Raw genomic sequence first — 144179 nt, 5'->3', positions numbered from 1 at the left:
GTCAACTTGTTTTCTTTGCGGTGGCCATGGCAGAAATGAGTGGAGAGCGGTTCGCTGCATGGAGGCAGACTGATAGTATTAAAGTGGTGCTGCCACCATTTGGTGAAAGGAGGAATTACAGCTTCAAGTTTTATGATTTATTTATTCTGTTTGACAGTGCAGGCGGGCCATAAATAATACATTATAAGACCGAAGCTGCGGGCCGTATGAAATCTGACCGCGGGCCGTGATTGGCCCTCGGGCCGGACTTTGGACATGCCTGCCCTAATCAGTTTGTGACCAGCAAGTTCGCCTCTGAATGGCTTAAAAACAGTTTTTCCAGTGATCTACTCAAACTGCGGCGTTAAATCCGATTAACAGCCCCTGGCATGACTTTAAACAGTCCCTTCACGCTTGAAAACCCTCCAATGTGAAGAATTAAAAATAATTCTGAAAAGAAAAGTGGGCAAATATGCAAACGACTCATTCAAGTAATCAGTTGTGGGGTCAACGGTGACAAGAGTTATTACGTTTAGGGGCAATTCCTTTTTCACCGGGTTTTAATAATTTCTTTATGTGTATTGTTTTGCATTAGTAAAACCTTAGGTGGAAACAAATGTGAAAAGCACATTATACAATCGGAACAAACATGGATTTAATTATCCAGGACTTACTACAGATTCTTTAAAACACACTTTATGATTTAACCATGAAATCATAAAGTGGAGACTTTCTTTCAAACCTCTTACACAATCCATGCTGCATGTAAATGATCGGACCGCTCGTTATCTACTTCAGGACGGGAAGTTTTACTATAATAACTTTCAAGCTTAAACTTTCGAATGTTTCTCTAAAACGCCTGTGGTGTGTTACATACATGTTTTCGTTTATGACCAACATCATGAGGTTAATCGACTTCGGCCTCGAAGTAGAAAGTTACTATTTAAAGGTCTACTCCGCCCGTTCAGAGATCCTCCGGCGTACGCACGAAAATATTACGAGCGCATCCCACATTTCCATCACACGCAAGAAGTTTCTAATAGACCAATGACAATGCGAAATAGCGAGGGGTAGAACTAACTGACATAAGATTCAGCCAATTAAACGTTGTTTTGCCCAGAGGTTTCAACCAATCACAAAGGAGATGCCAAAAATAGCACCTCCTCTTGTTCAGCACCCAAAGTCGAAGGATAGCTCTGGCCTTTCAATGGAAGAAAGTGCTAGATTTGTCAGTGTTGTATAACATTATAACCAACTCTCAAGTTCCATATTTTGCTTTGGGGCGATCGCGGTTTGTCTTCACCTGTTGTGAGAGACAAGAGCTGGCGTCCAACATGCGTAAAAATCAACGCTGTCCAAGCAGGGAACCGCCGAGAAACGAATTACCGCCGCTCAACTGAGGCCAATCTCGATTTATCTTTTTTTTTCTACAATAAGGAAACATTAACTCAGCTAGCTGGCTAACATCACTTCTGCGACTAGCTTGGTTAACGACATATCTTCAACTTGTAGCGAAGCCAGATAGCCGGGATTGGAACTTCACTCGCACAGCGCAGGAGAAAAGGTAAGTAGCATGTCATTAGCTCGAGTTTGACAACCCAAAGAGGAGCTAACGTTAGCATGCTAGCTAACGTTAGCTCACATTAACACACCAGCAAAGTAGGCCTGTGAGCAAAGGGAGCAGCGTGAAGTGAAGTGGAGTAGATGGGAGTTCAGCGGATTGATATTTAGCACAGAAACGCCAAATTCCTCCAGCTATTTGTCCATTGCTAAATAAACCGTGTTGTGCATAGATGTTAGCGTACATGTACACTACTTCCTAAATAAATCCTTGACAAATAACTTCACTTCCGAGTGACTTAGCTACCGTTAGTAAACCTGACAAGAATATTGAACCAATCACAAGTGAAACAAAGTGTTTGGTCTGGTCAGATGAACTAATCTGGCTGTAACAAGCTAATGACAAGTTTGCGGACTCAGTCATTTGAGTGTCTCATTATGGCCATGTGACGTTTGCTTTGCAGCCTGATGTTATTTATTGCCGTACATCATTTTGTAAACTGCTTATAACAATACTCCCATGTAACTTAGCAGTATTAATGTATCTGTTCCGCAGAGATGGTAACGAAGAGTATATGCTATACATTTATCTAGTATAGTTAATGCATATATATAGTATAATGCACCTCCTAATGGGTATCTGTGAAATTTTCGAAGGTTGTATGTCAAAATAAACATTGAAACAACAGAGAAACAAAACGCAATCAAGATTTGTAATTTTAATTCTGCAATAATTTTTTTTATCATCATCATCATGAAGTATTTGCATAAGACATTTAAGCAACAAGGAAATTTAAATTTATACAACATCAAATTACATTGAAACTTGTATAACCAAAATCCCATCTAAATTGTAATTTTCCAAAAATCTTTTGGATATTGGCCTAAAACATTTCAAGGAAATTTTTTTTAAATGTGCAGAACAAATGTAACTTACCGTAGTTAACTGGTAATAGTTGTTTTATTTTTCCAAAGGTCATATTGGTTAGTGTACAATATGAATTTCAGTCATTTTAAAAATAGCCATTAACAAAATTCTACCTCCAAATAAAATCATTTTACCTTGCATTTTTAATCATACATTAGGAAAAGTTGTAAATTTCATTATTGATGGAATTGAGACCTTTCTCTAGCTAACTAAGCATGTTGTCACTGGTGCCTTTTTGATACAGGAGTCTAAAAAACAGACTATTTTGTTAATTTTAAAAACTATTTTATGTTCAGGCAAATTCAAACTGAAATAATAAAGCACATCCATTTCATAACAGGAACTTAAAAAAAGATAATGAATGGTATACTGTATACATTTACATCATGTTAGAAGTTAAAACCTCAACCCACTGTAGCAAATAGGGATCAGGTTTTAGTGGATAGTGCAGCAAGGAGTAACAATATACCTAATGGTATATAATCAGCAAAACATTCAAAACCTAAAGAACCAAAGTGACTCCTTAGTCAACAGTGCCTCTACAGTCTGGGTTCAATCTCTATGGTAACCATCTTGTGTGTCCTGTACACTTGAATTGACAAAAATGCTTCACTAGCATACAGTGAAGCTCTGCAGAGCTCTGCTAATGAGCTAATATTTGAGCCAGGTGTCTGAAGCAGAGAAAGATCTACAAGTTGCAGGACAATGAGGACAATGAAGACACTCACCACAACATCAAGTTATAGGTTTGGCAAAAGATTTTCTGTTTTATCGTCTGGACCTAGTTATGTTAGCTTTAAGTACAGCTAGCTGGATAAAGGCATACTACTATGGAGATGGTCAAAACCAAAAAATGTGTCAGCCTCTTTCTTGCAGATGGAAATGCTGCTTGTGCAATTGCCGTTGTGATAATACATATTCTTAACAATAGAAAGCAGTGCAGTCAATTTTTGTAGGTCACTTGTAAGATGTGCTAAGCTAACGCCTTTGCTGCCTAAACACATGCCTCATTTTGTGCGTTCTTGCTCAGTTCCTTTTCCATAACAACTCCTACATCCCCAATACGTGTGGTATGTTGAAGTCTGAAAAGGAAAATAACAAAACTTTATGAAATCAAAAATAACCTTAGTTTTCCTTTTAGCAAGAGAGTCACACAGTGCTGTATACAAGTACAGTATATGTTCCAATAAAAAAATTATAAAAAATAAAAACCACGGTTCAAAATCAAAACATTGATGTAATAAAAAGATAAAGCAAATAAAAATGTAAATAAAATGTAGAATAATATTGCAATTCATTATAAGTGAAAATAAAACATAGGAAATAAACTAGCTTTAGACTGGCATTAAAAAGATAGAACTTTAAATTGTTATAGTCAAAAGGTTAACTGTTTAAAGTAAACTATTGCCAATTGGCAGTTTATATGTACATTTTCTGTGTCATTTTCTTAAAAGCACAATTGATTTTATTCGTAAATCAGTGTACATTGCTTTTAGAGTGGTGGATATCCATTTTCTTTGAGCGTAGCCATTAACTACATCATATCCTCAAACAACTTGAACTTTGTTCATGTTTTTTCTTTCTCTGTTTTCCAAGAATCTTTCAAAAGTTGTTATCGGTTGAGTACAGTTCATCTCTTGAAGGTTAGATAAAAATTTACAACCCCTGCTATTCACACATTTTTCTGTGGAACGCAACTTCAGAGTTGTAGCGGAAAATTTGCCTGTTCGCTAATTAAATTATTTTATTTATTTATTTTGTTTAGCATTTCCAAAGTATTCAAAAGAGAATGCAGCTTGGGAAGGTGATATACTTGTATCACAAATGCCCAAATGTAGTCATAGTAATTTAGTTGTGCTTGTAGCAAGGCTTGTTGTCAATAAGCGCTTTATATTTCTACCTTGTAGAGCATTTCTCCGCTCAAATGATTTGTGGGGTCCAACTGGGCTTTGTCACTGTTCCTCTATAATTCACCTTACATATGTAACCTCCAGGTCATACGATTCACTGGCATAACATGATCATCCTATGCAGATGATACTCAGATTTATTTTTTTGTTCTCAGTGAACCAACTATTCAAATGATGGCGCTCTTGAACTTAAGTGTTGGAGGACTAGGCTATGAGAGCGACCCAAAAGAGTTGTGAGGAATTTGTTGAGATATATTTTAGACTTAATTTAAATATCTACAAATCATTTTTAAGTTTATAAACAAAACTTAACCTCTTACCAACGTCTGCTAATTCACTGACAAGTAAAATCTTTGCTAAAAAGACATTTATTTGATATAACGCCAAGTTTGCAGGTGACCGTGTTACCGCCTTTTGTTTCGCTTAACTGATCTTGGATCTGTGAGCCATTTCATATCACCAGCCTATATTGCAGCAGTGTATCATCAGGGCGAAGGTTTATGGTGTATGTCATCATCAATTTTGTATTATGAGGTGCTGAAATGCAGCCACCCTGCTCACCTTCTCCAGTATATCAAATTGCGATAAGGTGCACAGGTGAGCAGAGCATGACATCAGTCTGTGCTCTGGTTGGCAGATGCAAGAGGAGTTCAATAGCTGATAATCTTATCTGAGTCAGCTGTCTATGGGAAACACTGAGAAGAGTTTCCTTTAATTAATAACAAGAACATTGATAGTTTTTATTCTCTGGATAGAAACTTTCCACTACTTCTCTTTTGCCACTGAATGATAGAGGAGTAGCAATGCAATAATCTCACAATACGATATTCTGATCACAATACGATATGTAACACAATATTTGGCAAACGATACGATTCGATATGATTCGATGCACTTTTGCGATTTTCTGAAAGATTTTAGAAGGACAGAGTAATTTTAGTGACATTTTGTGTTCCATAGACTTGGATTTAATTAACTGAAAACTGATTAAAAGCACCAACTACAGGGTGTGCTGTGGTGGCGCAGGGGTTAAGCACAACCCACATATAGAGGCCTTAGTCCTCGACGCGGCTGTCGCAGGTTCGATTCCTGGCCTGGCGACCTTTGCTGCATGTCTTCCCCCGTCTCTCATTACACTCTTTCCTGTCAAATAAAGGTCACTAGAGCCAATAAAATCTTTAAAAAAATAAAATAAAACAAATATTAAAAAAAAAAAAAAAAAGCACCAACTACACAATACCTGACTCTGATTGGACAGAGTCTTAACAGTCTACAGCTGGACAAAATGAATCAAAGATGCAGTGAGAAAATTAGTTTCTGTCATTTAATTCATGTGGATTTGACATAAAACTCAAAGTTTCAACAATGATCCAGGGGCTCAGTGGGGAGATTATCAGCCTGTGTAGACCCTCAATATGCAAATGATTGCACTTATGTTTTTCTTTTGGACATACTGTTGTTGCGTTTTGGAGTAAAAAGTCTTTTGGACTATAGGGAAAAGGCTTTTCTATACCTTGGCTCCCGGAGTTATCTCTGGCTGTAAGCTGTTTACTACTAGCTGCTGGGGGAGTGGCTCTGCCTCACCCCGTAGTGATCGACTCCTTGCAGCTGCGCAGCACCGCCATTCCCCTGCTTGGATCTCTGAGTAGCTGCCTCTCAAACTGCCAGGATCTCATCGTACTCTCAGTCTCTGACACCGTTTGTCAGTTGCTAATAAGAATGATCGATCCGCCATCGTCATCATGGAAATCCTCACAATGTAGTTTATAATGTGCACTTTAAGCACAAGTTGAAAGTGAGACTGCTACGCCGTCACAAACCAGACATGTTAAAAAGACGGTACAAGTCTACTTCTATGGTTTAACGTACGGATACTCGCGGATGGAAAATCGATACCTTTCGAAGGTGAAAAAAATGTATAAATATTGTTGAATCGATATAATTATATAGCCCTAGTGTATCATTGTTTATTATTGTGTTATGTTTTAATCATCTAAAGCTAGACCTGTCACAATAATCAATAAATCAATTAATCAGATGATAAATTAAAACAAATTGAATAATTTCCTTTGGTATGATTTATTGTTTGTCTCTTTTTATTCTCTCTTTCTACCAAAAACTGGATGATAAAAGTTTTTCAGTTTGGTGCTTTGGTCTCAACTAGCCCTTTTTTGAAGGACAATTTTGCTTACAAAGACTTCAAAATTAATTTTATTTGTTGTGTTGTTTATTTATTTTGGATATTTAAAAAGTCTTCCAGTTCCAGTGTTAAATGTTCATTAAAATTTAAAATTTACTGATCTTTTAGAATATGTTTATGCATTATTATTTCACCATTACCATCATAATTCTTAAAAATGGTCTCAAAACATTATAATTTATCTCAATAACGTCTGGAAAATTTATCTTCCAGCAAAATTGTCGTGACAGGCCAATGTAAAGCACTTTGTACTGCTTTGTTGCTGAAATGTTCTCGCCTCCTGTGGGAGTATTGGCTACAATCTGATCAAATTTTTGGTAAACCCAAATCTCTACCTAACTCCTAAATTTATTTTTAAAAAGTAGACTATTCTTTACACTCAGAAATTAAATTTCTAACTAAGTAGTGAAAATCCAGAATTCATCGTCTTAAAAATGAAAATATTACTTTAAAAACATAGTTAAGTAATTATCTATTGCAGACATGTTTGATTTTTGTGGAAGAATGGTGACTTGACATTTGTCCAATAGACTGAGTGTAAATGAATCATTAAGCGTTTCACTTTTGAATTGAATTTAAGCACCTAAAAATATTAAGTTGGTAATACTCTGATTTGTTGAGATGTAAGATCCTCTGTTGGTCTTTAAGGTCCACGTTGAATGAATGGTGGATAAAAAAAAACCTACAGATTTGACAAACCCTTCTGTTTTAGTTCAGGCTTGTTGTATCTTTTTAAAATGCTTGAAAATATTATTTACTTTGAGAATTATTCAGTTCCTTTTTTTTTGTCCAACGGACTCAGTTGGCTGATATTTGAAGTGTAATTGTGCTCTACATAAAGCGTTTGCTTCAAGTTACGTAATCTGGAATACGTAGCTTAAAAAGTTAAAGTGCCACTTATTTTATTTTTCTTGCAGTGAGTAAAATGCATAAACTGAAGTTCTGTTAGGGTTCTCGCTATCTGTAAACATTTAAATACATGTATATCAGCTTGTTTGGACTCGTGCAACTAAACTGACATCCCTTTAAAATGTCACTTAAATGTCAAATGGTCCAAACTGACATCCTGTCTCAATAATTACATTATCTACGTAATGTCATTTCGTTGGAGCACTGTTGCAGGATTTCAGTGCTTCATTAGATACCAGGTTGACAACAGTTTTGTCCCTGTCACAGTTTTAACTGGTTTCTGTGAAAGGTATGCAATGCCAAGCGGGGGTATTTTTAAGTTTCAGAAAATTATTTTAGGTTTAATTCAATGGTATATGTGATTTATAAATGTCAGTTATATTCCTTGTTTTGAGTTCAACGTACTAATGTCTGTTTGTTGGAATTGATTAGCTCACATTGTACAATGCCGTGTCATTTTTTTCTAAAGTGTATTTTAAGTTTTTTATTGCCAAGTACTGTTTCTTTGCTGCCATTGACACCCATAATCAAATCTTAGAATCCTTCTCGGATTTTCAACAGAGGACTGATTTTACATTCAGATAAAATTAGTTATTTGTTCAAAATGGAGATTTCTGTGTTAGATCATTAAGACTTACTGGAAATCTAGATTGAGGTCAAATGTGCCTCATTTCAGTTTTGACAAATCTTTACACTGTGCTTCTGGTAGAGATGCACTGATGCGTCACTAGGCTTTTAGATCTTTGTCAAGATTGTAGCTGATTTCTCTTGAAGAACAATGACACAAGAAGATGTCAGAAAAGCATTCAAAGGGTGTGTCAAATTCCAGGCCTGCATCCGTAACTCTGCGTTGGCCAGGGAAGTTGCGTCCTTCGTCTACTATGAAGATCGGAAATGAACAGCTGTATAATTGGATGATCTAGTCCCCAGATTGATTTTTGCCCTTACCTCTACGTATTTCCTGTTATCTCTTGAAATCTATGGAAAAGATGGACGCCTTTGGATTTGACCAGCCTTTATTCGCGGCTTTCAACGGATGCAGTCCCTGAATTTTGACACGCCCAAAGTAATTGGTTTTGCCCTCCTACCATAAGCGGTCATGGATTTGTCATTAAAGGAGCATAAGTTGCTTCGTACCATCTTATGTGAGAGCAGCTCATCACGACTGAGAGGTAAAGGAATTAATGAATCAACAAAATAAAGAATCAGTTAGTCTGTCTACGCTAAGAGAGAAAACCGGGATTATCCTTGTTCCTAAGAATCTGTTTTAGATTTAATTGTGGTTTCTTTTAGAAAAAGAAACTATTATTCCACATCAGGTAGTAATCTGAATTTTATTTTATTACCTTCTTTCTTGTAAATGTGTCTTTCAAGATGCATACTAAGCATTGGGAGTATTTTTTTTTGTCTTCATGATGCAATCTTGGGGTTTGTAACATCTTTTGCGGGTATCGTCTTGTCTTGGGAAGCAGCTGGATTCCTGTGAGGTTTAAGATTATATTAAAGATAATTTTGCTAGAACTACATCCACTTGCACTGACCTCTGGGAGATGCAGGTATGATTTTGATTTTGAAAAAGTGAGCTCCAAATGTTGTAACATGCAAAATTGAGGAATTAGTCCGGCAAGATCCTTAGTTTCTACTGTCAAACATAAGTGAAAAGAAAAATAGACCGCATTTAAATTTTTAGAGTACATTTTGTTATAAGATAATTATGAAACCAATATAAAACAAAGAACCAATCACACAACCTTGTGCCAATTCAGGATCTCCTGCTTCAAAGTTCAGTAATTCAACTCTGTATGTCAGAACCATTCAGAACATCACAAAGAGATGTTCTGTTCTCTTGGCTGCTTCGGACACGCTGGTGAAACGTGACTCTGAGTTTCCTCTCACTATCCCACCAGCTTCCCAGGGGTTGTTAGTTTAATGCTGCATTCATATGGTTCCTTTTCACTTGGTAAACATGTAGAAATGCCGCATGATCACGTCAAAATTACCTGGCATTTTTTCGTTGGATATTTTAGTCATAATATTGAATTTAAGACCTTAAACCTAAAGTGTCTCGGAGAGGGAGAGATTAAAACAAATAATTTTATTGTTTTGCCAAAAGAAAATGGTGTAACTTTTGAATTATGATCCAGAGTATATCAACAATTAGGGGAAATTTGGTTTGAAACATAGCGACCCTGATCTCAATGAAACGTTTTCCCACCTTGGTCCTGCATGTATCAGATACATCACGCTTCCAAAAACGTTCTATATTTTATAAATATTTCAAAGTTTAATATTGTAATTCAATCAGTATTAATACAGCTGATACAAAGTAATCTTAACATTTAACTTTTTTTTTTTTTTTAATTCAGCATATTATAAAATATTTTTGCCCTTCATGGAAAGATGGTCGGCCATCTTGATACAGACAAAACTCAGGTTTGTAAGAAAAATGGCCGCTTATCAACTAATTGTTAATTGACTGATGAGATCACTCATTAATCAATAACTTACGTCCGAAGTAAAAATGGCAGAAAAATATTTGCAATATCGGTTATTGGCCATAACAGAAATATTAATATTGGAAATTGATATTGGCTCAAATTTTCATATTGTTGCATCCCTAATAAACCAGAGATGGATAATTATCCCCAAAACTCTGCTTTGTGCATATTTCACAATATCCAAAAATAAATAAGCAAAACAACAGAAACAACAAATAAAATTAATTATGGAGTTTCTGTAAACAAGTTTGCCCTTCAAAAAAAGACCAAAGCACCAGACTGAAGACTTTTGTCATCCAGTTTTTGGTGAAAAGAGAAAAGCAATAAAAAAATTAAAATTGAGCATGTCTTAATTTATTATACGATTAATTGATTTATTGCTTACTGTTATCCTTTTAAAATCTGTCTTTGAATTGCCCTACAAATCTGTTTGATGTGCTTTTTTTGTCACCGGGTTATTGTATAAAAATGTACCCAAAACCTACAATGTTGAAAACTTTTAAGAAGTAAATTGCAGTAATTCTTTTTCAAAAATTTGGTATTAGTTTGTTTTAAATGTTAGTGTATTGGCTCTGCTCTCTCAGTGTGTAGAGGATTGTCGTTCAGCCTTTTCTTCCAGGTTTTCTTTAGCTAGTTTACAGCGACGGCTCATATTTTCTGAGCAGCGTTTGGATCCTCTGCAGCATTATGTAATCTGTGACGTTCCGCTTCTCTCTTGAAATGCTTTTTTTGGCTGACGGGAGTTTTGCTCGTTGGTGTTGGTTTCGGCCTGCGGTTGCAACACTGGTGACAGCAGTGACTGAGCCTTCCTCGTTCTCCTCTGGCTTTTTCCGGGGTTTCTCTCTTTGTACATGTCTGTTCGCGTGGTTTCCCCTCGCTCTAAAGGTATTGTGAACAGCCAGTAAAACCTCACAGTATCTGTGTGTCTTTAGAAGCCAGACTGACATCTTTCTGGTTCTGTCTGCTGCGACTGCTTTAACGGACGGATGATGCAACGACCCGTTCCTCTAGCTAACCAGCAGCTGACTGTGTGCGCCTCTTTTTAGGAGTGTGAGAGAAAGACTTTTGGGAGAAAGAAGGGTAGGGAGGGGGTGTTGCTGAATGAAGCTCAGGCTGGATGTTTGCACTGTAGGGTGGGCGGTTGCTAGGCAGTAGCAGTGTGTTTGTTTTATTTTTAGAGCGAATCACAGCTGGTCAATGTTACAGAATTGTCTTTCTCTCATATGTTGCACGTGAGTGCAGCTCCACATTTACTAAACGACACTAAAAACGTGGGGCAACATCAAACGGCGAGCCTGAGAATGCATATTTTTTTCTATAACCGTGCGACAGGAAGGTGGCAGAAGTATGAATGGCCCGTCCTTGCTGTCTCACGCTGGACGTGAAATGTAAGCCGACCTGCCGTATTTATAGAGCATCTTTTTCTCGCACACAGACCGTGACGGTGCACACATGCGCAGACACACACAAAAACACACACGGCGTCCTGAGAAAGCAGCCGGAGTCGCTCCCTGCATGTAACGACCTTTTTTGGGCACACTCTTGTCATGGCGCAGTCATGCTCATGTGTAAAGTGAAGCTCTGTGAAGAATCAATCCTCTCATCAGGGCGGTTTGATTATTGTTGTCGTTATTATAATTATTATTACTTTTTTATAGACTCCCCTGATCTTAGTATTGCTAGGCAAGCGACCTCTAAGAATTTTTACTTCTTCTGCGTAGAACTCAAAATATTTTTACCAATTGGTAACAAGAGATACCAAAAACCTTGATTGCTTATTTGATTATTTTTCAAGCCTAACCTTTTATTAGCTTTCTTACTGGATAGCAAAGTGTATTGGACCATTCTTCAGTTTGCCACAAATCCACTTTGATTGTGATTTTGGGCCATATCAATAATCTGATTGTTCTTAAAGGGCCGGTTTGCCAGAATATATTGACAAAACCAATTAAACTATCAATAAATAGCTGTTCCTACATGATTTTGATTGTTTTAGTGTTTGTTGGAATCAAAATGATAGATTTTGTGGTACCAATTTACAAATGTTTGTTAGGAATTTTTACGATATTTGCTCTAATGTATGATATTGAGTGTAACGTTTTATTACTTGCCGTATAAATTACATTCTATGACTTGGCGTCAAGTAAGATGAGACAGCAGTTACTTAAACTCAATTTTTTGACCAATTTTGAGAAAATTTCCATATAAAAATGTGGAGATTTGTTGATTTTGTGTGAATTTTGCAGATTTGAGAAAAACTGGAAGGACTTATTGATGTAATTTGGAGTCCAGAGGGCCACATAGAAAGCTACAGCGGGCCAGATTTTTTCCCCAGGCCTTGAGTTTGACACAGCTGCTGTAAATCATTACACAAACCCCAAATAGAGGGATTCAGACGGTTGTTTTGTTCAGGCAGACTTTTATTAAAATTTAGTTTTAGAAATCTAGTCTCAGGCTGGTTTCAGAGAAAGGAGTTTTTCTGTGCTCCCCTTTGTCTGTTTCAAACTTTCTCAGCAGCATTTTTAATTTATCTGTAGAGACGGAGGCGATTTCCAAATTCAAAAGGGGCCTCTTTGCAGGTTCTTGCCTGGTGTGATTGTAGTTCTGGGCCTCTGGTGCTCTAGGTCGGCTCCAGTGCTGCCAGGATCACTGCTTCTGTCCGCAGTTCATCTGGAAAGTATTCACAGCACTTCACCATTTTCACATTTTAATCCAAATTGTATAAATTAACTTCTTTCCTAAAAATTCTGCACATTAATGTATGACAATGTGGAAATGTATTAAAATAGAAAACCAAGAAATCATCTTTGTTTGAAAGTTTGTTTACAACAGATTTGTGAAAGTAGTAATAACTTTCTTGTAGAAACCTTTAAAAAATCATCACAAACTTTCTTAATTAAGCACATAATGTTCATGTACACTGCTGTCCTTAATTCTTTAAATACCCTGAAGTTGCCTCAAGTAATAACTGAGAAGGCATTTGGAAAGTCTCTTTCTTTTTTCTTTTTTTTTACCATCGAGATGATTATATAAAATCACATACCTGGACAATAAAACACACAGTGGAAACATTTCCAGTCATGAATCTGCTTTACCAGAGCCCAGAAATCCACATTGTAGAAGCAGAGAGCGATCATTTTGACATAGAACAGGACACAAGGTGTCCAGAAAAAATCTGGGATGTTCTTCGGAAAGCCAGGAAAGCCACTCCTAAAGAGTGATTTAAGGACGCAAAAAAAATTATATAAATCACTAAACAGCCATGATTTAAAGGATAAAAGTTTGTGGATTGTAAATAATTTGACAGTTCAGTGCAGAAAGATTTTATTCTATGATGTTCAGATGGGGAAGTAGCAGCATTTAGGATAAGAGCAATGCATGAAATTCACTGAAGCCCATATCTACTTGATATTTGACTCAAAAATCTACTTGATTTTTGTGTAGGGCTGAAACGATTCATCACATTAGTTGTGATGAATCAATAATTGAAATAAGTGTCAACTTGTTTCATAATTGAGTAACGGGAGTACACAGACTCAGAAAAAGGCCATTTGCTGAAAGTACAGCAATTAAGCCAAAGCTGTACAAAAGATATACATATTTTTGATTTAAGATAAAAAAAATAAAATAAAATAAATAAAAACCTTTGTCTGTAATTTACCCAAAACTGTAGTGGCACTTTCAGCTTCACTAGGTGCAAATTATGTAAATAAATAAAAAAAAATCTCCTATTGCTAGCCAATTATCCCAAAAAAATAATCAATGCACTTAACACTGTATTGATGTTAAGTCAAGCAGAAAAGGCTGAGCTTTCCACTCGTTGATGTTGAAAGCATTTTTGTAGCTGCAGATTCATCCTTTGCTGCAATTAATCAAGCGTACATGACAGGAATGCTTTATTATTATTGTATTTCTGGCAATAAAATGTTTACTTTCTTATTTTTTTCAAGAAAGGACTTGAATTATTTGTTTGCATAATCTTTTTCAAACATTGTATAAAGAGTTTGTAAAAGAAAAATCTGCAGAATGTGCTAATTTTTATATCAGTTAATCATCAGAATAATCTATTGCTAAAATAATCGCTTTGTACATGTATGCTTATGGCATACATGTGAAACTGACTCGGATTTTAAATCATTTCTTTGCAGGTGATCGTATAAAAGTTTTCCTCACAGTTTTTCTCCTTTGTTTGTTCTCCAGTTGTAGGCAGCGATGGGTGCTTTCCTGGACAAGCCGAAGACGGAGAAGCACAGCGCCCACGGTGACGGAAACGGGCTACGCTACGGTCTGAGCTCCATGCAGGGCTGGCGGGTGGAAATGGAGGATGCCCACACGGCGGTGGTGGGCCTTCCCCATGGACTCACCGACTGGTCTTTCTTCGCCGTTTACGATGGCCACGCCGGCTCGCGGGTCGCCAACTACTGCTCCGGGCACCTGCTGGAGCACATCCTGTCAGGAGGCACCGAGTTCGGATCGGGGCCCGGCTCCGTGGAGGGCGTAAAGGACGGGATCCGCTCGGGCTTTCTGAACATTGACGAATACATGCGCAACTTCTCCGACCTGCGGCAGGGCCTGGACCGCAGCGGGTCGACAGCCGTGTGCGTGCTGCTCAGCCCCACTCACCTCTACTTCATTAACTGCGGCGACTCGCGGTCCGTGCTGTGTCGAGACGGAAAGGTGGGCTTCTCCACTCAGGACCACAAGCCCTGCAACCCTCGCGAAAAGGAGCGCATCCAGAATGCTGGCGGCTCGGTCATGATCCAGAGGGTAAACGGCTCCCTGGCAGTGTCACGAGCTCTTGGGGACTACGACTACAAATGTGTGGATGGTAAGGGCCCCACGGAGCAGCTGGTGAGCCCGGAGCCGGAGGTTTGCGTGTTGGAGAGGGCGTCCGAAGGAGACGAGTTTGTGGTTCTGGCGTGCGACGGAATCTGGGACGTCATGTCCAACGAAGAGCTGTGTGATTTTGTACGATCACGACTATTGGTTTGTGAAGATCTGGAAAAGATATGTAACTCGGTGGTGGACACCTGTCTTCATAAGGTAAGCCGTTTTTAACAATTACTATCTGCTTCTATTGAATACAGTGCTTTGCTTTCTCTTTAACATAAGTCTGTTACAATTAACAATTAATTAATCGCATTATTATGAGCTTGATCATTTATATTCTGATCATTAATATTTTTTGAAGGGCAATTTGTGTTACAGAGACCCCGTAATCCACTTTATGTATAGTTTTGGTTGTTTTTTTATTCCTTTTCATTTACTGTTTTTGGTTGCAGAATTTTAATTTGAATATATAAGCCTAAAGAGCAGCGCAAAAAATATCACAATGGGACAGCGGGGGGGGGGGGGGGTTCCCCATCAGACCACTAACCAAAACCAAACAAAAACAAAAAAACCTGGTAAAAGCGCACCGGGTCAGTGCGACCCCATCAGTCCGCGCACAAAGTAAAAGACCCACCATCTTTCCATAACATAAAGAGCTACATTTTTTATATGTTCAGTTAGAACATATAACAATTTTAGTTTTAAATTTAAATTTTCTGTCAGGTGCATTAAATACTGACTAAAAAAAGCAGAAAATTTGGGTTCTCTCACACTAATAAACTGACATACAGTATATTCACACAGAAACAGTATGTGGTTGGTCTTGAAGAAATGTTAAAACGTTGCGTCATTAACAGCCCTCAAAATCAACCTTGCTTATATTGGCATAGTGTCTGTTTCCATCGTGCTACAATGCTCTGCCATGAAGCTCGGCTAAATAAGCACCAATAAGGTGAAACTTCAGAATATTGGTGAGTGTTTGTATGTCAAAAACCTCATAAAGTGCATTTTGGATAACATACCAGACTCTGTTTGAACTGTTTCTCTTTCTTATTCTGGTATGGCCCCGCCATCTTTATTCCAGTAGTAATTGGCTTTGTCTAAGGATGACCAGTGGTGCCTTCTGTTGTATGGTGGCCAAACTACAACTCTGAATGAAGGTCTAAGCGGAAATTATTTAATTGATTGGAACTAATTTTAATAGACAATTAATCATAAGTTTAATTGTTTGCATCCCTAGTATGGAGTGTTCTGTACAAAATTAAAGTTTATTGGTTTTTGAGAGGACAAACTTGCATTTTTATGACATTATTCAGCTATTACTTGAAAACGGTCTGTAACAACATTATCGTTTATCGCAATAATTTACTGGACAATTTATTTTCCAGCAAATTTGATCATTACTCACCTAGTTGAACATCTTGTCTCATCACATCCACACACACAAGAATGTATTTTGAGATTTTATGTGAACATTTTCCATTCAAAGAGCAACTTTTCTTATTTTCCTTCCACTTCACCACAAATTAGTTTGCATCAAATCCCAACAAAAAAACATGACATTTTGTCTCTGTAATTTGTGAAAAAGTGTGAAAAGTAGGGCTGTTGTAAACGAATATTTTAGTATTCAAGTAATCTTGAATACTAAATTCAAGATTACTTTTGTAAGAATCGTAAGAATTACGATTAATCGTAATTCTTACGATTAATCAAGTAATCGGATAAAAAAAAAGATAAAATAAAACATTGGTAAATCTAACATAACAGCAGAGTTAATATTAGATATCAACATCAGTCCAATTTTTTCAGTTGAGCATCAGCTAACAATAACATTTCGTGCCAGTTATTTTAAGGATGCTTATTGGTCCCTGAAAAACGACGAAGACCCAGACATCATCATCATCGATCAATAAAATCCTCCCAGGCTGAACTTGAAAACTGGATGTTATGCTGCCAACACTTAGCTTTCGTCAACAACTCAGGCGAATGTGAGAGCTCCGCACAATGCAAGTAATAACTCGGCCGGAACACGGTGCGCTAAATAATTACGTAAATATAAATTAACAAAGCTTCGAGGCAGATAAATTTTCCTCGAGAAATTTTAACAATCGAGGTACTCCGATCACTTGAGGAATCGTTTCAGCCCTAGTGAAAAGTATGAATTCTCTTACAAGTTACAGTGTCTTGGGATAAAAGTTTATGTAGAAAAAAAATTGCATAGGTTTCCATCAGACCTTACCTCCTTATTTAATAATCCTAAAAACGGTAATCTTCTGGAAGTAGTTTATTAACTGAGCCATCTGGGAGGAGGTTTATCACCTGTATTAGTGCTTAAAATATATACACCAACTGGCTCCTGCTCTTCCTAGTTCCTGTCCACATCTTGGACATTTCACTGTCCACGTGTCTTTAGCTTTGAGTCCTGGGCTCTCCAAGAACCAGCAAGTGTACAGCAGACGAGTTATTTTTACCTTACTGGATGGGTTATCTCAAGTATCAGCCACACAGGCATAAATCTGCTCTGCTGCCGCTACCTTTTGTGAAGTATGTGAAACTGGACACCTTCAAAAATCTACTGTGACCACACTGAGTCCTTCGGTGTGGCGAGAAGTCGACTCCTTTGTGTTTTTTTTGCTGCTTTGGGCTCCATCTTCTGTCGCTGTTTGACTTGAAAAAGGCAATTATGATGATGTCTAGTTTGTGTATTTATTATGTTGAAGACTTTGAAACTTTGAAAGACATTCCAGAAGCTTTTTATTATAAAACTATAGGTAAAAAATAAATAACTGGTTCACATTTCTACAGTGCATCAACATTTACTTTACATTTACTAAGAGCAACATTTAAAACCACAGGACTTTTCTAGTTTCCTCTTGTTTTTTTACCCCTCCAGGGGGTCTTTTTGTGTGCTCTAGTGTCCCTTTTTACGAAAGTAGGCTGACAGGAATGGGGAAGGAGAGGAGGGAAGACATGCGGTAAATGTCGCCGGGTCCAGGAATCGAACCCACGACGGCCGCGTCGAGGACTCAAGGCCTCCAAATATGGGTCGCGCTAACCACTACGCCACCACGGCACGCCCGTTTCCTCTTTTTTTAATTGGGTTTTCACAGAAAAACAAAATGAAACTTCTTAGAAAAAAAAGTAACTTAACCATAAATAATTTAAGTGTTGAAATAAATATGAGATATAATTAAATGTAATAATCAAATCTAGAAGTTGGCTAGATTGCTGATGTTTTTGGTTTTTTTCTTCGATTATCAGCTGGTGTGAAACTAATAATTCCCTATTTTTGTTTTTGGTCTGTAAACTAGTCTACAAACATGTGGGTAATTCTGCAACACCTTTGTCGTCTGTTTTATTCAAAACTACAACCTTTATTACAAATATTTAGTTTAAACAAATAATTTTTATCTGTTAAGAGGCTAAGAAAATTTGACAGACTTCGGCATTGACCAGTGAAAACCTGAACGGTTCCTCTCTTGTTGCTCCTGTCTTTACGGAGTAATTCATTAAGTTGATGGAAAAGATGTGAAACCATTTTCATCAAATACAAAAAAGAAATCTAAATTGCTTTGTTCAATAATAAAACAAATTCTGTTACTCAAAAATACTTAATTTATTCCAATGGGAAATTAAATGTTATAACTTATATGATCCAAGTATCTTCAATGAATCGTGGATGGTGGAAGGATCTCTGGTAGCAGTCAGTGTCGCAACAAATCTGAAAAGGCTTCTGACTGAAGACAGTTGCTGTATGACGGTCTCATAACTGTCATGACATGCTGACAGCTCAACATCCAGACAGCAGAGGCGATATTCCACACCAACCCCATCAGTCGTTTGCAATCACTGCTAATCCACTTCATTTGCTTTTGCCACTCCTCTTTAAACTGTCTGTACCGAATCCATAGGAGATTTTATGCAACTGTAGTCATTTATGAAGCTAGTTGCAGTAAAGCGTAGCATTTCCATGTAATTTCAGTTGTAGCTCTCAAAACGTGCCACAGCCTGGCACGGATTAAATGTCGGCTTTAGGGAGTGGTTGCCGCTGCATGCCACTGTTAAGAAGGAAGCTATGTCGGATTTGTGAGGCAAGACAAAACAAGAGTAACGTTGCAAAACAGCATTTAGAAGAGCATCTCGTTTTTGTTGTTTTTATAACCTGTGAAGAACCAAAATCGTAATTAGGAAAAACTGGATTAACTTGTGTCCTAGACAGAACGTTTTGTCTCCTGATGTTGATTGCCTCACATTCACAGGTTCTGAGTTGCTTTATTTTCCACACAAGCAGAGAAAACTCCTAGTCGGGTTCAGTGAACCAAAGCCTTGTTATTAAAATGTTCTGTTTGCATTTGCATAGTACAAACCTTACCCCATGAAGCTGAGTTGTCTTCTCTCTGTCTGTGTTTCTGCAGGGAAGCAGAGACAACATGAGCGTGGTGTTGGTGTGTTTGCCCGGAGCGCCTAAGATCTCAGAGGAGGCCATGAAAAAAGAAGAAGAATTGGATAAATATCTAGAAACGCGTGTTGAGGGTCAGCATTTCAAACACACGCATCCACAGAGACGCACGTTATTTTAAACTGTACATGTTTTAAACCACTCTGCTAATTATTGCTGACGCTACATTCAGTCTTCTACTTAAATAAAATATAGCAACAAAGTGTCAATTCATATAATTGAATACATTTTAACAACTTTAAGTAAAAAGTATTGATTTACCGTATTTTCCGCACTATAAGGCGCACCTAAAAACCTTCAATTTTCTCAAAAGCCGACAGTGCGCCTTATAATCCGGTGCGCCTTATATATGGACCAATATTGAGCCACAACAGGTCTCGCAACTACGGTAAGCAGCCGCCGACTTCATTTTCCCCCGTGGAAGAAGAAACGGGAAAGCAGACACAGACTTTATTTTCCCCGTAGAGGAAGAAACGGAGGAAAGCAGACGCCAACTTCATTTCCCTGTAGAAGAAGAAACGTGAAAGCAGACGCCAACTTCATTTCCCTGTAGAAGAAGAAACGGGAAAGCAGACGCCAACTTCATTTTCCCCGTAGAAGAAGAAACGGGAAAGCAGCCGCCGATGCAGCCAGCGGTGCACGCTGGGTTTTGTGTAAAGACCCCAAAATGGCTCCTATTAAGAGACATGCTTACAACGCAGAGTTTAAGCTCAAGGCGATCAGTCACACAGTAGAATATGGGAATGGGCTCTTTGCACCTGCCGCGCTGACGTCACAACCGCATGTGCAAATGCGGCTCTCTTTTTTCGCTTTGAGTTACCATGACAGCTAGAAAAGACAAAGTCTTATTTCAGACGCAAATAAAACAATACTATGCACATTGCTGTCTTCCTAATATAATGGGCTTTTAAGTTTTCATGGATTTCCAAACGATCCTGAATTAAGAAGACGGTGGCTTGTAAATATTCGTCGCTACCAGTTAAAGCTAACGCAGCACAGCAAAGTTTACAGCCTTCACGTCACTCCGGATCAACTTCTTCAGCCTAAAGAAGAAGGTAAAGGAGCTTCCTGTGTTATTTCCATGGAATCACTTCCGTATTCAGCCTGAAAGAGTTTATGGGAACGAGAGAGCAGACCAGAGCCAGACAGCCGAGCTACTGATCCGCCTGAACACACTGCTGTAAACATCGTCCTGCTTCACAAGAAGCATGCAAAACTAATAAAGCGAAATAACACGGAGACCTTAAGGAACACGACCATATTTTTCTAAAAGCAACAACTGAACTAGAACTCTGACACCAGAGCTAATGTTAAGCTATGGGCTCGTTGTGCTTCAGAAGTAAAAAACCTGAACCGTAAAATCCCCGTTACTTGGTCTCTGACACTAACGACAATAAACCACGTAATATACTTGAACATAAGGTAAAAACATTGTCCGTTAATGAATGATGAAAAATGTTTAGATACTTAGATAGCACATTTTTACAAGAAAAATGTCCGGCATAAGCTAAAGCTAATGTTAGCCACAAAGTTTAAAGAAAGTAAAACTCACCTTCGTATCTGTGTATAACGAGGCGAACATGTTAAAACCTTTCTCCAGCTTATTGTTGGGGCTTCGGATCGATGTTCATCATTAAGCTGAGGTGCAAAGAGCCCATAGAGCAGCAGCGAGAGAATTTAACATGAACAAATCAATGGTGCGGAAGTGGAGGAAGCAACAGCTGTTCATTTTGGGAATGAACGAGTTTTCAGAACGCTGGTTTGTAATCTATTAATAAAGTTTGACTGACCTATATGACTATTTTGTCGACATTCCCTTTATCGCAGTTCCATCTAATGAATGCATAACGTAACCCCAGCCTCTACTGTAGCGTCTATTCTATGCGCCTTATAATGCGGTGCGCCTTATATATGAAAAAAGTTTTAAAATAGGCCATTCATTGAAGGCGCGCCTTATAATGCGGTGCGCCTTATAGTGCGGAAAATACGGTAATTACCTTCGTTCGTCACACACAGAAACACATCTCCCAGCTATGTAACGCCATACATTTGCTGCGACAGGAATTTTCCAGTTTGTCCGTTAATCAACTACAGCACAGTCGCCCGCAGTGTTCAGCCTATATGCTCACCTCTTCCCTGCCGTTCGCTCTGAACCAGCAGTTCCAGGAGGAGAAAGGCTGCCGTACTCCAAGCATCGCGTCAGTCAATTTAAGGATGCTTATTCATTCCCTGAAAAACAACAAAAACCCAGACATTATCATCAATCGATAAAATCCTCTCAGACCAAACTTGAAAATTGGACGTTATGCTGCTGGTACTTAGCAACAACACATAGGCATAGCGTTGCCCAACACAAATAATGACCCAGCCGGAACACGGTGCGCTAAATAATAAAACATAATTTAACGAAGATCCGAGGCAGATGAATTTTCCTTGAGGAATTTTAATAATTGAGGTAATCAATTATTACCTCAGTAATTCCTCAAATCAAGGAATCGTTGCAGCCCTACTGATAACGAATAAGAACATTCTGCTTATAAATTTTGAGCTGATAGTATTTAAACAGAAATAAGTAAAATTGTATAAAATCAGCCTAGTATACCAAACTTCACAGGCAGCAAGTATTTTTCTAAACATCAATTTAGCACCGTCACACTTTTTTCAGCGTACAACCAATGACCGCAACATCTGGCCTTATTTGTCTATTCTGCTTCTTTTGCTTGCAGAGCTGCTGGGAAACTGTGGGGAGGAGGGAGTCCCTGACCTGGTGTCTGTCCTAAGGAATATCGCCTCAGAAAACATCCCTAACCTTCCGCCTGGTGGAGGCCTGGCCAGCAAGTAAATATAACCGAGCTGCATGTTATGAACGCTCACAGCAGATCAGGAATAGACGCAACCTTGACTATCCACGTTTTAGGTTTGATTACTTAGAAACTTGTCCTCAAACTGATGAATAAACAATGAATTTTCTAGACTTTTCAAAACACCAGCTATTAAATATCGATGTATTTCTGCTAATGAATCCAGTTAATAGTACATGCTATAGAATAGACCTGTCACAATAAACAATAAACCAATTAATCACATGATAAATCAGAAAAAACTCAATAGTTTTCATTTGCTTGATTTATCGTTTTCTCTTTTCTTTCTCTTTTTTACCAAAAACTAGATGATAAAAGTCGTCAGTCTGGTGATTTGGTCTCAACTAGCCCGTCTTTGAAAGAAATTTTGTATAGGAAGACTTCATAATTAATTTTATTTGTTGTTTTATATTGTTTTCTTTATTTATTTTGGATATTTAAAATGTCTTCCAGTTCAATCTTTAAATATTTATTTGAATTTAAAGGCAACTGATCCTTGAGAATGTGTTCTTGCATTATTGTACCATTATTACTATATTATTACTTGAAAATGGTCTCAAAACAATATCATCAATTATTGCAATAACTTCTGGGTTAATTTATCGTCTGGCAAAATTTATTGTGACAAGCCTACTATAGAATTAATGCTAATATTTTGTTCGATATTAGCAAGATAAGCAACAAGCAAATGCAGAAGTGCCAAAGAATCTATTAAATTAATTTGTGTTTAATCAAAATTGGTGAGTTTCATCATTTGAAATGATTAAATCCTGATTGATAAATCTGTGAATATGAGTTCTAACAGAAGAAAACTCATTTTAGAAGTTAAAGATGTTGAGTGGAAATGTATTTTTATGTGTATGCTGGATTTTTTTGTGATGGCACAGCACAAAGTAGCGTAGAACTTTGAAGAGGAAGAAAAATATGCATAATTTTCCACTTTTTTTGGGAGAAGTGTGATGTGTATCTATATTCTTCCCACCTGAACCAACACTTTGCCTTCCGCTTCAAAATTAAGCACTACCTTGTGCTGGTTTATCACAAAACATCCTAGTAACATGCATTGAAATCTGAGGTTTCAACATGACAAAATTGTTTAAAAAATTCAAAAGATGTTTAAAACTGGAGGTTTTGCATCAGCAACTTTGTCCTTTCTTGATGATTTAGGTAAAAAGTGAAGCAATAAACAGATAAACAAGGTGGTTGTCATTCTGAGCAGAACACGGGCCAAAACCCGACGCTGCTCCGCATTTTCAACTGAGAGTTTTACTTCCATTAACCTCTCAATCAATACACATTAGTGAAGAATGAACAGAGACTGCATTATGTTGGGTGACGTTCTTCCCCAGGGGCCAATGTGTGTGTGCTTTTTTTCTGTTTGCAGACGCAGTGTTATCGAGGCGGTGTACAACAAACTGAACCCTCACAGAGAAGAGGAAGGGGTGAGTTTAATGTTTTCTAAATTACCTCCCAGCTCCACACCCTCCAAACACACACACTCCAAACACACACACACAAAACAGGACATCCATCTGTGTGTTTGTGATGCAATCTGAATGAGATTTGAGCGAAGATGGATGAAATTAAATCCTCTGTCTCGCTTTTACGTTCGATATTGAAACAAAACGCGCACAAAATACTTTGTAAACTTTCTGAATTTTTCATTTACGATCAACATGAAAGTCGTGACACTCTGCGCTGATGGTCGGTTGTTGGGAACACTTCGAATGTTTTTGCCGTTTGATTCACCATCGTCAGTCTTGTCGGACCAGTACGACATATTTAGAGTTTCTTAGCTCTCAGCTAAGTCCACAAAGCACCAAAAAATTCAAAGCAATCTCTTAATATAAACTGAAACTGCTTCTGCTGGGGTGTAACGGTGCAGATATTTGTGCTAAAAGTATTCTGCCTGCTCGGTAAGCATCTGTACCTAGGAAATGTGGAGTTGTTTTATTGTTTAATTCATACAGAATGTTTGTATGCGGAACTACAGTAAGTGCACATTGCACAACAAAACAAAACGGAGAGTCCTCTCTGAGCTAAACAGCTAACGTTTAGCTAAGGTTTAACTCAGCTATCTGAGAATATTAAGGATTTTCATGGAGCTACAGTGGAGAAAGAAAGTGAACTGAAACACAACCTTGTCAGCATATACTTCTTGAACCAGCTAAAGTCCAAATTCAGCTTCATGTAGATTTCAGCCTGTCCAAAACGCTGCACAGCGTACGACTCGAGACGAAGCAACTCACTGGTGCCGTTTCTAGACCCTCTGACCAGAAGGGATTTCTCAACAGCTTTGTTTTTACAGCCCATTTAAGTACATCTAGTAAACTGAACTGTTTAAATATCAAAAGAGCTCTAAAGTGGTTTAGACTTGTTTTATTCTCAAATGTCTGCACAGTTGTATTAAAAAGAAATCTTAAACACTGTTGACCATTTGCAAATGGTTTTATTGTTATATAGTCAAAACAAATCTCCTGTCAGTTTTGTAATGACCACTTTTTGTTTCTCTTAACTGATGCAAAGCAAAAAAAAAAAAAAAACAACAAAAAACCATGACTTTAAAACAAAAGTATGTATCGAACATGGATTCTTGTGTACTGGTACACCATGAGTCATACCCAACTTCGCTGAAAACAAGTTGTATATTTAAGAAAATGAATTGCTAATAACCTTACTTCATTCAATTAGAGTTTTAGTTGTGTTTTTATTGACATAAAGCATGTGGTGACAGTAGGAAGCCTCTATTCTAACAGGAAGAAATCTGCAGCATAAACCTCTATCTGCAGTTTTTCACTGGGTGCTTGAAAGAGGGGAATGAGACAGAAAAAAACATGCAGGACTAGTATTTGTGGTCCAGTAATGCCTGTGTCAAAAAAAAAGGAACCAACTAAACACAGGAGTGCTTTTTATGAGAACGTTGAATTAAAAGCAGAGGTAGGAAGCAGACATAGGTAAACATGGAAGCCAACAGTACTTCCCGTGGTGGTAAACAAAGAAAGTAATCAGTTAATTGGAGCAATATCTCTGTTATTGACTTCATCCAGGAAATGGACACGGATAAACACTGAACCATTAGACCAGGTGTGTTTTCTATTGAAAGGAAAAAACTGATGAAAATGACAGAAAATATTTCCAAGATACATTCTGTCTCCTAAAAGAGTCTGTGTGTGACAAGTTGAGATTGAAATTATCTTCTGGCGTTTTGATTATAGTATTTTTTCATATTCTAATGGTTATATTGAGACAAACAAAAATGAAAAGAACGTCTCGTTTTTAATTTGTAAAATTAGATGTCGTTTGGGTCGTAACAACATACAACACGCAAAATCTAGATTTATTGTGTAATGCATTTAACTAAATTAGTGAAACAAAACAGTTAATTTATGTTGATAGTCCACTTCACACATCACATTTATTTCTGTAGCCAAAGAAAACACAAAATTCCTTTTCCCAGAAACTAAAATATAGTTGTTTTTTTGGGGGTTGAGGGTTTATGCAGAAATGCTATGTTGTAGCATCGAGTGGAAAACTATAAACTGTAAAATACTTCTTCCATTGGCAGATTGTTTCACCTATAATATAGGGAAATTGTCTTGTTAAATTTATCTGCCAATAGAATAAGCACTTTTTAACCAATATTAAGGAATTATTTACTTAAAACAAGCCTTAATATCTTGGTGAAAAGATACTTGTAAGTTTTTGACTTATTTCAAGTGTGTTTTGTGTTTTTACAATGTAATTGGTAAAAGTGTATCAAAGAAAAATATACATAAACATCCACTTGCTCACTGCAAAAACAGAAAATTTTTGGTCTTGTTTCCAGTGCAAAAGTCTTAGTATACTTTAAATGAGGTAAATTTACTTAAACTTTTTAACAATATATAGAGGTTTGTTTTAAGTAAATAATTCCTTAATATTGATTCAAACGTACTAGCTCCATTGGCAGATTATTTCACTTATAACATGACATTTTTCCCTGGTTATAAGTTAATTCATCTGCCAGTTCAACAAGTACTTTTTATTATTTGCTTTAAAAAAAAACTCTATTTCTAGGTAAAAACTTACTTCTAAGTTAGTAGATATTTGCACTAGAAACTAGACCAAAAATACATGGTAATATTTTCTGTTTTTGCAGTGCATGCAAATATTTCCAATAACTTTTCTGAGTCATCCAGTTCATGTTATATATAATTAAACATAAACAACAATGGCTTTAGCACGAAAAGTAGAAGAAACTTATTTTCAGTTTTTGAATTGAATTAGTAAAACAAATGAATTTTTGATATTTAGATGCACGTGTACAATCATTACATCGATGACTTCATTTTGATGAAAAGTGTGTGAGGAAAAAAATCTTTTTTTTTCCCTCTGGGCTGCCCCCTCTCCCAGCTAAAGCACGACACCGGGTCCGAACAAAGTCAGCTGTTGTGTGCCTGCTTGTTGGATGAAATGAATGCTCTTATGTGTTTGAACATGGAGGCTGTCTGCAGTGTCTGACGCTGGCGTGTCACCTCAGGGGGGAGGAGAGGAGGAGGAGGATGAGGAGGAGAGTGAGGAGGGAGGTGGCAGCACAGCAGCTCATCTGATGGAGGCTCTGCGGCAGTTCCGTCTCCACCACCGGGGGCAGTATCGCACAGTGCTGGAGGAGTCTCTGGCCTCCTACCATCTGCGAGGGGAGGGCACTGTCGAGGGAGCCGGGGAGATCAGGAGGACCGCTGACGACGGCGATGAAGAGGAGCAGACCGACTCCCCGCGCTCGCCCCCGCCCTCGCCCGCTCCCGTGGATGCGGAGGCCGGCCAAGATGCCCCAAAGCCTGATATCTCCTCTGACTGAGCGCGCAGCCAATCATCCACCCTCCTCCAGGGATGACCTCACTCCTCTTTCCCCAGCCACAGACCTTGACTAGGCAGATTGGCCATTATTTTTGTTAATTTTCTCATTAATTAAACAATTTTATGATCATATTAAAATAAAAGTAGCCTTTCTGTGTATTCAAATTCTGTTTCCAACTCTCCACCGTTTAAAGAAGAGTCTATTTCCTTTTTTTTGTAGAAACCAGTCAACCATCATATGTTGGTTATTGCAGAAATCAAAGTGAAATTTCCCAGTGCTTACTTTGGACTTGCATTCTTCCTCTGCACTCCTTCTCTTTCCCTCTCTCCATGATTCACTCAGAACACATAGTTTCTCTTTGCACAGCAGAAAATGAAACTATTATATGAATAAGGGAGTAAATGTAGCTCAGAGCGTCCGAACAAAAGCTTTAGGTGGAAAATCTTGAAAACCAATTTGTTTGCAGATGCGTTTAATCTGTTCGTAGATCTTATCTGCCCTCATCAACCTTTGACCTTCTCTTAATCCAAACTACATGGGGGGTGATTGCAGATACCTGGTTAGAAGAAAAAAAATGAACAAAACAATTTATTTGCAAGTTACAACACATATAATGCCTTCCACATTTATTAGCACCCCTTGGTAAAGATGTGTTTAAAAGATTTAAAGTTTTTAGAAGGAAGTTTTTAATAAAGCCCTTAGTTTTCTACTACATTTCATTAGATCAGTGTTTCCCAACCCTGGTCCTCAAGACACATTGCCCTTCATGTATCAGATTCCCCACTTTACTGAACAATCAGCATGAGTTAATTTTCTACAATGGAGTTTTAGAGCCACATTTAGAAAATATTCACTAAAGATTGCAAGAAGAAAATCGTATTTTCTTCTCGTAAAGTCAAAATATGAGAATAAAGTCGTAGTATTACAAGAATGAAGTAATATTATTACCAGAATGAAGTCGCAATAGTCCAATGCGAATAAGCAGTGTTACAACCGCTGTGTCACAGTTCTCTTAACATAACAACTTTATTCTTCTAATACTACAACTTTAGTCTCGTATGAGTTTTTTCTCATAATATCACTTTTTTTTTTACCCCTCCAGTGGGGTCTTTTTTTTTGTGGGCTCTAGAGTCCCTTTTTACAAAGTAGGCTGACAGGAAAGGGGGAAGGAGAGGAGGGAAGACATGCAGTAAACGTCGCCGGGTCCGGGAGTCGAACCCACGACAGCCGTGTCGAGGACTTGAGGCCTCCAAATGTGGGTCACACTATCCCCTACGCCACCACGGCACGCCCATAATATCACTTTACGCTTATAATTTTATTATGTTTTTTTATTTTCTTAGCATGACTCTACTGCTCTGTTGTACTTATCCTATTTCAAGGCCTGAGGTTAATTCTCACCCCACTAGCAAACCTCTCATGTTAGCATTTGGTGGTTGTCATGGCAACTCCAAGATGCCATTCTTGAGATTATATACTGTTTTAAATTTTAATTTCCCTTATCATCCATCCCTCGGTGCGTGGCCTAGCAGGCAGCAATTAAAAGAAAATACAATGTGTCACGTCACATTTATTCCCTAGTGCAACAAAAAGCTTTTGGGAAGTTCCTAGAAACTGTTCAACTTAAAGAAGGATAAAATAGAAGAATGCTTCAATTTTTAGAGATTTTACCAATGACTGTTAATGAAAAAAATAATAGCATGAATAGAGATTTCTCAGTGTGAGATTTAGCTGCTGTGATGAAGTCTTGAGGGTTTTTAAACATTTTTACCAAGGCGGGTTAATAAATCTGGCTGCTAACATGAGACATGCTTTTGTGCAAATCTTTGCCAGGAAATGTATATAATCGCTGCTGATGTTGACATGTAAAAAATAAAATTCATGTGAAAGATAGCTTTAGGTCGGTGCAAGACAATTAGAAGCATGCAGTAACTCCCAACTCTTTACATGAAGCATGTTTCTCTCTAGGCCTTTCACTTCTGTAACTCTTCAGCACTGGACGCTTCATCTTAAATGTTTACTCTTCTTTAAATGCAGCTAGTCGGGGAGTATTGTTTGTCCGGTAATGCTCGCACTGCAATTATCCGCTCAAAAGCACTTAGCAATTTTTATGGCAAGATTTATGCTAAAACTGTCTGTATGTGTTTATGAATCAGTTGTTTGTATGTGGGACCTAATGAGTCCTGCAAGAATGACAAAATTATCAAATAAAAAGATTCAAAATGCACTGCTCTAGATTATTTACATTTTAAAGGCTGTTTGTATCAGTGTGTTAGATATGTGGTCCTGTGACAGATCAGGCATCTTGTGCAGAATCTTGATTAATTCAGTAATTTGATGAAAATAACTCAGGGTTTGATGCAGGGCCTTTCCCTCACTCTTTTACTGGTGTTTTTCAGATCCTTTATCTAGTTGAATGTGACTTAAATACGTATTTTGTGTGGCTGTGCGTATCTAGTATATATGGGCTAAAAGTGCTGCTTTTATTCAAAATGGTAGAGCAAAAAATATTCCTAACGCTTCAAAATTGAAAAAAACTCTCAGACTATTATATTGTTCTCTATTGAGATAATTTCTGCTATTTTTTTTAGGTCCGATTAACTAATTTTGATTCACTGTTGCTTTTTTTTTTTTTCTCTCCAAGGTTCACAAATGTGTGATGCATTGGGGGTTGTAGTTCTTAATTCAAAACCCACACTGTTGGGTTGCATGTAAAGACAGAAAATGGTGGCAGTTCTGAGTTTTTAAGCAAAAATATAGAAAAAATACTAACTGATAGTATTAATGTGATCAACTCTCATAAAACCAGATTTATAAAAAGGGTACATTCAGTTTGTTTTCCCAAAGCTACTTTAATGTTTAGTACTGGCCAAAAAAAAAGACAAGAACAAAAACCTAGGACATTTTTAGCAATATTTGGTATCAAATATCGTTACTATTAAATCTATTACTATTAGTAATAGATTTACTATTAGAATCTCAAAACATTGTCCTGAGCCGTATGCAACGAAATTTCGTTCTGTATACACCCTGTGCATGCAAAATGACAATAAAGTCAGTCTAAGTCTGATGCTGATGACGTCAAGTCAAAATTTTATTTACATAGCACATTCAAAACAACCTCAGCTGACCAAAGTGCTTCACAACATCACAGGCTGATAAATGATGCAACAAAAAATAAGATTAAGTTTGGTAAAAAATATCAAGACAATTGTAAAATTGACAGAAAAAACCAAAAACTAATATGAATAAAATAAGGACATACTTAAGTTCAGTTGTAGCGATTTGCCGAAAAGAAAAAAAAAAAGTCGAATAAGTGAGGTATCAATATCCCCCTTTTTTTTTTTTACTTGCACAACCGAGATTTGTGGATTCTGTGCATAAAAAATGGAAATTTTTGGAACTCACAAATTCCTAAATTTTGTTTGGAATTTCTCAAATCAAGTTTTTTCCAGAAAATTCTTGACTTTTGACATTGTAGCAAATTTGACTTTTTAAACTTAGAAATTTCCACACATGAAAAATCTTTTTAAAAAATATTAGAAAAATATCACATTTTCTGAGTTGTTTTTTTTTCTAGCAAATTTTCGACTTCAAACTCAGAAATTTTCACGTTCTTTTCTAGACATTTGCTGACTTTTTTGTTGCTAATTTTTGACTTCTCAAACAGAAATTTCCTTTAAAAAATTCAAGAAATAAAAAAAAAAAAATTGCAGGTTTTTTCTTGTGTGTATTTTTTAATTTTGGCGGAAATGTACACTTTTTTTTCTCTCTTTTTTCTACAATGACCCTAAAACGTCGCCGTAGTTTTCCCTGGTATGTCATTAAAAAATACTTTAAACTTAATGGTAGCTTGCTCTCCATTCCTAGCATCTAGATCGTAAAACTCTCTCCAGTTTCCCCCAGTCCCTCCCCGTTTCTTTTCCCAGTCTGACAGTTCTGATTCTCCGTAAGGTGAGTCAACTGAGGTACTGGATGTGTTGGGGATCATCTCCAAATGTGAAGTAGAAAAAATAAACAATAGGTTGTTGAGTTTAGTAGAATGAGTCCTAGCTGCAGTAACAAACCTAACATTTGTCTTTCTTCCTGTCTTTTCTGTTTTTGGTCCGAACCCAGAGTGCCGTCGACCTGGACGACCCGTATTAGCCGCGTCAGCACCTTTCCCGTCTCCTCCCAGAGATCCGAGCATCCACCAGGAGGAGGCTCGTCTCTCCATTGCGCCGTGTCTTTCTCCACTAAAAAGACGACATACAGTGTGTGCTGGAATGTGTGTGTATGTATTGGTCGTGCATTTGTGTGTGTGGGTGTGTGTGTGTGTTTTTCGCAGAAGCGGGACAAAAAAAAAAAAAACTACAATTGAACACACGCATAACTGCTTGAAACCCCCCTTGGAGGAAAAACTGAATCAATCTTCAACAAAAAAAAAAGAAAAAAAAATTGTATAGATTTTACGAACTGAAGTGTTTTGACGGTAGAAACTGATTTTTACCGTTGGAATTTTTTTGTTTTGTTTTCTTGAATGTTGAACACCTGACGTCACAATGATATGAGGACCTATCGTGCGCATGTTTTTTTGTTTTTTTCTGTGAGCGTGTGTTTGACAGAGAGAGAGAGTGTGTGTGTGTATGTGTGTGTGCATGTGGGAGTGTTTAACTGAGAGGGCCAAGAGGACAGACATGACGGATAAAGACATTATGTAATTCTTCACATTTTTTTGTGCTCTAACACCCTTTTGCTTCTTCCCTCTATTAAAAAAACACACTCTCTCTCTTTCTCACACACACACACACACACACACTCCCTTCGCCCGCATCACTTCCACCTGTGCAGGTATAAATGACGTGCCACAGGCGCAGGGCACTGCATGAGGACTTTGGTTGTACGTGGACAGCTACGCGGTTTTCTAATCATCGTCCTCAGCGGACAGCCATTGGTCGAGGCTGACTGAACCTGGAAGCTCTCTGGACTCTGATTGGCTGTGTGAGAATTTTTTTGGATTTTATTTTTGCTGATCGAATTAGGACAAGATGACGATAATCATGGTGGGGAAGGAGCGGGGAGTGAAAGAGCGGTTGTTGTAACACTGGTTGGACTTCCTCGACATCGTCTGAGACGCAGCAGACTATCCTGACGGAGGAGGAAAAGGCTTTCTTTCTTTTCTTTTTCTTTTTTTTTTTTTTTTAAATGTTGCCCATGAGGTTACTAGTTGCTCGCTGTGTAGAGTGAGTGAACTCCCAGTTTTAACCCTGTTCCTGGTTCTCAGACTGCATTGGTAATATTTGTATTGCTGTTGTTTGATTGCACTCACATTTGATTACAGAAAAGCGTCTATATATGAAATAAAATACCTGCCAAGGACACAGCGGCGGTGGTTGTGTATTTGAATACAAGAAGGAACATTTCCTTTGGGAAGCTCAATCAGTTCAAAAATTATAGAAAAGTTGCATCAGTAAATCAAATTTAAAGTTTTAACGTCATTGCACACAGTGATTCATATCAAGACTTTATTTTTGTTTTCTACAGCTAATGAAAACCCAAATTTCAGTTTCTCAAAAGAATTTAAAAATGATGTAGCAGCATTTTAAAGCTACGTAACGTTTATGAAAAAAAAATATTTTTTTTTACATATTTGTTGAAACTGTCAATATATGTCCTGTCAATATATGAAACAAAATCTGTGAGCAAAAAAAAGGACACCTTCTTCCAGTGCTCCTAGTTCTAACTAGAAACAACCAATCAGAGGCGCTGATTCATGACAGGCTGTCTCTCCAGTAAACGGGTATGATTGACAGCGCTAAGACCCTCCTCCTGGCTCTGATTGGTTGATTTTGATCTGGAGCGACACATTTCTTCAAACTGCAGTATTAGCTCAGGGAGGCAGTGGAGGAGATCAATCTTTTCACAGGTTATCTGTCTCATAATATTCTGTCACTACTTGGTAACAGTTTTAATGAATATATAAAAACCCATATTTTAATAAAAGTTACAAGTTAACAAAATAATACAGCAACATTTTCACCTGCGCATCATGTGGAAGACTAACCAGTTATTTGTCAAACTTGGAAAACTTGTTAAAAGGACAAAGTGTGAAAAAAGCAGCACCAACTTGTGGCATGACCTTTCACAGGCTGCTCATTTTGGAAAACTGATTAAGATGCAGATTAATTAGAAAATAAAACGTAAAAGATTCATTGCCAGTTATGACAAAAGTTGTTTAACGATCTGAAGCAGTTGAGCACGACAGAGAGGCAAAAACAGAACAAAATGTGATCTGTAATTCGTTTTTATGAACTGCAGGTGTCATTTTTAATCCTGTTGTGTCTGTTTAAATGTTATAAAACAAAAAGAGCTGAAAGCTGAAGCAATGTTCAGGATTCAGGTTAAAAAAAAAAAAAAAGGGGGGGGGAATGCTGTAAAAATGAAACATCCCAGTTCCCGAACAGAAGACTTAAAAATCCTGAATGTTAACCATTTCAACATTTTAAGACATTTCTTGTACTTTCTCATGTGTTATTCTGAATTCAGCATTTTGTTTCTGATTGTCAAAGAAAAATAATTTAATGTTTCTGCCATAAAAGCAACTAGTTAACTGAGGTCGCTTTGTGCTAAAGAGGTTTGCTAGCAATGATCAGAAAACTTGAGCTCTGCGGCTCTGCTCACATAAACACATATTATGTTTAATCTGTCACTCTCTTATAATTTGATCCTAATCCCTAATCATAATCACATCGTATCTTAAAGGTGTTCTCAATCTGGTGTGGGGATTATTTGTGGGGGTTGTGGGGTGTTGGAGTGAGAATGAGCAATCCAAATATATCATGACGGGCAAATTTAATTTGATGATAGCAGGCGGGGGGACAAATCGCGCCCGCTGAGCCGCCTTTAAGCTGTGGCTTGTAACAAAACAAAACAGAGGCACTGACCTGGTAAAAGTGTGTTTAGGTTTTGTTCATCTTTAATCTCTTTCACTTTAATTTGTTTTCCTACAGGAGAAAACAAAACAAGTTGTGTTTAAGAGGTACAGGTCTACTCTCCCTTATCAGACATGCCAGCTTGGATGGTGATCTAATTTCCCCTCAACAGCTGATGAGATGCTGGGATTATAATATATTTTCTACCTCTAAAGTGTACCTTTTTTATCAAATAAATGTTCAACTAGTGCTTACAAAACAGTACAGGAAGATTTAGCATGATTTGTGCAGGAGAAGTAAACAGAAATAATTGAGTCAGTGAGTCTGACCTGTATAAACAAGATAGAAATGCAGCATTTTTGGTTGCATTTGTACCAATTATGACTCTTTGCAACTATATTTTTTAAATAAAAATCTCACCTCCATCTTGATTTTAATTAACATAGAGGCAATTTATTAAATAATACTTACATTCTGATCAATTAACAAAAATTTAAATGAGCAAATATTAATTATAAAGTACTTATTTACGCAAAATCTATAAGAATAGATGTTGAATTGAGAAATTTCAATGTTTGGTGACAAAAGAAACACATTAAAATCAGTCATTTATTCTGTAATGGGAATCCCAACTATTTCAGATTCAGGATTCGGTTCTCATCCTCTCTGTTACATAATCTCATTAAAAGATCTAAAGATGTTGGAAAAAAATCTTTACACATGGGAACTGGAGGAAAACTAATGAAAACTCTTTATCCTGTCCCAGGAGGCATTAAATAATAAACTTTTAAAACCATAAAGAGTAGTTCTATTGCTTTTCTAACTTCTTAAGCAGTTGGCTGCGCTGTCATGCTAATGCTAACTTTTATTATGTTATGCTAATTTTATTTTGTATTGCCAAAATTGGTACTAAACAAAAATCTGTAAGTCAGAGCTAAATAATCCCACTTTAGTTGAGAAATGTTTAATTTCCTACTTTTCTGACTTTTTTAAAGCTGTGCTGCAAAGTGACCACAAAGATTCATTTAGCTGTGATATTTTTGTAATTCCCATACAAACCAATATTCAAAATATGGATCATTATAGTAATAATAAAATTTGAAGCAATGATTCATGAAAAATTTAAAAAGATACTTTTCTATCTTCCGGTTACTGGTTAGCTGTGCTCCAGTCCTAGAACTAGCTTATATCTCAGAATCTGTTTTAACAATGTTACATTTTATTTCATGACTTTTCTTTCATTTTTTCTGGTGCGATAACTTGTACTGCAGATTTTGCGTAATTATTTTAGCACGTCTTGCATTAATGCTTCCGACAGAAGACAAAGAAGAACTGCAAATTTAGAAAACTGACATTCAGCTCTCCACTGGAGTGAGCGAATAAACTGCACATGTGTACAAAGAAAATGCAGACCATTTTTTTTCTTTATATTTTTCCTGCTGTTTTTTATTCGGAAAGAATTTCGCCACGTTCTTTCACCTGCACCATTTATAAAATTTCATCCGCCTCAGACTGTGACTTTACCTACAACCTGATTTATATTCTCCTCTTTTGGCGTTTATATACGTATTCACATTCTTACTTTTCTATTGTACTTGCAGCCTTCTTCCCACTAAAGATAAACAGCCCAATTGGTTTTTCATTTCAATATCTCCTGACCCGGCTGACCCCGACAAGCTGAACAACTTGCGCCAGCCGAGTAACTCGAATTCCTTTATTAGGAGGCAAAAAGATGCAGATGATGTTTTTCTGTCTCCTTGTTCTTCCCATTTATCTCCTTTTCCTTCGCTTGTCCATTCCCGCCCACTCGAGTCTTTTCACTGTAAAATCTTTTGCACTGACGACTTTAACTTTGCGTGAGAGGAGCTGGGAATGCATGACTCTGCTCAGGTGTCTGTCGTGTTTTGTGAATTTCAGAACGTAACTTACCAAATGAGATGCTAACGTCCAGCACTTTGTGAAAACTAATTCTGTGGCGACGCTCTGCTGGTGTTTGTGTGTCCAAGCATATGATTTTTGAGTGGAGTAATTTAGCAGATGAGCAACCGGCCATTGTTAGAGGGATAATCTGGCTCTTGCTGCTCAGATAGGTTAACATCCAGCAGATTAGAGCAGATTACCCCCAACCACACCAGACACGGCAGGAGTCTGCCCCCTCCCCCACGTCGCTCTCTGTCCCTTCACCAAATCACTCTCACCACTGGTTCATTTTGTTTATTTAGACACTTTTGCTTCTATTCTGCTTCTAAGATCAATTTTTATTTTATTTTAGCGTTAGAAAAACGAAATCTCTTGTGAAATTGCCAGTTCGTCCTTACTACAGTTGACAAAGATTAACAAAGTTTTGAAAGTTCGCAGCTTCCAAGTTATTTTTTGAAGAGTATTTGTCAGTATTTGTCACTTTAGCGCATCCTTGTTTCGTATTTGGCATTTTGCAACATCTTGATTATACAGGTAACTGTATGAGACACAAATGCTGTTCTTGAAAAATATTCCCATTTCTAACATGATTTGTTAGGGAGTCAGTCACATGAAGAAATGTGATTTGTATCTGGATTTTCTAAATATTTTGTATTTATTGATGCTTTCATTGAATAAACAATGGAGAAATTAGTAAAACCTGACACCAGGGACAGTTTTAAGTCGTTTTAGACATTATTGTTTGGAATTTATTGTGACAACAATAAATCAGAAGTCCTACAAAATTTATCACAATAAATGATAAACGATACGATAATTGGTTTCATACAGGTTAACACGTTTACCTTTGAGACAATTTCAGCTCTGACGGTAATTTATCCAGGGGAAGAAAAACTGAAAACAAATCTAATCTTTTTTCTCTCTTCCTCCTCCTTCATGGCTTCATTTCCTCCAACATGGCCACCAGCAAGATGTTCCTGTTCCACCTCAGAGAAACCTGACAGCCAGCTGTTTCCTCGAGCTCCAGCTGTTTATTCCTCTGTTTATTTCACCCGGCTGATTAATTAAAAACCCCGTTTTGAGTGGAGAGGTGTCACTAGCAAAACACAGGATAATTATGTTATTGGAGCCTTTACATCAGTCCCAGCTGCTCCATATTCTTAAATCAGTCGCACATCTGAGTGATTATTAGTCAAATTATGGGATTATTGTGTTTGGTGCTGCCCATCTGGTTACATATTTGTGAACATCTGTGTCACAGACCTGGCGAGGTGTTTGTGACCTCTCAGGTTGTAAACGAGGACCCTGGCGGTAAAACGGCGGGATTAGCTTGGGATGGGGTATTGAGTTACAGACCAATCAGGCGGAGGGATTAGTCACTCAGGTACAGTTACTTGAGTACCTGTCATCCTCGGCTCTCTTTGACAAAGGTCAGGAAGCGGTCAGACGTTGACCACACACGAGACTCACCGCGGCGTCCCTCGGCCTTCCTCGGGCTCTGAGCATCAGCTCGGTCCGTTCGTCCATCTTTAATTTCAACCTCCAAAAATGCTCACCCTGCCTCTCCTTTACTTGGGTGCCATTGTCCGCCAGATTCTCCTGCAGCCGTGCAAGAACCCAGAAGCACAACAAAGACTCAGGAAGTGATTAGGAGCTTAACGAGGAGGAGGCTTTCAGGAGGGAGTTAGTGTGTGGGACGGTGGTGGATGGTCTTTTCCAAGAGACTGGTAAAGGGGTTAAAGTTTCAGGGCTTAAGAGGTTAGTGTTAAGTTGTGCAGGTCAGCGGGGAGGTTAATTAGGAGCTGGGCTTTTGTTTACAAGGGATAAAGAAATTCACTTTGTCTCTCCTCCGGCCGTCCTGGAAGTGTCATCCACCCGTTTCCCCTCCTCCACCCCGGCGCTAAATAAAGAAGTGTCTGAATTAACAATAACCATTAAAACATCCCCATAGTTGCCACAACATGCACACCTTGAGTATGTATGGCATGTCCTTTCTGCTTTCATTGCATGAATGTCCTTTCAGCCTGGAGGATCTCTGGGCAGTGTGGGTTTTCCCGATTTTGAGGCTGCTGCAATAGTCAGAGATGCTTTTCTTCTTCTCTGAGTGAGGCAGACAGAGCCATAAGGCCTTTTCTTTTCTATTTCTGGTGGATAAGAAATAGAAAAGAAAAATCACTTAATTACAATAAAAACTGTCAAATGCAACCAAAATGGGTAAGAACCAACTGTGATTGATTGTGTTGATTTCCAGACTGGATAAATGCAGATGGTTTTCGTCACAAATGATGACTTGCTGTAGCAACCTCTGGAGGGAAAAGCCAAAAGAGAAGAAAAAGAAAAAGATCTAATAATAATTTACCTCTCTTAGTCTGCGATTGGTTACCATGGAGACCAAGTCATCACATCCAGCCAAACTCATACACCTGAGTTCAGTCTTACCTTTAGTCATGTTTTTGAATTGACGGAGGAAGCTGGAGTACCCGATGAGAACCTCACCGACACATTGGGAGAATCTGCAAACTCCACACAGAAACGAATGAATTCGAACCAGAGCAGCGTTTGTTTGGTCAGGGTGTATCGTCTTGTTGTTGTAAATGTCACTTGTTCTAATTAATCCAGGGTGAAGAGGAAAAAAAATAAATTAAAAAACGGCACACGCCAACTCAATCCACTAAAGAGGCGCATCTGTCTGGGGAGAAAATTGGCATTAACCCTTTAAAGTGGGGTGACCCCCTTTTTTCACAGTGGATGTGAGTGTTTGTGTGGCAGCACTGGGTCAGATTGATTTTTAAAAACAATGTTTCGTTCACACAACAATCAGCGAGTTTACATTTACCTCATGTGACTTTTGAAATGGACTTTTAGTACATTATGAAATACAACAAGCTTCCTCTGAACATGTGAGCATCATGGAGGATGGCAGCATACGGTGCAGCGCAGGCGAATGCTGATGTGGACTGGAGATGCCACATTATATTATAATGTCACCAGGCTGCGTGTCCCTGATTCTAATCCCCAAATTGATGGATTTTAGAGAATATGAAAGTGATTATAAAGTGATTAGAGTGATGGCTGAACACTTAGAGAAACATACGCTTTCAGGTATGGATGAGATTTCTGGTCACACCAGTGGCAGCCGCCATATTAATGATGCAAGCCGCTTACTGGAAGGCCTAGAAAGGCGATGAAATTTGGCCGATAGCAGCGATTTTAATTCACCTCATTGGAGGCTTTTGTGTAATAACTGTTTTTTTTTTGCTCCTCTTGGTAATCATTAGTTTATTAAATCTCTAAGATGTTGGTCTTTTTTTAAATTTTGATATAGACATTTGAAAAGTTGACTTGTCTAGAAAATTCTGGTTTTTCACCAATCCGTCATCTAAAATCCTCTCGAAAGTTTTCACAACATCTGGAGTTTCTTCACAATAAATTGTATTCAAAACTGAATTTCTACATAAACGCCATCAAGTGTTAAAAATCTGCACTAGAGCCACGATGTCAAACTCAGTTTCATTTTGGGCCATATCAAAAATCTGAATGTTCTTAAAGAGTCGGTTGTGCCAGAATGTTTTGATAAAACCCATTTAACTGCTAAAATATTAATAAACAGGATTTTATGACTGTTTTTGTGGCTTTTGTAATCAAAATCACATATTTTGTGGTGCTAATTTAGAAATAATGGCAAGGAATTTTTATATTGGCACTTATATATGATGTTAAATGTGACTTTTTATAACTTGCCGTATCAATCACAGACTATGGCTCAACATCAAGTAAGGCTGAGGCAGCAGTTAGACCCAACGAGGAAAATTTGCAGTGAAATCAGAAAAAAATGTGGGGATATGTTAATTTTGTGTGAATTTTGAGGATTTGTGAAAAACTAGAGTCTTGTTTATGTAATTTGGAGTCTAGAGGGCCACTCAAAAAGCTACAGCGGGCCAGATTTGGCCCCCAGACCTTGAGTTTGACACATGTGCACTAGAGTGACAAATTTCACAAGCTATGGTCACAAACATCATTGTTAAAAAAAAAACTGGGTGGCCACAGAGTGCTGCATTCAAATTAATTAAAAGTTGAGTGGAAGGAAAAAAGATGCACAAATCAAGTATTAAAGCAGTTTAATACCTTAGACTGCTACTGACTGTCTCCTTCCTTGGTGTCCTTTTTATTGGCTTTATCTAATGCATTAATTTTCCAAGAAACTGGATTATTATTCTCATTTGCTGCACGCCATGTGCATAAAAACAAAGAAATAAACTAAAAAAAATGTGTTTAAGTTGGTTTCATTTCTCACCTGTGGTGTCGGTTTATTTGTGTGTGTTTTTGTTGTGCAGAAAAATAATCTTTTTCTGCACAATATTTTTCTGTTTGATTTTTTTTATTTATTGAATTTTCGTTAAAAAAAAAGATGAGCGTTTCACCTTAAAGAGGCGTCGTGTGCCCCGCCTTTGCATGAGAAGCGGGATAAATCCTCTGCGTTTGACTGACGGCGCCGTTATGACGATCCCCCATCACCTCCGGGCGTCCAATCAGAAATCAGATCCAGGGTCCGTCCCTGACTCCCAGGTGAGCTAAATAGTCACACTTTAGCAGATTTCTGTCAGTCTGTTCCAGGAAACCTCTTGGGTTTATCGTTTGTTTATTTTATTTATTTATTTATTTTTTTTAGCGTCACACTAAAATGGTTTTCAGGTCTCCGCTTGATTTTCTATCAGCCTCCCGGCTCCTCCTGCCCCACTTTGCCGACGGGCCGCCTCACCTGCCCCGCTCCCGGTCCCCAGAAGACCCCCCGGCGGCCGCCCCTCCTCTGTCCCTCCCGGGACTCTGCTTCTCCGCCACGCAGATCGCCAGCGTGTGCGAGACCCTGGAGGAGACCGGGGACATCGAGCGGCTGGCCCGCTTCCTCTGGTCGCTGCCGGTCACCGCCGACGGCCGCGACTCCATCTCCGAGCACGAGTCCGTGCGGCGGGCGCGCGCCGTGGTCGCCTTCCACACGGGGAGCTTCCGCGAGCTGTACCGCATCCTGGAGACGCACCGCTTTACGCGCACCTCGCACGGGAAGCTGCAGGCAATGTGGCTGGAGGCTCACTACTGCGAGGCGGAGAAGCTGCGGGGCCGACCGCTGGGGCCCGTCGACAAGTACCGCGTCAGGAAGAAGTTCCCGTTACCGAGGACCATCTGGGACGGAGAGCAGAAGACGCACTGCTTCAAGGAGCGCACCCGCGGGCTGCTGAGAGAGTGGTACCTGCAGGACCCGTACCCGAACCCGGGGAAGAAACGGGAGCTGGCTCACGCCACCGGACTGACACCGACCCAGGTTGGGAACTGGTTTAAAAACAGGAGACAGAGGGATCGCGCGGCGGCGGCTAAAAACAGGTTGGTGACTTTATTTCTATTTCTTCAAATAAACAATCCTATTACTATGAGTCACGCAGATAAATGCAAACCATTTATAAATCACTGCAACTCCGAAGTCAATCGTTTTTCAGCCAAACTGGCCAAGGTGGTGCGTAAAGACGCCATTCGTGCGTAAAAACGCACATCCGTTCGATTTGTTTTAGCTGGATGAGAGTTACCGAGTTTATGAAGCAAAAGCTGCACTCATTACTGCAAAGTTTATTTTCTGTTACTATATCTCAGTTATAATATGCATAAATATTTAAACTCTGTGAGTTTTATCCAGTTACATTTTATTTCCTCATTAATCACTCTTTAATGTGTTTGGTTTTTTTTACTCGTCAGGTTGCAGCATCACCGCGTCTGCACAGATGGTTCCCGTCCACGGAGCGGAGGAGACTGCAGTCCAGATGGCAGCGCGGAGCGGGCAGACGGAGAAACTTTCCTCTCAGTGACGGACAGTGACTCAGACTTGGATGTCTGAAACTTTTGGTCAATATATATATATTTTTACAGGGATCTTTAGTGGACTGTGAGTGTGTGTCCAGGGGTAAGAGAGAGAAGGAGCTACAGGGCCTTGTAAAGGTATCCATGCCCCTTAAACTTTTCACATTTGGCCATGTTCAAAACATAAACTAATATGTATTTTATTGAGATTTTACCTCTGCAGTGTTGATTTTTTTTGCGGTCTCTCACAGATTTTCTCTATGTTTACCTGCCTCTATCTTCTCATCAACTCTGACCAGCATCCATAGATGGAGCGCACCCCACAGCATGATGCTACCTCTTATCTCCACACAAGGGGATAACATTTTCAAGATTATTTATGTTAGCTTTAAGCCGAACATTTTTTGTTCAAGTAAATTTTTTTTTTTTTTTTTAGATTTGTAAGAAAATCGCAAGCCATTTAAAAATGTTTCTTGCTATACAAACACACTCAGAGTAAAACACATTAAAGGCTAGTGGTTGCATTTTGGAGGAGTCTGGATACTTTTAGAAGACACTGCAATACGATCACTTTATGCCAGCCTAACCAGTAGAAGCACAGGTTGCATTAACATTTTTATGCTTCCTCTGTTTTCTGGCTGATAGTTCTTTCCAGAAAGATCTTATGACCTTTGACCACTTTCTGTTCCAACCACATCCAGTGATAATGGGTTCATCTGACAATCCAAATTAGAGCAGCACTGAGCAGAAACCCCCTCACCCCCCCGCCTGCTGGTCTCCGTCTGCAGCAGCTGGAACTTTTTGGACTGAAACCTGCTGGGGAGCCAGAACCTCATTTGGTGTCGTTTTCCTGAATGAAACTAGTTTTTAGAGACAACCTGGACCGACTGCTGTTCAATCAACTACAATAACTAAACCCTACCTCCCTGTCTGCCTGTTTGCATTTTTAGCCTTTAGCTCAGCTCTATTTCAGGTTCTCTGTGCAGTTTGTGTGAAGCCATGCCACGGCCTACTCCATGTTCAATTTGATGCTGACAAAATGTTTGTAGTATTTTATATTAAATTTATTTAATTTTAAAAGGTCATTTGAATCCCTTTGTTATGTATGTGAACAAATGTCTAATGTTCTTTTTCTTTTAATGAAAACTGTTTATTTGTTGAAAAGCAAAGATCATTTTTAAACGAGCATATTTTAAAATTTTTCAAGGTTCAACTTTTTTATTCAAAGTAAAAAAAAAAAACAGAAATACTCAGAAAATGAACCTGAAATATATTTAAAACAAGATTAAACAATCAAAATGAATGGCTCATTTATTTCTTGTAATTGTTTTTATTTATTTTTAATTTTTTTTGGATTAATACACAAATATTTGTTTATTCAAAACAGAAAATGCAGATTTAGTATTTAATGATACACAACAGCATGCTAATTTGTAGTATTTTTTATAAAATCATTGAGTAAGAACAAAAGAAACTCATGCAGTTGTGGGTTTTCTAAATTTTAAATGTGTGATTTTATTGAATAATTGTTTAGTTTTAACTACATATTTTCTGGAAAAGACAAAAACAGCATAATACAGATAATCAATTTATAATGCTGGAATATTTAAAAGTTATATGATGTTTACCCTAAAAAAGGAAAAATGTACCATAATTTTATTTTTGTTGTCTGTTTTGTGATTAGTTAAATTACCAGCAAATAATTTAAAAAATGTTCCTATTCTGCTATTTTGAGCATATAGAAAAAAGCAAAAAAGGACTTTATTCATTATTATTATTATTATTATTATTATTATTATTATTATTATTATTATTATTATTAAGTATATTTATATTTTTGTGCCATGTAAAAAGATAGAGTTAAGTTGTTACTGTTTGGTTTTGGGGTTTTTTATTTCCAATCTGCTTTAAAAATCCAAAATCTTGTAAGACTACACTGCAGCGCCACCCAGTGGTAGGGGAAAATACTGAGCTTCTTTGTTACACAAAAGATACTTTACACTGTTCCAACGTTGGAGTTATAATTTTTACTATTTAAATTTGAGTTTTCTCTGATTTGTACATTTTTAGTACAACGCTTTGATTAACAGCACTTAGTAATAATGATATTAACAACAACAACAATAATAATTGCTGTTATTATTAATATTTATAATCACTTTCTATCTTTTATTTTATTGTTTTTCTCACCAAAAGGTGAGATTTAAAAAGAAGACATGTTTAAGTGATGCAGTGCTGAATACACGTCTGGGTTTCGTCTTAATGTCCGAGGAGCAGTTGAACTCGGCAATTGATGACGTCACAGAAAGGTTGCGTCATCATGTCTGCAATACAACCTTTTAGCCAGCAGGTGGCGCAGGTGACCGGGCATTATAGTGAAGATTGATGTTTCGAGGGAATAAATTGTGATTTTTATCAGACCCGTAGTTTCAAATTATGTACTGATTTGATAACGAACTAAAATAAACAAATTACTGGCACGTTTAGAAACCTGATAAGAACATAAACATGAATATGTTCCAGATGCCATTTTATGTACTTCAGGAGACATGCGTAAGATGGCAGTTTTTTCAGATTAGCTTAGTTTATTTTGGTTTTAATTCATTGTTAAGGTATCAAAATAATATAATTATGCATTTCTGACAAATCTTAAACGTGGCTTATCACGTTCAAACCTTGCATACCAAAAATAATACATTAACAATGTCTTAATGTACATTTAATTGGTTTAAGTTTAAGAAATATGGACATTTTATTAAATATATTTGTATACAGGCTGTTATATTTTATTGAACAAAGGCATATGCATGATCACGCACAACACGTCGTATTTTTCCTTCAATAATAACCATTAGAGTATAACAGGTATAACTGGTGTGAATTAATGGTTTAGGTCAGCCAGTCCCATGTAGTTAATGCAGTAACAGTTAAACGGGAAATAAGTATCTAAGTGGTTTTAAGAGTTGACAACTTAAAATTCAAAGTTAATAATTTCAAGTGTTATCATCTTTAACAGAAACATGTTTATTCATTATACAGAACATGTAATGCACTAATATGTGATCATCTGTTTTCACATAGGCAGTTAGCTTGGATTAATTTTTCACGTACAAATGAAATAAATTAAAAACTAGATTATTACGTGATGCTCTGTATCTGCTATTAAGAAATATTTTATAATTTGGCACATTTAAGTTAAAAAACAACAAAAGAGTAAATATTTAAGGAACAAATCCTACTTCATTAGATAGATAGATAGATAGATAGATAGATAGATAGATAGATAGATAGATAGATCTGTTTGTGCTCTGACGTGTTTCTTCTGTGTGTGTGTGCGCGCTCGCTCGCGTGCGTGTGTGTGTGTGTGTGTGTGTGTGTGTGTGTGTGTGACCATGCATAAGGACAGACTGATTGACTGGCCCTCTCGTCTGTCTGGTAACGGCACGCGCCCTCACACAAACGCACGCGCGGGTGCACACACGCGCTCGACGCCTGCGGGTGAATTCCGCTCCCTCGCTGCGCCTCTTCCAAATGATCACGCACACGCCCGCGCACGCACACTCGCACGCACACACAAGGGGTTAGCAAGAGTCCGGCAGCGCGTGTGACGCGTTTTGCGCATTTCCTGCATTTCCGGTATGGCAAGCCAGTGTAACAATTATTCAAGCTGAATCCTAACTAGCATGAGCGTTAATGATAGGCTGATCTAGCTGCAGCATAGCAGAGAGCAAGAGGGAGTAGAGGGGGATGAGCAGTGCCACAAGGATTGGTGATTGACACTGCTAAGACCCCGCCTCCTTTCTCTGATTGGTTGTTTCTAGTTAGCATTGGGAGAACTGAGAGAAGACAGAAGAGCCACATTTTTCCACAGATGACCTGTCTCATACCATTCTGTGACAACATAGTGATAATTTTAACAAATATGTTTAAAAAACTTCTTCTTTTTAAAGTTACGTACAGCGGCTTTAACTTGGACTATATTGTGTCAACACATTATATGGTAAGTCAGCTTGCCATACCCGCTCACTGACGGCTTGGGAGAGAGAGGGGACGGGAAGCGAGGGTCGCGCGCAGGGACTGAAGGGAGGAAAAAAACGGATCGGGAGCGGAGCTCCGTGATGTGTCTGGGAGCTCCCGAACCCGAAAACCCGCCGCATAGAGCGGATTAAAACGCACTCTTTTTGACAGACTCAGCGCAAACACCCGCTGCGGTGGGAGATTGAAGCCTGGAGATTACCCCAGAGGAGGACCGAGCGAGCGAGCGAGCGAGCCGCGGCGGGGCTGGAAGCGGAGCAGCAATCCCGGATGGCTAGGCGCGGCTGCCCCCGCTCTCTCCCACCGTGACCCGGCGGAGACACTCACAGGACTGCCGCGGAGCTCCGTGTGAGGACAGTTACACCGCGTTTCCTCCGTTTCCAGCCGTTAAGCCCCGGCCTGTTTCCGCGGAAACGGGAATTTTGGGATCGAACATAAACAAACAACCGCTCGGGGTGGGAGAGTGTTCATCAGGCAGCCTCGGAGGGTAGTGAGTGTGCGGTAATAACTGCGTGTTTTCAGCCCGCTGGTGCTCCTTTATTGCGGGTATCGCGATGTTCTGACATGGCTGTGTCAGAGTGAAGGAACCAGCGGCATTATGGGATGTAGCAGGACTGTGCAGTGACCCCGCTCATTGGAAGGAAACATTCTGTGTGCGGGAGCGGGAACAGCCAGACCCAAACACACACGCACACACACGCCCACTCACAATCACACACACACACGCACAGACTGCCATCTATTCTGTTAACACACACCTCATCAGCCCGCAGCCATGCCCGTCTTTAATGGCCTGCTGAAGGTTCGGGTGGTTGAAGCAGTGGACCTGAAGCCCACCCCGTGGGCATTGCGTCACGCCGTGGGGAAGAGCGGCTCCTTCCTGTTGGACCCCTACCTGGCCTTGAACCTGGACCAGACCCGCCTGGGCCAGACCGCCACAAGAACCAAGACCAACAACCCGGCCTGGCACCAGGAGTTCTGCACCGAGGTCCGAGAGGGACGCTGTCTGGAGCTGTCGGTGTTCCACGATGCTCCCATCGGGTATGACGACTTCGTGGCCAACTGCACCATCAAGCTGGAGGACCTGCTGCAGAACGGAACCAGGCACTACGAAGACTGGGTATGTGCAGATGCATAACTTTAGTGCGTGTGTGTGTGGCATGAATGCTACAGGTTTGCATGACTACACACTAACCCAAAAGGAACATCATGGTTTGCAACAAAACAAAAATACAACAGTGTCTACTTTATTTGCATAGTGGTTTGATGCATTGTGTTAAGTAGTGGAAAGTATCCCCAGGTACACAATGTACATATGTTTTGAAAAAACTGCCACACCAATCTGCTGCAATGGCTTCCCTTTCCTTCCATCCAATTTTAATAAACCTCATAGCTGTTAGTAGACTATGTAAAACTGAGCAAGGGGATAATATTTCACAAATGACAAAGAATTGGTGAATAATATACAGCAATCTAGCTCTGAATTATGGCTGCAACTAACCATTATTATAGTCATCGATTATTCTTTTGATTTTTTGGACGATTAATCAATTAATCCGATAATAAATTGGTGCATTCTGCAGATTTTTCACTTAGTCACTTGTTGTACAGCATTGGGAATTTATTACAAATAAGCAAATAAATAATTTAATTGTTTTTTAAAAATGAGAATAATAAGTAACAGCAATCCTTTAGGTACACTTGATCATTTGTAGCAAGAGACAAATTTGAAGCTAAAAAAATACTTTTTACAGAAACATTTGAAAAGCTCAGCCCTTTCTGCTTGACATAGCACCAATAGAGTGTAGGGTTGGTCTGTTGATCATCTTTATGGATTAACCAATTAATAAATGATACTTAGATACTTAGTTGGAGATTTTTTTCTACAGAATTTGATGCAAGTAAAGCTAAAACTATTCCACTTGAGGAGTATTGGGTAGAGCAACATAACAGGCAAAGAAGTTTGTTTTTTTACTTAAATGCAAAATGTTTAGATTTTTTTTGTATAGTTTTCATGTAAGTACTCTTCTGAGTTTGTTATTCTTTCAGGAGATTGCCTGTATTAAGTCTGTATACTCTCGTTAGCAATTAATTGATTAATAAGCGAGTCAACGATAATTGAAATAATTGAAATAATCAAGTAATCACGATTAATTGTTTTCAGTTCTTGTTCTGTGAAAGGCTCAGAGGTTTGTTAGAGTATAGTAGTAAACAAACAACATCATAAACACTAAGGATCAGAGCAGACTGGCCGGAGTTATGGAGAAGCTAAAAGTAAGTTTAGGTTCAATCAGTCAGTCAATAAAAAACAACATTTGTTAAACAATTCGTTAAACATCTCACAGTGAACAGTTCAGTCCATCATCTGAAAATAGAGACAGTACCCACTTTAAATGAGACAGCATTAATCAGAGAAGCATCCAAAAGGCCTCAAGGTATCTCTGGAGGAGCTGCAGAAAACTGCTCAAAAACAATGTATGTACTCAGGAGGGTGAATTCATATCCATCCCACACTTTTAAGATTGTAATTAGTACAAGATTTTCCCAAACCATGAGGCATTTTCCTTCCTACTTTATAGCTGTGCACTGCTTTGTGTTGGTGACGTCCAAACTAAATGTCTAATAATTAAAGTTTATTGCTGTAATGTGACAATTTGTGAGAAAGGCCCACATTCTCTGTCGTCACCTCTCAGACGTCTTTCTCTCGTTTTATCTTCTTATCAGTCTAAAAATCGATACCGAGCTCGCTCAAAAAGCACTGGCGCCATGGGCCCAGATGTTGCGCTTGTTCTTACACTTTTACAACCACAAGTGCAACATACAACCACCAGCTTTCTAATCTGCACCTGTGGAAATTTTGTAGTGCAGAATGGAGCCAGAGTGTGCGGCTTTAACAAGGCAAAAACCTTTAGTAATTGTAGGTAAATAAAAACATATTTGCAGTTCTCATCAGAAAAGTGCATTTGTTTATTATTGCGTGTGATAGTAATTGGGGGTATAATAATGATAATTTCTAATATTGATTTTCTCTAATCCTTATCAGGTCAGAATTATACATACAGGCTCACATATAAAATTCACCAAATTCATGCAGGTTCCACCTCAGCCACATGCTGCTTAGCCATAAAATGCTTCCATCTTATCTTCTCATCAGAAAAGAGAAGAGAAGATGAGATGCACTTTTTGAATTGATTGGTTTCCTGTTGCAGACCTTGGTTAAAAGCAATACAAAAACACACCTTCAACATGGTGCTGCTTCCGCCAGTTTATAGCAAAGTTTAGCCTTGATGGATTGCAGACTACTCTTGAAGACAATTTGGGCCAGAAACTTTGATACAGAAAGGTTTCCCCCAGAAAACTTGCTAAGTCTGGTGGCTGGGCGCTTGGCAGTCATTCATCCAGCAGCCTGTCGTGTTTTTGAGTTAAAAAATGTTTAAAGTTGACAGGAAATGTGAAAACTTCACTCAATAATTATGTGTTATTGAAAGTTTGGAAATGAACACCAACTATAAAGTCTTAAAAATGCAAATATTTTAAAAAGACTTAAATAAATAAGCAATGCTAAGCCTGGTGGTAGCACAAGTAAAGCCTGGTGGCCCGCCAGGCTTATAATACAGTGGAGGGAAACCCTGGTTCAGTTCCAGCAATGCAATGATTCCAAACAAACATCAGATAAAGCAGGCTACTATTAAGCTTCCGTATTGACCTTGATACTTAATTTCATGTTCTCCTACTTAATCTTTTTATTGTGGCTTTAAGTTTAATGCATTTCCTGCATTTAAAAATGGAGAGCAGAAGTAGTTACTGGCTGTAGATCTGTCACCTATATATAGCTGGTCTGGATCTCTTTGTCTTCCCCTCTGCTGCAGAGTATTTTATGATGTGAAAAACCGTCAGGAAACTTTCAGTAAAACTGCCACAAGGCCTAAAATAAAGACTAATAAACCGTACCCAGTAGAAGTTCTGCTGGAAATGAGATAATCTGTGAAGGATACGTCTCTGTATCCTTAACTATCTACTGATAAAATGTGGTGAGAGCGTGTTATTACAAAAGTTACTGTGTCAAGCAAGCAACTTTTCAAAATACAAAAAAAAACGAAAAACAAACCAACAAGTCATTGTCATGAATCTATATGTGGCTAAGAGTTTTTTTAAATGTATTTTTACCCATGCTTTTAAGCTCCAAACTCAGATTTCGATAGTAATTATTTGCAAGATTCTGCTGAAAACCACTAGCCAGTGTAATCAGTTTTCTTCTCTTGAATCTTCCTGCTCGTTTTGCTTTCTGAACTTACAACATCTCTCATCTGTACCTGCCTATACTGTACGTACAGGTCTGCTGCTGCCTGTCATTATGCAAGAGGCATGTCACACTCTGGATAAGTTGTTAGCCCATGCCAAGCCCCACAGATACAGGACTAACAATCGCACACACACTCACTCATAAGAGCAGTTTTGAGATGCCATTTAACCCAACAACTGTATTTTTGGACTGTGAAGCCAGAGTACTCAGAGGGAACCCATGTATGCACAGGGAGAACATGCAAAGTCAAATTGAAGTCAAATTAAAGTCTTTAGTAAGCCTTTTTTATGATGCAATACTATAAAATCCTTATTATAATTTCTGTTTAAGGCTTTTAGAGGCAGCATGTCCACCTGAATGAGGCCTTTTGTTTGGGGAAAAAAACAAAAGGGAAACCATTTACTATGTCAGCATACGTCAGTGTATATATAAATAGGCGCACACACTCGCACGCATCTCAACTCTCAGCCATCTAAAGTTAGGTCAGAGCATATGGATCACTCTGTTGATTGAGCACATCCTATTGATCTGCCAGCCGGCGCTTCAATACATCTGCATCAGAGCGACACAGTCGCTCTGATGCAACTTCCCCTCCTCCCTGCATTACTCCATTACTCACCACTCGTGCCTGCCATTTCTCCCTCATCTTTTCTCCTCCCTCCCCAACAGGAAAAGTTCCTTCTCATCTTACACTTATCCCTTCTCCTCTTCTAACTATTATCTTCCTCCTTCCTGCCACTCGTGTGTGCCTGAGAATCCTCTTTTATCTACTTCCTCCTGATGCTCTTACCTTCTTTTGCTCTTCACTCTCCAAGTGGGGATGGGAAGGACTCAAGGAGGCAGATGATGGAGAGGTTAGTAGCTTGTCTGAGTCAGATCAGTCAAGCTTTTCTTTTCAAATGTTCAAATATTTGTGCTAATAATAGAGAAGCTTTTTCTGTACCTAAATCATTGCAAAGATGAATAACTGTAGGATTACATCAGCTCAATCCTGTAACCCGCTAGAGTTAACGTACCGTGCTTTCAAGTTATTTACACATAATTTTAAAATAACAACCGTTTCAAATTACTTTTATTTAAAACAAAAAGCAGCAATTATTTATAATGCTGCTAAAGTGTTAAAACCTATAATGTTTATAATAATCTTACCCATAATATGTCATGCTGCCAGGTATTTTTATAAGAAAAAAATAACTTATGATATCTTTTTTGTTATTCTTCACTTACTGTCTCCTTAATATTGAATATTAACTTCCTAGGTCAGGTGTACCCAGACTGACTGATACATTCGTTGGGTGGGAACATCTTAGCTAATATCGCCTTGTGTTGGTTCATCAGTATTTATGTATGTGGTCATAACACTGGAGTACAGTCAGCACATAATGTCACAGCAGAGCAAATGGTTGTTTGGAGTCTGGTTGAGTGTATCATGCTTTCACATTCACTCTGAAAAATCAAAAGTACTTGCCCTGCGGTTGACCCTTTATATCCAGAAAATCGTTGCACCTCAAAAGCTGGAATGAGGTGCTGTTTTAAGTGGGTTTTTCCACAGGTTGGCAGATTGACAAACAATGTAGTTGGTAACGGTCAATTTTAAAATTTTGCTATTTTAAGCAACTACATGATGATGACATCTTATTGGTGGAAAAAAGGGATGTTGTTTTTGATCTGCAGTTATGTGGAAAAAGGTTCCTTGATGTTAGAGGGCAGTGAGCAGATTGGTTCAAGATAATATCAAGGCAACAGTCCTTCAAACAACCACTTGTTACAGTTTGTTCAGAATACCACCTTTGAAGATCCAACATGCAAACTCTTGAAGGAATTTGACTTCAACAGCAGAAGACCACAATAGGTACTGCTTGTATTACCTGAAAACAGTAAACTCACACAGGTTTATCAACATATTAGAAAAATGTTGCCTGGTTTGATGAATCTTGATTTTAACTATGGTATTCAGATGGTAGGGTTAGGGCCAGATCTTAGCACAGGTACATCCATCCTACGTTGTGGTAGTGTAATGGTGTAGGACACATTTTCTTGGTACATTTTGGGCTCCGTAGTACATAATCATCGTTTAAACACCACACAGTAACTGTAGTCCAGCCATCTTTTGATGTATCCTCACAGCAGATTAATACAACATGTCGTAAACTCAAATAAACTCAAACAATCACAGTGAATTCAAAGTACTAAAGCAATAGGTGGTTCACTATCGAGGTGGACCTAAAAAAAGTGGCCACTGGGTGTGCCAACAGCCTGCTTTTGTAAAATCTCACTCAAGAGACAGACTTCACTAATAAACAAGGAAGGAAGGAGGACACTGTGTAATGTTTGGTTGCAAAGAAGGACCCAAGTACAGAAAGTTTATGGAGGAAGGAGATTTTAAGGATGGAAAAATAAAAGGAAGCTTACAAAGAACACCAGGAACAATGGAGAATAAAGAAGGTAAAACATGAAAAGCTGGGGTGCAATGGAAGGAGCCAGTGGGGGACAATGAAAACCAGGAATCTTAAATACAATCAGGGAAAGGTGGACATGACAAAAGAGCCAGAAGAGTTAATCTAAGGTAAGTAGAGTAGAATGGCAGACCGAAGAAGAGAAGCAAAGAGAATGAAATAGAAACTTGAACCAAATCTGAACAGTAACAGAAATGTAAAGAAAACGCACAACCAGTGAGAATAACTGAACTAACAAACGGGATAAACTAAAATAGCAACATATCAGAACATAAACAATAAGGAAATGATCAAACAGAAGCATGAATGAAACTAAAGTCCAAAAACCCACCCGCCATAACACACTGTCTTTAGGGTAAACAACGAAATGTGACTGAAAAGAGAAAGATGGAAAGACGTATACCTAAGGCCCTATATTGCTGTCTAAATGTGATCAAAAGGCGGCTAGGATTGATCAAATTGGCTAATTGAGCCTGACATTAAACATGTTTTTTCAATCTACATTTGGATGGAACCTTGCAGCTTGATACAGATTATTTTTAACATGTTTTTTGGGCTTTATGAAGACAAGGTCTGGCCAGTCCATTACATGGTTTGTTTCCTGCTCATCAGATGACTACTGAAGCCCGAGCTCCTCAGATTTGTTGTTTTTTCTCACTTTCACCCCTGTCTTGTCATCTCTTCAGTCTCTTCTTGTTCTCTTTTTGTCTCCGGCCACTTCTCCATCTCCCATGGACCTACTTTGAGTCGCTGGTGAAATATTAACCAGGCTTTGATGCTTATTAATTGTCCCACTCAGTAATTGAGATGCTCAGTGGAGCCCGTACCCATGGCGACAGCAACAGTCCGTCCCCATGGAAACAGTATCTCACCCACCGACACACCGGAGAGAGGGAATGGTTGGGGGAGAGTTGGTGGGAAATGCAGGACAGATGACAAAAAGTAGAACTGGTTATGGGTATTTAAGGCACCATAATAAAATTTAGAAACAAACAAAAATTTTTTTTTTTTAATAGTAATTTCTGTGTCATTATATCAAATACACACAATTTCACCATGAAGTGATTTGTTTTTACAATAATATATATTTGATAATGTATGTAGAAATTATTATTTTATTGATAAAGCGAAAAAAATAAATTGCTCTTGGGGCCCCCTGGTGGCCGCGGTAGGTACCGCACACTTCGCCGGTATCATGAGCTGCTGTGCAGAGCGCATCCACACGTCCAAAGCTCCGGTCAGAAGTTAAGTAAGCAAAACAATGTCTCAAAAAATGACTTATCCTTCAGGGAGGGACAAAAGAGGAAGAATAGAAAAAAGCCAAGATAACGTTTGTTTTAATGCGTCTTGGTAATGTAATGTAAAAGATTTGTAAAGCTGCTAATAGAAAATTAGCTTGAACGGTCCAGTTCAACAGCCAAACATTTATGCTAGGGTCTTTGTGTTCTAACTTCTAAGTTATGTGAAACTTCTGTTAAAATCATTTGAATGCACAGAATCAGTCCAGTACTGGTCCACATTCGCAGGGGAGAAAGATTCACCTGGTGTAAATTAAATTTGTGTTTTGGAATAACGCTTAAGAAAAATTTATTTAATCAAAAAATGTCATGAATATGTGTGTAGGGCTGCACCGATTGCAGTTTTCTGGCCAATCCCTTGTTACCGAACTTTAAAAAGCCTGACCTGCCCATTTTGATTTTGGGTGATATGAATTTATTTTGTCTGAAATGTTGCTAAATGTAGCAAGAAAGTCACTGAGTTGGCAACAGTGGGATGAATATTGTTAAATGTTCAGACCTGACCTGGTGGGCTGGTCTGTCAATCACACCTCTCACTGTAGAGCAGAAGAGGAGAGAGACTGATTTTTAAACCTTTGCTGACAAAGGTAAGATTAGGGAATAAGATGGGCTTCATTTGTAAGTATTAGCAGATCATGATCCTCCAAAATTAAGGAAATCAGCGCAGAGAAATCAACTGGTCGATAAATCAGTTGGCCAATAAATGTATCCTATAATATACATGTATGTAAACATAATGTAAACAGCACTGCCATAGATGCAATAAGTTTATGGCAAGTGTGTGAATGATCTAATGATCGGACTGCTGATTGCAGCCAGTCCACATTGTTAGCAGAACTAGAGGGCCCAAAACCACATTTCGCCTAGGGCCGCATGGAGGCTTGGGCCGGCCCTGAACTGGAGCTTCACTTACAGTGCTGATTTCTGACATGAATGATATGGGCAAATGCCCAGGGCATTATCTTTTTAGATAAGCAGAACAAAGAGTTTGTTCTGCTTATCTGCTTAATATTGGTTAAATTTATTTCAGCTCTAAGTATTTTATATCTAGATGTTTTCATGGGAATGTGAATCTTTCAGATCAATTTGATTAGTAATTTTGATCATATCTCACATTTTATTGTGTCATGTAGCGCGGGGCGCTGGTCTTGGTCTTGACTCGATCTCGACTTCCCTCGGTCTTGGTCTTGACTTGGTCTCGGACCCTAAAAGTCTTGGTCTTGTCTCGGTCTCGATACACTCTGGTCTTGGTCTTGTCTTGGTCTTGGGTTAGGTGGTCTTGACTACAACACTGCCTGCCAGTACAATAATCTGTGAAAAAATCAAGTTCCTCTGCCTCTTACCTGAAGTCCTACTGTCATTTGTAGAAATACACTACTCTTTGTCAGAAACAACTAATCAGAGCCAGAAGGAGGGTCTTAAAGATGTCAATTATGCTTATGTATAAGCTGCTCACACCTTCCTCCACACAGTACATACGAGCTCAAGATAGATGGCTTGCTCCAGCTGTGCTAATAACAGAAAAACAACCTAACCTTGCTGTAAACGTACAGGAAAACAGTTTATCCACAGTCACTGGTGGTCATACTAACTAGCACGGCAGGCTACTTAGCATCAGAGTTAGAAAGTGCTGTAGCGTAGCAGAGAAGTAGTGGCAGTGACTATGTGACAAGATATTTCTTCTGGCTCTGATTGGTTGATTCTGACCGGGACAGTTGTAACAAATATATAAAAATCTTATTTTTACAAAAGTTATCTACTGCAGCTTTAGTTTAGTTTCTCCATTCCTTGTGGCTTAAGGGAAATTTCACTGCAGTTACCCACATAAAGATGCAGTATGGTTCTTGCAGATAACCATCTAAAGTCAACTTAACTATTCTGTCCACCATGTTGCGTAATTTGAAGCAAAGATAGATTTAGACATGTTTCACTGGGTTATTTAAATCATAGTAACCTGAGAGGTACTCAATGGATATTTTAAAAACTTTTTTTCTGAAGTAAACCTCAGTAAAGCATGTAAAGTCTGGTCACATTACAGAGCTGAGGCTGTGTGAAAACATATTTTTAAAACAACCCATGTTGAAATCTGCAACTAGAACATTTCAATTTGGAGAAAATAAAACATTTTAGTAGACAAGGTAAAAGAAATTACAGAGCATGTTGTTAAATTTGTGACTATATATATAAGCAGCTCCTCACTCTAATTGAGAATATTGATGGTGTTCCTGCTTTTTCACAGTGCCATGGATAAACTATCACTGCTTTTACAGTTCACTTTCACACTATACACAACACCCAGATGTGCTGCCATAACATTAATGAAGCACCTCGATCTAACCACAGATGTTCATGCTCAAAATAAACAGATCATTTTTATGAACTCTCTTATAAACATTTAAGCCCATTTATTTTACCTTTGTAGTTTGGTTGGAAAAGGAGGTTTATATTTTATATTCTTTCAACTGTATTATCAGCAGTTATTGATAGCAATACACCAATCAGTCGGTGAAATCAGACTGATTGGTAGTTGATAGGTGAAATACTGAATAAATACCGTCCCTAATTCATTAAATGCATCACAACTAAGAACTACAACGGTTTGGGCTTTAAACCAATGACACTTCTTTTGAGTTCAATGAAATTAAGAAATAACCTTGGAACATACTGTAGTGTTTTCACTCATAAATTACAAAATTATTTTTTAATTTATTAATAAATTTTCTGTTGGATTAAAAAATACCTCTATCCAAGAACCTGCAGCAGTTTGTTAGCCTTCAGAATAAATAATGAGAGCCAACTTTTAAGTCCTCAAAGAATGGGTATCCATATCAACAAGAAAAAGTCTTGTTGGTGCAACTTTACACATTGAGACTGTAGATGTTTTTCTATTTAAGTCATAAGTTGTATGTAGTGTTAAAAGAAGTAGGAAGAGGTCTCAGAGGAAGAGCAAGATGAGAGTTTTAGAGGAGATGAAAGGAAGATGGATTAAACTGGGGCTGGTTGATGAAGTAAAGGAAGCTGGAGATGAGGTGTAGAATGAAGCTGTGTACATGTAAATATGCCCTGCTGAAGGCTGAGAGCTCTGAGGCTTTAAAAAACTTGTGGGCTTTTGAGACAGGATGATCAGGCTCTGGAACGCCACCTTGCAGAGCCAGATTCGATGTCAGCCATCGATAGTTTGACACTTTTCACTGGCACATGACACATGCTCAGCACAAATCAGAAGATCCACAATCCATCACCATTATACTGGCCCTAGCCAGGTTATTTTCCATGTTTATGAATTAAAAACTAATAAACAAGGAGTTTTTTCCCCTGTATTGCTAATACAGACAACACCTTCATACCAAACATATTTCTCTGACAGAATTTGTTATAAATCCTGAACTTATTTAGGTGTTTTAGACAAACAGTAAATTTGATTTTATTGTTTTTCTTTCTTTAATATAGTAGTTTTAAGTAGCTGGTGACCAGACCAGATGATCTTCAGATTTGCAGTTTTTGACCCAGCAAATGCACCATACTACTGAGCAAGACTAGGTTGTGCTTTGTTACCACTCTTCTGTGTAGTTTCTCTTAGTAAGTGGAAAAGACCCAAACTTGCATACAGAGTCGATTTTCAATCGAGTTAGCTTTTCTTAACATTAGCCATGTTGTGTAACTGCAATAAATGTCTATGCTTTAAGATGAACTGTGGAGTTGACTTGCTGCAGATTTTGAGTTTTTGTACGATGTTTTCATCATACAAGATGATCAAACCGTCATGGTAGACACATACTGCATTAGTGCAGACAGAATTATGCGTACTATCTGATTAGATAATTTCCTCCAATCACGCAGCCCCAGTCAAGGCTCCCTTATGCAACTTGGATCTTTCTGAAGGCTGTTTCCATCCGATGGCAGTGACTGACTGATCCTCAGAGGCTGCTCATCAGACCGTCTGCCAGTCCATCTGGATATCACACGCTCATCTGCACTGTTTGTGATCTTTAAGATGACTAAACAGGCTTTAATGATGTAACTGGAAATGTCCATTCTATTTAATCTGCGGGTTTTTCCAAATGTATTTATGCTTTTCACAATTTGTTACATTACAACACCGGACTCCAATTTTATGGGATTTTATCTGAGAAACCTTAAGTGGTGGCCAATTAATGGTTTTTAAATTTTTTCCAATAAAAATCTGAGAAGTGTGGCGTGCTATCTTTATCCGTGGTTGCAGTTGTTACAATTTGATGCTTATCTACCAGTTTTGCGCATCTGGGCACCGACATTTTGTCCATTCTTACTTTTAAAAACAACTGAAGCTTGGAGATGGCAACATTTTTTTATTCATTTCTGGATTTTGGTTGGGCTATTTTTCTTTGATCTAAACCAGTACTTCCCAAACTTTTCAGTAAATACCAGTAGAAGAGGTTTGTGATCTTTCTACTTGGTTTCTACAATGTCATCAAGACACATTAAGTCATTAAGATTCACAGAGGAAAAGCATAGTAACAGATTGATGCTGCCACCACCAAGTTTCACTGTGAGGATGGTGTGATGAGGGTGATAAGCAGAGTTTGCCCTTCCCACCACCTAAGACAATGTTTTTATGATGAAATTGACTCTTTAGGTTCAAGTTGACTCTTTAGTACATTTGCTGGATTTTATTTAGGGGTATCAGAGTAAAGGGGTCTGATTACAAATGCATGCTGCTTTTCTAAACATTTGTAAAAAAAAAAAAATTAAAATCATGTATACTTGTCCTTCCACTTAACAATTACAGCGCGACCTCCACCTTATTCACAGTTCAGAGCTCATGAATTTACCTGTTTGTGTATTTTTCTATGGAACCTTAATCCTATTTGTTTGGAGAAAATTTGCTGATTTTTATTTTTTTTTGTAGAGCCTATCTAAAATATTGAAAAGGAAATGCAGGCATTGCAATGCAACCAGTACCTTACATGGTACTGATTGCAAAGCAGCCAGTCCAGGAGCACCATTCATTTTGCTTGATGTTGATTGACTGTATCCCCAAGAGTGGGAATAAGGAAAAGTGCATTAGTGCGTACTAGTGCCTTAAAATTGGCACTTAAATGATTTTGAGGGGCTTTTGTGTATTCAAAGATGTTATCCTTCAGGGCTAGGTTGTGGTCCCTAACCCTGACGAATACTGGCTGAGTATTGGCTGTTTCTGTGTCTGTGTGTCACAAAGGATCACTGTAGACTTCATCGAAGTTTGAATTTTGTGAAAGGTGTTGAACTTTACAGAGTTGTTGAAGCCATGTCTTGTGGCGGGTGACAAGCTTTATCCTCTCCGTTCGTCTCCACCCCCCCGACCAGCACAAAGCTCCAGCTCTTCTTACATTATTAGCCGTCTGTGATGTTACATTAAAGATGCATGACTGTCATGCAGTCTCACTCAGCACGAGCCTCCTGTGTGTGCTCGAGTTGCTGGCCAACAGAAAGAGGGACAAACGCACACACATGTTGGTTGTGTAAAAGTGTGGCAGCTTTCTCAAAGCCCAAATTTGTTATCTGACAGATGGATGTGGGAGGCTGTCACAGAGACTAAATGCTCCTGAGAGAGACAGAGAGAGCTGTCTGGTTGGATGGCGATAGTGAGCTCTGTGGACTGAGAGTGGGAGGGGGTTAGCCACATAGTATTGATATAATGCAAGCAGTGAGTGCCCTGTCTGTCTGGTTGAGTGCTTCTTTGTGCTGTGGCATATGGCTCCTGTGTGTTTTTATTATATCAGTCATATGTGAGAGCAGGCTGATTGAATGAACGTAACAGAGTTAGGTTTGTGTGTTAACCTCGCTCTGAAGTCCAGCTTAAATTAACTTCACACAAGTCTGGAAAAATGTGGAGTAGTATGGCATTTTATTTAAGCGGTTTCTAAGGATGGATAAGTGTGGAAAAATATTTGTTTTTCCATCAATCTATCCATCCTTACAGTCTGTTCATTGTAGAAATACCTCCCACGAATGTAGTTTTATCATAGCCATATTTAACCTCCTCTGTATACAAATCTGTGCTGCACTGATTTTGCATCTAGGACACCAAGGAAAGTGACTCAGGTGTGGTGTTAAAATGATTTTTTTTATCATAAGGTATTCTTAGAGACTGAAATGAAAGGAATTTAATAATTAGCAGAGCATATCTAGTATAGGTTTGGTTGGACTGTTGGAATTCAGCTGCTACCCAGGATCAGATCTACAACACTGGACAAGTAAATTCATGACCAATACTTTATTACTGCTAACGAACAAAAGGATTAAAACCCCTGGAAGATGGAGTCTGGAAAAGGATTGGATTTTGACATGTAAATGTGTTGGAGCCATTAAATATTAAGAGGACTCAGTTGGCCACACACACGTCCTTCTCTTGGTGTGTGTTTGTGAAGTCTCCCTGCTCGTATCAGTGTCCTAATTGGTCTAACGAGATTAATGAGGCGAACTAGATTCTTCTGCTCTCCCTCCTCCCATCTTTTTGTTGTCAGGGCGGGGAACATCGTTGTATGTGTTCGTCTGCACATACACAACCTGGTAAATCCAAGTCACGCTACAATCCATTTAACAGGGTGGTGAGGTAAATGCCATCTTCTACCACGGTGCCTGGAATTTTATTGGTGCTGAAACTGTTAATCAGTTACAGAAAATTAATGAATAACTCACTTTTCCTCAGCTTTTTTCTCTAGTTTTTCCAACTAAGAAGATAATAATAATTTTAAAAAATCGCTTGACAAAGTCTGCAGGGTTTCACCAAAATTTATTCTCAAGATACACGGCATTGAACAGTTTGAGATTCTGATGACTCTGTAAAAATACCCAGTTTTTTCATGATATCGATACACATTTCAAATCAGAAAACACGTTATTGTTTTTCTATAGTTGGAAAACAAACACTAGTAAAATGTCATCCCAATATCGTGCGATATTACCAAAGAATTTATTACATACACAGTGACATATTCTCAGCATTTCTTCTGTCCATTTTGATGGCTACTGCTTAGAGATGACAATAAAAAATATCCCCCAATAGGTTCACTCAAGATAAAGGAAACACAAAGCATGTACTCTGTCATTTGCTACATGAAGGTAATTTTTCCTACAGTCAAATAACTTTTAATTCTAGTGGATCACCAGTATTAGTGGGGTTTAGGTATCACAACAGTCTGCAGACAACTGTAAGTTGAAATCTCCTTTGAAAATGCTTAAAACTGGCTGCTGTCTAGTCTCAGTTCTAGTTCTAGTGAGCAGAAAAGAATAAAGTATTTGCCTTTTCTGACATAAAATCACCTCTTGAATTTTTTTAGATCCATTTTATTCTTGATTGCTGCATGCCTTGGTAAATCCTGTAGATTAATCACTCATCACAGGCTTTGTTTCCAACTTCTAAATGTTCCCATGTAACTAAGTCTCAGGTGTCCTAGTTACTGTCACCTGCTTAAGGAATGATAGGGAACACTCTACATGGTTTGTGTTTGCTTTATCCTGAGTAAACTGATTGGGGGACATTTTAGCATGATTTGGTTTATGACAGCTCAAACAGAAACAGATGAGCTGAGCAATCCCAGAAATAAAAGACTAGAAATTTGACCAAGGGTGCAATTCTTCTGCTGAAGGTTTTGTCCCATTTTTGCATCATTTTATTTATCCAACCACACTGAAATGTTTCCTGTGCACTTTTCATGGTTAAATCTCACACTTTTATAAGGACAGATATGAAAGACTAACATGAATTCATAACAATGGAATAAAGAGCCCCTATATAGATACAACTTTTTATAGCTTTTATAACTTTTTCATACCATATGGCAATTTTATAGTGTTTCTTGTTTTTATTGGAACATATTGTACAGCAGGCATTTAACTAAATTTTCTATTTTTAACATTTCATTATAGTTACAAGATTCCAGCTTTTTGGCATTCCTAGTAATTTAATCCCTGAATTAAGCTGTTCTTGGGATGGGTCCTGGTTGCTTGGCAGTCTAAACTGATTGAAGTTCAGGAATTAACTCACATCCAGTCAAAGTACTTTACAGGAAAATTGGTCTGATGGGAAAGTAACTGCAGCCATCTTTGAAATAACAAATAATATTAAAGCTTTAATTCTTTCGAAGAGAAAAAAAGAAGATAAAACTCAGGTTTCCATCAGGAAAACATCGCACTAAACCTCCTGTTATGGAAGAAAACACTCTTCTAGGCACCACATGATTCAAGTGGCCATCGTCAGTGATGATGTGCAGTTTTTGGCTGGCGTGTCACCCCGGGAGCCGAGCACTAAATCAATAATGGTGCTGTCCATTTGCTGCGCTCTGTTCCAAATCAGTCTGAGTCCATCTTTCTGCTGAAATCCCCGCTGAGACTCACTGTTATGCAAGAGGTTACATTTGGGGATTAGCACATCATTTTCAAGGGTAGACATCAAGAATCCAGAGGCATTTATAGGTCACAAATCCCATGCTGTCATGTGTTATACTTACAACAAAAGGATTTTTGAATGCTTGTCCTTACGTCATCTGTATCTTTCAGTATGCTTAGTTTGAAGCTGATTCCTTTACATAAAAAAACAGTCTACACAGACATTTTAAAGAAAAGTGTGTGAGTTATTTCTTTATGTATTTGATTACCTATTATATTTTGTAGATCTGCATTTGATAGTGTATATTTTCTGCATAGATTGCAAGTAATTGCCTATGATGAGAGAGAATAAAGAAGAGTCTTTAAACACTCTTAAAGAAGAGTCCATTTAGTATTTGTTTGTGTTCTTTGTCTCATGTTCACCACTGCCTGATGGAAGTGCGTGTGTATGCCTGTGTGTGTTGCTGCCTGTGTGTGTGTGTGTTGCTGCCGGTGTGTGTGTGTGTGTTTGTGTCAGTCTGACTGTTGCATAAGAGGATCTGCTGCTGTCCCAGAGCTTAACGAAGGATTTAAGCCTCTCTTTCTCACTCTCTTTCCTCCTCTCTCTCCTTCCTGAGTCGTCTGCCGCTTTAGCACTCTGTTGTACTTGCTAATCTCTGTAATTGCATGTACATTGTATGTGGACTGTGTAATTGCACTGTATGTTCCATTTTATATGCAGGGTGTCTATTAAGATTTTATTATTTTGAGTTTCTTGGATCATGTGTAAGTAGAGATTACGCCAGAGATTACAACACAACTGCCTTTTTATGTTTTTAACTGTTGTAAAAATGTAACAAAAAGATCTGTTGTTGAATAATTAACTTTATTCACTGTGTGTTTTATCGTTTTTGGCATATAAACTGTCTGAGGCATCTAAGTATCACAAAAAGTAATTACAAAAGCAAATATACAGTATATTACTATCTCAAATCTCCAATTTCAATTGAAGAAGTACATTAACCAGGATTCAAAATATATTTTATATATTAGCAGAGATGTCAATTTAAGACAGAGTTTTATAATTATTTTTAAACCAAAGAAAAATACATTTATGAAATTTCAGATAGCTTTTTTAATCATCCTCTATTACCAATTAGCAGTATTAATGCAGTCTCTTTATATATTCTCCAGAGAACGTAGCTCCATACCTGAAGGGATATTTCAGGTTATTTGATGTGATTTTACTGGGAAGTTTTAATAGTAATAGCTCTATAGGTGTAGTAAACAAAAGACATATTTCAATGGGTTTGTACAAAAGTAAAAAAAAAAAAAAAATGAGTGGTGCAATCTGAAGAGCTAGCATGCTTGTCTCTTGGTTTTAGCTGATTTTAGAAATTTTAAACGGATATAAACATTGCTACATTTGTGGACTAAACATTTTCACGTTTAAATGACGCAGTGTAGTTTGTTGCTGTTTACTCAGCTGTCTGCGTTACTAGGCAAAGTGACTGCTGACACATCAGTATGCTGTAAATCCAACAATGATCAGAGTAAAGTTTAGCATTTTGTATCAGACTACCAGTTGTGCAGAGACACCAAGTCTTGTAACTCCAAGAAAAGTGATTTTTTTTTTTGTTTGTTTGGAGTGAAAGATTTACTCCAAAATTTTAAGTTACCAACATCTGTGCACGTTTTTTAACTTAATAAGAACTTCACAGAACTTAAAAACACCCACTCCATGTCTTTATCTCCTTATGTTTCTGAATATTTCTATTTATCAAGCCAATTTTTTTGTCTGAAAAGTTGCTAAATATAGCGACAAAGTTGCTGAGTTAGTAGCAGTCGGGTGAATTTTGTTGATCATAACCTCTAGGTATCAGTTCCAAATCCAGGATTTTTAATGGAAAACATAGACTGAAAGATAAAAGCATACAACAGGACAACCTTTCTGTACTCCTTTCACCTTCCTGTTATCTGCTCTAGTCTGGCTCTCTTTTTTTTTTAAAAGAAACTTGTGTTAACCAGAGATGCTTTCTCTGGCTTCCACTCTGAAGATTGTCATTCAAGCAAACAGGTAGCTGTGAAGTACGGTGTGTTCACTGAAGAAAGAGTAGATTTTTGAGTGTCGGATCAACCGCTTGTGGTTTCAGGTTTTACAGAGTAAATGAAAACATTTACATTATCTCATAGAGTTAATTAATGTTTTTAAAAACTTCGTAATGTATCCAATGCTTCATCTATGTCTGAACAACTTTGCTGTGAAAGAAAAAGTGTCAGTAAGTGGCTCCTCCTTCTTTAGTAATTGGTTTTTAAGCTGACTACCCTTTTTATTGACATCAACTAAATGCTTTTGAGTCTGCAGTTAGACACTTTCTTCCTGCCTTTGTGTAATTTGTGCACCATGTGAGGCATCATGGGAGTGACGTTAACCCATCGCCGTTATGCTTGCTCTGAGGGAGATGCACAGAGAGGTTACAACAGCACAACATTGTGTGTTGGTACAGGGAATTAAACGCTTTATGCAGTTCAATTTGGATGCTCAGCCGCTTTATCTGACTAACTGCTGCGGCACATGTGTGGGAATGGCTCAATTTAATCAACTCTATCACTTCTGGTTTGAACCTGACAGCTCTTTTTTTTCTTTTTTTACCAAAGGCCAGAGTCGAGATAATGGGAGAGCTTTTAAACACGAGGTGTGAATGAAAAGTTCAAAGAATCCAGTTAGCACATCACATACAGATTTGCATTGAACAGCAGCAGTAAACGAGGTCTGTAATGATGCTGAGATAACAGTTAAAAAGACAATGGAGCTAATGGTGATAATGATACGAGTGCTGGTGAGAAGTGTAATTCTGGTGAAGATAATGACCTCTTATGTGTGGGTTGTTGTGTTTGTTTGTGCTGGAGGACAGCACCGTCTGCTGCACTCACTGTTCTGCTGCGTTTTTCTCCCTGTGATTTACTTTTGTTTTTTCCCCCATCTTTGTCTTTGCGCAGCTCGACTTGGAGCCGGAGGGGAAGGTCTACGTGGTCATCGATCTGTCTGGATCCACCACTGAGGGTAAGATCACAGCAATGCGACGTTTTAGTGCAAAACAAAGGGAGCACAACACAGTTAATATTACCAGAACAGCGTTTTTTCTCATAACTGTGTGTTTTTGGTGGGAATTATAAGAGCAATCCAGAAAGGATGGGAATATTTAGAAAGTATATGCTGAATGTATTTGCATTCTTCTGATCATGTTGTGAGTCTCATGGCTTATTAGGAATATTAGGAATATTTAAAAATGTACTGTTTATCCTTCGAAATTTTAATTCCCTATAAGCGGAATAAAAACAATGCATTTATATGTTAATATCCACCACAAAACCAAAAACTTCTTTCAGTCTCACGTTTGTGCAATTTGGATGTGTGTGCGCTTCTCTCCTGCGCATACAGATCTCTCCTGCTTCTCTCTGTAGCAGGAGAGAAGCCTTATCTTTCCCTCAAGAAGAATAAACATTATACACATTTAGTTGAAACCAGAAGTTTGAACTGTCTTACCAGCTTCAGCCGCATTTTCAGAAAATCTTTTATTCTGAGGTAGATTTGTACATTTTGGATCAAGAACCTGTCTTCTTCTTGAGCAGTATGATGGTTGGACATTTTCATTATGACACATATAATTGTTTGAATAGATTAACGCGGCATTTCCATGCATCGATAAATTGTTCCCAAGGATGAACCAGACTTTTGCAGCTCCACAATTCTCTTCCTGATAAATTCATTGATTTCTTTTGACATTCCGAAACAAGAAAGCAGTTCATTTCAGGTGTGGCTTTAAAATAGATCCACAGGTGAGCCTCCAATTAGATTGGTAATTGAGAGACTGAATTTAAACTCTTTTCTTTGAATAGCTTCAGGGATTTAGTCAATTTCAGTAAATGAGACAGCATAACAATCTTCTTGAATGTGTGTTATCCAAATAAGTGACGGACGAAGTAGCTTGCTTAGAAAGCGCTCTGATGCAAAGAGAACAATATGTTTTGATCCATTTGAAAAGCAAATAAAAATGAATTATTCTGGCTTTTATGTAAGCGGTTTGATTAATTGATTGGAATTGTCAGTCTGCATGAATAACATCACTCAAAATGTGGTTCATAATTACAAATAAGTGTCTCTTATGAGAAGTTCTTTTCATTTAGATCTCATATTTTATTTATGTAGCAATAAACTACGTCTGGTCTAAATGTACATTTTATTCATATAGATAAGCTATAAAATTAAAGACATGTAGCAGCGCTGAATTCTGCCTTTATGTGGGAACCTGTCCGCTGTAAGGACAATAAACCCATCAGTAAATACTGAGTCATAAAGGGTTAATTATTAATTTCAAATGGGATTTTTCAGCTACATTACCAGCTTGTAGTTTATCTAAACAGTCAATTGCTTTATTTTACTTCCTGTACCATTTGCTTATCGATACCGTTGGTGAAGATGTGTTAAAGAAAAAGACCATAAAATATTTAACTTTTACTGTGGTAAAAAGTAACTTGGTTAGATTACTGACTACTTGATTTGGAAAGTAACTAAGTTACATTAAAAGTAACTTTTTAAGTTACTTTCATCAGCTGCTAACAACATTGCTCCGCCACCTGAGTATTGGCAAAGATCAATAACATGGATCTTTGCCAATACTTAATTGTAAGCTATTTTATAATGGTAACATCAACAATGTATCTCCACTTATAAGGTTGAGCTGAAGAAGAGATTTTTTGATGGTTACAACAGTACAAAAAAAAAAACGTTAGTAATTTGTGTGGTCCACTATTGTCTGAAAAACTCTAAGTTGTGCGTTACGGCCCTGCGTTTGGTGTCGGAGCGCAGAGCTCCTCCTGCGGCTCCACGACTCAGATGGCTGCACAGATTTGTGACACTTATCTTAATATTAATAATTATAACGGTGTTTAGCTACACAACTTTACAGACTCGTTCATTCGTGGCTGTTTTTACGTTTACTGCACTGTTCATATTAGTCTCGATGTTTGAAATTTCTGGAGCGCAACGTGAAGCTCGACATAATTCACAGGTAATAGATTAACTTGACATTAACAAAGACAGAGCTGGATGGATCATCCCCAAAATGATGGACAGGGAGAGCCTCACTAAAACTACCTTAATGACAGACAAATTCTGGGATTTATTATGAGTCTGCTTATTCCCAAGCCCAAATGAGCAACTTCACTTTCAAAAACGAGCCCAAAAAGGCTGATGATACGTTTGTGATGTTACATTTGTGATGTTACGTTTGTGGCCGTGGCTTGTTTCCGCTGCCCCCAAGTGGTTGCTGGATAACACAAATAACAAACACCCTGAAAGTTGTCAGCTCACTTCCTGAAGGGCAGGATTTATAAAAGGTGCGCATTCCTAAAAAGCATTCCTAGATCCGTCCTTATTACTCCTCCTTTCTCTGTCTCTTCTGTTTCCATTAAATAAACATGTAAACATCCAGAATGCCTCTCTCTGTCCACACAAATTCCCTCGGTCACATGCCACCCGATAAGAGCGGTTTTTGCCCGCGCACATGCATCCTTGCACCTGGTTATAAATAGAAACGTTCTCTGCCTTGCACTCAGCGTCTGTGTGTGTGTGTGTGTAGGTTTTTTTTTTTTGTGATGGTGCTTGGATAACCTGACCAGATGAGAACGCAGCAGAGAGGCCCGGCAGATTGCTTCTGCAGAGGATATCGCTCTGTTTAAATGCGGACAAAGACAGGAGACGAGAAACCGAGCAGATTCTTAAAATAGAAGGTGATATTGAACCAGGGATTACCACACATACACATACACACTCCCCTCCACACACACACACACACACACACACTGCAGGAGCAGCAGCAGACTCGGGCGTCCATGTCTTGCCCTCCTCATGGATGATTGGCCACTCTGTGGTGACCTCACAACCCACTCTCCGCCCACTCCTGAACTTTTTCTCTTCAGTTCAGCCGGCTCAGGAGCTCGTCACGTTAATGCATGCTGATAAAAACAAATGGTGTGTGTATGTGTTAGTATGTGTGTGCTGGTGGAAGGAAAGGAGTAATGATTGCAGAGATGGAGGGTGAGAAGTAGAGGAAGACGTGGTATTTTTAGCAGATTTATTTTTTTTCCCCCTGGTGCAATCTGTTCTCTGCAGCTTTAGAAACTGGAAGGACATCTTTCTCTGCTTCTTATTTCTCCACTTTTCTCTCTCTCCCACTACATCTGTTGTTCCAAAGATGAACACACCTATAATATCACTTAAACTGAGAATATTCAGAGATTTTTTTGCAGATGCGATGCACTCAGTTACTTGAACTAAACCAAAACTAAACAAATTGTTTGGGAATTCAGAGATTATTTCCATAGAAACTCTGAAATGTGACTTTTTAAGATGCATTTTTACTAACACCAAATATCTGTCGTCTCTAAAACCACAGCAGAAATGTAGAAGCCATATTTCACCTTTATCTTTTTCTTTTTTTGGGTAGCACAAAATTGTCAAGATAATACTAATATTTATGAAACTACAGAAACCTTTTCTTCTTTTATTCATCATGTGTAATTTTGCTGGCTTTCTTTCTGCTTGCTAAGGCTTATACGTTAGTGATATCTTTCTTCTAAGTGCAATAATGCATTGTCGTTAAAGACCTGTGTTGATTTAATCAGATTTTCAATCAGACCGCTGTATCTCGGCACATTATACGGCTTTAATGTGGTACATACTATTGTTTGGTTGTTTATATAGCAAGTACTGGATTTACGAGATCAAATCAAAATGTTGTAAAATTAAGAATCACATTTTTTTTTGGTTGACATAAAAAAGTACAGCTGGGTCTCCATAGTTCGGTCCTGTAAGTGATTTTGACCACAATACAAAAATGGCACAAATGTGATTTTCAAGGTCGAGGTTGATGCAGTTAAATAAAGTCTCACAGTGACATGCCATTAAAAAACATACTGGCTAATTAAAATCTTTTATAAATGAAAGGTGCAACACAAAGTGCTAATCTTTTACCAACCATGTTTTTTTCTTCTTAATGAAGTCCATAGCAGATACTAAAGAGCAAACTTTGACATTAAAATTGCTTAAATAAAACATGAGTTTTTTAAGAAAGTGACCCATGTTCTGTTGTTGCTCAGAATGAAAACAATGTGAAGCTGCAGGATAGCTGCCTGAATGGTCCATTCGTCTGTCCATCTCCCCATTTGTTCATCCATCCATGAATGATGATGCATGTAGACGTTTTTTCTTTTATTACAGCTTCTTGTTTCTGTAAAACACTTTGTGTTGCCTTCATTGTGTATGAAAAGTCTCGATCAAACAGATTAGCTGGTTGTCACCAAGTCTGATGATCTCAGTTTGTGAGCTCAATGCAACATAGCAAAGTCAGAAATTCTCTTTTTCTTGCTTTAGAATCAGAATCTCAATTATAGAGACCAGGTTTCAAGATTTCAAAAAACATCTACCTTTACATCTGTGGAAAAGTCACAAGCTTTGTGAGACTGACTTCACTTTGACGAGACACATTGTGGCATTTTATTATTACGATCACGTGGCACATAGTTTCTTCTCATGTAATGAAGTGTGGTGCTCGGGGAATACAGATAATATCAGACAACCGCATCACAAGGTTTACTGTAGATTCATTGTCCTTTGAAAATCCATTTTGTTTCTATAAAGCTTCTGCTTTGATGTTGCTGTCGGCTTCTTGCTTGTTTTTGTCAGAGTTGGACATTCGTGTTTCTGTTTATTTGGCGACCGTCTCCCAGATGGTTGTTCTTCAGGTCCAGAGTACGGCCGTCTCCAAGACATTAACTCTTACCAGTTGTTAGGCCTCTTCTCCTCTACTACTCAGCGTGTGTGTGTACGTGTGTGTGTCCGAGACATATGGACGATGTATTATGTAAAGCAAAATTAATTCCGTAATGGACTATTTAGCTGCTGCTCCCCTCCAACCAACGTGCATCACACACAGATACAGGAATACAGATTTACACCCGTGTCCACATACACAAACTCCCTAGACATCCTGTCTGTAATCGAACTGTGGAGAGGCTCAGCAGTAACCACATCTACAGCGTACCCCGGAGAGAGAAGCTGGCGGAGTGAGAGAAAGGCTAACTAGGACAGGAGCGCCGAGGGAAGGAGTGTGTGTGGGAGTTAGAGTGGAGGTGGTTCTCTTGTCTTAAGGTTACTCTTCGAAAGCATTTATCTATCGGGGGGATGCAGAGAGGAAGTAAAAAGGACTGGTTGGATGTTGTTCATCGAGGAGGAGTATTTTAATATGCTGTCCTTCGTTTTGGTGCCCACACACGGCAGCATAAATAGCTTTCCACACGTATATATATGCATAGGCCTCCGGTAAGTGTGGGGCGTCTTTTTTAAAGAGGGAGGAAGGACTGAGGAGGAAGAGGAGACATTGAATGATTAAACATCCTGAGCAACATGATGCCTAATCCCGATTTTTACAAACCGTTGTGCTAAGAATAAAAAGAGTGGTTGGAAGAAAGTTTGTGGCTGAATTAGAGATAAGGACTCGAGTCTGAGAGCTTGACTCACATTTAAGTTGTGAAAAAAGATTTGTGGTGAGTTTAGGGCTGAAAGAATTAATCACATTAATTGTGATGAATGAATTATTGAAAGAATCGTCAAGTAATTGATTAATTCATACCTAGAGCATGCAGACTCAAAATGAACAGTTTTCTTATAGCACCTATTAAGCCAAAACTGTACACATAATACATACATTTTGCATTCAAGATAAAATAAATCCTTTTTTATGTGTAAATCTGAACTCCTCCAGTGGCGGTTTTAGCATCACCGGGATCAAATTCTGTAAAAAAAAAACAAAAAAACAAACATCTCCCATTAAGCACCTTTTAAATTCAAATCATCAATCAGTTAATAGATAAAAAATAATCGACAGGTCAGCCCTATCGAGTGTTAGGTTAAGCAGAAATGGCTGAGTTTTTCACATCTTGATGTTAGAAGTATTTTTTTAGCTGCATCCTTTGCTACAAATCACAAAGTATTCACTGAAGGATTGCTACTGCATTTTAGTCAATAAAATATTTATTGCCTTATTTAAAAAAGGAATTGAATTATTTATTTTGCATCTTTTAATGTGTTTCTAATATTGTGCAAGAAAGGGTTACGTGATTAAATTAAAAATGTGCAGGATGTGTTAATTTTTACCAGAGAATAATCGATTACTAAAATAATTATTTACAGCTGTAGGTGAGATGTAGTTAAGTTGCAGATACAAAGAGTGAAGACTTTGCTTAGTCTCAAGTCATACTTTTTAAGTTGCCAAAAAAAAGCAGTCTCAAGACTCAGTAAAAATTTAAGACTTTTTTTTTACTTGAGTCGCACTTAAGTCACAAAAGTTTTGCTTAAGTGACAAAAACTGTTTAGATGCGCAGAATTACTTGATCATATTCAAATATATTCAAACCTAAATTACATACACCAGCCTTTATACATAATAGAAGCACTGACACAGTTGACATAGCTGACAGAATTTTAAAATTTCCTAGAAACCCACAAAAGTTGTGTTTCTCTGTCCTGAACATAAAAACAAACAAACGCAGTAGTGTCTTCATTCTGTCTCCTGAGTTCCCAGAATGAACCCGAGCCGGGCTCTGATAACGGTTGAGACGTTTCTGCACTCACTAATTAAGCTACAGACTAAGCAGTATGCTGTTGGTCTTCCTTCGTTACAGGATGAGAGATCAACTGACCGGTTTGGCTTCCACAATATATCGTCTAGCCACCGAAGTCTGATTTACGTCAAGTTGACATAGGGCACACATGCGCAGTAAAGTCAGTTTGCAGCTATCAAAATCCATCCATCCATCCATCCATCCATCTTCTTCCGCTTATCCGAGGTCGGGTCGCGGGGGTAGCAGCTTCAGAAGGGAGGCCCAGACTTCCCTCTCCCCGGCCACTTCTTCTAGCTCTTCCGGGGGAATCCCGAGGCGTTCCCAGGCCAGCCGAGAGACATAGTCTCTCCAGCGTGTCCTGGGTCTTCCCCGGGGCCTCCTCCCGGTGGGACGTGCCCGGAACACCTCACCAGGGAGGCGTCCAGGAGGCATCCTGACCAGATGCCCAAGCCACCTCAACTGGCTCCTCTCGATGTGAAGGAGCAGCGGCTCTACTCTGAGTCCCTCCCGGATGACTGAGCTTCTCACCCTATCTCTAAGGGAGAGCCCAGCCACCCTGCGGAGAAAACCCATTTCGGCCGCTTGTATCCGCGATCTCGTTCTTTCGGTCATGACCCAAAGCTCATGACCATAGATGAGGGTGGGAACGTAGATCGACCGGTAAATCGAGAGCTTCGCTTTTTGGCTCAGCTCTCTCTTCACCACGACGGACCGGTACAGCGCCCGCTTGACAGCAGACGCTGCGCCAATCCGCCTGTCGATCTCCCGCTCCCTTCTTCCCCCATTCGTGAGCAAGATCCCGAGATACTTAAACTCCTCCACTTGGGGCAGGACACCTCCCCTGACCCGGAGAAGGCACTCTACCCTTTTCCGGCTCAAGACCATGGCCTCGGATTTGGAGGCACTGATCCCCATCCCGGCCGCTTCACACTCGGCTGCGAACCGCTCCAGCGAGAGCTGCAGATCACGATCTGATGAAGCCAAAAGGACCACATCGTCTGCGAAAAGCAGAGATGAGATCCTAAGGCCACCAAATCGGATCCCCTCAACACCTTGGCTGCGCCTAGAAATTCTGTCCATGAAAGTGATGAACAGAATCGGTGACAAAGGGCAGCCCTGGCGGAGTCCAACTCTCACCGGAAACGAGCCCGACTTACTGCCGGCAATGCGGACCAGACTCTGACACCGGTCATACAGGGACCTGACAGCCCGTATCAAAGGGCCCGGTACCCCATACTCCCGGAGAACCCCCCACAGGGCTCCCCGAGGGACACGGTCGAACGCCTTCTCCAAGTCCACAAAACACATGTAGACTGGTTGGGCGAACTCCCATGCACCCTCCAGGATCCTGCCGAGGGTGTAGAGCTGGTCCAGTGTTCCACGACCAGGACGAAAACCACACTGCTCTTCCTGAATCCGAGGTTCGACTATCCGACGGACCCTCCTCTCCAGGACCCCTGAATAGACCTTGCCAGGGAGGCTTAAGAGTGTGACCCCTCTATAATTGGAGCACACCCTCCGGTCCCCCTTTTTGAACAGGGGGACCACCACCCCAGTCTGCCAATCCAGGGGAACTGCCCCCGATGTCCATGCGATATTGCAGAGTCGCGTCAACCAACACAACCCTACAACATCCAGAGCCTTAAGGAACTCCGGGCGGATCTCATCCACCCCCGGGGCCTTGCCACCGAGGAGCTTTTTAACCACCTCGGCGACCTCGCCCCCAGAGATTGGAGAGCCCAACCCAGAGTCCCCAGGCTCCGCTTCCTCAGTGGAAGGCATGTTGGTGGGATTGAGGAGGTCTTCGAAGTACTCTGCCCACCGGCCCACAACGTCCCGAGTAGAGGTCAGCAGCACACCATCCCCACTATAAACAGTGCTGGTGCTGCACCGCTTCCCCCCCCTGAGACGCCGGATGGTGGACCAGAATTGCCTTGAAGCCGTACGGAAGTCTTTCTCCATGGCCTCTCCAAACTCCTCCCACGCCCAAGTTTTTGCCTCAGCAACCGCCCGAGCCGCATGCCGCTTCGCCCGCCGGTACCCATCAGCTGCTTCCGGAGTCCCACAAGCCAAAAAGGCCCGATAGGACTCCTTCTTCAGCCTGACGGCATCCCTCACCGAAGGTGTCCACCAGCGGGTTTGAGGGTTGCCGCCGCGACAGGCACCGACAACCTTGCGGCCACAGCTCCGATCGGCCGCCTCGACAATGGAGGCACGGAACACGGTCCACTCAGACTCCATGTCCCCCACCTCCCATCAAAATGACATGATTATAAGTGTTGACATGCACAGCGTTCGGGTTATGAACCGGCATAAACTACCCCTCTCATCCAGATTACAGTTTTATTCAGAATGAGCAGAATTGCTTACATGGTACATTTTTATTTATTCTGATTATTTATGTCCATGTAAAAGTGGTTATTGACTCAAAACTTAAATCAGACCTGTGGTATGGTGTTTGAGTCTTTCTCTCATGTAATTAAGCCATTACGTAAGGCACAGACAGCGTACACCTCTGCTAAGGATGCACATTCTCCTGTGAAAGGGTGCGTTTGATTTATAGCCTTGGGAAGTTCATTGAAGCTGTGCTAACAATGGCTCAGAACAATCTGTTCTTGTGAGCTGCAGATTAATGATCACATGGCTGTCCCTCAAGCTGATGTCTGCAATAAATGCTTTTGGATTATGTCAGAACAAAATAACTTCTCTATCTCTCACAATTCTAAAAATGTTTTTAATACAGTTGTACATAGATGCATTTTAAAAGGCATTTTGCCTGTATTTTATTGTAGTTTAATATAACAATGTTGTTTGCTATGTTTTTGCATACGTTTTAAAATTGCTCAATCTACACTTACATTCTAAGTTATAAAAATGATTAATTTACATTTTTTTTGTAGTTTCACAATTAAAAAGCAAACTGTTTTTCTACTTGGATTTTATGTGTTTTGTCTGATTCACCGCCATCAGGCTGCTGAACTCAAGCTGCACCATCTCATAAATTATTTACACACGTGTTTTTAGTATGCATATCTACTGTATATATCACATGAATTACTTTATAGTTTATTTATTTAGTTTTATTTGTGTATTAAATTTCTTAATCTGGGACCTGAGTCCAAATTTTGTACCACAAACAAGCAAAGGCGGTGTGACAATAAAAAAATCATTGAATATGTCATTAATGTATACCAAAATGTAAACAAATGACACTAAATAAAGATGTTAGATGGTGGGACCTAAACATAAAACACCAAAAAAGACTATATAAAAAGTTTTTTTAAGAGAAATATAAAGCTGAAGTGAAGTTATGCCAAAAACTATTACTCCAATTCATTTCAAGCTTATTTACAGCAGTTCATGTCATGGTTTCAGTAAATACTTCAATGGGACTTGAGACCTGACTTGGACTTTAAAAAAAAGGTGAAACTTGACTTGTGTTTCACTCCCAGCACTTGTGCATAAAACAAGTCTCATATACTTGAGACTTGTTTTATGCACAGAGTTAAAGACACTGAAATGAAAAACTTGACACTTTATTTTGGGCAAGACATTTAAGACATGAGTTGGACCCCTCAAAGTCTTGGCCCTTGACTTTGACTAGAAGCAAAAGACGTGAGACTCGGGGCTAAAGGCTAGACTCTTGACTTGGACTTGAAGCAAAAGATGTGAGACCTAACTTGGATTTGTCCCTCAAAAACCAAAGTTGACTTAAAATGAATGAATTGAGAGTGTTGACTTCTACATGGAGCGAAAACTTGACTTGGAAGTGGCCCTTAAAACACCTGAAACTCGACTGTGTGTGTTTAATCGACAGCCTCGGGGACAAACGAGAATGAGGAGAGGGTTTTCCGCGAGAGGATCACTCCTCGCCGGCGACAAGGAGCCGTCCGAAGACGCGTCCACCAAGTCAACGGACACAAGTTCATGGCCACCTACCTGAGACAACCGACCTACTGCTCACATTGCAGAGATTTTATCTGGTAGGCAACACATAAGCACATCTGTTGCAGCTCATTTGCATCAGAAGTTGAGTTTCTTTGAACCCGCCTGGCTGATAACGCTGGCTGCTCTTGTGTGTGATCTGATAGGGGTGTGCTGGGGAAGCAGGGATACCAGTGTCAGAGTGAGTACTTTTCCCCAACCCTGTCCAAATTTCTCATGTAACATGGCACTTTATTTATTATTGAAGCCGGGGAACATGGGAGAGGATTACATGTTGCTGAGTGACGGGTGTGATTTGTTCTGGAGCCATTCATTATCAGTACTACACCAAGTGTTTAACGCTTTAAAAAATGCAGAGCAGGACTCTTCTGCAAAACAACATGCACATTTAATGCATGAAGAAGGTTGTGCCACAAACATGTGATAGTTTGTTTGTAGAAATTCTTACCAGCAAAGACTCCAACCTGACACACCAGAGTCATCAAATCCCCCAAGAATTATGTGGGAATTAGAAACCCCAGCACGAAAGTCATTTGGCATTCGATGAGGCTTAAATGCCCTCATCAGTAATTCAATCTGGGCTTCCTGGGTTTCGCGTCTACTCACTGATAACTTAAATAGTTCTAACTCTTCTGGGACAGCTTACAGTGTTTTAATTAGAGTACTTTTCATATGTTTATCAAATAAGGTTTGGCTTAAGTATCTGAGCAGCCTGAAGGAATCTTGATTAGCTCCTGCAACTTAGTTGGTTTGCTTCTGGATATTTATTGTCTGCAGGGAAGGTCTGTTTTTTGGAACAGCTCTTCTAAAAATACTTCTAAAATACAAAATGTTGTTTTATTTTTATTATTTACATTTTTTATAGAATTAAAGAAATGTGATATGTTGCTATATCTCCTTTTTGTTTGGCTGACGAGGAAACTTTATGTAATTATTGTTCACTGCAAAAACACAAAATATTACCAAGTAGTTTTGGATTAGTATCTAGTACAAATATCTTAATACACTTAAAATAAGTGTATTAAGATCATCCATCCATCCCATCCCAATAAACCAACCAAATTATTTTAAATATAACGTTTCTTTTGCTTAAAACAAGCTCCTATATCTTGCTGAGAAGTAACTTCCAAGTTAGTTGTATTTTAGGTATACTAAGATATTTGCTCTAGAAACTGGACCAAAACTTCTTGGTAATATTTTGTATTATAAGTATTTTTGGTTAGCAGACTTTTCCAGCATTGCAAAAACAATTTTTGACATTTTCAAAAGAAATAAAACTAAGTAGACCAAAAGAACCAGCTGGAATTACATGATACTGGTTAGTTTAAAAAGTCCTTTTCAACATCTAAAACTTTTCAATACAGAATTAAGATATATTTATTTTGTTATATTAAAATAAAAAAAATTGGTCACTTATCCAATTGTTTCCATTTACTTCAATAATAGTAGATTCTTTAAACTCATTTCCATCTTTTTAATTAATCAGTATTTGCCAAACTTTAATTACAACAGCACAGGAGTGATTGCAATGCATTGGTGCTTTCAGTGTGTACCTGTGTCGTCCACAAGCGCTGCCATATGCTCATCATCACCAAGTGCGCTGGGATGAAGAAGCAGGACGACACAACCGAGAAGGTAAACGTCTGCAAACGCATGCAGTTAAATCCACGTGGTTACATATACTGTAAACGTCTTTTCTCCCTCTTTGTCTGTCTGTCAGGACCATCTACTTCTTAAATGCCAAAATGTGACACAAAAGAAATGTTTGTGCACCTTGTAATACCTTGAAATACGCCCACAGTGTGCCTCCATGTTGTGAACCAAAAGTTTACAAAGCCAAGACATCTAATTCTGGGCTTCTGATTTTGAAAACAACAAATATTTTGGCAATAGTTCCTAAGACAGAAAAAGTTATCTGGATTTTGTCAGACAGGGAGAAAAAAAATTATGTCTAATTGTTCAGTGTATCTAAATATCTGATTTCAACTGTATTTATGGTGATATTTGTGCTTGTGTAAGTTTTGGTTATGTCCCACTTTTTTCTGCTTCTTGCAGGCTTAATAAAGATGAATAGAAAATGAATCCAGAGTTTGTTACAACCTCAAACATGTTGAGGATTACACAGGATTCCTCTGTGTAATCCTTTGTGTTGAGTGTTTGTGTGGGTGTGTCTCCCTCTGCAGGTGGGTTCAAAGGGGTTCAGTGTTAACATTCCCCACAAGTTCAGTATCCACAACTACAAGGTGCCTACCTTCTGTGACCACTGTGGCTCTCTGCTGTGGGGCCTCTTGAAGCAGGGCCTTCAGTGTAAAGGTGAGTTTCAACTCAACCACAAATTTACCATCTGAAATAAAAGTCTAAATAAAAGCTTCAGAACAATAGCCAATATCAAATCATCAGCTTCAAAGGGAGTTGTTTGCTGTCTGTAGTTTGCAGTAATTGAATCTTACTTTTAAAATTAATGAATATTTTATACAGGAATTTTATGTTTCGTATAAGTTGAGTAGTTTTGTGACAAAAACAGGTTTTGGGTAATTTTTTGCTATTTTTAGGAATAGTGCATGTTTAGGACGTACCTAAATCTCAGGTCTAGTACCAGATCTTGTACTTCAGGCTTTGTCAGTGTGGGCTTTGTGAACAGTCAGTCAGTTTCAGAGAACTGTCAGTACACATCGGCCTGTCGTAATTACACATTTTACTGGATGATAAATTGTCCCAGACATTGGGATAAACCATAATATTGTTGTTTTGAGACAATCTTCAAATTATATGATGGTAAAGGTATAATAATGCAAGAACACGTTGTGAAAAATTAATAAACTCTAAATTTGGTTGAACTTCTAACAATAAAACTGGAAGACATTTTAAATATTCCAAATAAACAAATGAAAAAAACAACTGAAATGACTCATGAAGTCTTTGTAAACAACATTGTCCTTCAAAAAAGGGCTAGTTGAGACCAAAGCACCAAACTGAAGCCTTTTGTCATTCAGTTTTTGGTAGAAGCAGAGAAAAGAGAAAAACAATAAATCATGCAAATGAAAATGATTGAACTTGTTTTAATTTATCGTGCGAATAATCAATTTATTGTTTATTGTGACAGGTCTAAGGACAAACGTGCTAAATTATGTTTAGCAGTGGAGTACTTCAGCTGATAGATTTAATGTGGATTTTATTTAATTAATTTGAAGTTTATAGAAGCTGATATCAGAAAGGTTCCAGATGCAGTGTTAATTTGTAATAAATTTTAAAGGAGGCTAAAAGAGAAATTATACATTTGTGTAGTTTTTGGACAAGATGGAGGATACTGACAAAAACAAACCCTTGAGTTTCTAAAGGGAAACATTTTGAGGCAGCAGAGAATAAGTTCAGTGTTTCTGCAGCTGTTTACTGTATGATACCACATGATACAGACAAACATGTAAAGAGGTCTCAACAGATCGGTGATTATTTCAGTAATTAGTTATTCTATCGATTACTCTGACAATTAATCATTTAATCAAATAAAAAAAATGTCACATTCTCTAGATTGTTCATTCCAACATGTGAAAAGCTCAACTCTTTCTGCTTGTTTTAACATTAATAGCGTGTAAGGTTTATCTGTTGAATAGTTTTTTTTATCTACAGTATTAACATCAGACAAAGTGAGATGTAATTTTATCCGGTGCTGTTCTGCACAATATTGTGCTGGACAGACGGGTTTAATTTAGTGTTCTGTTATGTGATGACTGGAGACAGGACCTCATCTAGCACCTCTAAAATGCGACAGGGAAATATTTATTTTTGGCAAGCATGCAATTAAAATAAGATGCGACACAACATTTGCCAAGAGTTTTTTCAGCTGAAAAACCGTGTTTGGTTGGTGTCTTTTGGAGTGACGGCAGTCGCATATTGTAATGAGAGAAAAGTGTCTTTTTAACCATCTTTCGTCTATTCATGTCTCACATTCTGTTGATGCTGGTGGCTGAACTAACAGACACTTTCTAAAAAAGTCTATCTGCATTTGGAGTTGGTGACGAGCAGAAAATGTGTACTAAAGCTTACTGTTGATTAGGCAAAAATAAACTAAATATTAACTGGTAAAATGAAACAGTTTATTACAGATATACCTCTTAGCCATGCTAAGAACATCACTGAATCATGTTTTTTTTTGTTTGTTTTTTTTTTACCCCTCCAGGGGGTCTTTTTGTGGGCTCTAGTGTCCCTTTTTACAAAAGTAGGCTGACAGGAATGGGGAAGGAGAGGAGGGAAGACATGGGGCAAATGTCGCCGGGTCCAGGAGTCGAACCCGCGTCGAGGACTCAAGGCCTCCAAATATGGGCCGCGCTAACCACTACGCCACCACGGCACGCCCTACTGAATCATGTTTTTATGTGATCTATGTGTTTTATGTTTATTTTCTGAAAGTTCAATACTCTGTATGAACATACAGTGTTCTAGTGTCAGTGGCATCCTGATGGATACCTGTTTTATGTGCATCCGACTTCTGACCTGTTTCCATACTCCACAGCCGGCACCAGTCCAATATCGGAGCTAGAAAGCCTTTTTTCCAACAGGTCAAACCTGACTTCCTTGCATGTCCTCCTGCTGTTTTCGCAGTGTGTAAGATGAACGTGCACCGGCGCTGTGAGACCAATGTAGCTCCTAACTGTGGGGTGGACGCCCGAGGAATCGCCAAGGTGCTGGCTGACATGGGAGTCACACCTGAAACAATCTCCAGCACAGCACAGCAGAGGAGGAAGGTAACTGGATACAATGTGGCCCAAGCCGCCGCCATCATGACTAGATGATCCGCTATTTAAACTGAAGTACTCTCCAGCAAAGTCCTGTCCTTTAAAAAACAATTTGAGTGGTTTCTTATATTTCTACTTCTGCTTTTGCTTTTCTGTCACAATTATGTTTCATCAAACATGTCTTATCACCAGACAAATTTGACCTGGGTAAATCCAAAATGTAGGAAAAAGCAATCAAATTCATCCTGGACCGGTGTGAAAAACATTTCTCTTCCATTTTTAAGTCACAAATTAAATGTGATCAACCACATTTTTTTTGACTGAGTTCAATTTCTTCACCTAAACCTGATTAAGTCCAGACCTGTAGAATCACAAAGAGACAACATGCAGTTGAGTAAAATCTCAAAAAGCAACACTGATCATGTGCTGACCTCAGGGAATCCAACAACACATAAGAAACAATCCTACCAGTTTGGAAATAACCCAGAACAACTTGGGAGGTACTGGAGCACAAGGTCAACGTTCTTGACTCAGCAAAAAGAAAGAGACTGCAGCAAAGTTTGCAGCTAGGGAAGAGGTTTGAGACAAAAACAGAACACAAAGACACTTCTCTCTGTTTCCAAAAAGCATCTTAATGATTCCCAAAGAGCTTTGGGAAAATATTTTGTTGACTAATAAAACAAAAATTGAACTTTTTGGAAGATATGTGAAAGAATGTCACACAATCATGGTCTGGGGCTATTTTGCTCCTGGAGGAACATCCAGCTGTTATAGATGGAGGCCATTTATTTGTTTGCTGTCTGTCAGAAAATCTTGAAGTCCAGGCATAAGTTTGTGACCTGAAGCTCAAACGGATTTTGGCTATGCAGCAAAACGATGAACCAAACAGCACCTGCACGTCCACCTCCAAATGGCTTAAAAAGCTAAATAAGTTTTTTCTGGCCTCCAAATAAGAGACAAGGTATCATTTTTATCCTCAAGGGGCAATTAGTTTTAAGACGTAGGACAGAAAGGGTAAATATAAATAACTCAAAAGTTTTAACCGTTTGGAGCGTTTTGGGCGTCGAGCGCATCTAACTTGTCCAGTGCCCCACATAGACTTTGAATATAAACCAGACCCGGTTGACCCTCAAAACTCGTTTGGCGTGAACGCACCTTAACTCTATGCTGCAGTGCGCCGCATGCGCTACTGCTCTGCATTGAGTCGGGAATATAACGTAATAAATGGCAAATATATTATTGTGATAATTCTTCACAAAAAATATGACAAACTTTTGTAGCTGAGCCAATATATACAGACTCATTCCATAAAACAGAATATGAAGGAAAAGATTCTTTTTTGTAAATCCTCCACCGAGTGAAAGACTTTAGAGGTTGGATGTTTTGACATCTTTATATCTCTTAGTATGTTTAACAGCTGCTAAACAGTTATTTTCAAAAAGTAGTATTAAAATGGCAAGCCTCCATCAGGACGTATATCCTAATTTATTAAATATGACTGTATGGCTTTCACATTTAAGTTTGTGCCTTTTTCTTAGCATAAAAATGGCTTTCCATAACTGTGGGTGCATCAGCGCCGTCCCCACAATGTGTCCCCACCAACTTGCAGCACAAAGTTACACCCTGCCAGAAGGAACGATTTTGTCGTCTTTCTGTGTTCCCAGTTGACCTCAGGGCAGGACGCTCCCCAGTCTCCGCCTGAGCTCTCTCAGCCGGAGGACAACAGCTTCAGCCAGCCAGCTGTCCCCACCTCCCCCTCAGAGCAAGGTAACACACTGCACACGCACAAAATGTTGAGGAAAAACAAGTTTGGGGCTTATTAAAACCATTTTAGGATGAGCTGCTGTAACAGGACACAGTTTTTAACTCTCTAATAAACCAGTTAGAGGTTTTCATTTGATTCCAGCAACAATATTGTGGCTCATGTTGAGAAATAAGTACAGAGAGGTGTTTATGAACATACAGGGACTAGACGTGAATTATCCCGCACCGCCCACAACCATTTGGTTGTCACAGTTAGTCATTATCACACTTTGCAAGCTGAGAAGTGAAAAGTTAACTTTCTCTTTGTGGAAGAAGTCTTGTTTCTTTTTTTTATTTGAATATGAGCCACAAAACTAAGAGTCTCCTCCAGTATTATAATAATAATAATAATAATAATAATTGTGATAAGTTTGGAAAAAATAATTATATTACTGGTAATTTTTATATTAATCATGATGATAGAATGGCAAACACACACGGTTAATAATATTAATTCATTAAAACGCTGTATTTTATGTTTCTTTTTCTTTCTTTGTTTGTTTTGTGTTTCTTTTTCATTCATGTAATGTACTGCACCATGTATTTTGTACTTTGATGTAAAATAAATGTGTATTAATAAATAAAAAAAAAGATATTGTATATTGCTATTATTGGAGGAAAGTGTGGGTTTAGAGGGATGTACACAGTTTAAACCGGAGTCAGAAGTTTATATACACTGAATAATAACATTCACCTTTTTCTCTCACTGCCTGAAGTTAAATCAGGACAAGATTCTCTTGTTTTAGGTCAGTCAGAATCACCAGAATTATTTCTGTGTGCTAAATGCCACAACAATGAGAAATAATATGTAACAGATTTAATTGTTAATGTCTTCAAAATCAGAAGTTTACATACAAACGTCTGGTTCCAACTGTGTATATAACTTAAATAAAAAAAGGAGACAGGAAGGAAGGGTGTTTTTATTTTAGCTTACGTCTGATCAGCTTTTCTGATGACGCCCACAGACTTGGCAGAGCTATCGCGCCTGCAGGAATCGCTGTCGCTCGACGAGCAGAGACCCCAACTCACATCTTCCTCCCCCACCAACTCCTCCTCCTCGCCATCCTCGGCTGCCAGGGAGAACGGACAGACCCAGAGGAGGGCTCTGGAGGACTTTAACTTTATCAAAGTCCTCGGCAAAGGCAGCTTTGGCAAGGTGCAGCAGCATGAGGGTGTTTGAGGGGGATGTTTGTTTGTTTGCTGCTCATTATGCTTCTAATAAAACAGTTTTTTTAATTGATAGCACAGCAGCTGAGTGTTTCCTTCAGGTGTCCTTTCATCTCTGCACTGCATTGTGAGATTTGACTGTGGTTGCTTGTGATATTTAATCCGCTGGATTTTGGATTTCAGCTCAGTGTGTTTTCTTCTTAACACGCAGATATTGTATTTTGAGGTTATGTCATTGTTTTCTTAAGTGTCAAACCATGACAGCAAAATCATTTTCATTTTATAATCCAAATGCATAAACTCTTACCAAATATTTTTGTCTAGTTTCTAGTGTTAATATCTTAGTACGCTGGAAATGAAACAAAACTAACTTACAAGTAACTTTTCAGCAAGACATAAGAGCTTGTTTTAAGTAAATTATTTCTTAATATTGATTTAAAAAACAAAAAAACTATTTCCACTGGCAGATTATGTAATTTAAAATATGGGGAAAATGTCTTTCTATAAGTGAAACAATCTGCCAGTAGTAGTACATTATATATCAATATTCAGGGATTATCTACTGTAAACAATCTCCTATATCTTGCTGAAAGTTACTTGTACATTAGTTTTGTCTTATTTCAAATACACTAAGGTATTTGCACTAAAATACTTAGATTTAAGATTAAGATTTAAGCTTATATGTTTTTGCAGTGTAAGCATCTGAAGACCAGAACCAATCCTAAATCCAGGTAATTCTAAGATTACATTTACCAAAGCTGAAAAAGTATCCAGTAATGGTAAAACTAAGTACAACTCATGATTCAGTCAATTGTACCGTTTCCTTCTGTAGCGATAAATCTAAGTTCTTTTCCTTATGGCTTTATTAGTTTTCATTTTTGGTGGATCATCGTTGCAGCTTTGCTTCAGTTCATGGAGGTTTCCAGGCGTTTGTTTCTGCTCCTGTCTTTAGTTTCTGCTCCGTATATCAGTCAGGCTGAGTTCTGGCTGTAGATTTGATCCTCTGTTTGAAAGATTTGAAGTAACAACTTTAACTCTTGAACAGAGTTATGATTTTCTTTTTTATGCTGTAACCAGGTGATGTTGGGGGAGCTGAAGGGGACAGACGAGGTTTATGCTGTCAAAGTTTTGAAGAAAGATGTGATCCTTCAGGACGACGACGTAGACTGCACCATGACAGAAAAGCGCATCCTGGCCCTCGCCCGCCGCCACCCCTACCTCACCCAGCTCTACTGCTGCTTCCAGACACGGGTAGGAGCGCAACAAAACCGTGCGCTAAAATAGTTAGATTTAAAATGAAATCTAATCTTAAATCACCTGCTTGCCGTTGTCTCATCCTCTGACCTCTCTTTTTGTGTGCAGGATCGTTTATTCTTTGTGATGGAGTATGTGAACGGAGGAGACCTGATGTTCCAGATTCAGAGATCCAGGAAGTTTGATGAGTCTCGCTCTCGATTTTACGCCGCCGAAGTCACGTCTGCTCTGATGTTTTTACATAGGAATGGAGTCATCTACCGGTAAATACCCCTAGCCTATATACCATGAGGCTAAGAGATTGATCAATTTCATTTAAACTTTTATAATTTTGAGTGAAACAGAGTTTAGAAACTTCTTTCACCAGACATTCCCACTAAATGGTTCTGATAAGAATGTTTCACCAGGGCTTCCCAAACTTTTCCAAAATAGCTAGGATTGTCCCGATCCGATATTCAAGGCAAAAATCGGTCCAAAATCACCCAAAAAAACGAGTATCCGATTTCAACCTGTGTCTAAAATCGCCGATATGAGCTCATTGTTAGAAGCACTCAGTCTGCATTTCTATAAGGACCTATTGATACAATAAACGGTTCGGTTGTTCTTATATGTGTTGTTGTTGACTATTGTTCTCTGTTTGAGTAATATAACTTGATCAAGCCTTTTTTTACCATTCAACACTAACGAAAGTATGTATAATTTGTTATGATATTGTATCAGGCGAACACTCAAAGCTGTAATATCTGTATCGTATTGGAAGTGAAAAAGTTATATCTGGACACCCCTACACACATCATTCCCTTTAGCCTGGGAACCATTACAAACCCACAGACAATGCAACAAAATATGTAAAGAAATACTGAGTTTCAGAATGTATTCACTTTATGTTTATTCACTTTTCAATGATTATTACACTTGTTTAGCATATGTAAATGCTGCAACTTTCCTTCTGATTTTAGATAGCCATGAGTTCTTAGGGTTTTTTGCTTGATCAGCAAAACAGCTTGATAAGTTTGATTGGCAGCCGGTTAGAAAGATGAACATGGCAAATACCATTTCAATAACTTAACTCTTATTTTATAATAATAATTGAAAAACAGGTTAGATTTTGTGAATTTTTTTTTTTTTCACATCTTACCTCCAACTTTCTGAGGCGCCTCGTACGCCACCTGGTGGCCGTCACTTTGAAAAATGCTAGTTTACACAACGATTCCAACCTTTGGAGGAAGCAGATGGCACTGACCCTCCCCCTCTGTCTGCATCCTGCTCTCACAGGGACCTGAAGTTGGATAACATTCTCCTAGATGCAGAAGGACACTGTAAGCTAGCAGACTTCGGTATGTGCAAGGAGGGCATCATCAACGGTGTGACCACCACCACCTTCTGCGGCACACCTGACTACATTGCTCCTGAGGTGAGCTAAAATTAGCTTAGCTAGAGACGCAGAACAACAAATTATGGAGTATAAAAAAGCCAAAAAAGAAAAATAGTCTTCTATGGGTTCCTAGTGTATTTTGAAAATTACTCATATTAATAGTATTATTGTTATTTAATAATAATATATTAATATTTTTGAAATTTAATTCTGAAGAAACTATAAAAGTGAAACTATTTCACTTTGAGAAGAGATAGGAACCCCCTTGTGTGTCAGTGCAGTCAGATTTGCAAACTGACGTTAAAATATTCAAATAAGTAGTTGGATGAACCAAGTTATTAGGGAAGTTATTTTTTGTTTAGTTTTGTTTTTATAAAACTCTTTTGATTGAAGAAAAAATTCATCAGCAGTATTAAAATTCACCTTTCAGATCTGATCAAAATAAGCTGCCATGGAAGAAAATAATAAACAGCTAATTAAATAAAATGTAGGTAGTAAAGATTACAGGTCTATGTTCCGGGTGTGTGTCTGTCATGCTGATCTGTGTGGTTCTGCTGGTTCTGCTGGCTTCAGATCCTGCAGGAACTCGAGTACGGAGCGTCTGTGGACTGGTGGGCTCTGGGGGTTCTGATGTACGAGATGATGGCCGGCCAGCCGCCGTTCGAGGCCGACAACGAAGACGACCTGTTTGAGTCGATTCTCCATGACGACGTCCTCTATCCCGTTTGGCTCAGCAAGGAGGCCGTGTCCATCCTCAGATCGGTGCGTTACAGCGGACATCCAACCAAACATCCAACCATCCATCCATTCATTCATCCATCCATCCAACCAAACATCCAACCATCCATCCGTCCAACCAAACATCCAACCATCCATTCATCCATCCATCCATACAACCAAACATCCAACAATCCATTCATCCATCCATCCCTCCATCCATCCATCCCTCCATCCATCCATCCATCCCTCTTTCCCTCCCTCCCATCTCATCTGCCTCCAACATGTCCATCTTATTTTCAACTCATCGTTCGTCTTTGTTTTCAGTTCATGACGAAGAACCCGGTCAAGCGTCTGGGCTGTGTGGTGACCCAGGGCTGTGAGGAGGCCATCAAGACCCACTCCTTCTTCAGGGAAATCGACTGGGTTCTACTGGAGCAGAGAAAAGTGAAACCGCCGTTCAAACCCCGGATTGTAAGAAACTCACACACTTAGAAACAAATTGATTTTATCTGTGAATGCACACAGCTGGTTTAATGTGGGGTAACTTCAGGCTTTTTGAGCCAAGTTAAAACAGGATAGTGTTGCACAGCTGTATCTGCACATATACCTGTAAAATATACCTGTAAAGCCAGGAACACAGTAAATTGAACTCACCAAGATATCTGAGTAAAATTTTCATTTTGTGGATCTAAAGAAAACACACTGAAGCCAACTTCAGGACAGTTAATAAAACCTCCTCACGTAAATGCTGAATGTTGTACTCAAATAATGGATGTACATGTGAATAAATCACATCATCCCTGCTGTTAGATATGGTGGAGGATCTGTGCTGCTGTGGGCCAGTGATGTCAAATCTGAAATTTTCCATTGTGGATTTTTAAGGCAATTTTCTTGCCTTGAAAACGCAAAAAAAGTTTTGGTTTTAAATCAGAATTTTTATTTTATCAAGTGGACAAGTTGACCATTTTTCATAAGTATTGATTGCTCATTAATCTTTAATTGTTAGCTTTTATAACTTAATACAATTGTAATTTAAACCAAATAATTATTTCACAATATACAAAAATATTGCCCTCATCTAGTTGAACCATTGCACATTCCTGTATTATTTAACTCACATTATTAAGTTAAAATAAGAACCCATTTAAACGGGAGTGGGGACCATTTAAAGTCCCCACTTTATTTCTTCTTACTTTTTTTTTCTAACTTAAAAAAATCTTTTTTACACAACTCTGAGGTAACACAAAACTAATAAAAAGTTAGCACAACTTACAACTGCAAGTCTCCACGGCAACCAATTGTTTTCAAGGTTTTCACACATCTACGTAACATTGGTGCAGGAGGGTGTGTGTTCCTGCTGCTGTTGTCTAGAGCAAATCAGAGTGGGACAGGCTTTTACTCGGTTTTTTGTAAAGTGTAGTTAGTCTTTTTGGTCAGAAGGTGTCGCTGTGGTGTAATCTGTTAAGCATCAGGTTATGATAAAGTTTCAGAATTTGCTTCTTTTCACTTGCAGAAAACCAAGCGAGATGTGAATAACTTCGACCAGGACTTCACCAAGGAGGACCCGGTGCTGACGCCGACCAACGAGGCCATCATCCAACAGATCAACCAGGACGAGTTCAAGGACTTCTCCTACTGCGCCCCTGAGGAGCTGCAGACCTAACACACACACACACACACCTATCAGACAACAATAACGCCTGGCGTGCTTACACTCAGCAGAACCAGAACACACTCTCTCACTCATTCGCACGGTCAATCTTTTCCTTTTAAAGCTCTTGTTTGTTGTTACTTTTCTGGAGCGTTATTTACTTGCATTGTGTCGTTCTTGTTGCCTGGGTTTTATGATGAATATGACTATGACAATAAATATGAACACGCACACCGCTCTTACACAAACGTACTCTACTTAGACACATGGATACACTCACACTGCTTCTCTAACCAGCACCAGCTCTCTCTCTCTCACACACACACACACACACACACGCACACACACAAAGAGCGGAGTGGCGGTGCGAAGGCTTGTACATAGCCTGTGTCGAGTGGCTGTATCGTGTCGGTATCGTCTGCTATTTAAGGGGGCGTCGTTGCGCATGGACAAGCACCCTTCCTGTGTTATTACTGTCCTTATCGTGGACCAGTTAGGGCCAAACACCCTTTTGTGCAATACCATGACTATCTATATATTTTGTTGTTTGTTTTTTTTCTTTAAAAATGTTTTGTTCTGTTGGATTTTGGGTGAAATTGCTTTGACTATCACACTTTCTGTCCTCCTGTCCTACGTACGGCGCCTTGCAGAATCATTCAGACCCTTTTTTTTTAACTTATTCACATTTATTTTCAGGTGACAACGATAAATAATGATGTAATTTATGTTGATTTTTTTGTGATAAACCAACACAACAAGAATTAATAAACGTAAATTGGAAGGAGAATGACAAATAGCACATTTTCACATTTAGAGGCCGACAATTTCCCTCGTTTTTCTTTTTCAGAATTGCTCAAGCTAATTCCTATTACTTGGAGAATGTCTTCAGTTCTTGCTATAGATTCTCATTTAATTTTAGGTCTAGACTTTAACTAGGCCGTTCCAAGACATGAATAGGCTTCAATCTAAACCAGTGCAGCTTTGGCTGTATCTTTAGAGTCGTCTTGCTGCTGGAATATGAAGTATTGTACAGCCTCAAACTGGTCTTCTTCAAGTATTTTTTTATCTCCATACAATGCAGTGCCACAGCATTATGATGCCACCACTGTGTTTTATGATGGAGATGTTGTTTTCAGGGTGATGTTCAGGAGAAAAAAAATCAAAAAAGGAACATTTTGGGCACAGAGATTGCTGTCTACATGGTTTGTAGTGATAGTAAAAACAGCAAACAGAAATTCTTCTGCCTTTGCTTCAACAATGGCTTTCTTGTTGCCTAAATGTGGTTTCTATTGTTTGGAAACTTCTTGGAATACTGTACTTTGTTTAGACATATTACAGTAAAGGGGGATGACTTTTCTGATTTTTATCTGTCAAATATTGTGAAAGTGATTGATAATTTGCTTCTACTTTGCAGTGATGCAGCTTTGTGCTGGTCTGTTTCATAAAATCCCATTGAAATACGTTTAAAATTGTTGTGAAATTACAAAACAGTATGGAAACCTGACAGGGGCATGTATGCGTTTTACAAGGCGCTGTATGTACAGTGAATGTTACAGGCTATTGAACTAATTATGTGGAGCAGAGTGTTACAGGCGGCCTGTGTAGCAGTAAAAAAAACTCCGGTGTCCAACTGTTTCATCCGTCTGTTAAGTTTCAGAGACCTGCTGGCCGGTGTGAATGTGTTGCCCCGTTTCTTTCTTTCTTTTTTTTTTTCTCCAAGTATTGTGAATGTACATTTTTGTGTGTATGAATGTGTGAACTTTAATCTCCTCCACGTCGTGCGTGACTTTTTGTTTTCTGCATTTCTGTATCTATAGCAACCACCGATGTTTTGCCCATCTTCCCTTTCAGCAATTCCTCTTTTCCCTGCTTCTCTTTGTCTCTTTCTGCCAAAAACTGCTCTCACTTTTGATTTATTATTATTATTTTTGTTGTTCAAAATGGCTTTTCTTTCTTATTGCTGTCTTTTTTTAATTATTATATTAATTATTATTATTATTATTGTAAAGTGTATCTGGAGGATTAAAAACCTTTATGTGTAAAACTATAACTATACCATTATAGGTCTGTTACAGCCGGTTGTTAGGAAACTTGGTGAACCAGCAGCTGAATTACCTCTCACTTCAAACACACAGCACTCACTGACTCTCCCCTTTGCTCGCCCTCTCCTCCTCCTCCTCCCTTTCACTGTCTCTCTCTCTTCCTCCGAACCACACATGCATACACAAAGAGGGACGGTTTGTCGCGTTTCTTGTACAGCGATCTGAAGACTGGCCGGTTTGCTTGTCTGTGCAGTAGAGTCAGTGTGTAGTGACGCTTTGTGCACCCAGGGGTACGGCTGTTCCTGGTCACTCTTATCTTTTTCTCTGTGCCAAAAATGTAGTGCAACAGCCGGGCTAGTCCCCCGTCTGGTCTGATTCCAATAAAACACTGAGCTGTCTACATCCATCCCAGACGACTCTGTCTGCTTTTTTCCCCCTCTTTTTCTCCCTTTTTTATTACTATTATTTCATGCTGTTGCGCTTTGGAGTCAAATCTGAGGGATGCTGAGAAAGTTTGAAGCCTGAAAAGGGAGGAGCGGAAGGAGGGGATCAGGTGATGCTTTTCCTGGCCAGCTGACCAATCACAGCTCTCGGTCTTTGGAGACCTGCTTGACTATTTGCATGCAGGAGGAGAGAGGTGACACTCACTGGAGCCAGGCCATCTCATCTGTGCTGCAGGGAAGCCTCTGTTGGCATCATCGCCATGCCGCCAGTCGGGGAACTCCGCAGGACGCAATGACGGCCGACAAGGAGAAGAGACGGTAAACCTTTCATTTTCTGATTGCTTTTTAAATCTGGAGGAAATTGGAACACGAATAAGTTGGCAAAGATCCGAACCCAGCCTGAAATTGGATAAAAGAGAAGTTTCATTCGCTTCCTCACTTGTTGAGAAATTCGCTGCAATTGTTTTATAGTCGAGGTCACAAAGTCACAAAGTGAGCGTTTTTTATTTTTAATCAGGCAGTGTCAGTGTTTTAGCATGTTTGGTTATTTAACTTGCATAATGAGGCAAATTCGACAAGTTAAAAATATTCTGTACATCACTATTACATGACTTCAACTCAGGAAACTATAGTTCATGTAAATTCTGAACTTTTGATTTGAATATGTTTTTATTTTATTTTTTTCATTTCATTTACTTCACAGATGTATTTATTATTTACATGTTTTTTATTCCCTATGCCATTTTTGTTTCCATTTCTGTAATTAGTTATTGTTTTTGTTATTTTTTATCTATTTATTTACCTGCACCAGTAGGTATATATGTGTATGTATGTGTGTTTGTGCATATATATACAGACCTATGATTTTTCTGTATTTTTTCTTCATACTCCAGTAACCAAGCAACAATATTTTGTTGCCAAATTCATTATTCTTTATCCAATGACAATAATTGTTAGTTTTTTATCAATTAAATTATTTATACTTTATAGTTTCTTACCTGATTGCCCCTACTATATTATTATTACAAAAATTATTTCTTATTGATGGTATGAAATGTGATTTCTTTTTGATGTAAGTACTTACATTCAGTTTTTTCCCCCTGGTCTCTGCCACCTGCAGAGCGATCAGCCGTGAGGCGGCCCGGCGGCGGCGGCGCGTGGAGTCGGACGTGTTTGGTGACCTGTCCCGCCTCCTGCCGCTCCAGCCCTCCGTCAGAGCTCATCTGGACAAACCCTCCGTCATCCGCCTCACCCTCAGCTACATACGCTTGCAGACGCTGCTCAAAGGTGAAAACACCTCGAAAACAAATCAGTCGTTTATTGTGATTAAATAGTCAAACAGTGCAGAAATGGAGATGAATTTTGGCTGCAGAGACCAAATTTTAAGAAATATTTTTTGAGTTATGAGTTCATGAAAAACGAAATTCTCTTTCAGTTCAAATGAACAAAGGCAAATAAAAAATACATGATTCATCATTTATTACCGCCTGTAATCTTTGCTAGAAGAATAAAAACTGTCAAAGGAAATGCTTTAGGTGTCAGACTGAGAAAGTACTACTTCACGCCTGGAGCAGACTCACATGCATGTGAAATTTACAAAAATACACCACATCCTTTCCTCTGCCGTTTGCATCATTCACAGCAGCACAACTTTCTAAAAACTCATCTCTGTTCCTGGGTTCGAAACAGAAACTGCCGGGTCGCACGAGGAGCTCGGACACAGCGTGAGATACCGCCACGGAGGAGAGGCGCGGGACGGGTGTCTGTTTGAGTTGGGGAAAGAAACGGAGGGATTGGACCCGTTGGATGAAAACAGCATGTACCTGAAGATCCTGGAGGGATTTCTCATGGTGCTCTCCACCCTGGGAGACATGATCTTCTTATCGGACAACGTCAGCAAGTACATGGGCCTGAGCCAGGTGAGTCTGCAGGTGAGAGGTTTTACTGGTACTTTCTGCTTTAAGGTTTTTTTAACTCTTTGTTTCCTGGCAGACTGAGCTGATGGGGCACAACATCTTTGAGTATACTCACCCATGTGATCACGAGGAAATCAGACATAACCTACGTCTGACTGCAGGTTGGTGTGTTTTAAAGCATATCAATGAAATTCCCATTTCTTTTTCGGTGATCTCTTTCCACTGCAGTTTTTCCTTACACTCAACTTTCCATCAGCATGCGTGGACATTACTCTCTGTGAAGAGCCACAGGTCCCATTTGTAGAGTGATTTTATGGAGAGCAACTGTTCGATAGTTTTATAATGATTGTTTAGGCCATAATGCATTTTTTATTTCATATTCTAACTTTTTCAAGATGTTGAATTCTGGATTTTCATTATCTGTAAATCATAATAATCAAAATTACCAGAAATAAATGCTTGAAATACATCCCTTTGTGTGTAAAGACTCTACCTAATTTTCACTTTTTAAATTGAGCCCTAAATACACATTCAATAAACTTGAATATTATTGAGAAGTCAGTTTATTTCAGGAACTTTATCACCTAGTAACTCGCATCACACGCTGCAAAAACGCTAAATCTTACCAAGTATTGTTGGTCTAGTTTCAAGTCCAGGTATCTTAAGACAAAACTAACTTACAGGTAATTTTCAGCAAGAAATAGGAGCTTGTTTTGAGTAAATAATTCCTTAATATCAATTAAAAAAAAGTACTTGTGCCACTCAGATTATTTCACTCGTTACAAGACATTTTTCCCAGTTATAGGTGAAATAATCTGCTGGTTGAACTAGCACTTTTTATCAATATTATAAAATTATTGACCTAAAACAAGCTCCTATGTTTTGCTGAAGAGTTACTTGCAAGTTAAAATATTTGCTTTTGAAACTAGACAAAAAAAATACTTGGTAAGATTTTGTTCTTTTTGCAATGTATAAATAAATTTTACACAGATGATCGTTTGAAAGTATTTATTTCTGTTAGCAATGAGGATGTTCCGCTTACTGTTAATGAAAACGTAACATTTAATATGAGAATATTACATCAGACCAATAAAATAAACCATTTTTAATGCAGAAATGTAGCCTCAAAGAAAAGCAGGTTTAATACTCGCTTAAAAGTTGTTAATTTTCAAAAGTAATGCTCTAATGTGTCTGTTTCTATGGAGAACTTGGGTGCAGCCAGAAGAGGGATTTCGTCGTGAGAATAAAAAGCGCTCTGACGCACCGAGGAAGAGTCGGGAACCTCAAGTCGACCACCTGGAAGGTCGGTGGTTCAGGTTAGGACTTCAGACCCGGGAAGTCGGGTTCTGACGCTGCTGTTAACTCTGCTCTCCGTGACTCCAGGTGCTCCACTGTCAGGGCAGAGTGAAGCTGTGCGCGGCCTCGTCTGCGGTGTCCTGCGTGCTGCTGACCTGCCGACCTCTGCCGCTCTCACACACACTCCTCAGCACACACACCTTCACCAGCCAGCACAGCATGGACATGAGGTTCACGTACTGCGACCAGAGGTGCATAAACTCACCGCCGTTAGCCACATTTTGTAGGATTTCAGGTTTCAACAATCCTCCTGCAGGTTTGAGTAACTTTAAAGAACATTACTATTCAAATTTAGGACTTAAATGGAAAAAAATTACATTAAATGTAGCTCCTTTTTTTTACTTATGTATGTATGAGTGCTTTGCTTTCGAAGCGTCATTATTTTTACATTATTCAAATCACTTTACGCTGATTATTAAATAAAAAAAGATGCACACATATGAAGAGCAAGTTTAATTTTCACAAAAACGGGACTAATTTTATAAGACAAGTTATGGCACAAGTCTTAGGTTCTCCCAAATATTGAATTATTTTGTGTTTGTGACGTTCAGATTAAAATAAATCAAGTGTACGAGGATTAGACCTGTCACAATAACCAATAAATCAATTAATCACATGATAAATTAAAGCAAACTCAATAATTTTCACTTGCATAATTTAGCATTTTTCTTTCATCTAAGATAAAAGTCTTCAGTCTTGTGATTTGGTCTCGACCCGCCCTTATTTTGAAGGACAGTTCTGTTTATAAAGACTCCATGATTCATTTTATTTGTTGTTTCTGTTTTGTTTATTTATTTTGGATACTTAAAATGTCTTCCAGTCCCAGTAGTAAATGTTCGTCAGAATTTAAGGTTTATTATGTTTTTGTCTTATGATTACTTGAAAACAACAACATTATCATTTATGGCAGTAACTTCTGGGACAATTTATCCTCCAGCAGAATTGGTTTTTGTGACAGGCCCAGCTAGGATTGGCTTTGATTGAGTTTGAAAGTGCATTTTGTTTTGTTTTGTGGTTCTGAGTCTGACCCACCTCTGGGTGGCAACCTCTGTCTTCACAGTGGTTAAGATGGTAAATTACGGTCAACTTGAGGTTTAACAGGAAGAGGCCAAACTGCCTCGAGGGTCAAATTTTGGTGGTCAGTTTTACCTCTTGCATTCTGTCTCGCTCTATTTCTGTATTTCTACTTTTATTTGTCCGAATTTGTAACTGTAATTACTTCCACATTTACGCGTTCAGTTCCGTTTTGCTATATTTTATTATCTTTATTTTTCTGTGACTGTCTTTGAATAGGATGGGAGTGCAAGATGCAAGTGGCTTTTTTACCTTCAACAATGGTTCTTTGATTGAAAATAAAGAAAATATTTTACATATTTGATTGAGAATAACAGTAATTAATATTTTTAAGTATGAAAACAAATGCTGGGTTAAGCAGTTCTTCCCCATTTTTCATGGAATAAATGCAATGGATTTTCACGACAGAATGAAACTAAAAGTACAAATATTCATTGAAATCAATTTTTGTCTACCATTTATGTTTTCTTACATTGTTTTAAAAAAATATTAACATCTCATTGGAAAAATATCTATCCTGTTTTCGTACGTTTTTTACTTAAATCTTAAAAATTACATGTTTCTTTCCTAAATGCAATTTATTTTGCTAGACTGAGGGCAGAAATTGAAAAAAAATTTGGATTGTAACTGTTGCAGATCGTTGGTGTTGTATCAGTGACTGTCGGCCTTTTTTTACGTTACGAAATGTTATTTTTCATTCGAAGTATTTTTAACACTGTCACTTTGTTCTTCAGCTCATAAAAATATGCAATATGAAATTAGAGTCCAGATCAACGGATGTGTTATCAGGGGAAATCCGCAATGAATCACCAAAATAGCAGATTTTTGTTTTCCAAACCTCCAATTTTGTCCAAGAATTAAGAGGAATTTCCCTCCAGCGTGAAACAGCAGGTGGAAGAGGGGAAGCAGTCCGCGACGTGACACACGCTGCAACCACACAGAAAACTCCAGTCACTCCAATTCCTTTCAGTTCAAGTCAATAGAATGCTACGTAGGAAACTTTTAATGTTCTCTAAATTAATTGTTTTTTTTCTTGAAACCACAACCCAGTCTTTGTTTCACATGATAAAAGTTTTCTAGCAACAAGCAGGAAAAAGACACAACAGCTGCAAAGTGAGCATGTGCAAAACTCAATAACGGTATAAACAAGCAACATGTTTTGATGTGTAGTACTCTGCAAAACGTTCTGTAATATTTTATTTATTTATTTACAAAAGTAGGGGTTCGTTGTAAAATAGAAGGAAAATAGTTTCATTTTTTATCCGATTGTGCTGTGCATTTATATTCAAACATTTTAATTTGATAAGCCTGAATGAAATCCAGTACAACCAGTAGCTATCAGACATCATCTAGTTGGTAAATAAAGTAAATATAATGTGGATTTTAGTCTTTATCTGGTCTGTAAAGGCGTTATATGCATCCAAAAACACAACAAATGGGTCAAATTAAAAGTTTTAAAGCAGAGTTACTCTAAAATAAATGATACCACAACTCCAAACCTACCAAAAAATGTCTGTCCACCAGCCGTTAGGTCACTGGTGGCTCTGAGGGAGCTGCAGAGATCCACAGCTCATGTGGGAGAAAGAAATCCACATCTTTTATATAATAATATAAATTCATAAAATCATTTTTTTCTTACTGATGCACTTTTTCATGTTGGTCTGTCACATAAAATCCCATTAAAACACAGCAAAGTTTGTGTTTTAATATGTGAATCTGTAAAATTCTTAAATATGAACACTGTGATTATTGATAAATACAAATAAATTGATAAATACACAAAACAAAACAGCTAAACAAAGTGTAGCAGCTTGGAAGCAGTCAGTAGAAATATTTCCTTCTGTTTTTGATAAAAATCTGTCATCAAGATTTTGATAACTATACTAGATCTTGATAACAAAACTGTAAACTATAACTTCTCAGTTATCTTATGTTAGATTTGCGCGTCATTATACTTGTGTAATTAAGCAGAACTAATATTTCCTTCGTCAGTGCTGGATGTGATGAAATTGTTTAAAAAGGAAGTAAAATTATTACATGTAACACATGTCAATTTGTCAGGTGTTTTCTGGATAAAATTAATGACGTTGCTGAAGGTGTTAAAGGTTAAATTTGCAGAAGGTGCTTTAAAAAGCCTTTAAAAGTTCAACCTGCTCAAACAGTACTACACAAATAATTTATTTAGTTAGAAAAACTTTGTGTTTTTTCTAAACTTTTCAGTTTATTAAATTAAATGAATCATTTAACTTAAATAATTAAATGATCATAAAGATTGAATAATCTTTATGGGTTGTTCAACATTGAAGATTAATGTTGAGTAATTTTTATTCAACATTAATAAAGATTATTTTTATATAAACAGTCTTATGTTTTATAAATAATCTGAGAGATTTCAAGAGCATTTCACATTAATATGTCTAATCTGGACATAAAAAGTTTAAAAAAGCAACTATGTTTCCTTTTACCGATAATTTTTTCCATTTCTGCTGCTCAGATTTTGACATTTTATTCCAAATCTTTCATTAAAAATGATAAAAAAAATGCTGCGTTCGTCTGAAAGTTTCTGTTTTCTGAAATAAATGAACCTGGTACGTTTGTGCAGAGTGACTTCTCTTCTCGGCTACCGGCCAGAGGAGCTGCTGGGCCGATCCATCTACGATCTCTGTCACACGCTGGACACAAGCTGCCTGAACAAAAACCACCTGAACCGTAAGCCCTGACACACACACACACACACACACACACACACACACACACACACACACACACACACACACACACACACACACACAGAGCTACACCTGTGTGACTTTCTCACCTGATCCTGCAGTGTGTCTGAAGAGTCAGTCGGTCAGCGGTCGGTACAGGATGCTGGTGAGGAGCGGCGGCTACGTCTGGGTGGAGAGTCACAGCGCCGTCATCCCGGGCGTCCAGCCGTCCAGATCCAGACCCAGACCCAACCCCAGCCAGCCGCTCTGCATCCTCAGTGTCACCTACATCCTCAGGTGTGTGTGTAAAAAATGAAGCTGATAAAACTTGAATGGTGTATAGATTAATTCTACTTGTTTTTCTTTTTCTGTTCATTTCTGTGGCTTACAGATACTGACAATATTACTTTTAAATCTAAGAATTTCCAAGACTATTAAAAATGTTTTTTTCATTTTCAAATGTTAAGACTGACACAACATCTTAGTGGAAAGTTGAGTGGAAGGAAAATATGTGGTGGAAAAATATCTACAGGCAAAAGAGAAAGTAGTAAATTCACCCTGTACTCTCTATTTGCATGAAGTTGGCCACCTACATTTTTCAAATTAACTGAAATTGTTATCAAATGTTTGTGCTACATTTGTGAAGAAATTTTTTTGTATATATAAGGAATTAATAAATGTTTCCAGAGGTCAACCAGCCCTCCACTTTTACAAAACTAAACAAATTTTGTATGAATCAACTGCACTGCAAATAGGTAATGACTCCTAAAAGCTGCGAATCTTTTGGGAGTCATTATGTCCTAAAAGCTTGTCAAAAATCTGCTGGTAGATGGCTGTGCTGCTTTTGGTCTTGATAAAGTGCAGATGCCTACGACCAGCAGATGACATGGATCTTTAAATCTTTACTGAAAGTTTAAACTTCACACTGGACATCAATTTCCAAATGAAAATCAAAGGTTATTTTTATCTGAAAACAGAACTTTGCTAGCGTCTAGCTGTTGGTTGTGTATTTTCTCTTTCCACTCAACTTTCCATTTAATTGTTTTTATAATCTGTAAGCATTCTGCTTCCCTGGTAATGACATTTTGTGGCTTACAGTCAAAATCCAAAGTCAGCAGTTTTTTTTCCCTTGATTTTGTAGATCAAAACAAAACTTTTCTATACTAAAAATACGTTTTTTAGTCTTTTCTAAGAAAAAGAAAGTTTTATTTATCAACTAAATTAGCTTCAAATGTTTTATTAATGATATTCTAAAGGTGCTGAGAAGCTTTTCTGTTGAACTGAGCCTTTACTGATATCTGCTCTGTGTCACAGCGGAGTGGAGGAGCCGTCTCTGCAGCTCTCTTTGGATCAAACTTTCCAGAGATACTTGAGATGAAATCAGAGTTTGAAGGGGGCCAAAACTCTACTAGCTTTTTTTTTTAATGTATTATTTTCCCTAATTTTATGTTTAATAAATTGGAACTTTTATCTTTCCAAAACGACTCGTGCTTTGTTCTGCTTCTTACGATATCTCGATGCAAAGCTGTGACGCACCTCCAGAAATTTGTTGTAATGTTGAGTTCAGTGGCGGTTTAGGCAGAAACCCTCCAACTTCTCCGTTTGCTACCGTAGTTTCATAATCGCTGCTGCAGACTGTGGTTGTCAGGCAGTTGACGGGGCGGAGTCACATGAACAAACAGGCTGTTTGACCTTTCCTTGACCTCCCTGGGTCTGACCGTGCTTCCTATGGGGTCGGCTGCTGGGCCACCTGACACGTGGGGTGCGTGCAGCGCACACACAGATACGCACCCTGCTGATGAGGAGATGTGAGTAGATGCAAGTGGAAGCCGCAGCTTCCTGAATAGAGGCAGTCGACAGGAAAGTTCTCGTGGGAACTGTGTAAACTTTTTACCTCTCGACCTCTGAATGCACGCCAAGTTTCAGTGTAACCGGCTGCAGTGCAAAAAAAGAAAGAAAGAGAGAGTAGAAAATAGCTTCAGAATGAAATGCATGAAGATTGTTGTCAGTAAAATAAAACTCAAACTCATCTCTAAACTCATCTCAACTGATTTAAATTCGTTCATGTGACTAAACAGATCAGCAGGTGCAACGATATTTTTAGATTAAGGTAAAACGTAACCGAACAAAAACGGAAAAAAAAAACAAAGTCTCCTTTATCAGCCTGGATACAGAATGCGTTGTTGAAATGCAGAAACAAATGAGGAATCTTTAAAATTCCTAATTTATTTTGGTCTAAAGGGTTTAATTATTCATCATCTGGAATCTGAAGCTGTTCTTTAAAAGGTTAAAGTTGCACCTTTTAGTGCAAACCGTTTGCGGTCTGCAACCTCTGTAACGTAACGAGCTGTTTTGCTCTCAGGCAAAAAAGAAAAACTAAAATGTCACATGACTTTTAGAAAAAAAAAAACATCCAATAAAATTTAGAAAAATATCACCTATAGACATTTTTTTTTGTAATTTGTAGAAAACCACCACTTTGTCTCTATTTTTAGGATTTAAAATAAAGATATACATAATTTAGCTAAAAGAGGATGGCTAGTTTTTTCTGTGGGGAAGAAAATGATGTAAATAAAAAAAGCATAGATTTCAAACGACAAGAAAAACATATAAAAGCATTTTACTGCTATGTTTATTTTTGTAAATGTTCAATGCAACTATGCTTTAAAAAACTGTTAAAAACCTGATGGTTTCATTATATTTATGTTTAAAACTTTAACTGGTCCCTTTGAATTTTTAGCAAAAGTCATTAAGAGCCACTGTGGAGGGTCCGAAGAGCCACAAACCCCTGACCTATCGGATAAAATACCGTTAAAATAAATTATTTTTTTCTTGTAATGTGAATACTTTTGACTAAAAGAAAATAAAAAGCGTAGTTTAAATTACCATACAATTCACGTTAATGTGTAAATTTGGTATTTTCTCAATAATTATGGGAGGGGGAAAAAAAATGGAGGTTAGGGATTCCCCCCTAGAGGGCGCCAGAGATCTCAGTTTGAAACCGGGTCTTTAATGTCAAAGGGATAGTAAAAATAAAAATAACGCATTAAATCAAATATCTTGGTGAATTCTTCGAGAGTGATCAGCAAATTGTAATATGGAATTGATATAACTGATGAATCATCGGACTTGTTCGTGTTTAGATGACATTTGTCTTGAAGCGCAGCTTTATACGTGACTCGACGTATATGTATAATTTGGTTCAGTTTGAAGCGTCAGTGCGCAGTTTGCCTCCAGATTTGAGTCACGGTGCGGCATCAGAACTGTAAGGTTTTAGCTCCACCTGGTGGTCAGATGGAGTTACTGAAAGCTGCGTTTTTCAAGATTCACAAATTCAGGAAACCCGGATGCAGAATAAACAATGTGTTCATCTGATGAACTTCGTCTGGCTCCTCTTGGACAGCAAAGGTACTATTTAAAGATTTGACTAAAAAAATTTCTGTGAATTTGCTGATTTGATTGGATTATTTGTAATAAGTCTATGTGAATTGAATAACTGGAGTAAAGAAACCTGTTGCTGATATTCTAGTTTATTAAGCTGCACCTGTAGTAAATACATTTATTCTATTTTTTTGCTATATTTTGCCATTTTTAAAAAATTAACAATGTTTGTAGGTATGAATGATTTATCATCTGCACAATTATTGACAGAATACTACACATTAGAGACGTGTGACGGTAATCTTCTCGCCCTTTGGCTTTTGCTACTCAGCAGGTAATTTTGCAATGTAAAGCCATAAAATTAAACGTGCGGCCTTCTTTTTAAAAAAAATCTGAAATAAAAGTTGTGAGTAGAAATGGCATCTCAGAGTAAGTTTTAAACAACAAAAATCTGGTCCTTTAATTCTTTAGAGGAAGGGTGTCCAACGTGTGGCCTGGGGGCCATTTGTGGCCCTTGAACTAAGTTTTGTGGCCCCAACTGCAGCTCAAAAATGATACAAATGTACTTGTTGAATTTTTATTCCAGGTGTAATCATTGTTGACATAATTCACTTGCAATGGAAAATGTTAAGTATGACGCAAATCATTAGTCTTTTCTCAACCATTTTTTTTTTATAATAAGTAGAACCACTTTTATCCAGAGACTTTTTCTGAAAGCCAACATTTTGGCCCCCGAATCAACTTTTATTTAACTTGTTCAACTAGGCTGATCTGAATTCCTTCCTTATAACAGAGTTTGAAAATTCTACCTTTCATTTTGTGTAACAAAATGTGCAAAATCTGGGGATGTCATAATTTATCTCACACAAAAAAATTCTGTGATTTCAGTGTTTTAATTATTTCCCTGTAATTACTTTTGACTAAATGATTTTGAGACTAACCGTTTGGACACGCCTTCTTTAGAGGCTTTGGACTCAATTGCACATTTGTGCAGAATCATCAAGTTTGACTTTTTCTTTTAGGAAAAACTTCTAGGACCTTAATCTGATCCAGGTTTTATTGTGCAGTTATTCCTGTGCATTTAAATGATCTCAAAACTCTTGTTGGGTTTTCACTGAAATAACTCAAATTCAACTGATTCTTGCAGGTTTTGTGCATGAAAAGGCCTGATGAGGACAAGGACTGAGCAACAGATGAGGAAGCAGCGGTTAGTTCCTCTGACAGCTTTAGGATGTAAAACTGAAAGAATAAAAAGCCAACATGAGCAGATTGTGGGACAAAAACCATTATTAAGCAAGCAAGACGCTTTCTGTTCCACTCCAAACATGCATGTAATTCTGCTGAGCAGGCCTTTATTTTATCATTCACACAACCCATCACCTGTTTTTATGCCGACCCCCTCCCTCACCGTCACGCCGCTCCAGTTGGGTGGGAGTTGTCCACCTGTCGGCCAATCAGAGGACGGTGCTCACCCTTTAACGTGAACCCTGATAAATCAAAGTGTATCAGTGAGAGAAAAACAGAGAGGAAACAAGCGATAAGATTAAAACCAGAGCACACAAGGAGGAGGCTCTCGTTCTGACAGAAGTGATTTTTCTAGGAGTTTGTTTGCTTTACATTTCAGAAGCCTCTTGAAATATGGTTGCATATTTGCAGAAATCCTTTAGCCACTTTAGTTCATTTTCAGCAGTCAGAGTCTTCATCAGTTCAAACTTTCTGCTAGTTATATTGAGTTTTGATGAACATAAATAATTTCAGCTTGTATGACAGCCTCACTTCTGTCACTCAGGGCAGCTGTGGCTACAATGTAGCTCACAATCATTGGTGTGTGAATGTAGTGTAGATTGCTTTGGAGTCCTCTGACTTGATAAATCACTATATAAATGCAGACTATTTATATAGAGCCAATACACAAACACATGTCATCTCACTTAGCAAAGGAAAGTAATTTTAATCTACGGTTGGGCGATATGGACTTAAAATTTCATCATAATATTTAATGAGACGATTGTGATATCAATAAAAGTGATTAGATCAACTATTTATTAATTGTCGTTTAGGTAAATAGCCACAAACACAAATATTGCTCTTGAGAAACATTCCCATTTGTACTATGCTGCATAAAAAATATAATTTGTATCACTAAGCTGCACGCAGTAACAGCATTTGATCCTATTTTTCAATTTATTAATATTTATTGATATTCTCATAGAAAACAGTAAATATTTAGACAGATTTGGGGTTAAAGACCTTTTAAGGATGTGCGGTCCTCCTGATGTCACAGATAAACAGAACGCCTAACCAAATGTAGCTGAGGATTTAAAAACTGTACACTTCTGAGAGCCAGTGTATGCATATATTTGGGGCTGTATGAATAATTATGACCCTTTGTGAAGGCTTGTGAATTCAAACTTGAATAAAACCATACAGGTTGTGATAAATTCCAGATATTTTTGAATTCATTTAAACGTATCACGTCTTCCTGACGTTTTTCTACATCTTTTTGCGTCTCTGCAGAATTCGCTCACCCCTCGTTCCCTTTACATGCTGTTTGTCGGGCCTCACCTTATCTTCACTGCCGTTTACTTATCTGCTTGAAAGAACAGAGAGAATAAACACATGAATGTCTAAAATCTATGTACTTTCTCTCTTGGTTTTCATAAGAAAGGTAAATTGTGTGGTTGTTTCCTCTCCGCCTAAAGTCAGGATATCAGTTTTTGGAGCCGATAACGTTTATGATCACTTGGACAGGAGATAAGCTCCAGCATTATTGCATTAATTTAATGAAAGACCCGTTTGTACATGAATGACTAGACATAAAAGATGAACTTCAAACAGATCTGAAGACTGCATGTAAAAGTCCCAGCTGAGCCATGAAGCCTCTTGTTTCATACAGCGTTGTGTAATTGTACACTTGTTCTGCTGCTCAGCCACATGGGCTGATATTTGCACTTGCATCCCAGGAAATGAATCTAATCTTATCGCGTGGGCAGAGTCCGCAGGTGCAGGTCTGGGGTCAGGGCCTCATGCAGACACGCTCAGCACTTAGCGCCATGTTGACCAGTTGACGACTTAATAACCCCGTTATTCATTCTGTTATTAATGAATAACAGAGTTATTCATTCTGTTACACTGCTGCTCAGTCGGTGTCTTTGTGAAGCCTGTTTTTATTTCTGGATGATTACAGGCAGGCCGAAACAGATAACGCTGATCTAGCAGCATCTCCAATTATATCTCCAGAACCAATTAAAAAGCTTACTGACTGATCTACGTAACTACTGGAAAGATCAACTTTGCTTTAACTCTGTAAAAGTGACATGCATCATCAATTGCTTCTCTTTTATTCACACAAGGAACACAATTTCTTGCTTTTGTTGCTGTAAGTAAACACAGTTTCTTGTGTGAGAAATTTATAAAAGATTGTACATAAAAACAAGAAAATGATGGATCACCCTCTTCACCAGATTGTCTTAGAAAAACAGCGTCTTTAGTCAGAGGCTTCTTCATATATGCTGTAATACAGACTGCTGCAGGAGATCTTTCCTGTCCAGATCCATCACCATCAGCTCATGGACTAGTTGTCCCTCATGCAGGTTTTGGACAGAAATCAACACCAATGCATGTTAGGAAAAATATCTATATGCCAGTAAACTTTTCCAATAAACATTTATGGTTTCAAGTTCAACATTTCATGAACTTTAGGACTCCCACGGTTACTATAATTGAAGTGTTTGACCTGAACTAACAGTGTGTCCTCCGTTTAGTCAGAAAGGACATAAAGTCTCATCCCATTAAAACAATCAGACATCAGTTTAGCTCCTTCAGTAATCATTTGTGCTAAGGAGAAAGTTAATGACTGATGAGTGAGATCTGGACCTCCGCAGATCCTATCTAGCTGTGTCACTCACCCAACAGATCAGGGAAGTGCTGATGGCAGCAGGCCTCACAGAGACCCTTTGATCAAACCACAAAGTACAAAACTGTTACCCTGTTGTTACTCTAAGTAAGCTAATGACTGACCTGGCTAGGGTACAAATAATAGCAGAAGGCTTTTGCCCTCAAACGAAGTATCTTTATCCAAATCCACATATTCAATTGAAACATGAGTAATATTCAATAATATGATAAAATGTGATTTATGAGTGCTAAAAATCCAAGCCTTCGTGTCTCCTAAGAGAGACTTACTCCATCTATTGATGCCCCTCTAATCAACAATCATGTAATATGGAGGCCGCTTCAATATGGAGTGCCTTTTTGTAAAGTTACAGACAAACGTTTTGGCTATTTAGCCTATCATAAAAGCAAAAAATGGAGGTGTATTTTTAAAGTCTTGTTATTTATTAATTTATGGATATCAACATTTCAAACTGGGCTGCTCAGTGGCGCAGTTGGTAGCACTGTTGCCTTGCAGCAAGAAGGTTCTGGGTTCGATTCCCGGCCCGGGGTCTTTCTGCATGGAGTTTGCATGTTCTCCCTGTGCATGCGTGGGTTCTCTCCGGGTACTCCGGCTTCCTCCCACGGTCCAAAAACATGGCTGTTAGGTTAATTGGTCTATCTAAATTCTCCCTAGGTGTGAGTGTGTGTGTGCATGGTTGTTTGTCCTGTATGTCTTTGTGTTGCCCTGCGACAGACTGGCGACCTGTCCAGGGTGAACCCCGCCTCCCGCCCGGAACGTAGCTGGAGATAGGCACCAGCAACCCTCCCGACCCCATTAGGGACAAGGGTGAACAGAACATGGATGGATGGAACATTTCAAACTAAGTATTTATGAGCAATTATATTAAATTTTTTTGTTTAATTAATCGATTACCGCCCGGGTTCTTTCTGCACGGAGTTTGCATGTTCTCCCTGTGCATGCGTGGGTTCTCTCCGGGTACTCCGGCTTCCTCCCACAGTCTAAATTCTCTCTAGGTGAGTATGTGCGTGGTTGTTCGTCCTGTCTGTCTCTGTGTTGCTGGACCCCGAACGTTAGATGGAGATAGGTACCAGCACCCCTCCTGACCCCACTAGGGACAAGGGCGTTAGAAAATGGATGGATGGATGGATGGATGGATGGATTTAGTGGCAAGCTAAATATTACACTTCATTAATAATGAAGTATTAATAATTTTATCACTGGTCAAGAGGATTTTGAGCGTGTCTTTCAAAAATATTTTCTTTTGGAAAACGTCTATCGTGAATGCTTGATTATTATTGGTCCAAATTAGACGCAGATTACGCATGGGGGCGGGGCATCAGTCAATATTTTTGACATTATGGCCGATAACAGAAAGTATGACAGTGGAGTAGGTGGCGGTAATGCTCACCTAACGTTTCTTGCCAACCGCCAATGAATTTCAAGAAGAAGAAAAAGTATGACAGTGGAGTCCTGTAAATAAAGGAACGGGAAAGAAAAAGACGAGCACGGCAAAGACGGTGATGAAGAAAATGCCCGAGCTTACGGGCTTTTTAAAACCTGTCAGCGGAGATAAAACGGAACCATCGTCCTCAAAACGTTAGCATTGCTAACAGCGGCACTACGATCCCGCCTGATCCTGGAACTGTGGCCGATCTGGCAGTGGAAGCCAGAGCCACTGGCTACTGGGCTGAGCAAGGCCCGGGGATCTGGCAAAATATGGACGTTAACAAGCATCGGAACGGGTGTGCAACTCTTCTCCAACTCTTACTTCTAACGTAGGCTCGCAAAACGTGAGTACGTCAGTGGCTGCTAGTCAGCAGTCATGATTTCAAACGGGCATCAGTGACCGGAAGCGCGCATTCAGCTTTCACGCATTAAAGAGCATGAAAACAGCCAACATCACGGAAAGCGATACAGTGCAGACTTTATTAAATAAATTACGATATAAATCGCCATAGACACGTGATAATTATCAACAGAAAATACGAATGTTCTGTAATTTCAGCGAACTCCGATCCGGAACTGTGGAGAATTCTGGAAAAATGTAGGCAGAGGAAACGGCCTTCTCGGTAGCTTTGGTTACCTAGCAACAACCTGTTGAGTAACTGGCGCAGCAGCAGCGGGGTGTTACTCAACAGGTTAACTGCTCCTGCGGTTAACCTGTTGAGTAACGGTGAACTTTAGTGAGGGCTAACCGTTAACTGAGGCTTCAGAGCTGCTTAAAAATAACAAACAACGGTGTGGAGTGAAAACTATGGATAAAGTAGAAAAGGTCATGTAACCAGTTGGGGAGTATTTTAGATATTTAAAACAAAAAACTAATCAATAATTATATTTTTGACTTGCATGAAACCCTTACATTTTTTTTGTCATATTGTCCAGACTTAGCTGACATCTTTTACACTTGCCCCGGCACCAAAGAGTTAGCACTAAATCAATTTGCTATGGTGATATGCCCTGACACAAAAGTCATAACATTTGGGTCTCTTGCACAGATTTGTCTACTTTCACGGTTTTACTTTAAAATATCACTTAAACGTTTAGCTTCAGCCACATTGAAACAGAATCACAGTTTTTTATACCAGCCTCTCCAGGCTGTGGAGAGGCTGTTTAAAATATTAAACCAGGAGTGTCAAACTTAAAGAGCTGGTTGTGGCAGAATATCTTAATAAAATTACCCATTAGCAAACTGTTAAAAGGACAGTATTTTGTATTTTCCCACCACATAGTGCCTTTTTATAGCTGTTACCTTCAGTTGTTTATGAAAATGTGTATCAAATATGACTTGAAAGAAATTTGACTTTGTAATTTAACACCTAAATTGGGACTCTGTCTCTTTAAGAAACACCTATGCCTTCAGGAAGTCATCACAAAATCGCTCCTCTATTAACCTTTTAACAACATTTTACCAGCGTTTCACCAAGAAGTGGCTCGTATAATGCACAATTTCACCAGATGTTTGCTAATTGCTGCTGGCTAGTCTGAAGGAGCTGCTCTGTGAGGTGGAAGCTCGGAAACTGCAGCTCTGAGGAGGAGCTTCGTCCTAGAAGGCGGTGCTAGATCCACCCAGGCATTTTGCAGAGCTTTATGGTCGCCACGGGCGATTCAAGGATTTCTCCAACATGCATGAAACAATCAAAACAACACCCCAGGCATGTTTTTGATGAGGGAATAACATCATAGCAGACTATTTTACACAATACTGCCTCTAAAATTTCTCTGAGCTTGAATTGTACTTCTTAAGATTAAAGTCCTTTTCACATCAATTTATTTGGTCTTATACAGAGGTGAAAGTAGTTTGAATTCTTTACTTTTGTTCTATGACAAAAAAGTGAAAGTGAATATATATATATAAAAGCTAACTGGGTAGCTCTTGAATTGCTGCAAAATGGAGCCATATTTCCCTCAGCCTACTGGCTGGCAATATTGACACCACAAGATGCCATGAGATCTAAATTCTGAACATCATGGCAGGGAGTGCGCCAGTTTTCCATGTCTGGCATATAACCATTCATTTTAGCTTTTAAACTGATTATATTGATCTTTGTTCAGATAGAGGGACAATCAGTAGGCCTAGCATCATGACCTGTTTGTTCTGAAGATCCTGCAGCTTCCACTTCGTCTTCCTGACATGGTGCCTCCTCACCCTGACTCTTATGGTGAGGAACCACAGAGCTCTGTTAAGTTAAAAGCACATCTTCTGAAGTTGGGATATTTTACCTCTAACAGGTTCCAGAGGAATCACCTGAAGTCAGACATTGGACTGGAATTTATTTCAATGTCATTTGTGAATGTTAGCTGCTCATGTCCAACAGTGGAGCTATAAATGATAACCAATGAGGTCATCATTTTGGAGAAAGTCTCATCAACATAAAAAGAGATGAAAATAAATGACATGCTTGATGGAGCAAAAGCCTTTCAGACTCTGAGCTCAAAGCAAGATGCCAGAGAACACCAAACATTTAAAAAAAAAATTAGACAATTAATTTAATTTCACATAATTATCACGGTAGAAGCCACATGTTGAAATATATTTGTCCTATTTGATGTTTGTTGTCAATGACATACTCACAGACGAACGAGGTAATTAGTCCAAGTTTGTCGTTTATTGAACGTTCAGAAACTACAGCGGCTGTAACGCGCCACAGCAAAGGTACACAAAGATGAAACAACGTGAACAGGTGATCGACTCAAAACCACTCATACCTTTTTACTCTCCGTCTCTCTTTGTCATTTAAGCACACCCGTTTGCGTGGCAACCACAAGCCGAGCAGAGATTACGTTAAAAACATAACATTCAGCCCCTTACAATATTAGGTTTTCAGGTTTGATATTTATTTTGCGATTATTAATAAGCGCTCTCATGAACACAGAGGTGGTTGATTAGCTAATGTTAAACTTCTGTTCTGCCAGTCAGTCAGTCTTTGAGTCCCTTTTTATTATTTTGGTAATGGAACGAAAGGTACAGAATTGCGCAACACCTAGTTGAAACAATAATTATTGAGATTGTTATGGGGGTGGGTCATTAATTTAAATACGTTTATTATTCTTTAATAAAGTTACAAACGTTTTGGATCTTAGTGAATATTTTGATAAGCGCGTCAGAAGAGGAAGTGGTGGTCTCATCGTCCTGGCGTCGTTCAGTTTGTCACCTACTGCTGAGATCGACCCAAAATCTTCCGCGATCGACGTATTGAGCACCCTGATCTAGCATAACACGAACAGTTCAGAAACAATATGAAATGAGGTGGGGGGTGGGGAAGGAGCTATTTATGAACTGATTACGTTGTGTTTGACTTAATCAAACACAATTAAGTCTTTGATTAAGTGCTAGAAGTGATTAGTTCTAGAGAAACTAATCAGTGACTGCTGATTAATGGGTGCACCCAGTGATTTTTTTTTTTTTTACAGCAGACAGCCGCTCCCCTCTCTTGCAGGTACTGAGTATCCCCGCTAAATCAGGTACGCAGTACCTGACCGTACCCCTGGTCTTATATAAACAAAAACTGTTTTGATTTGACTGATAAAATAATATCTAAGTACACAACTGTTATCTTAAAGTTAATTTTATGTGGCCGTCTAGAATAGTTACTGCAGGCAGGATTTGACCCGCGGACCTTAAGTTTGACACCCGTGTAATAAGTAATGAAATTTTGTTTTGTTTCGGGTTTTTTTGTTTTGTTCACTCATTAAAAAAAGAGTTTCCCCCCCTGGTAAATTTGGTGTAGGTGATTGGGGCATTTATAAATTAGTCTTTTAAATCGGGAGCGCGCGCTGTCAGTGGACGCATGCGCGCGCTCCGCGTGCGTCTGTCTCGCGGTGCCAGCTCTCCTCTGGCTCTCGCGCTGCCTTTTAAAGCAAACTCTCACAGTATGCTACTTCCCACTCGGCCAGACGAAGGGACGCGGTGCGGAGCTGCTGTGTCTTTCATCCAACCCCTCCTCTTCCTGCCGTCACCCCCATCGTCCTCGTTTAGTTTAAGTATTTAGCAGTTTGTTTACACAGTTAGCTTGTTTCAGTCATGTATCGCTTTTTCGGAGAGCTGTTGAGCCGCTCTGCGGGAAGTGCCCTGGCCTCGGGATGCGTTGACTCCGCTCTCCCGGTGTCGTCCTCGCTGATGCTGGTCCGCCGTTATGCCGACGCGGCGGAGCAGCCAGACGACCCGAACTTCTTCAAGATGGTCGAAGGGTTCTTTGACCGCGGTGCCACTATCGTTGAGGACAAGTTGGTGGAGGACCTGAAGACCAGGGAGAGCTCCGAGCAGAAAAGACACCGTGTTCGCGGCATTCTGCGCATCATCAAGCCGTGCAATCACGTCCTGAGCGTGTCGTTTCCGATCAAGAGGGATAACGGAGAGTGGGAGGTGGTGGAGGGGTACCGCGCCCAGCACAGCCAGCACAGGACACCATGCAAAGGAGGTAAGAACCGAGTCAGAACCCGCTCTTCTGGCGCTGTTGACGGCTAGCTTTAGCAGGCTATGTAGCATTAGTTAGCAGTGACGTTAGCTTTTTCAACAAACTTCATCACAATCCAGCAGGTGTTTATAGTGCTTCACAAATTCACATATTTAATTTATTTTAAGTGAACACAACAGTAGCTTTTAGAAGAATTAGCAGTGTTTTCTCTCTAGTGACATAGTTTACAGTGACCTCTCTGTTTGTATGTAGCTGCAACAAGCTGTGAATGAGTTTGTACTTTAACTTTTATTATAAACATGTTTGAACATGTATATAAAAAGTTGTAGGATCTGTTTGAAAGAGCATTAAACACATTTCAGGTGATACCAAGATCATCTGAGTAGATTAAACATTGTTGCCACATTTATAAATTTGACATTCTTGGGTAATTTATACTCTTAGCTTAATATTAAAATTAAAAGCTGTGTCCCACAACAGAAACCTTAAAAACTAGCATAATGTTGTCTACATTTACATGTTACCATGACAATTGTAGCCAGAGGTAGGTAGACTAGCCAAAAATTATATTGAAGTAAGAGTAGCAGTACTTCAACAGTAACTATTTTATCTGAACATCTTATTTAATTTGTGAAAATTGTCATCAGACAAACAAAAATATAACATAATGTGCAACTTCTATAATTTTTTAGATTAAAATAAAAAAAGGAAAAAGAAATTAGATCATTACAAAGTAAGAAATTCAAATAGAAAATTTTTTTGCTACATGACGATTCAAACTTTATTTTTAGAGGAGATTTCATACAGTCAGTTCAGAAGTCATGACTTACAATAGATAAAATATATCTTGGAGGAACAGTGCAAAGTATTTCCAGTGACAATCTACCATTTACTGTATATTCACTTGACCTTCAAATGGCGCAACAGGGTGAACAGAACGATAATGACATTAGAACAACCATGTTTATAAACATGTATAAGAAATCTCACTGTAAGATGTGTATCTGGTGGATATTTGACTAAATTAAGGAACTTTATGTGGGTAGAGCATCCAGGAAGTGCACTCAATTAAAGTCTAGCTTTGAAATAATATTACTTGGAGTTAAAAAAAAAAAGGTATGTTGCTGTAAAACTACTTATGTACAGTTGGTGGAATAAATATTAATAATGTTAATAATTACCTTTTTTGAGCCAAAAAGTTGACTTTGCTGGAATTGAACAGTGAGAATCTCAACCGTTGGCGTCAATACATAAGAAAATTATATATTTTGGGGGGGGATTAATTGTTGCTTTCATTTAGACTTTTACTACATTTTTAGCATGTCAGATTCCAGTTTTTCAGGTTGAAAAAGCATTTGCTCTCATGTCAGATCAGGTCATACATTAATTTCTACCCCGGGATAAATCAGACATTCCTAATGTCAATTAATGACGTTCCTCAGATCAAAATTTGACTTTTAGGCTATGTCTGCAACACAAAGTAAATAAAACAAATGACACAGTGAAATCTGGGCATGTTGTAATTCAAACAATGGGGATTTTTAAAACTTCCACCCACTTCAGCAAATAAGAAGCTGGTCGTGAATGAATTGTTGTCATAAATCCAGCAACTGGAACAAAAACGTGAGCTGCAGAAACACAGGTGGTAACATATTTATTCATAATGTCTTCCAAATAACACATATTAAGCCTCTTTTTTTCATGAATGCAAATAGGCTGTCCTCCTGGTAAAATGTCTTCCAAATACTAACTTCACCATGCAGCAGAATTGCACTACCAAAGCCCTCTTTTACATTGCAACTTTATTTGAAGCTGATTTTAAGTAAGCACATTAAGGGGACAAAATCTCCTCCTGAATCCTTTCAGTCAGATACATGTTAAGGTTGTGAGCAGTTATGAGTTACATGTATCAAAGTATAATGAGATTTTAAAAACTTGCTTTCAAAATTGCTAAAATATTTTCCATCATAATGGCTTCAAATCCTTTTAACAAAATGCCAGCGTCTCTGGAGTTGTGTCCTGCTGCATGGAGCACAAAGTAATGCTGCTCTGCCGGCTTAAAGAGAGCTCACATATTTGCATTTCTGACAAGAAAGACAAAATTGGCTTTCTGGAAAATGTTCCAGTTGCAAAAACACAGTGAGTAATGCTGTAGAAACTAAAGCACCACCCTTTTAAAGCTAACGCTGTTTGAAAATACAGTTGGCAAAGTGCAAGCAGCCCTTGTGTTTAGCTGCAGGCTTGAAGCAGGAACAGATAGCCTGATATCAACTTGTTGTATCACTATGCTTTAAAATAATACACTGAAAGCACTGGAAAGCTGTGTAAACTAAATGTAGGTGTTTCTATATTCTTGCTTCAAGTATCCTGGATTATTGTACCAGTATGTTTTGTTGCTAACACCAGTTTACAGTGTTGCATATTTTATGCTGGCCCATGGTTTCACTCATCAGGCACATCATTGTGACTGATGAGTCATGTGTTAACACATGACTTAACATGTTAACACATGACTCACTGTGAAGTACTGCTAGTGATCAAAGTGGCTCTGTTTGTGTATGTTTTGCCTCATGGATGCTTCGTGGTTTGAATTTTGAGTTTCAAAGCAGCAGTAATTTGAGCTGGGCTAATTGAAAAAAAAGACGTGACGTATGGGGAGGAGGGTTGGTGTTTATATAGGCGCTCCTATTTGTCAGCAGAGTTGCTGGAGGGGAGGCAGGGAAAAGAGACACACCTTTGTGTTTGTCGGCCTTTCAGAGTAGAAGTTTCATTGCTGGGGAGAGAACCTAGAGCGTTGTAATTTTCTAGATTTACTCTAAAAAGCATTAGTATCAAAACTGTTTTAAATTGCCATTTAACCCTTAATGCCACAAGGCAGAAATCTATTGTTTTTCTCTACTAAATGACTGAGTAGTAATGGGCGATCCTTTTGAATAGCTACCACTTTGATTGTCTGTCTGTGTCACAAAGTACAGTAGTCTATAAAAATCAGTGGTGTTAGAATAAATCTGTCTGTATCTTGAAAACCTACAGTGAGCTGGTCGTGATCCTGGTTTACATTAAAAGACCCCAGTTTTAAAGCAAAATATGTGGTTTTCTGTATCCCATGTGCCAGTAAGTTAACAGTTAATGGTTGCAGAGGCAGGTTGGACCAATCCCCAGAAGTTTTAACTTTCCTTTCTCTCCGATTTGTTAGAGATATGTAGAGAATTTGGCTACCGACTGATTGGCCAGGAACTCAAATGTGTAATCTTGATCAGTGGAAATACCATGCTGAGTGTCAACTGGCCACACTGACACTATTTAGCATTGGGGGACCCGAAGCTAGACATGTTCAGCATCAGTGAGATGTATAAAAATGAAGCTTGAGAAAATATAAAAATGTGATGATCTCATGTTGACACATTTCTGTGATTTATTCAGGCTGTTTCTCATAGAATGAGTATTTACAGGAAAGATAATAACTATATTTATTGAGGAAGTTTGATTTAAAAACTTGGTTTACCATTTTTGATAACCAAAAAGTGTTCAAAAATAAAGTTGAAGGAACTATGGAGCTGTAAGAATAAATCCTAAACTGTTTTTTCTACAAGTTGACATTTCTGGGGTTCATTCAGGCTTAGTGAACAACAGAAAATCTGGACAGTGTAGAAAATTTCCTTTGTATTTCTTTTGAACCATCAAAGCCTACTTTCTGTAGTAATACTTAATTGCTAATACAAAACGCTAAAGCTAGCTTTGTAGTAAATTAGTATTTGTTTTAAATCTCTAAGATTTACAAAATGACCTAAAACTTGAGAAGTTTGGTGTCAGATAATTACTTTTTTTCTTTTTAAAGAACATTGGTTCCTGCCATCACTAAACCACTACTACTGGAAATAAATCCTGTACTTTATGTAGGACTGCATGGTCTAAACCACAGGTGTCAAACTCCAGTCCTCAAGGGCCAGTGTCCTGCAGTTTTTAGATATGCCACAGGTACAAAACACTGGAATGAAATGGCTTAATTACCTCCTCCTTGTGTAGATAAGTTCTCCAGAGCCTTGCTAATGACCTAATTATTCTATTCAGGTGTGGTGCAGCAGAGGCAAATCTAAAAGTTGCAGGACACCAGCCCTTGAGGACTGGAGTTTGACACCCCTGGTCTAAACAAATAATTTTTCTTTACTCCGCTGAAGTAGCCGACAGGTTATTGTTTCTGGTTTGCTCAACTATCAAATTGGGATGCAATAGCATGACTTTCAGGCCAGATCTGTTGATAATAAGAACATAAGCAGCAGTTGTTATCTTTCATATGGTTTAATGATTGATGCATTGTGCAGACCCTTGGCTACGTTCAGAGCAAACTACAAAGTGCAGAGGTTGTTTTTGCACTTCAGTGCAGGTGTATGCATGCAGTCAGCTGCCCCTTTAAGATCCAAGGTGACTGACGGATGTCAAACTGGACAAAGCTGCTTTTTACCAGACCTGTAGGGATATGGGTGGTGCATGTTTAGTTTTACATGGGCTGGAAAATAATCATCAGTCAATAAGTCTGTGTGATGTTTTATATTGTTTGCTCATGAGGAGTGGGTTTATTCTAGTTTGCTGAAAAAAAACATAGAAAGTAAGTCTAGATGTGCATCAAAGATCAGGATTGGATCAGCAGGTCGGTCCTGCAAAAGCTGAATTAGATTTCTGACCAATAAATGCTACAAAGCTAGTTTATTCCAAAAAACTTGGGGATATATGTTCTTGGAAAATATTTTTTCTCCTGTTTTCTTCACTATTTAGAAGAAGACTAATTCAAAAAAAGCCAGAAAATCCTGATAAGTTCCTCTCGACTTCCAATTTAATCAAAGTTGGTTTTGAAGAAGTGTTGCCCTTTTAAAATAAGTTATTGTATCAGCGTTTTAGCTTTATCTGGGTACATTATACCTTGATAAATAAAATATCCTTTCATGCTTATTGTGCCACAACTATGAGGAACACCGAAAGTTATAGACAATACAAAAAGAAAGACCTTCAACCTTTCAACAAGGATTTAATAAAAAAACAACCCAAAGAACAGAATCAATGGGAAATGACACCACAAATGCAAAAAAAAAAAAAAAATCATCTGAAACCTAAACTTTAATGTATCCAAGATTAGATTATTTTTTCATAATCATTGGTGGGAGAAATATAAAATTAAGATATAATAATAATGTAATAATAATTTAATAACTACATTTGGTAAAAGTGATGCTGCAAGAATATGATGAAAGTGAAGCAGTAGTGATAAAAAAACAAACACATGAAGTAACACTACATACAGAAATTGTTTAATTAAAAGTACTGCATTAATCCCAGAGGAAAACTAAATGTTGTAACTCATAGAGAAGCGAATTTGTTTTATGTGTGTTTGAAGTTCTTATTTTCTCTTCTTGCTCTCTGTTTGTGAGTTTTGGTTTCTGTATCGAATCTCCGACTGGAGAACCAAATACTGGAAGATAATCTCACTTGGTTAGATTTTGACCTCTTTGATGAGGTTGCAATATTTCAATTGCTTTCATTTATGAAGGATCTCCTGTTGCAATCTGTGTTGCATCATACCTGAAGAAGCCTCTGACTGAAGACAGTCTGTTGTTGTATGACACTCATGAAGAGTGTCATGCTTGTCTATAGTTTTCTTTTTTTTAAAATTTTTTATGAAGAATCCTTCTTTGCACAATAATCTGTAGATAAAATGTTGGAGTCAACACATAAATATGCTGAGCTGTGAGAGTCTTAACTATAAAAATTAATTTAATGAAAGTACTGAAGCATTAAATTATGATACGAGATATTTTAACAGCCAGATTCTGTTCTTTATTTTAGAAAAATGTGTTTTCCGATCTGTTTTATTTTCTGTTGCTATGGTGGGCTGCATGTTGGGTGGATAAACGGATGGTTGGATGTGTGGGAGCCATGTTTTTTGTTTTTCTTCTTCTTCTACTATTTAATTTGATCAGCAAGCTCTAAATTGTCCTCTGGCTTGAGTCTGATCTGCTGATCTTTGGATGAATGGAAAAGAAGAAAGGAGAGCTGCAGCTGCTGCGCTTTGAGAGATGGCGCTTTGTTTTTGATCCTATTCATTCTTATGCTTATGATTTTAAACTGTTTTCCAGTAATGACACACAAGGAAAGAGAGGCTCCTACAGAAGCAACACATAAATATGTAATTACTTGAAGCCTTTTCTGGTTCTGACCACACATAATCAACTCTTTTAAGCTTGACAAAACGACGCGCTGTCTCATGTTCATGCAGGACATCCTTGGATTTCGCTCTGGTTGTGCTATTTCTGTAGCTGCTGTTAAATTACACTCACACAGGCAATGTGCCATTAAGATGGAGTAGTTCGAAACATCCACCCTGGTTCTTATGATCTCATTACAGGGCACTTGTTGCCATAGTAACAGTAGTAAACGCCAGACAACAGGAAGCGACGACTGTAGCTTGAGGGATGGGCTCGGATAGGAGGGCAGTGATTGGTTCCCTCAATCTCCACCCGTGCAGCAAAGTACACCCAAGTGCCGACTGATTTCTGACCCCTATCTGGTGTTGTGTAATCATTAGCAACATAGGGTCCTATATTCTGCCTTCATAGCTTCCTATCAAATCTGTTTGACCCCTTTTTTAATGAAAGTTTCAGAAAAAAAACAAACATTTTCTTGTTTTAGAGCTTTGAAACAGTTTCTTCTCATTAAGCACAAGAACTGATATTGGTCTTTTCTACCGGTGGTTTGTGTTATCAGGTTTTCTTTTTATGGTGGCTCTTTCTGTAACTTTCTCCTTGTTACTGTGTTTCCTCCAGGTATCCGTTACAGCACCGACGTGTCTGTGGACGAGGTGAAAGCCTTGGCCTCTCTGATGACCTACAAGTGCGCTGTCGTTGGTAAGAATTCAAGTTTAACCTCTGCCGACCATCACCTAAAGCTCCATACATTGCATATGTTTCATCACTGCATTTTTATATCATTGGTTGTATTAATTATGCTGCTCTGTACATAGTTGCTCTGCTCTATTTCTTGCTCTTTACACACTTTCTTTGGTTTTCCAGATGTGCCATTTGGAGGTGCCAAAGCTGGAGTAAAGATCAACACCAGGAACTATTCTGTAAGGCAGCTAAGACTTCATTTTCTTATGTGTAGAGAAATAAGTGTTTAAAAGGCAAGTTTTACAACTTTTTGTATGCAACTCTGTTAAGGTTGTGACTCATAAAGGATGAAGTAATTTCAATGTAGTTGAGAAATTTGTCAAAGAAAAAATGGAAAAAGGAGTGAAGGGCATAAAATGTTCAAATATGTGGTGCAAACTTGCCAAAGAGTTATGATGTTACATTACAAACATGAAATTCAAAGTGTAACACAATGTCTATCCAAGACAAAAGTGAAAATCTTCATCAGGTGAAGACTCAAATATTTGTCTTAAAGCAGTGTCTTGGTGACCTAAAGCACTGATAGTACTGCAGTTTGTTTGCTTGAAACGATGTAAATGCAACATTTTGTGCAGGATAATGAGCTGGAGAAGATAACCAGGAGGTTCACCATTGAACTGGCCAAAAAGGGTTTTATTGGTAAGTTTCTGAAATCTTTTGCTTTGGGATAAGGCTTACTGGGTTCAAATCTTAGTGTGAAGGATATGAATGATATTTCCATTTTCTTCTCTCTCTCTACTTATTCAGGATAAAGTCTACGTTTCTAAATTTTTGTTTAATTTAATGAAAACCTCAATTAGATTTTCAGAATATTTACAGAAGCTCATTCTTACAGATTTTGGGTAAAGAAGCGTGAGCCTGCTGAAAAGGCTGCCTAGTAAATGCACCTCTTTTTGCATGAGTTACTGAATCAGTGTGTCGTGGCTTTGAGGAGACGCGTCTCTGTCTGTGCTGCGTCATTGAGTCTGGTGTTTCGTCTTTCTTTTGACTCCATAGATTCTCTGTTGGGATTTATATCAGGTCCATTTGCTGGTCCATCAAGCACATTAACCCAGTCATAAAAGTGTGCTGTCAAAAGGATGTTAAATCCTGCTGAGAAATAAAACCATCATCTCCACCTGAAAGGAGGATCTTTGTGCTCTGAGCTGCAGTTCAGTTCAGATGTTTTGTATCTTCTTTCATCCATTTAACTTTCCAATAATCAGTCCCTCCAGGAAGTTGTGATTCATTCATGATTCATTTATTAATTTCTTATTGCAACAGGCTTACGTGGATTTGCAATTTTCACCAGTCATCGCAGCTCTACAGCAAATCTGACTATTCACCGCAATGTTTCCTTCCCCTCTGACCAATCACCGAATTTTGACCAATCCACTTCTGATTTAACTTCCTACGTTTCTTGAAAGCCGAACCTGTAAGATGAAAGCATGTGTTGCTCAACGGTAACATTTGCCTGGTTACATGCTGCACAGTTAACCAATCAAGTGTATCATATTAAGCTACTTAACAAGATCATTACCTATTTTACATTCCTTGGTAGTTAATTAATTGCAGAAATAAACCCAATCCTCATTCATTTCAGTGCAGACATTGTGCTCATTGTTGCTTTTTACATATTTAAAGTAAATCTTTGTCACGATAGAAAGAGCAAAGAGTCAGGGAAGAGACATTAGGCCAGAGGTCAGCAGCAGGAGGATGATGCAGGGGCTTTTCAGGTAAAGAGGGATAATAACTTGCTGAGAAAAAGAGAAGGAAAGGAAAAGTTATGTGGAGCAATTTTAACTTTTCCGTATGACCAAAAATAAAGCTAAAAAAAGTCACAACTTGGACTGCAACTTTTTGAAAAAGGTGCTTAAAATCAGTAATTTTAGGCCACAACAATCATAAAAAGACATTGCAACACCCTGGAGAGACTGAATAATATTTAACTTTTTAAATAAAATTACTAAAATGAATTGAGTTTTCATTGATGATCACATTTAATGAGGTGGACCAAGTAAATAAATTTACTTGATCAAAGTGGAGAAAATCACAAACCTCTGAGACGGAGATTCAAACAAACAAAAACAAATCAAAAGGGAAGAATTGGTAAGAAGAAAAACATGCATACGTTTTTCTTCTTCTTCTTAATTGTCCTTAGCTTCAACGTATACAAACAAATCCAGTGCGCCGGTTCACTCTGGTGATTGCTTCTACGCAGCTTCACTGAATACAGGCAAATATTTGCAGTGTTCAGTTCAAACACATTAGAGCATTTTGTTCTTGGTTATTTGCATCCAGTTTGAAATGTGATCATTTTCACTGTGCAGTTTAAAGCATACAGGCCGTCTTTTCTCCACTCCGCCGTCACTCTGTGAGTCGGAGTCTTCCACACACGCATCACTTACTGAAACTCCACTTCTCCCTCCCTCCTTTCCTTCCTTCCTCTCCGTTCGCCAGGACCTGGCATCGATGTCCCAGCGCCAGACATGAGCACCGGAGAGAGGGAAATGTCCTGGATCGCCGACACTTACGCCAACACCATCGCACACACCGTGAGTTCTCAAACATGCATAACCGATTTGGATGGCGAGTGTGGTGGAAACCTTTTAAAAATAGGCTAAATTAAAAACAAGAAATGAGTCACATGTAAACCACGAGGGCTAATTTCCTGCCCCTCCCTTCCCAGCTCACCAAAGACACATTCCTCCTCTTTTTATTTGCTCCTTATAGCAGCTTCTGAAACCGAATCCAGAGCTGGCTGAAAGGAGGTTACTACACTTTTCCCTCTCTAACATTTCAATTTGCAAAACTTACACCTTTTATAGCATGGAGAGTTTATAGAAATCACTCACTCTTTTTATTAATATGTCAAAAATAATTGTAAATAGTAATAAGCAAGCAAAATATTTTAAACTTTGAATTATGACAAACTGTTTGACTTTCCTCTCCTTTAAGCCAATGCACTCCTGTCCCCTTTGGTCCAGTTTCCCCTGACTGAGTTTGTAAAGGTGACAGATTCCTGGGCAGGGTAGCTGAGAGCAGAGGATTGTGGGTAGCTTGTACTGACGTTTGTTGAGCTTTATGCTTTCTGCACAGATGGCAGTGCATTAAATTGAACAGCAGTCTCAGTATGCAAAGCATGCGGCACCCAAGTCAGAGCCGACCCCCAAACAGCAGAAAAAATCCTAAAAACTGCACAGTTTCCACCATTCATTCCAACTTCTGTAACATTTGGTCCATATCTGTGCTGTGTTTGTACATAAAAAGGAAATGTAATCGGATCCTCCTTGCATGTGTTCTTAGGACATCAACGCTCATGCGTGTGTGACAGGAAAACCCATCAGTCAGGGAGGAATCCACGGTCGCATCTCTGCCACCGGCCGTGGAGTTTTCCACGGGATCGAAAACTTCATCAATGAGGCGTCCTACATGAGCATGGTGGGCCTCACGCCGGGCTTCCAGGACAAAACCTTCGTCATCCAGGTACGCTGAGGCTCACCGTTTAGGGTTTTTATTTTTGTAAGTTAGTGTGGGCGACATGGATTTATAGTTTTATTCTGATGTTTTGTGGTACTGGTGAGATAACTATAAACATTATAATCTAACACAAAAGCATATTTGTAGGTAACTGTACAGAATGAAGGAATAAACTTTTGTCATATAGGAAGTTGAAATAAAATTCATAGGCCTGCCACAGGGTTCGTTGAAATCTATGAACATGCTTGAATTTCAATTTGGTGTTTTCAAGGTTTTGAAAGGGCTTGATATTCAAACTGCACAGTTTTGTAATAACATGAAATGTAATGATATTTAAAATTTCCCTAAAGCACATTGAACTTTCTGGTTAAACGAATGCCTCGGCAGGACAGTGGATCGCTGAAAACCACAGTCAGAAGTTTCCTTTCTCTGTTCATGGAAAACGATGACTCAGTAAGAGAGGAATGAGTAAACAGAAGGAAGAGCCTCCCTCTACAGCTTTCTGCAGCTCAATTTGAGTTAGAAATCTGTTCTTTAGTTGAAAAGTCATCAAGTTTCAAGTGTGTTCAGTAAACTCATCCCTCTGTCTGAAACACACGCCGTTGTATCGAATGTGTAAGGAGAAGTTTCTGCAGATGCAAACAGTGAAAGCTTTCTCCGTGAATCTCACTTTTATTCGTCTAATGAGGGTTTCTGGCACACAGACCCGCTAAACATCAACACATGGGTAGAAAACCCCTCAGCAGTGGCCTCTGCTGTTTTCCCAGAATGCCTTCTATAATTATCGGCTCTCTAGACAACAATGCAACACGATACGCCGCCCTGATGCATTTCACTCAGTAAAATGTCCGCTGGGTGGCTGCAGCTTTACTTTATCCACATAGACTTCTGGGTTCACTCAAATATCAGTTATCTGGTTGATAGATTCTACAGTTTTTACACTTTTATTTTTACATCAGTGAAAAAGGATGACGTTTGCAGAGAGGCTGTTTCAGTGACGAATAACGGAGAGGAGGCTCCTGAGAGTGAAGTCGTGGAGACAACAGCTGAATCCTGATGTGGATTTTTTTTAAACCTAATCCTCTTGTTTGTGTCTGAGGATTACTTCACTCTTAGATTAGTTTTCCTAGAGATTTAACATGAGAATTAATCGAGCAGATCTCTTGTACTGTGTTTTGAATTTTAGCAAATAAAACATTTATTTTCTTATTTAAAAAAGGAATTGAACTGTTTATTTGCTTCTTTCAATATATTTCCAATATAGCATGAAAAGATTTAGTTGGTTAAATGAAAAAATCTGCAGAATGTGCTAATTTCTTTATTCGATTAATCAATTAATGGTCAGAATAATTGATTGCTAAAATAATTGTTGGTTGCAGCCTTAGTGTTATTGCAGCGTTGCTGTGAGTCGGTGCATTCTGGCATCACTGAGGCTTTACGGAGGCGCAGGTTGCTTTGCTAGGGCATTCATCGGCGTTACTGGGTGTGGCGTCTCTCCTCTTCCTCTTGACGATTCGCCATATTGGTACCTTTGGCAGTGTGGGAATGTGCCAAGTGCTGCAGGAAAATGAGATCAGCATTTCTGTAAAGGAAGCATGAAGTCCTCTAAACCTTCCTCAGTGGTTACATAACTGATCCAAAGCTGAGAAAACGTAACATCTGGCTGTACAGCAGAGAGGCTGGATGGACAACAAATGCCTCATTCTGTTCCTAACAAAAGAAAAGAACACAAAAGATTTAATTTTATGAAAACACTTGATTGAAAACTCATAATGAAAATTCATAATGACTGAAATAGATTCTGGACGTTACGAGTCATTTATTATCTGTTATCTGTGGCTCTTTGAATGGAGTTGAGCCGGATGATTTCTACGTTTGAAAATAAATTATTAAAAGAAACAACTTTTTACTGATGCACTTTTTTTTATTAAGCTGGAATTGTCAAATGATTTATATTGTAGCTGGAAGGTAAATTTAAAAACGCATTTATAAGTCTCAGCACTTATAAAGAACTGAGTATTAACTGTATTAAGCAGTAGAACAATTTGGAACCAACTTTGGCCACAAGAGGGCACCAAAGTATTTAGTATCTGAATTTAGTTTGGCTGATTCAAGCTTCAATGATGTGAACTTGTTTTCTGTTGAAGAGAATTGAATTTTTTTTTGTCATAATTCTATATCCATCAGTTATTAATAACTTTTCTCTACAGGGTTTTGGTAATGTGGGTCTCCACTCCATGAGGTACCTGCACCGGTTCGGTGCCAAGTGTGTGGGCGTTGGTGAGATTGATGGATCCATCTACAACCCAGACGGCATCGACCCAAAGCAGCTGGAGGATTACAAACTGGTACCAGCAGCAACGCCTTACCTTCCTTTACTTTAGATTGACCTTTTATTGTGAATAAACATTAAAATATATCTGTTCTCCCCTCTTTGCAGCAACATGGCACCATTGTGGGCTTCCCTGGAGCCAAGCCCTACGATGGGAACATCCTGGAGGCGGACTGCCACATCCTGATTCCTGCTGCTGGAGAAAAGCAGCTCACACGCAACAATGCCCGCCGGATCAAGGCGAAGGTAAAACACTCGTTTCCACTAATAGTTGATGTTTTCTTTTGAATTTACATTAAAGATGAACTTTTGTTTCTGTCAGATCATTGCTGAGGGAGCCAATGGACCCACCACCCCAGATGCAGACAAGATCTTCCTGGAGAACAACGTCATGGTTATTCCTGTGAGCAGACTTGGAATCCACTGATATTTTACTTGCATTAAACAAAATTAAATCTGCCTTCATAATTTAATTGGTACACATTTTATCGACAAGTGTCTGTCACATCGTCTCTTTCTGCACTCATTGAAGAAAAGACTTTGGTTACAATTTTTAGTTTTTTTCAGTTAAGATGAATGGCTTTCTTTCTGCGCAGCTAGCACCTTTTTAGTCTGAGGTAATTCACGTTTCATGTTTCCCTGTTCAAATATTTAAACAAATCACAAACCGCTGCCTGCATCAGAAATGAATTTACCTCGACTCAGAATGATTGTGATTTAATTGAACTAAAAATTCCCAGAAGGTGTTTTCTTTAGATGGAAAGACAGAAAATTATCTATCTTTGTGTGGATTGTTATATGTAAATATATGCTGTCAGATTTTCAGTTGTATATTAACCCTGTTAATGTTGAGAGTTGCTGTGAAAGCAAAGCTATTTAGACACAATTTTTTTGTACTCTGGATTTTTATTTCTTATTTCTCTTAGAATATGTAGGATATTGAGCCCAAGAAATGTTTTTGTTTTCACTTTCATTACGTTTTACTTATTTAAAATGCATTTAGTTTGTTTTATAACAGCAGATGACTTTTTTCTAGTGTTTATTTTACTTTTAATGCTAACCTTATTTATATATGCATATAAACAGAGACAAACACACGAGGGAGTTACTTACTCATGAAGAAGTGACTTTTTCACTTCATTTTCAATAGTATTTAATGCAAACTGTTTTTATTTAAAGCTCCTGTTTGTAGTTTTAAATAATTTACAGACAATAATTTCACAGGAAACTTTTTATTGAACAGAAATCAAATAAAATTTGAAGCACATTTTTGGTTGCAGAAGACATCTTGTTCACAACAACGATCAGGACTACATGATGATGAGGTTCTTCCTTGCAGGACATGTACCTGAATGCTGGTGGTGTGACTGTGTCGTATTTCGAGTGGCTGAAGAATCTCAATCATGTCAGTTATGGGAGACTGACCTTCAAGTACGAGAGAGACTCAAACTACCACCTTCTCAGTGAGTACAAAACGCTCCGCAATCCTAACATAACCTCCAGCATATGGTTGGGGGGCAGGGAAAAGTTGAGACAAAAATATTAAAGGGTTGACTTATCAGTAGAATATTACATCAAAAGTCATTAGAAGAAGAAGAATGACTAGAAACTGTATACGGTACTTAGCACTGCTGTTGTCATGGTCTGTCAGTTTCACCATTATTGTGACCGACCATTTTTTTAAACCAGCTCAAAAATTTGTCCCTTTTTGTTTTTTTGCCTTGAATCACACATACTCCAGTTGTAGGACATAACATAATGGTGCCTGCTTCTGTTTCCCATGTATAGCAAACAACAGTTGGATCGGAGAAGGCTTCTTGTATAGTGTTGCGCCATTTGTCTACAGACTCAGTGTAAAACATGTATTTGTCTTCTTCTCCTTTCCTGAGAGTGACAAACAGCATCTCTGGGTCCTTTTTCATTTGGTTTTTCCGTTCCTTTTTTTTGGACCATGATGATTTTCCAAAAACCTTGAATTTTTTAGGCATCTACATAAAAAAAAGACAAGAGACTTGTATTATAAGTGAAGTGGTACTTTGGCATGCTAAAAATAGTCAGTTTAATTTTCTATGTAACATAGTGTATGATGCATTTGGACTAAGTCATTTCAAACTGTCAGAGATTGCATCTGCGTCTGCTTTTTTTTTTTTACTTGATCAGGGCTTCAGATAAAGTTAGCTTTACTTACCTGTTCGGCCATCTTTTACTGTTTATGTTTCAAAGTAATTTGTGGTGAAGAAAAACAGACTAATAGCTGTATCAGTAGTTTCCTGAAAACACAGAGAGAAACTTCAGAATATAACTCAAAAAGCTAGTTACTGCATATGAGCAATTTAAATTTGAACCTTTACTGTTGTTGTGGTAAAGGATTACTGTTTGTGTTCTGAAGAGAACAACAGTGGTTACATATTTTGCTGTTGCTTCCCTGGTATGGTGAAAAAGTTTCATATCCTTATTTTTGTTTTTTCTAAATTTTAAGGTTTTTTCAAAGCAAAACTGGTTACTTATTTTGTTTAGTTGTATTATGATTACTTTTTAATGTTTCAATGTTCTGAAAGTTCTTATTTCTTTAAATTATGATTGTCTTGGTTTGGTCTGTACCTGTGTTGTACAGCAAGAACATGTATAATAATGTAATCAAAGATGTAAAAGTAAATGGAAATCCTCTTACCCAGTGCTTGAGGTAGCTCCACAGTGTTGGTGTTTCTTTCAGGCCTTTTCCTGCTTATTTATACCTTCTCTGTTTTGCATAGCAGCCAATCATATCGGGTTTAAGTTATGTTTCACTATGTATAATAGAGAAGAATAAAATGTACTTTGTAGAACCAGTTTGTCTTGAACTTCCAGATATAAAATGCAGACGTATTGCTGGTATATTTTCATACAGAAAACAACGACTTTGTTATAATAAAGAATGCAGCCCTGGGTTGGGTGACCCGATGTTCCACTTTGTGTCATGGTGCCGCATTTTGATTCACACCTGTCATCCCAGAGATAAGATTACCAACATCTGTATTGATTTTTGGTTTTACGGTGAGCAATGTGGGACAAATGTTTCTACCGTGAAGCATGTGAAGAACTCTTCTGTTTTTTTTCAGGGATAAATGCTGCAACTGTGGTCATTTCTACCTTTCAGCCTTTGTAACTGTCTCCTTGTTATGAAAGCATTTTAAAATGCTCTAAAACTAATCCACATCTTTCTTCTTTCCCTGTTGCCTCCCTCCAGTGTCTGTGCAGGAGAGCTTGGAGAGGAAGTTTGGGAAGCAGGGAGGACCCATCCCCATCGTTCCCACTGCCGACTTCCAGGCCAGAATTGCTGTGAGTAACGTCTGCTCTCCTAAGCTAACCTAAGCTAAAGCAACGTAGACATTTTAAAAGATCTGTACCATAAAATACTGTCTCCAGAAAATGGCCACATTGTCACAAGCTAACGAAGTCTAATGTTAACCATTCATTATGATGTTTTAAGTTTAAAAAACTGTTGCATTTGTTTTGTTTCCAAAGTTACATAATTTAGTGTCTAATAATCTTAATTTGCAGGGCGCCTCAGAGAAGGACATTGTTCACTCTGGTCTGGCCTACACCATGGAGCGGTCCGCCCGGGTGAGTTTGGCACCACAGTTACAAAGGCTGAAGTTATGAACGAAAAGCTCAATTTAAAAAACAAAACCGTTTTTAAATGAAACGCTTTGCTGCAGCTTCATAAACCCTTAAAGAATTGCAAGAAGACTTTTAAAAACATCATTTAAGGCAGCATTGAATAGTATATTGCTGATTAATTTGTTTATTGGACCATACAGGTTTCAGTTTACAATGTTCAGTAAATCCAGTGTGACTTAAAGTTGAAGGAGTAAAGATGGATTCCTTCTTCCTGTATTTGTAGAGTGCTTTCTTGCCTCCTTACATTGTCTGTGTGTGTGTGTGTGTGTGTGTGTGTGTGTGTTTTCCCCAGCTTGCACGTTTTATAGCCTCAACAATATTAAAATTTGATTGAACAAATTTATTCTGTTTTATAAATAAACATTTGGGTCATTTTCTTTCAAACCGCTTGCTATATTTCGCCACATTTGAAATTAGTAAAAGCTGATATGAATTGCAGTGAGGGGGGCCACACAAAATCACTCAGAGGGCCACAAGTGGCCCTCAAGCCTCACTTTGGACATCCCTGATTTATGAAGTAAAAATGTGTAGGAATCTACGCATTTTTCTAGCGAGTCCTATCTGCTGTTTCCCAGTACAAGAGAGCAACATTTTCAAATAATTTATTTTTTTAAAGCTGCTTATTAGTTGGTTTTGCATCAGTTAATCAATAGAAACATTATAATACTGTAGGGAATTCTATTGTTATTTTAAAAATAAATAAGCTTTAACTTCTGACTTTGCAGCAAATCATGCGCACAGCAAACAAGTACAACCTGGGTCTGGACCTGCGGACGGCCGCCTACGTCAACGCCATTGAGAAGGTCTTCAAGGTCTACAACGAAGCTGGGCTGACCTTCACATAAGCACCAACCTGCACTGTTCCTCCGCTCTCCCTGCTAGTCATCCTTCTCTCCAGCTCCCCTCTGCCTCCTCAGACAGCCTTCTGAACATATCACCGTTTACCGCAGCTACCCACAGACACAACCTCACATTTCCACTGCGATATCTGTGCAGCCGCAGAGGCGCCGCCCTGTTCTCAGAGTTGGAGCAGACATCAGTGTTTGTAAAGAGAGAGAAGACTCTTTCCCTCCCTCTGCAGCCCTGTAGGTGTTCGTATTGTAGCGGCCATGTTCACGGCGCTCCTATCGTAGTAGTTGAATGCATGTGTAACCTTGGTGTTGCAGCCGTTTTTGATGCCTTATTTCAGGAAGAGATTGCACCTCAAAGGGAGCCGACCTCTTCAGTCTAACGTTAATTATAAGGGATTTAGATTTAACTCCATGTGAATTAGTTGGATTAGTTTTTAATCTTTCTGGTGAAAAGATTAGCGATTCTAAATTTTAAGGATTCGTTTTTTCAAAAGTGTTTTAACTGTCCTCTTCATATTTCTGCTTCCCTTGTTGCTTTAGCTTAACGCAGCTTCTCTAGACGCCGCCGCCGGCCTCTAGAGAGGAGCGGAGGTTTGGCGAGCGCATCGTGATCACCATGTTAGTTCTCATCAGTTTAACCGTCCTATTGCTGCATTGAAACAAGTTTTTTTTTTTGGAGGAAACTGCTTTTTATTTTTATTGTATTCAAAAATTTTTTTTTGAAACGACAAATAAAACGTTCTTAAAGTGGCGAGTCTTTAAACTTCTTTATGACACTTTTACAGGAATCAGCTAATGTAGGCTTAACATGTACAAACAGAGGTTTTCATGTTGATACTCTGATTTTTATCTAGGGGTGCACCGATAAATCAACCCCGATTTTCTATATTTTGGGAGATTGATGATCAGCCGATACTTGCATCTGAAGTTGATCTTATTGATCGCTGTCTGCTTTTGTTCTGCTGTGAAATATTTTGACTGACGAAAGCACCAGGCTATATCTGCATGTTCACCGTTATTAACCCCTCTGTTGCCAAGTCAGTGACTTTATTGCTATATTTAGCAACATTTCAGGCAAATCAGCAAAAATCGGAATCAGAAGGTCAGACTTTTTAAAGATCTGTAATCGGCGCATCCCTAGTTTTATTACAAAAGTAGGAAAATCCCAAAAGAAAATATCCAAGTCTGGAAAAAATATTTTATATTTATACGCTTTTATTCATTTTCCAGTTATCAAGATTTAGATTTTTCTGAGTAAATTGCAAATATAAATCAGATTTTGCATAATCTGTAATTGTAAGATGGTGTAAGAAATTAGTTTCCCTCATCGTAGAATCCATTTTATTGGTTACCATGTCTTAGACACTAAGACATCATGTCTTAGTGTCTAAGACATGTCGCTTTGATATGAAAGTAAAATAAATATAAATAAATATGTGATGCCTTTTGAGACGTCAGTAGATCCTTCGGGAGGTTAAAAACAGAAAAAGATAGAAATAAAGCAATTTAAAATATGGCTTCTGATCCTGAAACTGGGAACATCTCACTGTTACAACATTTGTTCGGTAACTACACATCGTGGAAGTAAGCAGCAAGTGAAAGTTGTTCTGTTTACATAGACACTAAGACACGGTGTCTTAGTGTCTTAGACACTAAAGTTGACCCAAGGATGTTGCCTTTGACTCTTTGACAGTTTTAGGCATTGTGTAAGATACTGATTGCACATAAGCTCTCCCCACAGCTCCACTTGAAATAATGTGCCTATCCTTTTAAAGGAAACGGTTACCAAAGTTACCAGTTTGCTGCATTTACTGGTAACTTTACTTTTATTCCTTTACTTTTATTCCTCCATAACAAATAAAGACATCGACACCATTGTTGGATTTCAACAAAACCTTTTTTATTTTCACATTTACGATTTATAAAATCAGCAAATTTGATGTGATGCCAACTTAAACACAGTGCGTGACTCAGGTTAGGTGTGTGTGTGTGTGTGTGTGTGTTGTGTTGTGTTTGTGTTTCTTTTTCTCTGAAGTGTCTCTGTGCGTTTTTATGGGTGTGCCACTTTGTAAGGCAACATGCAGTCGTTGGTTTCAGTTGACCTCAAAGTAAAAAAAAAAATTAAAAAAATGCACACACTCTTCTGGCTGAACCTCTACTTGAACACACGTACACACACTCTTAAAGCGATGACTGATGGTGTGACGCTCAGCAGCAGGGGAGGGGGCTATCCGACTGGCCGAGACAGCAGAGAGGGAACACATTCAGCGTAGATAACCACACAGAGCTTAGCTAAAAACAAATTGTAAGCCTTCATTCCTCCTTTTCATCAAACTGGACTCACTGGTATATCTGGTGTAGGTGAACCCAGAAACTCAACTGGATGTTTCCCGTAATTGCATGCAAAATGGTTTCCCAAAGCTCAACTCGCACGCGAGGGAAAAGATGAATATTTCTCTTTTTCTTTAATTTTTTAGCATTTTCCGTAAAGTACTTTCTGTTGAAATAAGCACGTCTATGTCTAGAAGTGAGCATCTTTTTCTTCTTCTGCCAAAGGGATTTTAACACCGACCCGAAAATATCCTGACAAAAATGTTATTTGTCTGTAAAGGCGATTAAATCAACACTCATCATGCTAGCAATATAACTTTTTTGTTGTGTTTTAGTTTTGAAATAATTATATTTTGCAGAAACATTAGAGGACAGATTTAAGCTACAACCTGATTCAGTGATAGTTTTTGTTTTTACTTCCTCTTCTTGTTGCTTTTGATGCATAGAATTTAAATTATTTTGGAAAATGTTTATTTAAAATCCAATTGTTCATCATTGGTACAAATTTGTAAGTGTTGAATCAAAAGGCAACTGGACTTCTCGTGTTTTTTTAAGAATTTCTTACCTCTCATCCAAAAGACTTCTTCAGTTTATTGAAAGCAGCTTTTATTGCCTTTACGTTGCAGTCAGAACAACAACACGACTTACTGACCTGAACTTCCATTTGGTTCGATATTTGGGTTGTTCTGGTCACGTTTCAAGGTGTGAAACTGCTTCAAGAGAGAAGTGAAAGCTGTAAAATAGTTACAGCGTTCAGGCGGTAATTGTTTGACCCTTGCTGGTTTTCACTTTCACATTAATGGTGAGACAGAGACTGTCCAGTTGTTGTCGGTACGAACCGTAGGGACTCTACCTCTTCACCCACACCCAACCAAACGAACAATACCTGATTGTGGAACGCTCTTTCTTCCTACCCCGACGTTGCGGACACAAACACATCACCGCATGTACAGACATCTGAAAACGCTCATGCATAACGTCACGTTGCACTTGCTCATCACTTCTACTGCACTGACCCTGTTTCTAAATGCTGAAGCGAACACATACGCACAAAGCCGGCGTTTTGCAACACATAACAGCCGCCCTATAGAGAGAGAAAACACCACGGGGAACGTCAGCTCATGCATCCTACTGCCACAAACTGAAGCACAGTTCTTGAACGCGGGGATCCCTGCTGAAAACACATGCACACAAGCTTGAACACGGACACACGGCCTGCAGCACACGCACAACCTCTCATGCAGCTCCTTCGGTTTCACAATGACTTCTTTTTCTGCTATTAAGACAAGTTTCTCTGTTGTAATCTCCTACAGCTACTCGTTTGCCCTGTGTGTTGTCTGCTGGTATTTATGGTATGTTCTGTATGTGCGTGTCTCATGCTGGCACCTTCTTGAGGTGTGTCTTTTTGTGTTTGGTGTGATTTTTGAAATTTCTCAGTCGGGTGGCAACGACACGGGGGAGGCGGTTTATCTACACGAACACACAGGTGAGGCCGGGGAAGCAGAGGGGGCGCTACGGGCTGCAGGGTTAGACGGTGAGGGGAAAGCCGAGGTGCGGCGTCTGGAAGAGTCTGTTCTGATTTTGGTTCCGAAAAGTCACAAAAAAATATGCTGAACATCTGGAGTCTGGTACGGCGAGGCGAGGAAGGCGAGGGGCAGCTGGAGGGTCCGGAAGGAGACTAGTACCCCTAGAAATGAGAACAATGGAAGCATCACATGACTGCTAGAAATTAATTAATAACTGTTTTTGATACCCAAACACCTGTTTTAACAAAAGTCGTCTTTATCAATGGTAGACGTCAATGATGATGAGTGAAGTCGCCCCGATCAAATCAGAGAGAATTGATGTCAAACGTTTGTGTAGCAAAAGTTTTAGTTTGTGCTGCTATCATTTTAAAAAATATTAAGAAATGTTTCCAGAGGTCATGAAAGGTCAACCGGCCTCTCCCCTCTCTCCCTCTCCCTACATTGTACAAATCAAAATTGGTGACAATCAACTCCACTACGATTGTGCAGAAAATGTTGTTTGTGCTGCTTTGGCTTTGAAAGTTTAAAGGTCAACAGGTCAACCAGCCCCACCACTTTCACTAAATCAAAATGACCTTCAAACTTTAATATATATCTTCAAAGTCAAATGAGCACAAACATAGTTGAGTTGATTGATACCAATTTTGTCTTATTTGAAGAAGGTGGGGCGGCTGGTTGACCTTTCATGACCTCTGGAAACATTTCTTAATATCTCTAAAATGATAGCGGCACAAACAAAACATTTTGCTGCACAAAGGTTTGACATCAATTTTTGTCTGATTTGAAGGTGTTTCTAGTGCAAATATCTTATTGCACTAAAAAAAACACAAAACTAACTTACAAGTAACTTTTTCTATCGAGTTATAGAAACACATTTTAAATAAATAATTCCTTAATATTGATTGAAAAGCACTAATTCCAGATAAATTTACTCATAACAAGACAATTTCCCCATAATATGCCAATAAATCTACCGCTTGTTCATTAACATCAAGGAAATATTCACTTAATACAAGTTTCTGCAATTGATGAAAAGTTACTTGTAAGTTAGTTTTCTTAATTTCTGTGTAGTAAAACATTTCCACTAGAAACTAACTAGACTTAAAATACTTTGTAAGATTGTGTTTTGTAAGGACAATTACCAACCAAATAATTTAGTATGTTATATGTAAATGAATGAACTCTGACTTCCTGTTGAGGCTGAAGTGTTGCTCGTCATTTGATGGTTTGTTTTCTTACCTCTCCTCCTTCCCCTCCTTGCTCCATCCCTCCATACTCTCCCTGCAGAGGAGAAAACAGCATAAATGGTCAAAAAACATTTTTAAAAAAACATTTGGAGTTGATTATTACTGTCTGTCGCAACGAAAGAGTGAGACAGTGACAGTGCAACAATCTCAGCATCAACAAATGTTTAAGTTTGGATTTCACTAAGTTGTCGTTTTACAAACTGGTTTGAATGGAAAAACATGCTGGGAGGAAGAAATTAACATGCTTAGTGATTTTTAGGCTGTTAGTTTGTTATAGTTTGTTAAGTTTGCAAACCGAAAGTTGAAAGGGGGATAAAAATATCAAGAAATACTTTGTGTGTCAGTAACTACCTGATCTGGTAAGCTGGAGGAGAAATAATAATTAGAAATGAAAAGATCTTGTATAATTTAGTAAAACGTTGCCTTACACCAAAGTGAGCAGCAGAAAAGACGGTAAAAGAAGCAGAATATAATACCTTGTGAAAGTATTTATGCATTTTCCCCCTACATAAAGAAGAATCTGAAAAGTGTGGCCAAAAGGTCAGTAATTATTTAGGACTGTAAGCAGAGTTCATGGGGTTTGAATACTTTTATAAGGCACTTAAAAAAACAAAAAAACTTTTCCCTCTTTTTGTTGTAATTTGCTTCCAGTTAATCTGAATATTTTGTAATCCTTACAAATTAAGGATTTGTAAGGATCCTTAATTGCAAGGCTTTGAAGATTTGAAAGATGTTAAAAAAAAAAGATTTTTTTTTTAACATATTTTGTTGTTTTAAACTCAAAATGCTGTAATGTGACCAGCAGCTTTCATACCGTCCCTCCTGATGCTCACCTGCAGCAAGCAGCAATAAACCTTAGACTTAAATTAACAGATTAGACCAGCGGCTATCAGTTAGCATGCGGGGCGTCGCCTCCTCATCACCCAAACCAAACCCAAACCAGGTAGAGCTAAAAACCCCCATGTTGCTGTTCAGTAGGTACCTCATATATGGGCTCCTCCTATCAGAGAAACACAGATGAGACACAAACGGCATAAAAAAAGAAAAACAAATAAAACAAACAATGAGAACAACAACAACAAATTCTGGTCATTTCGCCCTTTCACCACTTTGAATGTTGGTGTTTTTGTTCCCAGAATTTCAGGTATGAAAAGAATCCATTGATTATTTTCTATAATGCTGTAAACTGGATAGCATTATAGGATCCTATTGTAAGGATCCTTAATTCCAAGGCTTTGAAGATTTGAAAGATGTTAATGTGGAGCTAAATTTTGAGTTTAAAACAACAAATGTTTGAGTTTAAAACAACAAATAATGTTAAAAAAAAAATCTTTTTTTTTTTAACATCTTTCAAATCTTCAAAGCCTTGGAATTAAGGATCCTTACAATAGGATCCTATAATGCTATCCAGTTTACAGCATTATAGAAAATAATCAATGGATTCTTTTCATACCTGAAATTCTGGGAACAAAAGCACCAAAATACTAGAAGGTTTTCAAAAGATCCTAAAATGTTTGGTAAAACACAAACTGCTACAGTTTTTGTGTGTCCTCCTGATCCTTGCTAACTCAGAAAGGTCCCTCAAGGGTCCATATTTGGATCCTTTTTCTTTACTATTTAAGTAAATTGTGTTAAAATGTAGCAAACACAAGTTTCACTTTTATGTGGATTTTGTAAACTTCTGCTTGATTTTCTTTGCCCTTGATTAGGCAGGTATCTGTCTACAAATAGTTTGGATTTTTCTAAATGTACTTTGTAACTTCAGAAACAATTTTTTTAGTGCGAGAAAAAGATTTATAAAAGTGTCTCTAATCAACAAATGGTTCAAAAACCTACTCAAATTTCTGGTTGAAAATATTAGGCTAAGTGTATCTGCAGCAATATGATTTGTAAATGATTCTGGTTTTAATTCTTATTTTTGTAGCTTATTAAGCTCTAATCATGCTATTAATCCAATCCAATTAATCCATGTTTCAACTTGTGTTTTCAAAGTGGAACGATTATGTTGTTGTCTTGGCCAATAAGACATTTTAGATCTTATTGAGATTATTCCAGGTAAAATAAAGAATAAATAAAATCCTCTACTTATTGTATATTTGGATTATTAAAATTCACAATTCATTTCAATAGTTCAGAACCAAATACTAAGTGGTTTTGTACATGAGTACGAAACGTTTTTATTTGTGTGTACATTATGAATGTACTGTAGGTGGGAAGAAATGGTAAATTGGCAAAGGGGAGAATTGACCTGAAGTACAACAACAACACAAGACAGGAGACACTGGCACAACAAAAAATAGAAATAAAATAAAATAACTTCTTGCATCCAAGATCAAAAGTCACAAGAGTTAAATGTGAGAACATTTAACGTCTGACAGAAAAGTTAAAAGAAAAATCAGAGAAAGGAAGAACAGGTGTCAGGAGTTCGCAAGTTAAATAAATAACAGCACAGATTTGCATCCAAAAATACAAATGCAAAGTGTATTTGTGCAATATTACACACAAACGATAAATATAGAGGAATGGAGGCTGAGTAAAGAAAACTCACGAGACTCTGGTCCTCCTCTAATCACAATAAATTAGATTATTCCTGAAAAGCATTTTTCATTTCACTAATTACATTTCAAAAGTTTGTATCCCTGATGGGAAAACTTTTTCCTTCCATTTAACTTTCCTTCGATATGCTTGGATCCAGACCTCTGTGAACAACCAATTTCCTGAGCAAAGACCTTTTGTGCCTCCAGTAATTCTCTGATGAACAACTGTAACGTCAGTAACATTCTGCATAACTGTGCGGACCACAACTTAACACTTTGCATTACAAAAAACGTTTTAAATTGGTCTTATGTAATATTAATTCTGCCGACAAACGTCATTTTTGGGCATAATCTTCTAAATTATCCAGAATAAACACTTGAAATATACACTTATTGTAAAAATAACATCTGGGTTTCACCTCGTGAAGTGAAAAAATCCGTGAAGTCTTTATGTTTAAGATGGATTCAGATTTACAGTCGGAAAAAACAAACTGCTATAAAATCTGGAGGAACTTAGATCAGAATAAGTTTTTAAAAATATATATATATATTTCAAGAATACGTTTAGAGATCAATTTAAATAAACAAGCACATAATACTTAGCAGAGTTACACATAAACGCTGTGTTTTCAGTGCTGCAGCGTTACAATGATGTGAATAGCTCCCTCTGGTGGCCAAAAAACCAAACAGCAGTTAATAGTTTGATCGACTCGTTACATAAAGAGAAGTTGTCGTTGCTCAGCAACTCCATGATGGATGACTTGTAAAAACGTCACCATGGTAACCGACCTGACTGACCATCCCGGTTGACGCAGCGACGTTCTCCACGCCCTCGATGGTTCCCTGTGATGCCTCGTTGGCTCCGGCGACCGCCGCGTCTCCCACGATGTTGGCCTGGTCCACGGTCTTGTTGGCCACTGACACGGAGAGAAACGACAGAGGTTAATTGGGATTTTCTTGCTGGGTTGCGGTTTTGTTGGGTTCTCGTCAATAGGACACCAATCACAGCCGCAGTACAGGGATTATTGTTAATCTTTACAATCCAAAGAGCAATTTTTGAGTGTTTAAAAGCCCGCCATCTTTGCAAAAAAAAAAAGATAAACAAATAATCAAAATGGCTCAATTCTCCTGGAGAGCGGATCAGATGTTGAGTGAACCCGAAGCTTTTCATGGATGTAATTTGAATGCTATCTAAAAAGAGCTGCAAGATTTCTGTTGCATACTTTAATCTATTTATATCAATATTTGAAATGAAATGATACAAACAAATCTGTCATATATGAAAAAAACAATGAGTTGCATTCCTCATTCTTTATTCCATATTTAAAACAAGTCAGACTGATTTAGATGATTGGATCAGTTAAATCTTTTAGATCATTTTAACAATTTAAAATTTAATAGGTGAAAAAGCTGGTAATCCTGATTTACTGAGTGAGAAATCTTCATCTGGATTATAGTCTGGTTTTCTGTGAAACATTGAAGCTTTTTTTTTAATCTTATAAAACATTTCTTTGTGTAATACGACAGAAAACACTCTTAGAACAGCTCAAGAAAGGAAACTTCAGTTTTAATTTAAGAGTTAGTGTCTCTGACCCACTGATCGTTTCCAATAATCAGCTGAGTAGATTAAATGCTGTTGTGTTTTAAAACAGGACTTCTGTTTTTAATATATTAAAAATATATGCGACAAACGGTGTGATAGGGATCCAGTTTCAAAGCTTTTGTTTTCTGCTGCACTTATATCCATTTCTTCTGTGAAACAAACTGCAGAATATATATTTTTTCTTTCATTGTCAATGTTTGTTACATTTAATTAGATAATGTTGTGGTTTTTAAACTGTAAAACTGTTAATAAAAGCCTGATCAGTGGATTTTTATTTATTATCAAATGAAGCTTTGCTTACCTGTGTTTACTGAGGACACAACTCCTTCCTTTGTCTTGCTTCCTGCAGACCCAAGAAAACAAACATTACATTCTTTCACAATTGACATATTTCACAGTTTTCTGTTTATCTATGAAAGCATTTTGTTTTCCAATTTCTATTTCGTAACAAGCAGTTTTCATCTTGGTTTTATTTGAAAATAGTGGAGAAGTTAAATGAAAACAAGACGCTTTGCAAAAGTATTTCAAGCTTTTCACATTTTGCCACATTAGAGCTGTTAATGGAGTATTTTAATGATTATGTGATGAATTAATTGTCAATATTGTTTACCAAAATAATCTGAAAAGTGTGGTGTGCTTATGATGTATTCAGCCACTGTAAAGAATATTTTGCATAACCACCTCTTCCTACTGGTTCAGCTGAAGGTCTTCTGGGGTTTTTCCTCTAACAGCTTTGCACATTTTTCTTGCATTAAATTGAATTTAGGTGGATTTGAACTTAACTTTTAAAACGTTTTTCTTTCAGGATTGTCCTGTATTTAGCTTCATCTATCTTCACATCCACTCTGACTCTCTTTCCTGCCCCTAGTGAAGAAACTCATCTCCACAGCATGATTCTGCTACCACCGTGCATCATGTAGATGATTTACTCAGAGTGGTGCGCTTTAATTTTCCAACACACATAATATTTAGCTGTTAGATCAGAAAGTTCATATTTTGTGTCATCTGACCAGAGCGCCTTCTTCCATGTCTGCTGTGTCTTAACAATTTAATAACAATTTATTGCGCTAAACAATAATATTACAATTTTCAAGTAATATTATAATGAAGACATAATAATGGAAGTGCTCCCTATCGAAGATCAATAAACTTGAATTTCTAATGATCATTTAAAACTGGAGGTGGCAGACATTTTAAATCTCCAAAATAAATAAGCAAAGCACCCAAAACATTAAACAAAAAGGACACAAGTCTCTGTAAACAAAATAATAATAATAAAAATGTGTTGGTTGAGACCAAAGCACCAAACTGAAGACTTTGATAGAAAGAGATACGAGAAAAACAATCATGCCTATGGAAATTATGGAGCTTGTTTTTCTTTATAATGCAATTAATTGATCTGATCACTGTAGATTTATTTGTTTTCACTAAATGGTTTGTTACAAACTACAAGCAGGATTTTTTAATACTCTCCTTTCAGCATTGGCTCTCTCCCTGCAAATCTTTAATAAATGTCAGATTGTTGGAGATTAGACTGAGATATGTGGTATCCTCCTGAAGCATTTTGTTTACACTGGATTTTATTCAGAGGCACAAGAGTAAAGGGCTCTGGATGCAAAAGCATGCCACACTTTTGAGTTTTATCTTTAAAACATCTAAAAACCGTTTTAAGTTTTCTGTTGGATTCATTACAAAAACACAAAATTTTTGCTATTTTTGGTCGAGTTTCTTGTGTAAATATCTTAGTACACTTAAAATAAAAAACAAAAATAAATTTTCAGCAAGAACACAGCTCTGGAAAAAATGAAGATACCACTGCATTTCCACCAAATATTGATTTCTGAACTCTTCCTGAGTTAAAACATTAGTATTATTGTTTCTAAATTGATATAAACTTGTTTTCTTTGCATTAGTTAAGGTCTGAAAGCGCTGCACCTTGTTCATTATTTTGACCATTTCTCATTTTCTGCAAATAAATACTAATCTTTGCTTGGATTTTTGGAGACATGTTGTCAGTAGTTCATAGAATAAAAGAACAATGTTCACTTCACTCAAACATTTACCTATAAAAAAATAAATCTGAGAAACTGGTCATTTAAAGTGGTCTTTTTCTTGTTTTCAGAGCTGCATATGAGCTTGTTTTAAGACAATAATTTCTTAATATTGATGAAAACGTTCTAGTTCCACAAGCAGATAATTTCACTAATAATGTAGGGGAAAATGTGGATCTAATACGTTTTCATCAATATTAATGGATTATTTACTTAAAACAAGATCCTACAGTTTTGTTTCATATCAAGACAAAACTAGACTAAACACTAAAACTAGACAAAACTAGATACTTGGTAGATTTTGTGCTTTTACAATAAAATACAGTGAGGTTTGGCTGTAATCTGACCAATTGTGTTTGTTCAATATTCTGAATATTTTCTTCTCCTCGCCTCCTTTTGACCTGCAATTTGCTGTTAGTTATGAGTTATTCTTTTATATTTTGCATCTTTGAAAAGCTCGATTCTCCTAATAAATTCCCAAACAATTAAAACCTGCCCCGCCCTCCTCTCCCCAGCGCTGTGCTCTCTGCAGCATGATCCTGGACGGATTAGACTCCAGTTATATAATCTGCAGAAATGACGGATGGATGGGGGGGGAAAATATCCACACTGAAATAAGAGAGAGGAAGAGAAAACTCTGCAGAACATGGTCAGTAGCATCAACTCCTCTCTCTGTGGATGGTCGGAACAGATGCAGAAACTGCGATTTGCTGCCTCATGCATCCACACCACGTCCTCCCTCCCCCGCCTGATGCTCGCCCTGCACGCTCTCCGAGGTACGCCATCCACGTGCCTGAGTATGGAGCAGTACTGCAGGACACACCACACACACACACACACACACACACACACACACACACACACGCTGCAGTGAAACAGACATTTTTCGCTTAGTTTAACCGAAGGAGCCCCCACGAGTGGCGCTGTCTGCACAGCAAGCTGCATAAATGTTCAGAGCTTTTAAATTATAAACGGCTGACCGTCAGGAGAAGGTGACGCGCAGGACACGACTGATCAGAGCAAGAAATAATCCCGACCATAAATGATAATCCCAATCTAAGTCTTGCCTGAATAAATGAAGATTGCTTGGATTAGAGGGAATATTTTTATGAAATTTTAATATCAAACATGCAAATATGGAGCTCTAATCGTTTTTTTTTTGTCCAGCAGAGGATTTGCTCTGTAGTGATCCTGATTTGATGAAAGTTGCGACCGATCCACTAAAACGTGATTATTAGAAAAATAAAATTTAAATAATGTAGCTTGTGAGAGAACACCAGCGTATAAAAATCCCTAATTTATAAAGAAGTGCAATAAAGACAGATTGAGACTTTAATAGTTTCTGGAGATTATTTTTTAACTTTTCAAGCTTATTTCTATTCAGAATAAGAAAAAAAAATCAAATAAAATAAACAAAGTCATCTTAACATTTGGATGTTTTCCTATAACAGAAACTTGTCCTGCTGCCCTGCATGCAGACCCTGTTAACCAATGGCTGCTCTTGCGGTTTTCTTCTTTAAAAATGTTAAAATGCAGTTTTATGTTTTCACAAATCAATTGAATAGATTAAATCTCAAACAGTGTCATGTTCGGTGGAGAATAATCTATTGCAATGATTTATTTATAATGCACTTTACATGTAAGTCTTAACGTAAAATGATAAGAATAGCACTAACATATGTAAAAACAATAAAATCTCATTTAAAATATCAAAAATATTTGATATCTAGCTCAGGTTTGAACTCCCTATAATATTATTTAAAGATTTTGAGCTGCAGATGATCAAATGCTGCGACTTTATCAAGCAAAGCTGTAGATTCATATTTCTTTTACCGACTGTAACTGCTTCCCCAATTGAAAACAAATTGTCGAAAATTGAGAAAATAAAACATATTTTTCACACATGAAGTCCTGACATCTTTGAAATATGCTGTGAATAGTGAATGTTTACTGGGATCAAAAGTGTGAAATTCGCAGGCCAGATTTAAGAATCGACTCACCTTTGGGGAAGACATTTTAATACTCCGCCTTTTCCTCCACTGATCAAATCATTATTAGCTAAATTACTCAGAATGTTGGTCATGTTGTCAGTTTCAACAACTTGACACAAAAGTATAGAGCTTGCTATAAAAATGAAAACAAAAGGCCGAAATGCTAAAGTGTGATGGGATGCTACAGAACAAAACAAATCACAGCAGATGCTCTCAGCTGCCCTCGAGGCGGTGCTGCTCTGGGTAAAGAGCCACATAACCCAGATGAACAACCTCCACTTCTTATGCTACTGTCTATTTTTAGGCTGATGCATGTGCACTCGACTGCAGGCGGATACTGTCGTCTTCATCAGAGCCATCGATCCTTCTCACTTCAGTGACCTCATCTTTCCTCCCTGTCTTTTCCCTCCTGCTCAGGTCCACCTTTATTCCCCCCGCCCCCCTGTATCTGCAGCATCCTGTTCTTGTCTTTTAAAAGATGATTTTTCAGACGAATAACAAACAACGCAGAGTTAGAGCTGCTCTTCTTTGTTTTCACCTCCTGACATTGACTCCTGCTTTCGGACGCCACCATTAAGACTTTGCAGCAGCAGCCTGACGTCAGAGACGATGCGGAAGGGACGGACTGCGGCCAACAACTGGGACCCATTCACCCACCTCCTGCTTTATCACCCCTCTTCCTTATCTGCCCCCCTCCTCCTCTCAGGCGGTAACCTTGAGATGTGACGCAGTCTCTGCTGGAGCTAAAATTAAAATAGCAGCAAACAGCAGCAAGAGGGGTTGAAAAATGTTTTAAAATGTTTAAAAACGGTTTCATAAAGCGACATTCAGGATTTTGTCCTCCCACTGTTTCACTCGATTGATCTTGAATTCGTGCTTCGAAAGCCTGCAGCACCGTCCCGGGACGCCGCAGTGTCTCCCCTTTTCTTTCCCTCAAATTAATTTTTTTAAAATTTCTGCCAATTAGACGCCAGATTTCCACCTCTTCCCGTCCAGATGCAACTTCTTTACCCCGTCTGATTCTGTCATCATCACTTTTTCCAGCCCCACACCCTGAGTCCTGCAGCAGTCCTGCAGCGGTATCCTGAGAGCGCTCACTTCTCCCTCCTCCTCCTTCTGTCTCTCGCTTGTTTTCACCCAGATAGAAAACCAAAATAAATTATTACACATCATCCAGTGCATCTTCCTCTCCTCTTCCTTTTCAGGCTACATACCTACATACATCACCCCTTCTTTAGTCTTGGCTGCTGCCTCCTCCATCCCTGCTTTGGTCTTCTCTGCAGCGGCCGCCATCCCCTCCTTGGCCATGGAGAAGCCTTTCATCAGTACATCCATTGTGGGCGACGGATCGGCTGGGCTCCCCTGCTCTGAACAGGCCTGGCTGGTGCTGACAGTGAGCGTGCAGCAGAGATGATGATGATGGTGGTGGTGGTGGTGGTGATGATGATGTGGGATGTCTGAGAGTGCGCGTGCCTGTTTTAGCTCCTCCTCTGGTTGGCAGAGTGCTGATCGCGGTGCACAGCAGGACCACAGCGCGCAGACTGAAGGAGAGACGGGTGGAGAGAGCAGATACTGACGAGATGGAGAGAGGAGGAAGAGGATGAGGAGGAAGAGAGATGGCTGGATGCTGCAGCATTTCCCTCCCGCCCCCCATGCAGCATCCCCGCCCCTAACCGCCTCTCTGGTTGCACATCCAGACCTACGCTGGTCTGGATGCAAACCCATGTTATATAACTGGCCAACCAGCTGACATTTTGTCATGTAATCCTGACGTGTGATGTCATTTCCTCCTCTTCCACATCAGCTTTCCAGCTTCACTGCAACAAGTTACATGTAATTAATGCAAAGATGACGAGCCCCCCACGGCCATTTTGTTGTTGTGAAGAGATCGAAAAGTGCTTCGTCATCCCCACCTGAGTGAGTCACAGCCACCTTCCTCTTCCTCCTCCTTCCTCTGCTGACTCTGCAGCATTGCAGACACTGATGCAGCGACGGATCAGGTTCTGTGTCATCAGATTTAGTGGTGAAAAAGAGCAGCTAGTCTTCCAGACTGAGTGTTTTCTGCTCAGGGAGTTAATACCTGATTAACATCGTTGATCGTGACGCAGCACTGTGGCAACGCTCAAGAAACTTTATCTGACTTCAACTTTAAGCAGATCCTGCAAAACTATTCAGACGCCCTCAACATTTAACATATTAGGTCACTTAAAAACATACATCTTAATGTTTTTTTAAACATTAAACTTAAAGTAGAGCATAATTGTGAAACGATGCAGAGTTTTTAAATGTGGAAATTAAAATCTGAAAAGTGTGGTGTGAGGACGTTACAGCTCCACCTTTCGCTGCAGTTGCAGCTACAAATTGCCAGATTTCATCCTGGGGGGAACACTTTAAAGTCCTTCAGGGGGCCACAAATGGCCCCTGCGCCACATGTTGGACACCTCTGATCGGAACCTTTCCATTTAAACTGTTTTCATGTTTTGGGTCGTTTTCACACTGGAATCAGTGCCAATCTGAAAACC

At 38.5% G+C, this 144179-nt stretch overlaps 6 protein-coding genes and 2 long non-coding RNA genes across 13 annotated transcripts; 5 read left to right on the top strand and 3 right to left on the bottom strand.

Moving 5' to 3' along the window:
* Positions 1–1129: 1129 nt before the first annotated feature.
* Positions 1130–32331, top strand: ppm1bb (protein phosphatase, Mg2+/Mn2+ dependent, 1Bb). Of its 3 annotated transcripts, none has more exons than XM_028029548.1 (6): positions 1130–1543; positions 14185–15027; positions 19230–19347; positions 22000–22111; positions 23519–23576; positions 26654–27833. In XM_028029548.1, exons 2-6 carry the CDS (start codon positions 14197–14199, stop codon positions 26969–26971), a joined length of 1437 nt encoding a protein of 478 aa, XP_027885349.1. In that variant the 5' UTR covers positions 1130–1543; positions 14185–14196; the 3' UTR covers positions 26972–27833. The 3 variants fall into 3 exon arrangements, with proteins under 3 accessions (XP_027885349.1, XP_027885351.1, XP_027885350.1); XM_028029550.1 differs by lacking the exon at positions 26654–27833 and adding an exon at positions 31088–32331 and having other exon boundaries at positions 1131–1543; XM_028029549.1 differs by lacking the exon at positions 1130–1543 and adding an exon at positions 10749–10869.
* Positions 32332–39729: 7398 nt separating this feature from the next.
* six3b (SIX homeobox 3b) lies at positions 39730–42731 on the top strand. Its single transcript, XM_028029097.1, has 2 exons — positions 39730–41178; positions 41545–42731. Exons 1-2 carry the CDS (start codon positions 40484–40486, stop codon positions 41681–41683), a joined length of 834 nt encoding a protein of 277 aa, XP_027884898.1. The 5' UTR covers positions 39730–40483; the 3' UTR covers positions 41684–42731.
* A 2950-nt stretch (positions 42732–45681) lies between these two features.
* prkcea (protein kinase C, epsilon a) lies at positions 45682–90847 on the top strand. Its single transcript, XM_028029462.1, has 15 exons — positions 45682–46801; positions 65067–65130; positions 75568–75733; positions 75842–75876; positions 77242–77330; positions 77879–78008; positions 80295–80437; positions 82093–82195; positions 83197–83387; positions 84476–84649; positions 84761–84915; positions 85928–86066; positions 86601–86789; positions 87072–87218; positions 88261–90847. Exons 1-15 carry the CDS (start codon positions 46457–46459, stop codon positions 88408–88410), a joined length of 2220 nt encoding a protein of 739 aa, XP_027885263.1. The 5' UTR covers positions 45682–46456; the 3' UTR covers positions 88411–90847.
* Positions 90848–90925: 78 nt separating this feature from the next.
* Positions 90926–99333, top strand: epas1a (endothelial PAS domain protein 1a). The gene is made up of 9 exons (XM_028029463.1): positions 90926–91201; positions 92004–92170; positions 92573–92802; positions 92876–92960; positions 94005–94102; positions 94183–94346; positions 97832–97938; positions 98060–98234; positions 99252–99333. The coding sequence occupies exons 1-9, from the start codon at positions 91062–91064 to the stop codon at positions 99313–99315; spliced, it is 1230 nt and encodes a 409-aa protein (XP_027885264.1). The 5' UTR covers positions 90926–91061; the 3' UTR covers positions 99316–99333.
* An 11244-nt stretch (positions 99334–110577) lies between these two features.
* glud1b (glutamate dehydrogenase 1b) lies at positions 110578–129122 on the top strand. Its single transcript, XM_028029192.1, has 13 exons — positions 110578–111134; positions 117947–118027; positions 118193–118248; positions 118645–118708; positions 120509–120603; positions 121355–121534; positions 123739–123876; positions 123969–124106; positions 124183–124263; positions 125200–125323; positions 127087–127178; positions 127401–127463; positions 128246–129122. Exons 1-13 carry the CDS (start codon positions 110738–110740, stop codon positions 128363–128365), a joined length of 1629 nt encoding a protein of 542 aa, XP_027884993.1. The 5' UTR covers positions 110578–110737; the 3' UTR covers positions 128366–129122.
* On the bottom strand, positions 125572–127076 carry LOC114151791 (uncharacterized). The gene is made up of 3 exons (XR_003597009.1): positions 126532–127076; positions 126049–126130; positions 125572–125848 (listed from the first exon to the last, which is right to left on the bottom strand). It is a non-coding gene; the product is annotated as an uncharacterized LOC114151791 (long non-coding RNA).
* Positions 129123–130249: 1127 nt separating the features above from the next.
* Positions 130250–143284, bottom strand: sncgb (synuclein, gamma b (breast cancer-specific protein 1)). Of its 4 annotated transcripts, none has more exons than XM_028029194.1 (6): positions 142872–143284; positions 137917–137958; positions 136811–136929; positions 134458–134475; positions 133468–133509; positions 130250–132389 (listed from the first exon to the last, which is right to left on the bottom strand). In XM_028029194.1, the coding sequence occupies exons 1-6, from the start codon at positions 142990–142992 to the stop codon at positions 132381–132383; spliced, it is 351 nt and encodes a 116-aa protein (XP_027884995.1). In that variant the 5' UTR covers positions 142993–143284; the 3' UTR covers positions 130250–132380. The 4 variants fall into 4 exon arrangements, with proteins under 4 accessions (XP_027884995.1, XP_027884994.1, XP_027884997.1 ...); XM_028029193.1 differs by having other exon boundaries at positions 136802–136929; positions 142872–143282; XM_028029196.1 differs by lacking the exon at positions 134458–134475 and having other exon boundaries at positions 142872–143282.
* On the bottom strand, positions 138344–138866 carry LOC114151792 (uncharacterized). The gene is made up of 2 exons (XR_003597010.1): positions 138573–138866; positions 138344–138514 (listed from the first exon to the last, which is right to left on the bottom strand). It is a non-coding gene; the product is annotated as an uncharacterized LOC114151792 (long non-coding RNA).
* Positions 143285–144179: the final 895 nt, after the last annotated feature.

Source organism: Xiphophorus couchianus, chromosome 10, assembly GCF_001444195.1.
Source record: "Xiphophorus couchianus chromosome 10, X_couchianus-1.0, whole genome shotgun sequence".
Classification (NCBI taxonomy): Eukaryota; Metazoa; Chordata; class Actinopteri; order Cyprinodontiformes; family Poeciliidae; genus Xiphophorus; species Xiphophorus couchianus.
This window is presented reverse-complemented; position numbering and strand designations above follow the sequence as displayed.

Bases quoted from the DNA above. Each gene is read 5' to 3' on its own strand.
- ppm1bb (XM_028029548.1), top strand. From the start codon at position 14,197: ATGGGTGCTTTCCTGGACAAGCCGAAGACGGAGAAGCACAGCGCCCAC. The intron at 15,028-19,229 runs GTAAGCCGTTTT...GTGTTTCTGCAG, and splicing joins TGGACACCTGTCTTCATAAG to GGAAGCAGAGACAACATGAG. The intron at 23,577-26,653 runs GTGAGTTTAATG...GTGTCACCTCAG, and splicing joins CTCACAGAGAAGAGGAAGGG to GGGGGAGGAGAGGAGGAGGA.
- sncgb (XM_028029193.1), bottom strand. From the start codon at position 142,992: ATGGATGTACTGATGAAAGGCTTCTCCATGGCCAAGGAGGGGATGGCG. The intron at 137,959-142,871 runs GTATGTAGCCTG...TTGGGTCTGCAG, and splicing joins AGAAGGGGTGATGTATGTAG to GAAGCAAGACAAAGGAAGGA. The intron at 136,930-137,916 runs GTAAGCAAAGCT...TCTCCGTGTCAG, and splicing joins TGTGTCCTCAGTAAACACAG to TGGCCAACAAGACCGTGGAC.
- six3b (XM_028029097.1), top strand. From the start codon at position 40,484: ATGGTTTTCAGGTCTCCGCTTGATTTTCTATCAGCCTCCCGGCTCCTC. The intron at 41,179-41,544 runs GTTGGTGACTTT...TTTACTCGTCAG, and splicing joins GCGGCGGCGGCTAAAAACAG to GTTGCAGCATCACCGCGTCT.
- epas1a (XM_028029463.1), top strand. From the start codon at position 91,062: ATGCAGGAGGAGAGAGGTGACACTCACTGGAGCCAGGCCATCTCATCT. The intron at 91,202-92,003 runs GTAAACCTTTCA...TGCCACCTGCAG, and splicing joins GCCGACAAGGAGAAGAGACG to AGCGATCAGCCGTGAGGCGG. The intron at 92,961-94,004 runs GTTGGTGTGTTT...GTTTCTATGGAG, and splicing joins TAACCTACGTCTGACTGCAG to AACTTGGGTGCAGCCAGAAG.
- prkcea (XM_028029462.1), top strand. From the start codon at position 46,457: ATGCCCGTCTTTAATGGCCTGCTGAAGGTTCGGGTGGTTGAAGCAGTG. The intron at 75,734-75,841 runs GTAGGCAACACA...GTGATCTGATAG, and splicing joins CATTGCAGAGATTTTATCTG to GGGTGTGCTGGGGAAGCAGG. The intron at 86,790-87,071 runs GTGCGTTACAGC...CTTTGTTTTCAG, and splicing joins CCGTGTCCATCCTCAGATCG to TTCATGACGAAGAACCCGGT.
- glud1b (XM_028029192.1), top strand. From the start codon at position 110,738: ATGTATCGCTTTTTCGGAGAGCTGTTGAGCCGCTCTGCGGGAAGTGCC. The intron at 124,264-125,199 runs GTGAGCAGACTT...TCTTCCTTGCAG, and splicing joins ACAACGTCATGGTTATTCCT to GACATGTACCTGAATGCTGG. The intron at 127,179-127,400 runs GTGAGTAACGTC...CTTAATTTGCAG, and splicing joins ACTTCCAGGCCAGAATTGCT to GGCGCCTCAGAGAAGGACAT.